Here is a 116,357-nt window from a genome sequence, read left to right on the forward strand (position 1 = left end):
TACGTCTTGCATCGGAATCTTCAGAATTAGGAGCCATTTACTGTCATTTTTTTTCTGATAGAGCAAACAGCTATTTCTTTTTTATTGTATTGGAATCAATAAGATCAATCAATTCCCCAATTCAAAAGGATATGGATTTGATCTCATTTACTAGCTGATTTCATTTTAGACGTTGTAGTTCTTGCCTCTGCTGATGGAGGATGGACTTGTAAAATTCACAGGTTAATTGCTAGAAATATTGCTTGTTGTTCTCCTATTATCACTGTGTTTCCAGAAAAGTTATCAAATTTACTATCTTGAAAACCTGCAATAACTTCATAAGAAGGAAAGAAATATTTGTACCTATTGGCTGTGTGTATATGTTTGCATTTATCTTTTTTTTTTTTTGAGATGGGGTCTCACTCTGTTGCCCAGGCTGGAGTGCAGTGACGTGATCTTGGCTCACAGCAACCTCTGCCTCCCAGGTTTATGTGAACCTCCTGCCTCAGCCTGCCGAGTAGTAGAGATTACAGGTGCCCACCACCACACCCGGCCAATTTTTGTATTTTTACTAGAGATGGGTTTTTGCCATGTTGGCCAGGCTGCTCTCCAATTCCTGGCCTCAAGTGATCTGGCACTCTTGGCCTCCCAAAGTGCTGGAATTACAGGCATGAGCCACTGCACTCGGCCTATATTCCTCGTAATTATTTTTCTTATTATAGTCAATCATTTATATTAATTATTACCTTTAAGCCAAGTAACAACCTTATTTTCTCTCGAGATATGAGAGAAAACTGGAGTACAATTTAGCTTTTTTTACTATAAATATTTATTTCAAATTATTTTTTAAAGTTTGAGGTAGGAAAATAAACAAATTTTACGTGTATAGATGCATTATTGAATATGCAATATAATTTACATATTAAAATATTATTTTGCATATTATATTATAAGAAATAAGAATATATTAAAACTGTGTTTAGTGGCCAGCGTTTTGTATGAGCTTCTTACTTAGAAATCATCCATGTATGTAAAAATTATTTCATAATTAAGTAAATCTTTTGTCTAAGTTCTTAAAGTTCCTTAAAAATGTGGAAATGATAGTTTTAGCAAACATGTTATACTTCTATTATTTGTAGCATTGTAAGAATTAAGCCCTGTTCTTGTGCAAATCAAAATATTATGATGACATTATTTTTATATGGTAAGCTACATTTTAAAGAACCTAATTTATGTCATAAATTAAAAAGAACATCATGCTCCTTTTTAAAAAAAAAAATCTTGTTACCAAGGCTTTTCCTCTTTACCTTGTAACTATAGAAACAAAGGCTATTATGTAAATACTATTTTCACTACCCACAAAAGAAACACAAACCTTTGAATATATTTTATTTCTTTTATTTTGACATTATGAATGATTATCTTGATATCTTGATAATCTTCATTATCTTGATAATCTTGATACCTAGAGTGCTCACGTAATGACAGAAGTCATTTTTTTTCTAGTTAATTCATCTTCAAGGTTTACTAATAGAAGGAGAATACAAAATAGAGATGCGAAAAAAGAAACATAAGTGAGATATGGTAAGCTTCAAACAAATACGAATATTACTGTAAGAGACAAATTATATTTCCTCTGCAAGTTGAAGGTAGAAACTTTAGATTAAAAAATAATCTGGATATATACATTAATGGATGAGAGGCATTACAGTTGTTTTAAATAGTAATTCAATTTTTTGACAATTTCATCAAACCATCACTTAATTCCTGAAGTATGGAATCAAAGAGCAGGAGTGTCTCTTATGTTAAACCAATGAACTCTTTCATTTGAACAGAAAAGACATTCTTCTCTGGAGGATGTCTTATCTTTTAGTCAGAGGACATCTCTCAAAGTTGTTTTTTATATCAAAATGTTCTCAAAATGCCACTACATATCTAAACTCTCAGTGTTTAATATGGCTTGGCTCTGTCCCCAAATTTCATCTCAAGTTGTAATCCCCACGTATTGAGGGAGGGACATGATTAGATTATGGGGCAATTTCCTCCATGCTGTTCTCATGACAGTAGTGAATACTCACAAGATCTGATGTGTGTGTGTATGTGTGTGCTTTTTTTTTTTTTTTTTTTTTGAGAGGGAGTCTTGCTCTGTTGCCCAGGCTGGAGTGCAGTTGCACTATCTCGGTTCACTGCAACCTGTGCCTCCTGGGTTCAAGTGATTCTCTCACCTCAGCCTCCCCAGTAGCTGGGACTATGGGGGTGCACCACCACGCCTGGTTAATTTTTGTATTTTTAGTAGAGACAGGGTTTTGCTACGTTGTCCAGGCTGGTCTCAAACTCCTAACCTCAGTTGATCCACCCGCCTCAGCCTCCCAAAGTGCTGGGATTGCAGGTGTGAGCTGCTGTGCCTGGCCCAGACCTGATGGTTTTATAAGAGGTTCTTCCCACTTTGCTCCTCATACTCTGTCCTTTGCTGCCAGGTAAGAAGGTCCAAGCCTTCTTCCCCTTCTCCTTTTGATAGTAAGTCTTCTGAGGCCTCCCAGCCATGCAGAACTGTGAGTCAATCAAACCTCTTTCCTTTATAAACTACCCAGTCTTGGACAGTTCTTTATCGCAGTGTAAGAATGGACTAATGGAGTAAATTGATATTGGGAGTAGGGCACTGCTATGAAGATACCAGAAAATGTGGAAGTGACTTTGGAACTGGGTAATGGGCAGAGTTTGGAACAGTTTGGAGCACTCAGAAGACAGAAAGATGTGGGAAAGTTTGGAACTTTCTAGAGACTTGGTGAATGGTTTTGACCAAAATGCTGATAGTGATATGGGCAATGAAATCCAGGCTGAGGTGGTCTCAGATGGACATGACAAACTTATTGGAAACTAGAGCAAAGGTCACTCTTGCTATGCTTTACCAAAGAGACTGGTGGCATTTTGCCCCTGCTCTAGAGATCTGTGGAACTTCAAACTTGAGAGACATTATCTGAAATTGGAACTTATGTTTAAAAGGGAAGCAGAGCATAAAAGTTTGGAAAATTTACAGCCTGATGATGGGATAGAAAAGAAAAACACATTTTCTGGGGAGATAGTGAAGCCTGTTGCAGAAATTTGCATAAGTAATGAGGAGCCAAATGCTCGTCATCAAGACAATGGAGAAAATGTCTCCAGGACATTTCAGAGGTCTTCACAGCAGCCCCTCCCATCACAGGCCCAAGAGGAAAACAAGGTTTCAGGTGCTGAGCCCAGGGCCTTGCTGCTTTGTGCAGTCTTGAGACTTGGTGCCCTGAATCCTAGCTATGATTAAAAGGGGCCAACATACCACTCAGGCCATTGCTTGAGAGGGTGCAAGCCCCAAGCTTTGTTGGCTTCCAGGTGGTGTTGGGCTTGCAGGGGCACAGAAGTCAAGAATTGAGGTTTGGGAACCTTTGCCTAGATTTCAGAGGATGTATGGAAATGCCTGGATGCCCAGGCAGAAGTTTGTCACAGGGGTGGAGCACTCATGGAGAACCTCTGCTAGGACAGTGGATTTGGGAAATGTGGGGTTGGAGATCCAACACAGAGTCCCCACTGGGGCACTTCCCAATGGAGCTGTGAAAAGAAGGCCACCATCCTCCAGACCACAGAATGCTAGATCCACCAATAGCTTTCACCATGCTCCTGGAAAAGCCACAGACACTCAATGCTAGCGTGTGAAAACAGCTGGGTGGGGGCTGTATCCTGTAAAGTCACAGGGTGGAGCTGCACAGGACTGTGAGAACCCACCTCTTACATCAGTGTGATCTGGATGTCAGACATGGAGTCAAAGGAAATTATTTAGGAGCTTTAATATTTAATGACTGCCCCACTGGATTTTGGTCTTGCATGGGGTCTATTAACCCCTTTGTTTTGTCCAAATTCTCCCACTTGGAATGGGAGCATTTATCCAATACCCATATCCCCATTGTATCTTGGAAGGAACTAACTTTCTTTTGATTTTGCAGGAGCACAGGCAGAAAGGACTTGCTTCTTCAGGTGAGCCTTTCCAGTTGGACTTTTGAGTTAATGCTGGAATTAATTAAAACTTTGGGGGACTATTGGAAAGGTATAATTGTGTTTTTAACTGTGAGGACATGAGATTTGGGAGGGGCTGGGGCAGAATGATATGGTTTGGCTGTGTCACCACCCAAATCTCATCTTGAATTGTAATTCCTACAATCTCCACATGTCTAAGGAGAGACCTGGTGGGAAGTGATTGGATCATGTTGTCAGTTTCCCCCATGCTGTTTTCATGATAGTGAATGAGTTCTCACAAGGTCTGATGGTTTTATAAGGGGCTCTTCCTCCTTCGTTCTTCATATTCTCTCCCCTGCTACCAGGTGAGAAGATCCAAGCTTGCTTCTCTTTTGCCTTTTGCCATGATAGTAAGTTTCCTGATGCCCCCACCAGCCATGCAGAACTGTGAGTCAGTTAAAGCTCTTTCCTTTATAAATTACCCAGTCTCAGGCAGTTCTTTTTAGCAGTGTGAGAATGGACTAATACAGTGTGGAAATTTTGACAGTTAGAGAAATATGTACGTAAGTTAATTTGTTAGTGAGGAATTCTAAAGTGAACAAGTGTTTACCTTGCAAAAGGTATAGTTTTGTCCTGAGAGGATCTATAAGAACCACGGCAGTCTGTAAAAATATACAACTTCTTATCTCCAGAACTTTGCCAAAGGTCGATTGTCGCATAGGAAATCTAACAAAATCAACCTAAAACTAAAAGGCCCCAATTGAATATTAGAACAGAATTCATCATGAAAGTACCGCCCAACCATGGGCAGGTTGGCACCTTGATCAGGTAGAGACTCAAGAGAGATCAGATGTGTTCACTCTTATTGGCTTGAGAGTCCTAGTCTAAGGCCACAAGGATCTTAATGGAATCACAGTGAACCTCCACTCTGTCAAAGATCTCCAGCCAAAAGTAACCTGAAATATACCTGTAGTCAAACAAATGTGGATTGATTGGTTTATTATAGCCGGTAGGATATGCATGTGGAACTACCCAAAAATACTACCAAGAATTTGTGAAGCCAAAAGTGCCACCAAGAATGTACAAAATTCCCCAAAGTAGAAGCAGTTCTTTATTTGAGATTGTTGCCTTGCATTTTATGTGAAAATAAAAGTGTGGAATAAAAATCCTGCAAATTGCCCATTTCTATTATACAGATATCAAAGACCTATTTGTAGAACAGATAATGAATAGCAGGCAAGTATGAACTTAAGAAAGTAACAAAAACCCAAAGCTATGAAAACAAGTAGCATTTCCGTGTCAGGTAGTAGTCTCAATCTTTTTAAAATGTCGACACTCCAGGGCATTTGAAGTTTTCGCAGACAGCATACTAGATATTTTGTTTTGTTGTTTTTCACTAAACAACACTGCTAGCATTTTGTTCATACATGTGTGTCTAAATAGTTTATATACTATAGAGAATGGGGGTAACTCATTAAAATAATATTAGAAATAAATGAGGGACTGAATATATAAATGGATGATGGCCAGTCCATATTACAAATTGGAACTCTCACTCACAATCTGTAGCAACTAGGTCAGGAAATAAAAACATTCTCTAAAATAAGCACCCCTGGAAGCCAGACTACTAGTTATAGATATATCGATATAGATATATAGATACAGATATATAGATATAGATATATAGATACAGATATATAGATATAGATTAGATATATTGATAGATATATATAATGTCAGACTAATAGGAAGTCAGAACACAAACCGGAGCAAAAACCCAGGGAACTAAGCAATAACCCCTGTAACAATCAGCCCCCAAATATCCAGGATTTGTTAATAAGTAAGCTCCCCACATTTGTCTCCACTCCCAACTTAGGACCACCTAGAGAATGCTAAATATGCATCCCTTACCAATCACATGCCTTCCTTTTAGTTATCTTCCGACGGACTCCCTGTAGCAACAGCCTTCAATCAGGGCTCACGTGGAGCCTTGCCTTTTTTCCACAATAAATCTTTCCCACTCTTCTGTCTGCCTTTGAATCTTTATCAAAAGGCAAGGGATAGTGACTGACTCCCTTGCTGTAGTATGCTCTGAATAAATAGCTAATGCTTGTTCTTTTCTTTTCTTTTCTTTTTCGGTTGGCCTTTGTCTATCTTCACAGGAAGCATAAGCAAAAAGTATTATCAAAATTGAGCTTAGGGTAGGTGATTGGGAGAAAGTTCTCAAACTCCTAGCATCAAGTAATCCTCCTGCGTCAGCCTCCCAGAGAGTTAAAATTATAGGAGTGAGCCACTGTGCCACACTGGGAGAGGGTTAAAGGAGGTGGGATGCATAGCTTGTATAAAGTATAATAGGAGTAATTCTGTAAGTAGGTGTATTAATTAAATCTGGAAAGAAAGAATGAAACGAAACTTAATCTGTAATTAGTAAAGAAGCAACAATCATATTAACCAGAGAAAGAGGTATTTGGCCACTTTTGTTGTTTGCAATATATCTGGTCTTTAGTATGAATATGGAGTTGTCCTATTGCCGTCTTGATCCATCACAGTCACAGAGTGGCCTTGTCTGCTGTTGGTGTTCAGTGAATAACTGATATTCAGTCATAGAATATTATGGCCTAAGGGTGGTAGGCAGGCTGGGTCCCTGAAACACCAAGGTCTGGCTAATGATGACAGGCAAGGTTCTGGTTACTAGAGCTACTTTTTACTTTCTCTAGACTAAATGATTTAGAGACGAAGTCCGCCCCTAGGAGTACTTGCTATGCGATATAAAGATGGCTACCCAGTTTTCTGTGGCACAGTATTTATCTCTAATATAAGAAATACATAGTGTAAGGCAGACCACATATCTTTCTACCCGCCCTCTCTCCATCATCATCTTCTTCTTTTCTTTAAATTAATTAATTATTTTTTTTTGAGATGGAATTTTCCTCTTGTTGCCCAGGCTGGAGTGCAATGGTGTGATCTTGGCTCACTGCAACCTCCACCTCCTGGGTTCAAGCGTATCTCTTGCCTGAGCTTCCCGAGTAGGTGGGATTACAGGCCACCAAGCCCAGCTAATTTCTTGTATTTTTAGTAGAGATGGGCTTTCACCATGTTCTCCAGGCTGGTCTTGAACTCCTGACCTGAGGTGATTAACCCATAATATTAATTATAATAATCAAATCATGAACCTACTTTTCTATTTCACAATATGTTTGCATTAATTTTTTTAGAAATTTGAAGTAAATTATTTCTAAAGTTAGAAAATTTAATCTAGAATTTTTTGCTGTTTGTGAATTATTTTCTTTCTATTTTTTTTCTTCTGCTGTGTATCCCTCCTCCAGAGTAATTTAACTCTAATTTTAGGGAAGTTTCATCAAGGAGTGATATAAGGTGCTATTTTAAACCTAAAGATTATGCCCTCCTTTTCCCATATACTTCGTAAAATATTCTAAAGATATTCGTGGCTAAAAAGCTATTTCAAGGTAGAAAAATGAACTAGAGAATAATTTAAAAGCTGATTATAGGCTGGGCACAGTGGTTCATGCCTATAATCCCAGCACTTTGGAATGCCGAGGACGGTGGATCACCTGAAGTCAGGAGTTCAAGACCAGCCTGGCCAACATGGCGAAACAGAGCAAGATTCTGCCTCAAAAACAAACAAACAAACAAACAAAACAAAAAACGCAAAAACGCTGATTGTAGAAATGGAATCTAAAGAAAGAAAGAAAGAAAGGAAGAAGAACAAAGCAGGGACAGAGGTTTAAAATCTTTTGAGTTGCACTTATGCAAACATTTCCTTTACAACTTTATTTATATAGTTAAATGGATCCTTTGCCTCCTTGTTGAATCACCTGGGTCCTTAGGAAGACTTGAAACTAGCAGTAAGGATAGAATGTTTTCAAGAAACAAGTATTACATTTATTTATGATAAAGAGATGTCATAAAATGCAGAGATCTTTTAACAGACATATTGTTTTTTAATTACAAGTAACTAAATGCCAACCTACAGAACGTCTACTCTTTGCTGCACCAGTAGATGAAGGATCCTCTGAAATTCACTCAGATTCACTGGTAAATAATTTTCCTTTCCTGGAGAGATGCAATTGAACAGAAATATGCACAATAAAAAATAACCCTACCTGTCTTTAGCATTCATATTGAAAATATGCTTGCTATTTACAGTAACTTTTTAAAAATCTGACTAAGTAGTGCATTGTGTCTGATACCCTTCATTAAAACCAACTTCCAATAAGTGGAAAACTTTTAGCTGTAAAAATGTCATTATCTTTACCCACTACCCAACCAAAATGGTGTTTACAATCAGATTTCTGATGAATGTAAAACATCTGAACTTTTCTGTTTAGAATGCCATTATACAGATATTTTGGCTTTCAATGGAGACCAATTAGTTCTATCCCTCTACATTCCTGAGTAAATAGAATTTCTTTATCAGTGCTTTTCCTTCCCCTGCATTTTGCAGTTTGTTGATTCTAAAGTGTATTTTCTGTAGTTATTTGTGATATGACATCTTGGTTGCTACACAGCAGTTCTCAGTGGTTGTAAATCAATTCCTTAAAGAAATTAATTAAAAAATTTAAAGCAGTTAATGCAGCTGAAGGCCTCCAGACTCATGGATCACCAGCTGGGTTTACGGAAGCCATCTGGTATATACTTATTTTTCTTTTTTCCTTTTTTCTTAGTTTGCAGATATATTGTTCAGTCAAGGTCCTTCCTTGAATGATTCAGAATGTAGCATCTTCCTCCAAATCCATCTGAATATAGGTAAGTATAGATATGTATTAAAAATGGAGATAATAAATATCATTTGGTGAATCATTTTATTACAATTATTATTCATTAATTTTCCTTTAGCTTTTCCTATAACTGCCTACTCATTTTTCTAAGTCTCAGAAAAATCCAAATTTTAATTAAGAAATTCTCAAACCCAAAGAAGACTTAGCAACATTTTTTACTAACAATCATTTTATAACATTGTTTCCTGTCTTAAAATGAAATTCACATATTCCATAGCTTACCTACATAAGTAACATAAACCAAAATAATGGCATAAATATAAGGGCATATATGCCCAAAAATATATAATCGTGATCAGTGTAAACATGAGACATAATTACATTAAAGGTTATATTGAAGTGGTGAGATGCCTACAATTTGAAATAGAATTACTGTAAGTGGTGCAAATACTGAAAGATACTATAATAAAATGAAGATTCCATATCCGATGTGAGAAATTTGACAGCTTTCAAATTGCTACCCCTCTCCTTTCCCCATATTTGGGTAATCTAATAAGATCCCTCACCCCCATTCACACCCCTCACCCCTGGAACAAACCCTCTGCCCCATGTCATAAGTCAAAATTCAAATAACAGCAGAGAACCTCCATCTGGGCTCCATTCTCTAACTGGAATAAAAACTCCAAGCCATTTGTCTCCTTTTGCTATTGTTTCTCTTCAGACTGAGTCTATCTCGTTGGACTCATTTCCTTTTTACTATGTGTGCAATAAACATTAGATCCTGGCACTCATATGTCATTACACTCAACATTCATAAATCTCTGGGGTGGCAGAGGAGGCATTCTCTTCATTCAGCGGAGATTGCCAAATAACAAAAAGGTACCTTTGTTTACTGTTGGTGATTTAAACACTAAAAGCGACTGTTGTATCATTGTAGGTATGTCTATTTTATATAGTATATATAAAGATTAATAAAGTTTGGAAAAAAGTACAATTTTCCCCTGATTTACATGTTATTTCCCTGTTACAAAATGTTAAAACATAGCCAAGGCTTACAGAACGCTTATTGTCTGAAAAGCACTATTTTAGGTTCCTTACATTTTCTCTTCACATCAACCTGATGGTGTCATTTATCATCACAGTCTTACAAATAGGAAAACCAATGCAGAGAGAAGATAGGAATCTTGTTCATGGTTACACAGCTAGTGACAAATTCAGATTTTAAATCCTAATAATCTAGTTCTGAAATCTTTGCTCTTAACACTCTAAAATTCTTAGATATTTTTGATTTACATGCAAAACAAAGTTAGATGCCAGTCTTAGATAATCAATCATAAAGCAGTTTTTCCTCCATATCTTTCTGCCAGGACACTCAACACTCACACAACATACAATAGGATGATGACTACTTCACATGTTGGAGGAAAGGGCCAGTCGACTGCCCATTGAGCCTCACTCACCTAAGATACACCATCCTGTATCTACTGTCCTGTGAAATAAAAATACCATCAAGAATTTACAAAATGCCCAAAGGTGGGGGTAGTCTCTCTGACACTGTTGCTTTATGTTTGATGTGAAAATGAAAATGTGTGCTTTCATTTTGCAAATTTCCCACTTACATGATGTTGGAATTAAGAATCTACTTGTAGCACAGACCAGGAAAAGAAGGAGATAAGTGGGACCTTGAATAAGTCACACAAACCCACAGGCCAGCATTCCATGTTGATATGGTAGCCTTTTTACATTTTGAATTGTCTACATTTGGGGCATCTAAAGCTTAGAAAACAGGTGGTATTTTGAGAACTAGATATTGTTTTTGTTATTTGGTTTTCCACTTAGCAGCATCTCTAGCCCATCATTAAGAAATGTGGGTCTAGTTTATAGAATTATTCTTAATCTCTTTGTTCTCACATTTCTACTCTTTCAAGTAAGAAAGTTTTAGACACAAGCCTTAGGGAATGATAAGGCAACTTAATATGCTTTATTTTCCATTTATTTAGGCTGATGATCAAAGGATCTATATTTAAAATTTCCAAGGCAATTAATCTCAAATAGCTTCAGAGATTTTTTTACTTCAGAATTTTTCCAAGATTGCTTTTGTCTAAAGTCATAGAAATGAGACCAAGAGAGAGTCAAGTCTATCAAAACATGTATGTAAAGTGTGTATTTCTCTATGCAATTTTGCCATACAGGACAAAGTGTGTTAACAGCCTGCAAAATAGTTAAGTTATGACAGAAGGGAACATTAGATTTTTTAATAGGTTTATTGAGTTTTTTAATGTTAATGTTAATATTTTCTCATTTTTTAATTTGTTTTTTCCCATAGGATTTTGCATTCTGTAAAAAAGTTAAACTATTATTTATATTTTTGATATTAAATTTAACATGGCAAAGTCTGATTTGTTCTTATGCCTTACAAGACATTTTTGAAAGTCTTATACTAACTTCCTTCCATCAGCATATTTGACCTTTGAAGGAATAGCATTTTACTTTGGTTTTTGAATAAATTTGGAGGTGAGTCTCTGCATTCTAATGCAATCACTGAATCACCAAAGAGATACTAAAGAAACCAGGGAATGCATCAAGAATTATTTATAAGCAATTCTAAAGCTCATAGATACACAGTTGCAAAGTTCGGAGAAATAAATGTGGCATTTATCAGTAACAATTTTCATGCCAATGGGATAGAAATTATTGAGTAAAATCCCATTGCAAACATCAGTCCTTAGCTGTCATTAGGAAAATGCTGAGAATCACATTTCCCAGCTATAGTCAATTTTAACGATATTCCCAGGATCAACTTCCTGTCAGAAGATGCTATTGAAAAAGCAAGACAACAAAGACAAACTCTTCTCAATGGGAAATTATCTTCAGACAAAGAGACATTCTGTGAACTCAACGATTAATAACCTTTAACTTTGCAATGTTTGACTTTGAAGTAGTGATGAACAGAATACAGAAATGAAAAAGCAGAAACAATGATTTCTCTACCCAAGTGTCTTTTTCATTTTAAATAATTTGTATTTAAAATCAACTTTCTTTCCTTGACTCAGCAACTTAAAATGTAAAGAGTTGCACCGTTTAGCAGGAATATGTTGAACTAGAACTCAAGAGCACTGGGCTTCAATTTCAGGATTATTAGGAAGTCTGACAACTATTTTACCTATTAAGAGGTACATGTGGATGGCTATATGACAAATGAAGTTGCTTTAAATAAGGTTGTTTGGTTTTTTGTTTGTTTTTTGAGATGGAGTCTCACTCTATCACCAAGGCTGGAGTGCAGTGGCACAATCTTGGCTCACTGCAACCTCCCCCTCCCAGGTTCAAGTGATTCTCCTACATCAGCCACCTGAGTAGCTGGGATTACAGGTGTCCAACACCACACCTAGCTAATATTTTTTTTTTGTATTTTTAATAGAGATGGGGTTTCACCAGGTTGGCCAGGCTGGTTTCAAACTCCTGATCTCAAGTCAGGATCCTCTCACCTCGGCCTCCCAAAGTGCTAAGATTACAGGTGTAAGCCACTGCACCTGACCTTAAAAAAGGTTTTTGATCTGTTCTTGGTGGAATTCCTGGATGAGACATGGTGGGGGTGGGAAGTAAGAGTGTAGGGGGTTGGGTAGCATGATTATTAGCTTTTAACCTTGGATTCAAACAGAATAGATTTGCATTTACCTATTTTATATGTTGAGCTGCTGCATAAGCTTTCATGTAAAACAAGTTTTGATAATTTACTTCTCTTTTACCCCAGAAGTTTGTAGATAATTTTTCTATAACAATTCCTGAAAATGAGAATAATAATTCTGAATCCCTTTTACAGAAGCAAAGGGGTTTTATTAATAAAAAACAAGGGCACAATTTTAAAAATTGGCTGATATTACTTTGTAAAGACTTTTCATGGCTCTGTGGTTGATCCACTTCAATGTTTTGTTAGTAGATATGAAAGTTTTGAGTGTTATTTGCTCTTTGGGTGATGGTAGATGCTGCTATAAACAGCCAGCCAATTCAGCTCTGACTACAACTGCTGTTCTCACTAGACTCCAGGCACACATTTTAGGAGAAGTAAATTATTGAAAGCTTGTGTGACTAGGTGACTGCCAATACATTATCCCAAACCAACACCCCCAATTCTGCATTGCACTTAGTCTTTTTTTAGTATGATGTTTCTACTTTGAGATTCAAAATAATAATAACTGTTCTTATTACAGCATTTTCCTCTTTTCACCAAAAGGAATTTGATTTTTATCAAAATCAAGGGCAGCATTAGAGGTCGAGCTACTTGGCCATAGATAACAGCACGTAGGGATATGAAAGGATACTAAAAGAAAGATAATATGAGTCACTAGAAGCCTTTCCTATTTGCTCAGAGTATCTCAGGTACAAAGAGAACTAGTGATTCCAGTGGAAAAGGAAAAATAAGATATTGGCCATGAACACACTTCACATACTGCCCAGAGCCTGATGACCAGCCTATTCAGTGCCCCCCATCACTGGTAACCCCATCACCTCAAATGAAGGACTGCTGTACACCATGCTTGCCCCTCACAGACTGGAAACCAGCCTGCCTGCTGCTAGCCATTACCATAGAAGTTGCTTGATAGAGTTTGGGTAATTGTTCCCTCCAAATCTCATGTTGAAATTTTATCCCCAATGTTGGAAGTGGGGCCTAGTAGGAGGTGTTTGTATTATAGAGGAAAATATTTCAAAACCAGCTTGGGGCCACTGTCATAGTATAAGTGAGTTTTCACTTTATTAGTTCCCATGAGATCTGTTTGTTAGAAAGTGCCTGGCACCTCCCTTCCTTTCCTCTTTCTCCCTCATCATGTGATGCCTGCTTCCCTTTGCCTTCCATAATGAGTAGAAGCACTTTGAAGCCCTCACCAGAAACAGATACAAGCACCATGCTTTTAGTATAGCCTGCAGAAATGTGAGCCATATAAGCCTCTTTTCTTTATAAATTATCCATCCTCAGGTCTTCCTCTGTGGTAATGCCAAGCAGACCAAGACACTGTTTCTGTGACCAGCAGAGCCAACATGTCTGGCACAAGCCTCTCCAGAGCCTGAGAACCAGCCCATCTGGCATCCTATGCCCCCAGCAAAGCTATGCCACTGCCTTCAAAAAAAAAAAAAAGGAACAAGAACAGAAAAGAAAAGAAAATGGCAGTCTATGCAGCTGGGGCATTTGCAGATATTGCTGGCATAGACTATAGCCAAAGTATCACAGGAGACTGCATAACTGCATGCATCTAGAACCATACCCAAACCACCCTACCCAACACTATGGAATATATCTAGAGGAAAAAGTCTCCCTTAGGAATGCTAGCTCATAAAATTGAACGAGGCAACTGTTTTTACCAGATGTGCAGATAACAATGTTAGGGTGACAAGAAACATGAAAAAGCTAGGATACATGACATTTTCAAGGAAAGACAACAGTTCTTTAGTAACAGTCCCCAAGGTAAAGGAAATCTATAAAATGCCTAAAAGTGTTTTAAAATAATTTTGAAATACTTTTGAATTTTTAATTTTTAAAGAAACTCAGTGAGATAAAAGGAAATACATATAGATGAATCAATAAAATCAGGAAAAGAATAATGATCTGAATAAGATATTCAACAGATAAATATCATAAAAAGAACCAAACAAATATATCAGAGCTGAAGAATTCAATAAATGATGAAAAAATTCAGTTGAGAGCTTCAGCAACAGACCAGATCAAGCAGATCAAAGACATTCTGAACTTCAATACATATCTTTTGAAATCACTCAGTCAGACAAAAGAAGAAGTGAAAGAGTAAGAGGAGAAGAAGGAGGATGACAAAAAGGAAGAAGAGGAAAAAAAGAAGAGGAGGAAGAAATGTTTTTAAATGAAGAAAGCTTACAAAATTTCTGGGACACCATTAAGTAAACAAGTATTCACATTAAGAGAATTCCAGTAGGAGAGAAAGATGGAAAAATAAAATAGAAAATTTATTTAATAAAATAATACCTGAAAATTTCCCAAATTTGGGGGGAGATATAGACATGCAGATTTGTGAAGCTCAAAGAATCCAAAATTGAATCAACCCAAAAAAGTCCTCTCCAAAGAAAATTATAGTCAAACTGTCAAAAGTCAAAAACAAGAAAAGAATTCTAAAACAAACAAAAATTTAGCAAGCCCCATAAAAGAGAAACTCCATTAGAAGGAGAGCAGATTTTCCAGAGGAAACCATATAGGCCAGAAGAGAATGGGGTGATATATTCAAAGAGCTAAAAGGAAAAACATGGTAACCAAGAATACTATACTCTTCGAAGTTCTTCTTCAGATATGTAGGGGAAATAAAATCTTTCATAGAAAAGCTAAATTGGAGGAAATTCATTACCACTAGGCAAGCCTCACAAGAAATTTCTTAAGGAAACCATACATCTAGAAATAAAGTACAATAATTACCATCATGAAAACACAGTAAAGTATAAAATTCATTGGTAGAGCAGGTGCACAAATGAGAAAGAAATCAAACCCTATAACTACAAAAAAAAAACCTGCCCACCAACCTGCAAAGATAAGGGATAAGAAAGAAAGAATAAAAAAAAAAGGTATACAAAAAAGCTCAGAAAACAATTAACAAAATGACAAAAGCAAACGCTCACATATAAATAATAATATTGAATGCAAATAGATAGTTCTTCTAATTTAAAAATATAGACTAGCTGAATGGATTAAAAAAACAAATCCCAACTATATGTGGCCTGCCATAAACTCACCTCATCTGTAAAGACACACATAGACTAAAAGTGAAGAGATGGAAAATGTTAGTCTATGCAAACAAAAACTAAAAGTAAAAAAAAAGGAGTTATAATTATATCAAATAGTATTTAAATCAAAATGGTAAAATAAACAATTAAGTTCATTTTATAACAATAAAGAAATCAACTCAGCAAGAGGATGTAGAGATTATAAATATATATGCACCTAACACTGGAGCACTCAGATATATAGAGCAAATATTACTAGAGCTAAGAAGAGAGACTCCAACACAATCATAGTTGGAGAGTTCAACACCCTACTGTCAACACTAGATAGACCATTTAGCAAAAAAATAAAGAAATATAGGACTTAACTGCATTTTAGAGGATAGGGACCCAACATACATTTACAGGACATTTCATCCATCAGCTACAGTATACTCATTCTTGTCATCAGCATATGGAATATTTTCCAGGAATCAAGAAACCATATGTGAAGTCACAAAATAATTCTCAACAAATTTTCAAAAACCAAAATCTTATCAAGTTTATTCCTAGACTACAATTGAATAAAATTAGAAATCAATAATTAAAGGAATGTTGAAACTATACAACTACATGAAAATTCAACAACATGCTCCTGAATGACGACCAATGGGTCAAAAAAGAAATTAAGAAGGATATTAAAAAATTTTTTGAATCAAATGAAAATAGAAACAAAGCATACTAAAACCTCTGGGTTACAAGTTTTGTATCATAATACTGCTTTTGTAGGATTAAGCAGCATTACCATGCAAGTTTATAATAAATGCCTACAACAAAAAGGTAGAAAGATTTTCAATAAACAACCTAACAGTATACTTCATGAAACTAAAAAAGAAAGAACAAACCAAACCCTAAATTAGTAGGAGGAAATAAGAAATAAACATGAGAGCAGAAATAAATGGAGACTAAAAAAATACAAAAGATCATCAAAACAAAGTTATTTTTTGAAAAGATAAAATAGACACATTATTAAACTAATAAAAAGACTCAAGTAATTAAAATCAGAAGTGAAAAAAAGAGACATTACAACTGACACCACGGAAATACAAGACCATTAGAGACCAATAAAAACAACCATAAACCAACAAACTGAAAAACCTAGAGGAAATGGATAAATTCCTGGACACATAAAATAAACCAAAATTAAAATAGGAAGAAATAAGAAGCCTAAACAAACCAATAAATAGTAATGAGATTGAACGAGTAATTAAAAAGACTTCCAACAAAGAAAAGCTCAGGAACACAAGAATTTATTTTTGAATTCTACCAAATTTTAAAAAAAGAACTAAAACCAATTCTATCCCAAAAAACTTGAAGAGAAGGAACTCACTCCTAACTCATTCTACAAGTCCAGCATTACCCTAATGCCAAATCATACAAGACGACAATAAAAAAAGAAAACCAAAAGCCAATATGCCTGATGAACATATATGGAAAATTTCTCAACAAAATATTATAGAACTGAATCCAGTAGCATCTCAAAAAGATAATATGTCATAATCAAGTGGGATTTGTTTTAGGGATATAAGGAGGAATCAACACATGTCAATGAATAAATGTAATACATCACATTAACTGAATTAAAGACAAAAATGAAATGATCATCTTAATAGATGCAGAAAATTTGATAAAATTCAACATTCTTTCATGATAAAAATGTTTAAGAAGTTAGGTATAGGAAAAAAATACCTCAACACAATAAAGATCATATATGACAAACTCACACCTAAAATATACTAAATAATTATAAGTGTATTAGTCCATTCTCATGTTGCTACAAATAAATATCCAATACTGGGTAATTTACAAAAAAAAGAGGTTTAATTGGCTTACAGTTCTGCAGGCTGCATAGGAAGCATAGCAGCTTCTGCTACTGGGGATGCTTTAGGAAACTTACTACCATTGTGGAAGATGAAAGGGCAGCAGGCATGTCTTACATGGCTGGAGTGTGAGGTAGAGAGGAGGGGAGGTACTACAATATCTCACAAGATATAAGGAGGATCATGTTAAATCATTAGAAACTGTCCCCATGATTCAATCACTTCCCGTCAAGCCCCTCCTCCAGCATTAGAGATTACATTTCAACATGAGATTTTGGTGGTGACATAGATCTAAACCATAATGAGTATGAACTGGAACAAGACAATGGTGTCCACTTTACCCTCTATTATTCAAACTAGAATTTGGGAAGACCTAGCCTTAGTCAAGAGAAAAAAAAAAAAGAATATCCAAATTAGAAAAGAGATTGTTTCTGCTGGCAAATGAAATTACCTTATATATAGACAAATCTTATGACTCTACCAAACACAAACAAACAAAAAACTTCTGAAAGCTAATGAACAAATTCAAACTTGCAGGACACAAAATTATCATACACAAATTAGCACCATTTTTATACACCAATGAGAAACTAGTTGAAAATGAAATCACTAAAATAACCTTATTTCGCGTAGCTACAAGAAAGAAATAAAGTACCTAGGAATAAATTTAATTAAGGAAATAAAATATCTCTACAATGAAAACTACAAAACTGATGAAAAGAATTGAAGGACACAAGCAAATGAAAAGGCATCCTATGGCCATGGATTAAAAAAATGACTACTATAAAGATAATCATACTGTCCAAAGTGATCTACACACTCAATGCTATCCCTATCAAAGTACTAATGCCATGTTTCACAAAAATAGAAAAACAATTCTAAAATTCACGTGGAACCAAAAAGGGGCCCAAATAGCCAAAGCAATCCTGATTTAAAAGAACAAACCGGGAGGCAACTTAATACCTGAATTCAAATTATACTGTAAACCTACAGTAAGCAAAACATTATGGCATTGTTAAAAAAGATACATTAACCAATGGATCCAAATACATAATCCAGGAATAAACTCATATATTTACGGCCAACTGATTTTTAACAAAGACGTAAAGAACATACAAAAAGGGAAAAACACTCTCCTAAATAAGTCGAGAAAACTGGATATCACAAGCAGAAGAATGAAACTAGACCTCTACCTCTCACCATACACAAACAGCAACTCAAAATATATTCAATATTTAAATATAAGCCTAAAAATTATGAAATTATCAAAAGAAAACATAGGGGAGATGCTTGAGAACATTGGTAAGCAAAAATTTTATAAGTAAGACTTCAAAAGCACAGATAACAAAAATGAAACTAGACAAATGAGACTGTGCCAAACTAAAAAACTTTTGCACAACAAAGGAAACCATGAATGGAGTGAAGATATGACCAATTGTATGGGAGAAAATATATGCAAACTATTCATCTAACAAATGATAAATATCTAGAATATACAAGGAACTCAAACAATTCAACTACAGAAAAAAATCCAATTAAAAATTGGCTAAGAATCTGAGTAAACGTTTCTCAAAAGAAGAGATACAAATGATCAACAAATATGAGAAGAAATGCTTGACCTCATTAATCATCAGGGAAATGCAGATCAAAACCATGAAAAATATCATCTCACCCCAGTTAGAATGGCTATTATCAAAAAGACAGATAACTAATATTGGCAAAGATGCAGAGTAAGAAGAATCTTTTATACACTGTAGGTGAAAATGTAAATTAATACAGCCATTATGTAAAACATAATGGAGGTTTCTCCAAAAACTCAAAATACCAGCACTTTGGGAGGCCACGGAGGGTGCATCACGAGGTCAGGAGATCAAGACCATCCTGGCCAACATGGTGAAACCCCATATCTACTATAAATACAAAAATTAGCTGGGCATGGTGGCACTTGCCTGTAATCCCAGCTACTCGGGAGGCTGAGGCAGGAGAATCACTTGAACCAGGGAGTCGGAGGTTGCAGTGACCCGAGATTGCACCACTGCACTCCAGCCTGGGCAACAGAGCAAAATTCCGTCTCAAAAAATAAAACAAAACAAAACAAAAAACAAAACTGAAAATACAACTATCAAATGATTCAGCAATCTCACTGCTGCATAGTTAGCCAAAGAAAAGAAATTAGTATATCAAGGAGATACATGCCTTCCCATGTTTATTGCACTACTATTCACTATAGCCTAAATATGGAATCAATCCAAATGTTTATCAGTGGATGAATGGATACAGAAAATATGGTACATATACAGAATGATATACTCATCAACAGGAATAAAATTGTGTCCTTTGTGGTAAAATATATAAGCTCAGAGGACATCATGTTAAGTGAAATAATCCAGACATAGAAATACAAATACTGCATGTATTCATTAATGTGTGGGTTCTAAACAAAAGTTGATGTCATAAAAGTAGAGAACAGTGTTGTTTTCTTTAGAAGATGAGAGGGCTGGAGGAGAGGAGATTATGGAGAGACCAGTTACTGGATACAAAATTATAGTTAGACAGGAAGAATAAGCTCTAGTATTTGAAAGCACTATAAGGTTAATAAATTTAACAATAATTTAATATATTTTTTAAAAAAGCTAGAAGAGAGGATTTTAAATGTTCTCAACCTATAAAAAATAAATATTTGAGGTAATAGAGATGCGAAGTAGCCTGATTTGATTACCACTCAAGTATACATGTGTTGAAGTATCACTCTATATCCCATAAATCTGTGTCAATTATTGTCAACTAAAAATGAAAAGTAGGTGAAAAAGAAGACAGAAAAGACAATGGGAGACATATGAAACATAAGAGGAAATACTGTGATCAGGTTTTCAATAAGTACCTCAAAAGTCAGATTTATTGTATAAGGATCTCCTGTCCAAAAAAACCACACATACCTTAAGTGCCTCCTGTATATAATCCAAAGGTAAATGGCATGCTATCTTCGTTCTCTTGATGAAGTTACCACTCTAGTATAGAAAGTGACTACTTTTATTAACCACAATCTGAACTTTTTCTCTAAGAAGCAAACACATTAATTTTATGGATAGGCTTTTATTAGTTGAAGAGGGAAATGTAGGATTTGACATAGGATATGTAAGATTTTTCTAGGAAGCCTTTATGTTTACTGCCTGATTTGAATAAAAAGGTATTTTACCTCTTGCCCTCCTTTACAATTGTCAGCAAAATGAATGAATTTCAACACATCTAGATAATTTGGTTTTAGGGAGTAAGACAATTAACTCATTTTTTCACATTTTGTTGCTGTTTATAAAGGATGGCCCTTTTTAAAACTTTTTAGCTACTTCATAGAATATCAACTTGAATAAGTCTTTACTTTTTAAAGTTAGTCGTATATAGAGCAATTGCAAAAATAATACAGTTAACTCCCACACACTCCTCACCCAGCTTTCCCCACTGCTAACATCTCATATAGCCATAATACAATTATCAAAGTTAAGAAATTAACCTTAGTACAACACCGCTAGTTAAATTACAGACCTTCCTCAGATTTCATCAGTTTCACCACTAATATCTGTTTTCTGCTCCAAAACTCAGTCTTGGAACTCACATTGTATTTAGTGGCCCTGTTTCCTTAAATTTCCTCCAATCTGTTCCTCGGTGTTACCGGTTGAATTGCCTGCCTCCACTGGCCCTGAGGCAACCCATTCATATATTGAAGTCCTAAATTCCAGAACTTCAGAATGTGACCTTATTGGGAGATAGGGTTTTTATAAATGTAATCAAGTTAAAATGAGGTCATTAGAGTAGACCTTGAGTCAATAAGACCGGTGTCCTCATAAGAAGGACAAATTTGGACAGAGACATGTAGAGGGAAAATGATGTGAAGACACAAGGAGATGAGGGACATCTACAAACCGGGAAGAGAGAGGCCTGGTACAGATCCTTCCCTCACAGCTCTCAGAAAGAAGCAGCCCTGATAGCCTCTTGATTTTGGACTCCTACACTCCAGAAATTTGAGACAGTATATTTCTGTTGTTTAAGTCAAGAAAAGAAAAGTTAACTTTATATCTATATTCTATTATTATATTAGGCCTACAGTTCAAAACATGCAAATGTCTTTTCTGATTAATTGCAAAGTTTGGTTTCCTAGATCAATGCTCTACATGAGGAGCAGATTACTTTTAAACATTGTTAATTCACTATTGATCACTGTTAAACTCTGTGGCACCTAGTGGAGAAACTCCGGTAGAATAATTTATCAGTGTTTCTGTCTATTATAAAGTTTTTAAAAGTCTCTATTTTGCAACTGCTGTGTTTGAGTTGCTTATGTTCAATATATCCTCCACTTCACCCTGTTACTGATACCTTGATACAACTTGGATTTTACTGAACCTGTTAACAGTAATTTTAAGTGGCATTATTATGAGTTTTTTATGTGAGGCTTTTTCTTTTTTAATGTGTATTTTAGAGGTCTATTCTATTCATGGATGAGTTTTTCATCTGCCCCCAACTCTGTACCCTCTGCAGTAGAAAATAGCAATGAAGGATTATTTTCTACATGAAGAAGACTTAATTGGTATTACCCCAAACATAGAATATCATTGTTATGTAGCTAACTTGGCCTTTCCTTCAACCATAGGCAATAATTATCTGAGTATACTTCATTTGAGTCTCTGACATAAAAAGATGGCCTAAGAAAATAAATCTTCCCCCCAAAATGAAAATTCAACAATGCAATAACACTTACAAAATTATTCCCACTAAAACATCCTCCTACATTTTACTCATGATTATTCTTTAAAAGATATAGTGGACATATAAAAATTCAAAGCAAATTAATATTAAATTAGAAATCCTAAAAACATATTGGATTTTATTAGGTAAATAATTATGTAAATTAATGTAAAATTAAAGGATTTTAAGGGACTCTGAAAATGTGATGAACCACTGAAACATTTTACAAAATGCTCTGATTTCTTTCACTGTAATATTTTTATCACAAAACTAACACATACATTATGACCTACTTTAACACTTGTTATCATTAATGTAATAATCAATTACTGACTCCCCCAAATAAAAAACCTGACAAGCCTTCTTTTGAAAATGTACTTTATTCTCCATATTTGGTCACTTTTCACGTTTATTACCTCTGATTTTTTACCTCTAATTTTTTCACTTTTTACTTTCACCACTGATAGTATTCCTGGTCAGAAACTAATAGACTATAGCCTCATCTGTGAAAGTATTTGCTAGCCTTCTTCAACATTCTCAAAGAATCCTTCTATATACCTCAAATGTAGATTTTTATTATGTTGTTTGAAAAGAGTTTACAATTCTCCCTCACTAAATTATGCTTTCTTGAATTGTACAAACCACATTTTGTTTATAAAACTATTCTAGTGTCTATGAACATTTGTCTTTCACAGAAATGGTTGTCAAAATATGTTAAAATAACAATTTAGGTTAGAATAGATACAAAAGAAAAATAACTTCCATATTAATAAAGTGGGAAACTGTGTTAATTTCCAACATAAAGTTCATTTAAAAAATATTTTGGTTTTTGAGTCTGACTTTATTTATTTTAGCTGTAGAAAGACTTACTAGATCCAAGTGGATTTAGAAGTAAATTATTTCACTGGGGATGTGTAAGCTGTGAGTGACTGCTGTTAGCAGTTTGGATTGAACACAAAAGACATAAATATAGTAATAACTTGATTAGGAGGTAAGCAGAAGAGAAAATAGAAGTTTGTTTTGTATTTTTGTGTGTTTTTACTATGATGTATAAAATTCTTACCATTCAAAAAAAAATCACAAAACTTCGTTCAACTGTAGATTCCTGCTGAAATTCTAGAGTAAGCAATGGGCCTTTCATTATGATTTCTTCCCTCAAATCAGTTTCCTGTGTATTTTGTAACTGTGATAAGTTTCATGTCTCTCTCAACTACTACTGCTTTCACCAGTGTTATAAAAAAAAATTGTGTGGTATATAAATTCTTATGGAAATGTAGTACTAAAAAACCAATGAACTTTTTTACTATGGGAAATTCATCCTACATAGGATTTTCAGAATCTTATTAGCTAGATATATCAACCCTGGTAAATGATTAATCCAGTATATGGGGAGCCATATAACTAAACTCTCAAAATGCAAGATACATAGAATTTAGGAAATGTATGTCTTTATGCTTAAGGCAACTTCATTTACTAACTTTTCAAATTTGTCCTAGTTTTTACTTGAACAATGTTCAAACATTAAATGTGTCCCCAACTCAAATACATACACTAGCAGGAGGATTTAGCCTTAGAGTGCCAGATGTCTTAGCTGATTCTGGACCTATTTATAAGTCATAAAACTATAGAACTTCTAGAAGAAAATCTAGGAGAAAATTTTTTAACTATTGGATTAGGCAAATGTTTTCGAGGGACACAAAATCACCAACTATAGAAGAAAATCAGTGATAAATAAATTAATTCAAAATTAGTAATTATTATTCCTTGAAAGATAAACAAATGAAAAGGAAGCCACAGGCTGAGAGAAAGTATTTTCAAAACACATATCAGTTAAACAACTTACATCCAGAATATATTATGTACTCTTCCAACTCAATAAGAAGACAAATGATTCAATATTAAATGAATAAAAGATCTGAAAAAAATACTTCACTAAAGTAGATAAATGGATGGCTAATAAGCCCTTGGAAACATGCTCACCATCACTAGCCATGAAATACAAATTAAATTAAAATACAAATCACATGCAAATTAAAACCACAATTAAATATCACTATGTACCTATTAAAGTATCCTAAATTTAAAAGTATAGCTATAGTAAGCAATGCAAATTCTTATATATCATTGAGATTTAGAAAAAAGATACAGCCTACTTAGATAACAGTTGAACAGTGTATTACACAGTTAAACATACAATCACCATGTGATTCATTGATTCCTATTTTTGATATACATACCCAAGATTAATTAAAACATGTCCACACAAATACTTATAATCAAATTTTTATATAATTCCATTCACAATCACTGCAAAATAAAAAGTTTAATGTCCATCGTCAATTCATGAATGGATAAAAAATGTGATATATCCATCAATGGAATACAATTCATCAAAAAATAAAAAAAAAACTGATACACAAGTGACATAGGTGAAACTCAAAATCACTTTGCTTTTTGAAGAAAAAAGATGACAAAGAGTATATACTTTATAATTGCTATAGTTTCTTTACATGGAATTCAAGAAAAATCATTACTACAGTAAAAAAAAAAAGTGGATTAGTAGTTTCTAGGTAGACGGGGTGCATACATTTAGTGATCTTGGCTACACAGTAACAGTTACCTGAAAATATATTTGTCAATAGCATTTGAATTATAAGCTTAGAAAAGCGTATTTCCTTTTATGTAATTAAAGCTCAGATCTAAAAATACTTTAACAATATATAAAACAGAGTTGGTAAGCAGGAATACAAACATAGAAGAATCAAATTATTCATTTGGGTACAATTTAGTTGTGTATTTTATTTATCATGTCTAACTTGTGAAATAAAAAGAACTAAATTACATGACAAAATAGCTCACAGGGTAATAAAATGGTATAATTTTATTTTTCATTTATCATTTAGGAGATGGATTAATATGTTGCTTATTGGCTTTGATAAGTTAAATACTCATGATAAAATTTCTAAGACAAATACTAAATAATAAAAAATAATTACATAATTACTACCACCTAAAATGGGCACATGAGTAGAAAAATATAGAAAAACCAAACACAGAAAATGATATTTTAAGAGAATCTACATAGTTTCATTATCAGAGTGAATTTAAATAGACTAATTGTGTCACATGAACAAAATAATTATCAGATTGCATATTAAAATCTAATTATATGCTATTTATAAGATATACACTAAAATCATGAGACTATAGAAAGTTTGAAAATAAAGGCATGAAAAAATATGAGAACACAAAACAAAGCAAAACAAAAAATTGGGGGCTGTTACTCTAAGATAAAGCATTCAATTAACAAATTAAGAAAATGATAAAATAGTCTAAACAATATGAATCGACAATAAATACAACAGTAGAGAAAAATAACAAATTTGTCATTATGTAGCAGGATGAGCTGCAGACAAAACCCCTTAGACACCGAGTTGAGGAAGGAAAGGGCTTTATTTGGCTAGGAGCATAGGCAGACTTACGTCTCAAAAAAACCGAGCTCCCAGCTGAGTGAGCAATTCCTGTCCCTTTTAAGGGCTTACAACTCTAAGAGGGTCGTGATCTATTGAGCAAGCAGGGGGTACGTGACTGGGAGCTGCATGCACCAGTAATCAGAACTGAACAGAACAGGACAGGGATTTTCACGATGCTTTTCCATACAATGTGTGGAATCCATAGATAACATAAGCAGTTAGGTCAGGGGTTGATTTTTTTTTTTTTTTTTTTTTTTGAGACGGAGTCTCGCTCTGTCGCCCAGGCGGGACTGCGGACTGCAGTGGCGCAATCTCGGCTCACTGCAAGCTCCGCTTCCCGGGTTCACGCCATTCTCCTGCCTCAGCCTCCCGAGTAGCTGGGACTACAGGCGCCCGCCACCGCGCCCGGCTAATTTTTTTTTTTTTTTTTGTATTTTTAGTAGAGACGGGGTTTCACCTTGTTAGCCAGGATGGTCTCGATCTCCTGACCTCATGATCCACCCGCCTCGGCCTCCCAAAGTGCTGGGATTACAGGTGTGAGCCACCGCGCCCGGCCAGGGGTTGATTTTTAACTACTAGGCCCAGGGCGTGGCGCTGGGCTGTCTGCCTGTGGATTTCATTTCTGCCTTCTAGCTTTTACTTCTTCTTTCTTTGGAGGCAGAAATTGAGCATAAGACAATATGAGAGGTGGTCTCCTCCCTTAATTATGGTATGCTATTGCATCACAGTTCTTCCAATTTTGATGTTGCTATGGTTTGAATTTTTCCCTCAAAGTTCATGTGTTAAAACCTAATCCCCAACACAACTTTAAGAGGCGCTTAACTCATGAGGGCTTCAGCCGGATGAACTGATTAATGTTGTTTTTGTGGGAGTGGGATAAAATAATGAGTTTGGCCCCCTTCCCACAAGTTCTCTAATTCTTACCTTCTTTTGCCCTTCCTCCTTTCACAATGAAATGAAGCAGCAAGAAGATCCTCGCCAGATACGTGGGCCTCTTGAACTTGGACTTCCCAGCCTGCAGAATGGTAAGAAATAAATGTCTTTCTTCTGGATCAAACCAATCCCCTGAGCCCTATGCAAATCAGACACCACCTCCTCCAGCCTCCTCATATAACTGGCTAATTTCCGCTGCACTCAGGGTTTTCTCTTCATTCGAATCCCTCTTCCCTCTGCCTCTGTATGGGGGAGCTGTTTTCTTCTTCCTTCCTTCTTTCTTGCCTATTAAACTTTTTGCTCCTTAAAACCAAAACCAAACAAACAAAAAGAAATAAATGTCTTTTCTTTGTAGATTACCTAGTCTATAGCATTATGTTATTACAACACAAAATGGACTAAGAAAGATGTTTTACAGACAAAAATTCAATAAAAACGTAAAGTTTTGAATGACACAATAACGACTTTCATTTATTGAGATCATGTAGAACTATAAACACAATAATGTGTGAATTGCTTGAGCACATATAGAACATTTGCAAACAACTGGCCACATTCTAAAATAAAAATCTATTTTCAGTAACTATTACATGCTGACAATGATATAAAACTCATCCTGTAATGATAATACAAGTAAATTTAAGTCAATCAAAATAGAAAACAAAAATTATATAAATTGAATGTTTCAAAGCACACTGATAAAAATCTCATAGTTCAAAGAAATATTAGTTCTATGAGAAAAATCTCATAGTTCAAAGAGATGTAATTTATAAAGCGATTAGAATTTTTATATATGCATATCGATAAATGTAATAGTGACAAGGGTACTCAAAAGATGATTATTTTAATAAATGCTTACCATAAAATAATGTGAATGTTAATAATTATTTAAACTTAATATATAAGCAAAATAACAAGAAAAATGATTATATTGCAAAAGAAATAATACAGAAAACAAAAACATAATAGAAGATGTTGGCAAAGCCAAAGCTGATTATTTGAGATGACTAATTAAGTTATAATATCTTTTCTTGAAGATAATTGAGAAAAATGAGAAGGTAAAAATGAAGGTAATGATTTAAAAGACAAAACATTGGTATAGGTCTAACAAAGGTTTAAAAATATAATACTAAGAAAATTGGTATGGTAATAAATTTATAACTTAGAAGAAATGGACAACTTTCTAGGAAAAATTCTTTAAATGTTTTATTTTAATCATTAAATTAATTAAATCATTTTAAAACATATTTCTTGAAACACCAACTGATATGATATTTCACATGAATTTTGTCAAAATGTCAAGAAACAGGTAATTCTTCCTTCAAATAAATAAGTTTGTCACAGAATATCAAGAAAAGAAAATATTACTAGCTTTCTTTCCAGAAACTGAAAGCTATCTTAATATATAGCAGTTTCTATAGCTGACCACGTAGGCAACTCTGTAACTTTCTACATATATATCGAATGTTATTTTATTCCAAAGCAGTATTTATCAGTATACATTCACAATAACTAATTATACAAGATCTTATTTCATATTCTCTCCCAAACTGGGTATTAACACATATCTTAATTGTAGCCAAACTAGTGGGCATAAAATTCTATCTTATGGTGATCTCCTTTATCATTTCATTGATTACAAATGAAGTTAAGAACATATTTTCATGTGTTTATTCATCCTTTTACTCTTATTTTAAATTATAAGTCCTTTCTTTTGCTTGTTTGTACTTTGTTATTTTTCTTTTATTTGATCCACAGGAATTCTTTCTATATATTGGATCCTAAGTATTTGTTGGTTTTAGATATAACAAGTATCTTCTTTTAGTTTATATCTTACAACTGTGACAGGTCAGAGATTTTACTCAAGTTGCAAGGTCACATGTTAGCTTGCCACAGTGTCCTAGATGTTGAAGAAGACAAAAGATTCCTAAGAGTAATGAGACGTTATCACTCACAGCACAGCAAATGGCATGAATATCAGTATATTTGCATCGGCTCCCCTTGCCCTCAAATTCTAAGAGAGTGAAGAGATGGGTCAAGGTACATACCATTTGCAGAGTGGGTATGATTCACAGCTGAAGTACCCAGGTTAAGGATCCATTACCTATTCACCAAAGAGTGAACATTGCAGACGAGTTTACTGCTGTCTACAATGTTCACTCTTTGGTCAATAGGTACTGGGCCCTTAGCCCTGTTAATACCCAGTTTGGGGGAGAATATGAAATAAGATCTTGTATAATTTGTTGTTGTGAATGTATGTTGATAAATACTGCTTTGGAATACAATAACATTCAATACACTCTAATCCTGCAATATTGTTTTACAGTCTTGGAAGCATGCAGTAGGGGACATAAGATAGATTATTAATGCAATGCCTTTCATAAGGGAGTACACTGAATATAACTCAATATTCATTGACAGAAGGGAGTATGGATACTGCACTAAATAAATATTTTACAGCTATGATATTGAACAAACTACAGCAACATTCAATAACATGAGTGAATCTTTAGAAAAATAAATTTTATAGAATAGTATGCTTCTATAAAGTCCAAAGCTAGCAAATTTTAAAAATAAAAATATGTGATAAATTATTAAATTCATGCCGTAGTTCCAAAATTCAATATAGTTGTTTGGCAACAGTGCAGAGAGATAACATTTGCAGCTGTATACATATATAGCCAAATTTATTGGTAAGATTCCATTTAGGTATGGTAATGTGGTCATGGTTATTTATTTGTGTTATGTTTTGTAATATATAAATATACATTATTCTTAATCAAATATTGCATATTGAAACTTTAAACTGCATATGATAAATCAAAATGTAAGTATTTGTAGTACAAATTGAGGGAAAAAAACAAGTTCATAATTTAGGTATTAAAAGCAGTTTCTGAAAAGTCTAAGTTGGATAACTATACAAATAATTTCACTCAGCTCTTGAATTTTCTAACAATATATTTAGTTTTCAAATTCCAGGATACTTTTTTGCTCAGTCCTGTCAAGTCCACAGCTTTTGTTTAATCATATAAAATATAGAATATCTTCTCCTGTTCCAAAAATTATTTAGGTCCTACTTTGAGCAGTGAACTCTAATTGTTTAAGTATTTTAAATATATTGCGGATATGCTGTGAAGTCCAGGCTGAAGCTGTGTTTTACTCTGAAAGGAAGTACTAGATTCACTCTCTCTACAAGCTTTTTTTATTAATAAAATATTTACCAATTTTAGATTCATGTTTTCTTAGACAAAATACAGAAACAGTAGTGTACATATCTCTAATAAAAATTGTAAATGTAAGTTATAAAATCCTATTACTTTTTAATATTATCTTCCTGAAAAGAGTATGATTTATTTCCCCATAAACCATCCATATTTATTGTCTTTGTATTGTGTCCAGTCTTGCAGACCAGAATAGAGTGAGGGAAATGCATTCATTAAACTCATCCTGAGTTCATAGAAATAAGAGTTGTCAGTAATTTCACCCATTGACTTAGACGTGAGTTAAGTTTCTTTCACAGAATGAATATATATGAAGTCATATGTCATTTAATGATAGGGTAGGGATATGATCTGAAAAATGCTTTCTTAGGTGATTTTATTGTATGAACATCATAGAGTATACCTACATAAACCTAGATGGCATAGCCTGCCATACACCGAGGCTCTATGTTATAGCCTATTGCTCCTAGACTACAGACCTGTACAGCATGTTACTGCACTGAATACTGTAGACAATTGTAACACTATGGTATTTGTGTATCTAAATATATAAACATTAAAATGGTACAAGCCAGATGTGGTGACTCTAGTTTGTATTCCCAGTGTTTGGAAAGCCAAAGTGGGAGGATCTCTTGAGGCAAGGAGTGTGAGACAAGTCTTGGCAACATTGTGAGACTCCTTCATCTCTACAAAAAAAAAAAAAAAAAAAAGAGAGAGAAGAAAGAAAAAACTAATTGGTAGAGTGTGGTGGTGTGTGCCTGTAGTCTCAGCTTTTGGGTAGGCTGAGGCAGGAAAATCTCTTTAGCCAAGAAGTTTCAAGCTGCAGTTAGCTGTGATCACGCCACTGCATTCTAGCCTGGGTGACAGAGTGAGACCACATTTCTTAAAATAAATAAATAAATAAAAAGGTATAGTAAAAAATAATACATTTTTAATATACCAGTGGTCCTGGTGGCATGGAACCAGTATTACATATGAGGTCCATCATAGACTGAAATTTTATTATGTAGCACATGACTATATATATTCTTCCCTAATTCTACCTTCTATGCCTTATGATTCACAAGGAAAAAAAAGAGCAATAAGTTAGCATTGTTCTCAAAATACTGGTTTCTCTTTCAATATGTTTCAACAAATTAGCTATAATCCGCTGTAAGTCAAGCACGGCAAGTCGTTAATTCTTGTTAATTTTCCCTCAGATTAAGGTAAAATACAAATTTCCCAACTTCAGGAATTTGGCCCAACCACAAGATAATAACAAAAACATTAAAAATGCATATTTTATGTTGCTAAGAAAAAATACCTATGTCACAAACTTTGTATACAAGAAATCTTCCCAGAGGAGAGTTTTGTGAGGATTTTCTTACCTATAATTTTCTTTCTATTTCAAATAATCTGTGTTTGTTATTTTGTGTCATGCATAGTGAGCATATGAACCAGAAAACTCATATTTTTTGTTTGTTTTTTGAAAGTAAGTCTTTATTAGCCTGCTGTGGGAAACACACTACATTCTACATTCTTTTTTTTTTTTTTTTTTTTTTTTTTGGAACAAGGTCTCATACTGTTGCCCAGGCTGGAGTGCAGTGGTATGATCTAGGCTCACTGCAACCTCAGCTTCCTAGGCTTAAGCAAGCATCCAGCCTCAGCCTCCCAAGTAGCTGGGACTACAGGCGTGCAGCACCACACATGGCTAATATTTTATTTTTTTTGTAGAGAGGGGGTTTTGTCATGTTGCCCAGACTGGTCTTGAACTCCTGAGCTCAAAGCAATCCACCCGCCTCGGCCTCCAAAAATGCTGGGGTTACAGGTGTGAGCCACCATGCCTGGCCTTCTATGTTTCTTTATCTCTCTACTTACCTTCAATATTTCTTTGCTTGTTGAGTGTAATGGGCATGTAGTTCTTTTAGAGATTAACCGCTGGAGTGGATAAGTGTTCTTTGCAAACCAATGAATTCTGGGCAAGTTTCTTTTTACTCAGCTGTTTACATGAGTTTGATGGCTAATTTTTGGTGTCAAGCTGACTGAATTAAGGACTACCTAGATAGCTGATAAAGCACGATTCTTGAGTGTCTCTCTGAGGGTGAGGGTGTTTCCAGAGGAGACTGGTGTGTGAGTTAAAGGACTGAATGGGGGAGATCAGCCCTTAATGTGAGCGGGCTCCATCCACTTGCCTGGGGACCAGATGGAACAGAAAGGCAGAGGAAGGACAAATTTCTGTTCTGTGTCCAGAAGCCAGGACACTCTCCTTCCTCTGCCCTTGGACACCAGTACTGAAGGTCTCTGACCATTGAACTCTGGATTTGCACCAGTGGTCCTCTGGGTTCTCAAGCCTTTAGGCTGTGACCGAGAGTTACACCACAGCTTTCAGACCTGGACTGAGCCACATTACTCACTTTCTTAGGACTCCAGTTTGCAGATGGCCTATTGTGAGACTTCTCAGTCTCTATAATTGTGTAAGCTAACTCACCTAATAAGGCCCCTCTTATCTATTATCTATCTATCTATCTATCTATCTATCTATCTATCATCTATCTATCTATCTATCTATCTATTATATCCTATTGGTTCTGTCTTTCTGGAGAACTCAGGGTAAAACAATTAGTCAAATACTTCTCTTCAAGACAAAGTGGTACATTTACTATGAATCTATAATGTAGGTCTAGGATGGTAATTTTTAAATGACTGTGTGCAAATCCCTCAAGGGGTATTATGAAAGAAATATTCTCTTTATTTTCCATTTATTCTCCTTCCCTCTGAGGATCCACATTGACTTAAACGTATTTGCAATAGCGGGAATAAAGAAGTGTGCCTGTGGTAATTCTGGGTGGGGAACACTTCCTGTCAGGCTTCCCTGTGATAACTTTTGCATTTCTGGTGAACCTCATGCTAGGTTACTGCTCATCTGTGTAAATGTTTCCCAGTTTGCCTGAAAAGTTACGTAAGTTGCCTTTTCAACCATGAAGTAAGATTACTTCAAGATGGTTAAAATAGTTACAGAAGTTTAGATTTACCTTATAACAGTAATTCTTTTTTTACTATATAGAATTAAATATATATATATGTATATACATATATTTGCAAAAGCTGATTTACTTTAGTGTGCCATTTATAATAGAACATAGTAATTTTCAGTGGTTTTAGCTTTTCAGTTTTGATTATATAAGAGAGGAAAACTAGACTATGACCTTCATCTTTAGTGTTAACTACAGATTCCCTAACCACTCTTACAAAGGGAGTTCAGTCAAATTGCCTAGTTTACAAATAAATCCATGAAGGCGTTTTTAAACTGCGTTAAACACTTTGAATAAAAGTATGATTATGGAGGGTTATTTACAGAAAAACTCCGTGAAACTGTGTTTTCACAGTTTCCTCACACCACAACAAGGAGGAAGTTTCCTCCTTCCTCACACCACAACAATCGTCAACACAGAAGATTTTTATGAGCAAATGTATTGGGGTTTCCCCCCACCACCAAGCAGTGGACACCAACTGGGTGTCTTCCAGTTCAACTCTGACACTATCTACCTGGAAATACTGTCAGATCCCACAGGATGAGGGCTCAGTCCCCAAGACTACCTCCCCACAGACATCATCACAAGTCTGGGCCTCTGAAACTTCTGACTGACTGGCTTCAAGTTGGGGTTCCTACAATACCCTCTTTGGGTTTGATTAATTTGATGGAGCAGCTCACATTACTAAGGGAAACACTTATGTTTACTGGTTTATTATAAAGGATATTACAGAAGATACAGATGAAGAGACATAGGAAGTGGTATGGGGAAAGGGGTGCACAGCTTGCATTGGCCCCCCTGGGGCACCACCCTCCAGGAGCTTAAACATTTAGTCGAAGCTCCCCAAACCCTGTCCTCTAGGGCTTTTATGAGAGCTTCACTACGTAGGCATGACTAATAACCATATACAAATGTGATTAGACAAAAAAAACGCAGGATCTAGACCTAGCGAGGCCTGTCTGTTCTGACTTTTCTTGGCCTCTCTGTGTAGCATTCCTTCTCTAGGGTATGGGGCAGGAATCTCCCTAGAATGGGGGGTTTTTGACCCACAATCAGATTACAGTCCTGAGGTGAAAGAGAACAGGAGGTCAGAAACAGAGATTCTATTTCCTGTGGCCTAAAGTGCCTCAACATTATAACAAAAACTGTGGGAGTTAGAAGCCAGGAAGGATGAAAATCTATAAATAAATAAATATTTTTATATCTATATCTATATCTAATAGCACCACGAGGGGAGAGAGAGAGAAAGAGAGAGAGAAATTTTAACAAACTAGCTAAACTGTCTTAGAATTCCATAGGACAAAATATCAAATTTTCCTTTGTAATAAAAATGACAATACTATATTAGAGTATGAGCATAACATCTAAATTATACAGACAAGCACCATAAAATACCTATACAAAGGAAAAACAAAAGAACCACACAGAGTCATAGATTTGTTTCAAAACTATGTTTAGTGTCAAGGATACAGATTGCTTTTTAGCATTTTGGAGGTAACTTCTTGAGATCTGTGAGTTTTTAAAAAAAACATGATGTTATGTTGTAGCCTATGACTATGGTTCCAAGCAAGGATCCTGGTCTAATTAGCAAAAAAAAAAAAAAAAAAAAAAAAAAAAGGACTGGCCGAAGCAATCAGGCCCACTCCTGAGGAATGCTGAGGAATGTTCCCTCGACACTCCTTCAGCAATCTTTTGCGATATGATATAGCAGTAAAAGCCAACATGGAGTAGAGAGGACAGAATTACTCTTGCGTTTGAAACCGCAAACAGTCCCAAACAAAACACATAAAACAACAAATTTCAAAACACTAGACATCAATCAATGAAGAATAGTAATTCCTGAGAGATGACACACACACACACAAATGGTGAGCCCGACAATTGCTGCAGTGTGTTGCATTGAGAGAATGTTCGCCCACGGTGCAGAGAAGGAAAACTTAAGGGGAAACTAGAAATCTCTCATCTTATGTTGAGAAGATGGAGTTGAGAGTTCAGGGCAATCAAGGCACTTAATCTCATAAGACAGTGTACCAGAGAAAAGAGAACTGCACATAGAGAGAATCCCAGAGATCTGCAGATAGTCCTCCTTGAGTATTTAACAGAGTACTGATCAGCTTACATGTGTGAGCAAACTACCTTAGGATAAGAGAGATCATCCAAAATGATTACAGAAAACAGTGTTGGGGACTCACGCAGGGCCAACGACAGTACCTGTTCTATCTTGGCCACATTGGATTGAAAAAAATCATCAATTTATAGGATTTTGCATAGAGTATTTAGGAAAAGTCCTTCTTCAGTACTGAGGAATAATTAACCCCACACTGAGCATTGCTTCAGAACGCTTTAATAAGGAATACAAACAATCCCCGAAAAGATTAAACTGTTTACAAATAGCATCTCAAAACAAAGCTCAAGAAAATGTATGGGCATACAAAATATCTAGCACTACCAAGTTAAATTCACAAGGTCTGGCATTTAATCAGAGATTACCAGGCATCTTATTAGAAAAGTAAAAGCAACACATAATAACGAGAATAATAAATCAATCAAAACTGATGCAGAACTAACACAGATACTAGAATTAGCAGAGAAGGATATTAAAGCATTTATTTTAGCTATACTCCATAGGTTGAAAAAGTTAGAGACAAAGAAGATATAAAAGAGAATTAAATTGAAATTGTAGAGACTACAATGTCAAGATAAAATATAACTGGATGAGACTGACCACAGATTAGATTTTGTAAAAGAAAATATAAATGAAATTTAAGGCCTAGCAACAGAAACTACCAAAAATGAAACACAGAGGGGGAAAAGAAGAATCTACAACAAGGAAAAGACTACAGGCTCTGGAACAACTTCAAGCAGCCTGATTTATGAGTAATTGTATCCCCAACAAAGAGGGGGAAAAGATGAACTAAAAAGATATTTGAAGAAATAATGGCTGAACATTTCCAAGCTTGATAAAAACTATAAGCAAATAGATCTAACATACTCAGTGTCTTAGTCCAGTTTTCTATTGTTTATTACAGAACACCTAAAACTGGGTAATTTATAAAGAAAAAGGCATTTATTTCTTACAATTCTGGAGGCATCTGGTGAGGGCCTTCTTGTTGGTGGGGTCTCTACAGAGTTTAGAGGTGATGCAGAGCATGCCATGACAAGAGGGCTGAGCGTGCTAACGTGCTTACTTTGTTCTCTCTTCCTCTTCTTAAAAAGCCACAGGTTCCACTCCCATGATGACCAATCTATCCATTAATCTATGAATGGGTTAATCCATTCATAATGTCAGAGCCCTTATGATCCAATCATTAGGTGATCCAATCACCTCTTAAAGGCCCCAGCTTTTTTTTTTTTTTTTTTGAAACAGGATCTTGCTCTGTCACCCGGGCTGGAGTGCACTGAATCCTCAAACTCCTGCGCTCAAGTGATTCTCCTACCTTAGCCTCATCAGTAGCTGGGACTATAGGTGCATACCACCACACCTGGCTATTAAAGACCACAGCTTTAATACTGACACATTGGGGATTAAGTTTCCAACACATAGAATTTCAGAAACACAGTCAAATCATAATATTTAGTAAAACTCAAGGAAATATGAAGAAAACTAAGCGATGATATATCATGATAACATTTCTTAATATAATTAATAAAAATAAATTATTAAAAGCAGCCATAGGAAAAAATATTACATTTAGAGGAACAAAAATGGAAATGACACCAGATTTCTTGCTGTAAACAGTACAAGCAAGGAGTTGGTAGAGCAATACCTTTAAAGAAAATTTTTTTTAAACTATGAACCTAGAATTTTATAACAGGAAGACACATCTTTCAAAAATGAAGGTGTAATAAAGACATTTTCAGATATATAAAAATTGAAAAAATTTATCACCAACAGTCTCACACTAGAAGAAATGTTAAAGGAAGTCTTTATGATAGAATGAAAATGTTAACAGATAAATATCTGATCTATCCAAAGAAATGAAGAGCACTAGAAATGTTACAATATGGGTACATGTAAAGGTTGTTTTTCCTTATTATGTAAGTCTCTATGAAAGAAAAAGAGACTGTTTATCTGGCTGTTTCCACAAAATAATAGCATATTCTTATTCAATAATAATGTACATAGCATATATAATTACATGTATAATAATACATATATAATTAAAGATATGATAACGCATATATTACGTGTGTAATTATAATAACAAGGTATTTCATGGCGTACAACATACATAAATTTAAAATGCATGCGGGAGCTATGGTCATTAAAGCATCATGTTATTGTCACAAAGATGGACAAATAAGAACAGAATAAAAAATCTAGAAATAAACCCACACGTATATAGAAAACTAATTTTTACAAAGGCACAAAGGTAATGGAGACATTATAGGCTTTCCAATAAATTGTGCTGGGACAATCAGATATTCATACGCAAAAAATATATTTTAAAATAATTAATTTTAAAATTAATTTTTTAAACATTAATTAAAATAGATAATACACCTAAATTTAAAATGTTAAGTTATAAAACTTCCAGAAGAAAGCTTAGGAGAAAATTTCACATGCTTAGCTTAGGCAAAGATATCTTGGAAACAACACCACAACACCAAAAGCACAATCTATAAAATAACAAATTGCTCCCTAAGCTTTCAGGTATTTTAACAGGCCTTTGGCTCAGTAGAACTCTGTCTCATAAATATCTCCATGCCTACCTCCTTCATCTCTAAAATTCTTCTCAACCACATGTTTTCCAGTGAGGCCTGCCCTGAATACGTTGTTTTAAATTACATACCATCCTCTATCCCACAGCACTTCTAATAACTGTACCTGCTCTGTTGCTCTGTTTTTCCCATGGTACTTTACCCTCTAACCTATTATCTAATTTGCCTATTAACTGTGCGCGTCATTATTATTTACTACTCAGTTAAACTGTGTGGTGCACAGTAGATACTTAAGAAATATCTGTTAGCAAAATGAAGAGAACCAATTGTCCAAAAAACACCCCAAATGTTAATTGGTTGCCCCTGGGGAGCAGGAACTGGAGACAGAAGTGGGAAGGTAGAATACTGTATAAGTATTTGCAAATGACTTGATGATTAAATTAGATACATTATTATGATTATTTAAAACTTATTTTTAATGAAATAATGATGACTTATTATTGCTTTTAATCAAAGCAACATGCATCCCAAATTTGTTGTTTTCTGCTTTCTTGTCTAAGCGTTGCTGCAGTAGAACAATACTTTCTTAGAAAACATTTCACTGTGGTCATCCTGTTATTTATCACCCAAACTGGGAGCTTTGGAGATTTCCAGATGACAAACTGGATGGTACTCTCAGATCCAGGCACCAAGTGGGATTCTGCTCTGTAAAACTGCATGCCAATGATCCACAGGAAATGTTGAGATTCTGTGTACTTGTAGTTGAGCATAGATTTCAAACAGATGAATTTTTGAATGAGAAGAAACAGAAACACTTTATATAGGTTCAAATCTTTTACCAGCAATTCTGAAGTCAGAAAAGAAGTTCTGAAAACTGAGAAGGCTTTAAGTCTGTATTATGGCAAAACCAAAAAAAGACCTGAGCACATTTGTTGCCAAAACCCTTGAAGTCTTTAGTCAGTCCACTTAGTATGAATGTTCATAAATTTTACTGCAGAAACATTAATGCGCATGAATATTGTTTTCTGCCCAGGCAAAATATTATGTAATATACATTCTAACCAATTAATTATCTTTTTAAAATTAGAAAAATTCAAAATTCTGAAACAAATCTGATCCCATATATTTCAGTTAAGAAATTGTGAACTTACATATATTTTTCCTAATTATCCTTTTACTTTAGGATTTTGTGGGTTAAAATGGAAGGCAACATTTTTAGGAGGAAATGGGGCATCATTTAGGTCAAGTAAGCCTTTCATTGATGGTTGAGACATGGAGAAGAGAAGATGCTATTATTTAGCACTTGATCTGGAAGCGAGTGGAAGCCACCAGATCCCCATTGCAGGGAGAGTATGGCAACACTGGAACTTCAGAGCCAACAGTGCTTTATTTAGGAAGCTTTATATTTTACAAACTTTTATTTTTTAATGTTCTCAGCCTTTTTTTCTCATATAGATGTTCAAAAACAATTCCTGTAGCATCAACCTGAAAAATATATCTAGTATAATAAATAAAAAGATTCTAGAAAAAAATGAGTAACTTACTCATGTATAGGAATAATAATGTCTTTCTTAACTGGGCAGCGTGATTCAGTGAAGATGAAACTTCCTTTTTATGTTGTTGTTCTCTGAATTTCTGATATTTTCATGTCACTTCAATTCTCTCTAGGGCCCGTTACTGTCAGATTCCGGCAGTTGACCCTGGTGATTTCACAGCAGCAAGCACTGCAGGCGTTCCCAACACACAAGGCAAACTCTGTATATGGGCTCACCACCCACAGATCCAGCTGTCTGTCATGTCGTTCCCATATTGAAGGAACATAACCTGTTATTAAGCCAATTCAGCCCTGGAAGAAGGAACAAGTTTCCAAAATGCAATCTTTGAGTTTGGAAAATGGCATTTGAGAGGTATAAATAAAGCTAAATTCTTATAGAACTTAAACAGCATTGTGGTTATTATGTATTTTTTAAAGAAACATTTTTTCTTTGAATTTTTTTTTAATGTTTATAGCAAAGTTGCAAAGATAGTATATAGTGTTTCCTAATACCCCTACTAAGTTTTAGTTTCCCCTTCTGATGTTGACTTATGTTACCACAGGACAAGTGTCAAGGTAAATAAACCAATATTATTAGTACATTACTATTAACTAAACTTCAGACTTTCTTCATTCTCACCAGTTTTTCTATCAATGTCCCTTTTCTGTTCTTGGATCCTGTTCAGGGTAGCACATTGCATTTAGTTATCCTGTCTCCTAACTCTCACCTGGTCTGTGAGCATTTCTTAGTCTCTCTGTGTTTTACATGACCTAGCCAGTTTTAAGAGGTACTGGTCAGGTATTTTGCAGAATGTCTCTCAAATTGGGGTGTCTTATTTTTTTCTCATAGTTAGACTGGAGTTAATGGGGTTTTCAGAAAGAATAACACTGAGGCAATGTGTCTTCTTCATTACATCATATCAGGGGAAAATGCGGTATCTCCTGGTGATGTTAACCTTGTTTACTTGGTTAAAGTACTGTGTGCCATGTTTCTCCACTGCAAAATTTCTCTTTTCCCTTGCTATATTCAATTCTTTTAAAATGAGTCATAAATACAGTCCATTCTCTAAAGAAGGTGGGAACTAAGGTCCATCTCCTGAAAAAGGAATTACTACATATACAGTTTAGAATATTTTGCACAGATTTGTCTATTGCCCCATTTATATTTACCTAATATCAAAATGGACACATTTGTATTTATTTCATATTTTGGGTTACAATTCAATATTCTGTTTTTTTTGTTGTTGATGCTCACATTTTCTTTGCTTTGACCGTTGGAAGTTCCTCTAATTCAGCTTCTCTGTCTCTTTGACATGCCCTCATCCTGTTGTTTTCTTGAACATTTCCTTTTGTTATGGTACTAAAAGCTGCTCCAGGTTCATTTTGTATCAGCTCTAGAACAGACTATTTCTCAAAGGAGTCCTTAGTCCTTCTCCTGGCTCATCATATTTTAAAATCAAAATCTGGGCACTGGGTGTGCTTCTTGTTACTGGGGTGTCATTGCTTCGAGGCTCTTTCAGCTGCCAGAACTTTAGGTAAAGTATGTTCTAATTTATGTATATTAACATATCTATAATTGTTTCTGTCACTATCTTGTTAAAGATATTATGTCATGTATCTCTCTATATATGTTAAATATACATAAGTTCAGCTGGGAACGGTGGCTCATGCCTGTAATCTCAGCACTTTGGGAGGCCAAGGCGGGTGGATCACAAGGTCAGAAGTTCAAGACCAACCTGGCCGTGATGGTGAAACCCGGTCTCCACTAAAAATACAAAAAATTAATTAGCCGGGCATTGTGGCAGGCACCTATAATTCCAGCTACTCGGGAGGCTGAGGCAGGGAATTGCTTGAACCCGGGAGGCGGAGGTTACAGTGAGCTGAGATCGCACCACTGCACTCGAGCCTGGGAGACAGAGTGAGACTCCATCTCAAATAAATAAATAAATAAACAAACACAAGTTCACACTGATGTCTCCAACTCTAGTCTAGTACCATAGGGTTCATTCTTGCCATTTTGATTATCTGTGGCTTTCTTCTCTGACTGTGAGAATCTTGGCTGCCATCATCCAGGGAGAAACCATTTACCACCTAGAATACAGTGTCTATACACGGTTACTTTTGTTATTACCCTTAAAATTTTCAGTCAAAATACTGTTATCTACAGCTACTAAAGCCAGATCCATTTTACCCATTTTTGGTGCACTTATGCCATACATTTGTAACACAGTCAGATTCATTTTTTACAGTCTACAATCCATTGCTGGATCCCTAAAATACTGGTTGATTTTTTAGATGTTTGTCTGTGTCCATTAAAAGCACTTATAGTAATGTAAAGTTCTATTGATTTTATTAATTAAAAAATGGTTATTTAGTCTGGGCAACATGGCAAAACCCCATCTCTAAAAAAAATACTAAAAGTAGCTGGGCTTGGTGGTGCATGCCTGCGGTCCCAGCTACTTGGGAGGCTGAGGTGGGAGGATCGCTTGAGCCCAGGAGGCAGAGGTTGCAGTGAGCTGAGATTGTGCTGCTGCACTCCAGGCTGGGGGACAGAACCATATCTTGTCTCAAAAAGAAAAAAAAATGGTTATTGACTACTCACTACTTCCTGATTACCTTTACTGTAAGAAGAATTTTTCAAAATTCCAACTCATTTACATGTTTATGAGTTTTAAAGATGATAATGAAACCAAATATTTTGTATATGTGTGTCTGTTTACTATTATGTATCATATGTAGTACTTACCCAATACTATTTCTTCACTATAATTTTTAGTTATAATTATATAAGTAAGATGTTTGTATGTATGTTTTTAACAAAAGAAACATGTTTTAACATATACATACGTCTTTTAATGCATCCTTTCAAAACTGTGATTTATCAAGTAAAATATTTTTTAAAATTCTAAATTTTACTCATTCAGTATGTCCATATAATGAATTAAAAATAAAATTAAAAATGAAAACCAGTTTTCTGAATTAGGCATTCTCCTTATAGTGGCACTATATATAGTGATAAACTTTGAAAATACTCCATTATTTATTAGCTATGTAACTTTGGGCAAGTCATAGTATTAATCTCTCTGGCCTTAGTTTTCTTAATCAAAACTCAGAGTCATACTATTAACAGTACAAAAATCAAAGGAAGAGTAAAAGAACCAATTAAGATAACATTTTTAAAGCATCAGAGGCTACTTCATGTGACACAATACTATATAGATATAGATACCAATATAGATAGATATTGTGTGTTGTTCATAGATTTTTAGTACATTTTTAAGTGCAAATATAATTTATTGTGTTGCATTCATCTACATTATATATATGTGTGAAATTTGTGAATTGCTGTCTGTAAATATCTATAAACAACACATTCAGCCATTTGCCTAGAGGTTTACTGCTATGAAAAAGAAATAATTAGAATTTTTCAAGTACAAGTGGGATGGACTGTAAATTGAACATAATTATTGGAAATCGCTTTATGTCAATTCAGAAGCTTATACTTAATAATTCAGGGTTATTTTATAATTGAATGTTTATGTCAAGATCAACATTAGTGAGGGATGTTGGAAAAGATTAGAAATAATGTACAAGAAACTTTGCATATTACTGCTAGTTCTGCTACTTGGCACAGTATTTTGTAATTATGTCATAACTAAAAATCATAGATTATACCACAAGAGTTTTCATTGTCCTTATTATTTATCATTTTTGAGTGTCCACCAGATTTGCGTTACTTTTTAAATCATTTAAATGCTTTAAACTCTCTTGCCAAGAAAATCAAACAAACATGTATCCCAATCTGCAAATAGGAAGCCAGGAAGCTAAATCAAATTAGCACACAATGTACATGTGTATGCATATATATATACTCATATATATTCATATATATGTATATACACACTTACATGAACACACATACTTACATGTATGTCTGTGTGTATATATGCATACACACATGAATACATATATCTATTTGGGTAAGTGATTAGACTGACAGTACAGTTGAACATGTATAAAACTGGAAATGATACTTCTGCAACTATCTACTAACATACATTATTTGAAGAGAATTAAAATCCCAAATGAAGTTATAGCCTATTGCAACCTGTAAAACATTTCTTGTAAATTACCTAATTTATTTTTTCATTTATGTACAGTTTCTTATGTAAATTTGAAAAATATTTGCCATGGTGCATTCTGTAACCATTCCCATATTCTTTTCCTTAATGCTTATTTGCATGAGAGGAACTTGGGTTTTTCTTGTTTGTATTGGATAGCTGTTAAGCTAACTTCAGTATCTCTGCCTTTTTTTGCATAGTTTAACTCTTTCTAATTTTTTTCATATTCCAAATAGATGTTAGAGTCATACTTTTTATTTTCTACTTTCTAAATAAATTCTCTAAGTTGTTTTTAAAATAAGAAATTAGCAAATCAGCAAAATATATTCCTATGATTAAAGCATGGCTCTGTTGAGAGTCAAAAATGGAAAGTATCTAGATATTGATGACACAAAAGCTCATCAATCAACATAGCTTGCTCTTAGTGGAAGGGATGAAGTCCATAAGCAAGAAGGTAGTTAGTCAACATCTTCAACATAGATAAAACAACATTTGTCTTGCTATATAATTGTGGGATGGACTTTAAGGTATAGTGTCATAAAGGACTGTGGTGCAAAGATGTCTGGGGCCAAATCGTGGCTCTGCCATTCACTGGTTGTGTTGCCTCAGACAAGGTTTCTAGTCTCTATGTACCTCACTTTTCTCATGAGAACAATAATAGTAGATGTGGTTATTGTGATGTTTAAATTAGTTAATATATAAAAGGATGAAATAGTGCCCGATAAGCACACTACCAATGATGACTATTATTACTTTTTATTATGATCATTATTATTTTGTTGACATAGCAAATATATTCTGTCTAAGTACATTGTTCATCTTATTTAATCTTAAATAAAAGGTCACTCTTAATGTCATTTATCAAAAGAACATCACCACACATCAGATAGTGTAAGGAACTGTATGAAAAATTATATCTTTAACTTTAATGAATATTTCTGTTGCTTGAAAACATCCATAAGCATTGCTTTTACTGTCTTTCATTTTAGCTACTTTTGCCTGCGGATTGAAGTAGTAGATGTTTGAGTTTGGCAGAAGATATTTCTGTAATACCAGTAATTTCCCTGTATAGCCAGCTTTCTTAGTGTAGGATTTCTAGCTGTCTTAGTGTAGGATTAATTTTCAAGAACAATTATTCACTGCAGGTCACTGGCATTATGACACAAAGTTGCAAGGGCAGAGTTGTTTTCTTTTCTTTCTTTTTTTCTTTTTTTTTTTTTTCGAAGGTGGAGCCTTGTTCTGTCACCCAGGCTGGAGTACAGTGGCGCCATCTCAGCTCACTGCAACCTCCGCCTCCTGGGTTCCAGCGATTCTCCTGCTTCACCCTCTCAAGTAGCTGGGACTACAGGCACGTGCCACCACACCTGGCTAATTTTTTGTATTTTTAGTAGAGACGGGGTTTCACCGTGTTAGCCAGGATGGTCTCCACCTCCTGACCTCATGATCCGCCCTCCTCGGCCTCCCAAAGTGCTGGGATTACAGGCATGAGCCACCACGCCCAGCCCCAGAGTTGTTTTCTTATGTGAATTTGGTTCCTGGCATTTGAAGAATATAAGTAATGGAGGAGGTGCAAAGTTAAAAATATGTGGATCCAGAAACCAGTCTGTGGAAAATATTATTCCATTTATCAGAGTTGTAAAATTGCAAGCAGAGAAATATATTTCCATGGACAAATAGTCAAAATGGAAACATCCACCTCTTAAGAATCTACTTGACAAGACAACATAAACATCTTCAAAGTATATACAAGCTGAATTATTCCTATAGTAAATCAACAAAAATTATTCAACATTTAGACGTAGATGTGACATATAATTTCCCATTATATCAATTTCAAATCAATTTAATGAGGATTAATAGCTTCTTAGGTTGTTCGAAAATATGATTGACAAAAGATAATGTCATATTAGGTGAAGATTAACATTTCTTGTTGATGTGTCATGAAGTACTGATAAGGATGATGATATAGTTTGGCTGCGTCCCTACTCAAATCTTACCTTGAGTTGTAATAATCCCCATGAGTGAAGGGTGGAGGCAGGTGAAGATCATTGAATCATAGGGGTGGTTTCCCCTATACTGTTCTCATGGTAGTGAATAAGTCTCATGAGATCTGATGGTTTTATAAATGGGAGTTCCCCTACACAAGCTCTCTTGCCTGTTGCCCTGTAAGACATGCCTTTGCTTCTGTTTGCCTTCCGTCATGATTGTTAGGCCTCCACAGCCATGTGGAACTGTGGCTCCATTAAACCTCTTTCCTTTATAAATTACCCAGTCTTGGGTATATCTTTATTAGCAGAGTGAGAACAGGCTAATACAGAGGAGAAACACATAAAACTCATTATATGCCACTCCACATAGATATGGAGAATAAATTGGTGAACAAATGTTATCAACTCAAAGAATTTCTAAACTTAGTCAAAACTCAAGAAAAGTTGTCATGAACTTTCTTTTATATTTTTACATATAAAATAAAATTAATAGGCTATTTTCCAAATTAATGAACAGTACTAGAAATGCATGTAAGCAGAACAATTTTTTTCCAAAATGAAATTAATAGCAAAAATTGTATTAACCATGTGAGGAAGAATGATGAATTAGAGATTCATTTCCTCTAGAAAAAAAATTGTACAAAATTACTATTATAGATAATAAGATAGCATGTTGCCAAAAATTAATTAGAGAAATTGTTACAGGTTTGTAGTAGCTAGATAATTAATAAAAAGTATTGTGTTATTTTCTGATTTTTGATATTTGTGTATTTTTAAATATTTGTCATCGTGATTTTTTTTTCTCATTCTAAATACATATTTTGGCTGAGTATGGTGGCTGATGCCTGTGATCTCAGCAGTTTGGGAAGCAGAGGACGGAGAATTGCTTGAGGCCAGAAGTTGGAGACCAGCACTGGCAACATAGCCAGATCTCATCTCTACAAAAAAAAAATTTTTTTAAATAGCCAGGCAGGGTACGAAATGCTTACAGTCCCGGCTACTCAGTAGGCTGAAGTGAGAGGATTGCTTGAGCCCAGGAGATTGAGGCTGCAGTCAACCATGATTGTGCCACTGTACTCCAGCCTGGGCGACAGAGCGAGACCATCTCTAAAAAATAATAATAACAATTATAAAATTATATATAAGTAAATACTCATATTTGCTTTCATACCAGCTTTGTAATTACAATTTTGCATTATTTTTCTTGAGGAATAAAAACATGATCCAGCCCCCCAAATTGCAAAATGTCAGGCCTTACAAAATCTTAGTGTTTTGGGGTTCAAATGGCTGTATTTTTATAAAGCTGTAGAAGTGATTTTGAAACACAACAGGGGTTAGAAAGCATTGGTATAAGAATCATAAAGACTTATGTCAGGACTTTGGGTTTCTTGTTGTCAAAGAGGGTAAATAATGGTTTCATTAATCAAGGTATAAAATACAGAAAGAAGCACAAGCTTTAGAAAAGGGTTTAGTTTTGAATATGCTTATTTCTAAACAAAGTTTGCTATCGCACTAACTTTGAAGACCATATCAAATTGCTTTTATGTTTAGCTTACTGTAGACTAAATCCTTGAACTCTTTCTTTTAATGTTCTGCTTCTTAGTCAATTTTCTTCCCACATGTATTTGTACATTGGAAGCTTTGGAGTTCAATCCATACAGGAGTTTACTTTTATCTTTGTTAAATTTCATCCTGCTAGGTTTTATTGCATTTCTCTAACCTGCACATTGCTTTGTTCTGAACTCTTTCCCCGGCTTTCTCTATATGCTGGCTATTTTGTACATTGATTTTATGGCATATGCACATTCTTATTTATTTTTTCTCAATTGTTCTTACAGCCGGGGTGCATTTATAATAACTGCAAAGCATTTTCCCTAACATACCTGCCCATAGAATGAATTGTACAATCTTCTACCCAATTCATATGTTGAAGCCTTAACTAACTTCCAATGTGATGGTGTTTGGAGATGAGGTTTTTGGAAGGTAACTAGGCTTAAATGAGGTCATGAAGTTGGATAATGAGATTAGTATTTAAGAAGGGACCTGTGAGCTTGCACTTTCTCTCCTTCCAGAAGCACAAAAATAACTTGAGGTCCTGTGAGCATAGAGGGAGTTGGCAGCCAGCTGCCTACAAGCCAAGAGAAGCAGCTTCAGAATGAAAGCTGCCTTGTCAGCACCTTGGTCTTGAAACTGTAAGAAATCAATTTCTGTCGTTTAAGCCCCCCAGTCTTTGGAATTTTGTTATGGCAGCCCAAACTGACTAAGACAGTATCTACTAGAAGGTTCAAGTCTGAAGAGGAAAAAAGTTTGCTTTCTGCTCCGAAGGCTTGTATGGAATTAGATTCGTGTGTTAGAGACACACACGTAAAGACAAATGCACAGGCAGGTGAGTGCTGCTTACACAACTTATGACTATTTTATTATGAATGCTTTTTGCTTCCCCTTTAAAGTTATCTAGAGAGGAATGTGCTACAGCTCAGAGATTTGAAAGATGACAATAATTTTATGACTTAACAGGAACCTCGTGTTACATGGAAAGCACAATCATTTTAATTTGAAATATTTGAACATATATTTTTATAAGCTAAATAACATTGCCAGTCACCAGGACCTGAATTAGCTAAAGATGCATAGTTTCTTGGGGATAATTGCTACTCAGCAATATTTTAAATAGTGCTTAAAACTTCCTATGTTACTAATAAAAGTCAGTCAGGCTGAGTTAAAAGCCTGGCTAAGCCACTTATTACCCAAGTGACTAAGGTATTTTCAGTAAATATTTTTTCTAGTCATTTAATCTTTTACTGCTTTAGTCTCCTCACCTATAAATGAGGATGATGGTAATACCTATTTTTTTTATAGTTGATGTGAGGATTAAATGGGTGGGACGTGTAAAACACAAAGAATGGAGTAGGCACTCAATATTAGTTACATTTCTGTTTTTCACTCATTAAGCAAGGTATTGTAACATTCAATGTAGGCATCAGAGACTTTGCCAAATCTCCTCACCATTTTAAATGTTTAATAACTCTCCCCTCTTTCTAATACTGAGATTGCTTTTAGAATAACATTTTTCCTTCCCTTCCTACTCAGAATGCACATTACTGAAATACCTTAGCTCCAGGAAGTTGAGAATTAGAATATCTTAATCTAAAATCAGGCTCTTCTAATTTCCAGCTAAATTTCAGAGAATGGAATGGTATTCATGGCATCACTTAAAGGAGTTATTATTTTTCAAGTTTTGATTCTGGTCTATACGAGACAAACTTTTATGTTCTGTATAAGTAATTGCACAGAAAAATGTTGCATCACTATTTTTTATTGACTACTACAGAGTAAAACTTTGTGTCACCCCCAAATTTATATGTGAAATCCTAACCCTCAAGGTAATTATATGGTATTAGGAAACAAGACCGTTGGGAGACAATTAGGTCATGAGGGTGGAACCTCTTACAAAAGAGATCCCAGAGAGCTCTCTCACCTTCTGCCATGGCCCACATTCTGAGGATGCAGTTAGGAGTCAACAGTCTGCAACACAGAAGAGGGCTCTCACTAGAACTCAACCATGCTGGCACCCTGATCCTGGACTTCCAGGCTTGGGAACTGTGAAGAATACAGTTTTGTTGTTTAATCCACCTAGTCTAGAACATTCTGCTGTAGCAGCCAAAATGGACTAAGACAGAAATTGGTACCATAAATGGAATGCTCTTGTAACACTTAAATATGTGAAAATGGCTTTGGAACTGTGTAAAGGGTAGAGACTAAAAGAGTTCTAAGGTGTGGAGTGGTTGATTTTAGATATCAGCTTGATTGGGTTAAGGGATACCCAGATAGCTAGCATTATTTCTGGGGATGTCTTCAAGGGGGTTTCCAGAAAAGTTTGACATTTGAATCAGTGAATTGATTAAAGAAGATCCAACTCCATCCAATGTGGCCAGATGTCATCCAATTGATTGTGGATCTGGATAGAACCAAAAAGCATAGGAAAGCCAAATTTCTTCCCTATTTTGAAGCTGGGACATGCATCTTCTCTTTCTTTGACATCAGAACTCCAGGTTCTCCAGCTTTTGAACTGCAGAATTTTCACTGGCATTCCCCTAACTCCCCCAACCCCGCCTTAGGTGTTTGGCTTCAGACTGAAAGTTACACCATTGGCTTCTCTAGCTCTCAGGCCTTAGGACTTGAACTAAGCTATGCCACCAGCTTCTGTGTTTCTCCAGGTTGCAGGTGGCATATTATGGGACTTTTCAATCTCCATAATCATGTGAGCCAATTCCCATAATAAATAACTTCTTATCTACTTCTTATCATCATCATCTATAACCTATTAATTCTGTTCCTCTGGAGAACCATGACTAATAAAAGGTGCATGCTTAAACAATCCTATATTGCTACGAATGGACCATTATAGCTGATTTTGGTAAGAACCCAGAAAGAAAGGAGAAGACTTTTAAAGAAACCCTCAATCTCTTTATAGAATTCCTAAGTAGCGATTATTAGAATGTTGGTAGAAATATGGGCAGTAAATCTATGAACTACCCAACCTCAGGTAGTTTGGGAGGCTGAGGTGGGCAGCACTTTGGGAGGCTGAGGTGGGCAGTTGGATCACCTGAGGTCAGGTAGTCGAGACCAGCCTTGCCAAAATGGCAAAACACTGTCTCTACTAAAAATAGAAAAAAAAAAAAATTAGCCTGGTGTGGTGGCAGAGCCCAGCTGAGATTGCAGTGAGCCGAGATTGTGCCACTGCACTCCAGCCTGGGCGACAGAAGAAGACTGTGTCTCAAAAAAAAAAAAAAAAAAAAAAAAAGAATTGAAAGATTTGGAAAATTCTTAGCCTATTCATATTTTAAAAATGAAAATACTTAGGGTGTGTCCTGGTGTCCATTTGATACAGAGATTAGTATAGGCTCAGCCACAGATTTAATCAGCAACCCCAGCAGGAAAAGTGTCAGTTTGAACGCAGAGGAAGGAGTTGAGAAGGAATGAATGAAGTCTGTTAGATTTCATGGATTTTATAGAATAAGATATGGAGCTATTTGACTGTGAATATGTGCTATTTTTCATTACAGGGGAAGAATAACCCCAAAGTTGATTCAGAGATTATCAGGGATACTTCCTCAGTTTCAGAAGGGGGACCATTGCATTGCATTCAACAAGCCAGATGGTCTTGACCCAAAGCTATGGGATGGGACCTTCCCCAGTGGACCTGAAAGGCAGAGCCTCAAACCAAAAAGTGTTACTCATGGAGAATGCTTTTCAATTTGAACTTATTTGAAATATTTTATCCCTTTCTTCTTTCCTGTTTCTCCCTTTTGCAATAGAAGTATCTATCTTATTCCTAACCCATTATTGTATTTTGGAAGGATATAACTTGTTTGGTTCCACAGGATCTCAGTTGGAGAGCAATTTTCCTCAGGTTGAAATGTATTTAGTCTCAAATATCACCTGATTTAGAGGATATTCAGAGATTTTGATATTTAGACTCTAGAGTTGCTGCTGGAAACAGTTTATACTTTTGAGGCTGCTTGGATGTAAAGAATGCATTTTGTATGTGAGAAGAACATAAATTTTGAGGGGTCAGGATGGAATGCTATAGACTCAATATTTGTGTCCCCCACAATTTGTATGTTTAAATCCCAACACCCAATTTGATGGTATTAGGAGATAGGACATTTGGAAGGTGAATATGTGTCATATGAATACAAATCCTATGACACATATTCACCTCTCATATATGGAATTAGTGCTCTTACAAAAACAAAAAACACCTCACAGTTATTTAAAGCTCCCTCCCCCTTTCCCCCTTGCCAGGACTCAGCATAGAGTTAAGAGTCTGGAACTTGGAGGAGAGCCATGCTGGCAGCTTGATTTTGGACTTCCAGGCTTGAGAATTGTGAAAAATAAATGTTTGTTGCTTAAGCCACACAATGGATGAGATCCTTTTGTAGCAGTCTGAATGGACTAAAGTTTGAAATCTAACTGCCATATTCTCTGGGCCCCATGAGAGAAGGGAGCACACTTTCTCAGTTTAGGATGGATATTATCTTGAAATCTCCCCACTTTTCTTTTTCTCAGAAGACACTCCCAACTTCTTCTGCATCTGGATTTCCTGAGTCAGAAGGTATCTTCCAGGGATCTGAAGTGTAGAAAGATGGAAATCACAAGACTATGGAGACTTGCAAACATTCACCAGCAGTACCTTCAGAGCAATCAACACAGCAGAAGGTAAGTACGGTGTCATGCTGTACGAAGGCATTTGCCAGCATTGCTGGTGACCACGAGCCATGACCATTGCTTTAAATAATAAAAATGAGAGATAGATAGTGAGAACAGTAACAGCACCATGACAAGTAATTGAAAGACTAGAGTCTTTACAATAAAACCTATATCTAGATAAAATGATAATAACGAGGACTCACTAAAGCTTAATAGATTTTCAGGGAATTTTATGCAAAAAATACTACAAGTTAAAATCTGGCCTGCAAACATTGCAACTTTTCTAATCCTAAAGCAACTCCAGGTACCCTCAAACTGCACCAACAAAAAGTAGGCATAGAAAGCTGTGTATGCCTCAAGAAATATTTTTTCTCAGATGAGGACTTGAAGGGTATGGCTAAGGCATAGATAGGTCACAGAAGATATCAAAAACTGAATTATTTCCAGAGAGCAGAACCAGACATGGCCATAATTACTAACTGAAGAATTTATTTCCATAAAGGAAAAATTCCTATACTCTACAAAAGAAGTGGAAAAATAATAATTCTGTAGGCAAAAGACTTCTCTGTGTTTTTCACTTTTTCCAATTCTGAATGGGCCACAGGTTCATATTCCAGCACTGTGTGTTGAGTATGTTGTGTGCTGGTAACTTTTATATGTTTCTGGAGCTTGAAAAGCTGTGTATCACCCAGTTTTCCTGGGCTATTCCTTAAAAGCAGCAACCAGATGTGACTGTCAGTCATCTCTCTTGGGGAGAGGTGAGACTCTTCTATAGGTGTAAAAACAACAATAAAAACAAATTTGGATTTGGGTGAATAAAAGGAATGGATTGCCATTTTCCTTTTTATTGCCTTTGCTTACTTCTGGTCTACTCTCAACACAATAGCCAGAGTTTTTCTGTTAACAAGTGAGTCATATAATGCCACTCCTTTTCCTAAGTCCTCCAGTAGCTTCCAATCTCACTCAGAGTAAAAGCCTAGTCTCCCATGAGGCCATTCATTGTCTTGCCTCCTAGATTATTTTCTTCTTGCTATTACTGAACTTGCTAGACCTTCTCCAGCCTCAGACCATTTGCACTTGCAATTATGTTTTCTCTTATCCTCCAAGAAAATCTGAATAGTTTCTTCTTCATTTCCTTCAGATTTTACACATATGACACTTTCAAAATGAGACCTAACCTGACGACCCTATTACTGTCTATTGGAACTCTCTGTGAACTTATGGAGCAGTGACAATCATGACAACTAGGAACACATTTTACTGATATATGTTGCATATTGTTGGTCTTACTCCATTAGAAATGTAAGCGTTAGGATTGTGGGGATTTTTGTTTGATTTTGTTTTTCCTTTTTCTGTATTTTACTGCTAACTATTGACTCCTAAAATTTGTGCCTGTCATATTGGATCACTTCATAAATATGAAGTGGATGTTGACTAAAATGATAGTGCCCCCAAGTTGAGAAAGGGTATGAACTGTTGATATAGGAACAAGAGCTTCCTAGCATCCTCAAAAGTTGTGTGTTGAAAGGCTGCATTGCACTCTCTAAAAGCATTTCCTGAAAGATAGCTTGAAAGGCTGCATTGCACCCTCTAAAAGCATTTCCTGAAAGATAGCTGGCAAAGATCCTTTACCTTTTTTCTTCCTTCCTTTTGCGTCATACTCAGTAGAATGTTATGCAATGTCTGGAGACCTACCCACAGCTTTGGCTTTCAGAATAAGATGCTTATTCTACAGGTGACAGAAAGATATGGTGCAAGGAGTTTGCTTGCAAGATCTCACAGAACACAGTCACTGTGTTAGTTGTGATAGTTAATTTTATCTGTCAACTTCATTGGGCCATAGGCCTTTCAGACTGTTTGATCAAACATTATGCAGGGTGTTTTTGTGAGGGTGTTTTGGGGCGAGTTTAGCATTTGAATCAGTAGAATGAATAAATCAGATTGTCCTCCCTAATGTGGGTAGGCCTCATTCAATCAATTGAAGGCTTGAATAGAGCCAAAAGGCTTATCCTTCCCCAAGAAAAAGAGAATTTTTCATATTAGACTTTGTTGAAACCAATATTTTGGGTATTTAACTGCCTTGAGGCACAAACTGAAACTTTCTGTCTCAAGCCTGCCAGCTTTTGGATAGGAACCATATCACTGGCTCTTTGGAGCCTCCAGCTTCCTGAATCAGCTGTAGATTCTGTAATGTGCCTGGCCACAGAAGCATGCGAGCCAATTCCTTGCAATTCATCTTTACGTATATACACATATATCCACATATGTGATAGTTAATTTTAGGTGTCACCTTGACTGGATTACGGAATACACAGGTAGCTGCTAAAGCATTATTCCTAGGTGTGTCTTTGTGAGTGTTTCCAGAGAAGACTGGCATGTGAGTTAATAGAATGAGTGGGGAAGATCTGCCCTCAACATGGGCAGGTAACATCCATTTAGCTGGCGCCCCCAATAGAACAAAAAGGCAGAGAAAAGACAAATTCATTCTCTCTCCTGGAGCTAGAGCACTCTTCTCCCACCCTTAGACATCAGAACTTCAGTTTCTACAGCCCTTGGAATTCAGGACTTGGCCTCAGTAACCTACAGGTCCCCATGCCTTTAGCCTGGACTGAGAGTTTGACCATCGGCTTCTCTGATTCCCTGATGCTTTCAGACTTGAACTGATCCATATTCCTTACATCCTTGATAGGCTTACAGATGGCCTATTATGGGACTCCTCAACCTCCATAATTTTTCTAGTAAATGCCTTCTCATCTATCTATTCATCCATCATCCATCTATCTATTGATCTAGCCATCCATCCATCCATTACCTATCTATCCATCCATCTATCCATCCATCCATCATCTATCTATCCCTCTAACCATCCATCCATTACCTATTAATCTATCCATCCATCATCTATCTATCCATCCGTCCTTCCACCATCCATCTATCCATCTATCCATTTCCTATCTATCAATCTATCCCTCATCTATCTGTCCATCTATCCCTCATCTGTCTATCCATTATCTATCTATCTATCATCTATCTATCTATCTATCTATTTATCTATCTATCTATCTATCTATCATCTTTTACTGGTTCTGTCTCTCTGGAGAACTCTGGTTAATACACCAGTCCTAACTGGCTGTGAAGGATATTTGTGCATTTTTTTTCCATTATGGCTGAAACTAATCCTATTGAATACAAAGAAATCAATTTTCTTTCACTACAAACTTAGGAATAAAAATTTCTTTATTCATACTTGTAATATAAATAAGAAAGTCAAAAACACTGAACAGCTCAGCATACCAAATATCCATTAAATATGGTATTTGTCCTCCTAAATTGATTCTTCAGTTTTCTTAATAGGGATCATGTATTAATATAGTATCTGAGGATCATTATTTTAATTTGGGTTTGACCTAAGAGGCTGGCCTGCTTATGAGTTTTTTTCAACCAGTGGATATTTCTGAGATGTAGCTGCTTTCTATAGAAAGATTCATATGTTTTTGGAGCACTGGATTCCCAAAAAGACCATTGGCTATTTTTCCTAAACTTTTGTATTTCTTGTATTTTAGTTATTTTGTATTGGCCAAGCATCCTTTTAATTGTTTTGCAATCATTTTGTGTGTTTTACAATTATATTCAGTAAAAGTGATACTGAGAGAAATCCTTAATGAACCAAATGTTGAAAAATAAAGGTTGGTTTCACTAATACTTTTTGTTGTAAATTAATATTTAAAACAAAATTCATCTTGAATTTCTACCTCCGCTTTAAGTATAAGAACTTTTTATTATTTTTATAGCAGGGGTCATCTAACTCTTTTTTAAGAGGCAAATAGTAAATAATTTAGAATTTGTGGTCCACACAGCCTCTGTCACAACTCTACACTCGACTTTGTTGTTGTAGACAATATGTGAGTGGGTATGAGTGTGTTCTAATAAGACTTTACAAAAACAAGTGGGAGGAATTTGGCACTTGAAATGTAATTTGTCAACCCCTGTTTTAAAGGACAAAAGGGAGTCTTATTTTCTTTATTTCTTTATTCTTTTTTTTTTAATTTATTGAGACAGAGTCTCACTCTGTCGCCCAGGCTGGAGTGCAGTGGTACGATCTTAGCTCACTGCAACCTCAGCCTCCTGGGTTCAAGTGATTCTCCTGCCTCAGCCTCCTGTGTAGCTGGGATTACAGGCACCCGCCACCACGCCGAGCTAATTTTTGTATCTTTACTAGAGACAGGGTCTCGCCATGTTGGCCAGGCTGGTCTTGAACCCCTGACCTCAGGTGATCCGTCCGCCTTGGCCTCCCAAAGTGCTGGGATTACTGGCGCAAGCCACTGCACCAGGCCTGGAAGTCTTATTTTCTTACTGGATAACAGGAATATCACTGAAGAGAACTAATGTACCTGGACCTTCCTAAGATGAGCCACTCAAGACATCCACCCCTGATAGCAACTTAGAAACAGTCTACCTAGACATCCCTGGGGCAAATCACCCTAAATAACAGGAACACACTTAACCACCTTCAGGCCTTTTTCAGCTTACACCAACACATCTAACTGAGAAATAAAAATAAAATACTAAGTTCCCCAGCTGACTGAATGAACCCTCTCATGGCCAAGGAGACTCCAGAGAAACCTTGAAAACTGAGTTCCCCGCCATGATCAATGGGAGTTGAGACATTCCACATTATACCTCCTCCCTCATTAACCACCATTAGACTTTTTTTTTCTCAGAGTTGTACAGAAATCAGCCCTTTCAAAACACTTGCTCCACTGCTGATTTCAGCCAGCTGAAGAAGCTGTAACCAAAACCCCGTCTCTTTTTGTGGTTTCAACACAAGAACTGACCAGCGTTCCTTTCTGATAAGAGACGACCACCACAAACTGGCTTTGGCTGGTCCATGAGGGCTGGACACATAGTGCCTCTGTGTCTTCTGTTTCATCTTTTGATGTATAGGCCTAATTTTAGTGTATTTAAATGTTGTCTCCAACACAAAGTGAATATGGGAAGTTTGTAACATGCATGTTTGCTTATTACGCACGCAAGTGCCTTCTGCATTCATATTCATAGCTCTTCCTATAACCTATTGAGTATGTATGCTCAGTCAACTCATTCAGAATAAATTCCTGTCTCACCTTCCTTCTTCAAAGTGCCTGCTTTGGGTTTCTGTCAGATGCTGTGCTTCACAGTTGCAGGTTGTGACCCTTTATAAGAAATAATGCTTTCCTCTCCAAATTTATGAACTCCGTGATTCTTCATTGAGCATAACTATTTAAGAGAAATCTTAGAAGTATGGTATCTTTGGGAACCCATGCAATCAGAGTATTTCTTTCAAATGTAGTCAGTTCACTATTCCTCACTGATATATAACACTCAGAATGTGGAGAATCTGAAGGACAGGGGACGTACTTTATCTGATTCATTAAAGTAACATTTCTGAGAATGACACAAACGTGAAACTTATGTTGCATGCTGAGAGTTGCATCAATAGCAGCTTCCAACATAACATGTGCAAGAAATTTTTCTCCTCAAAGGCTTGAGTGCCATAATAGAGAGATGGAAAGATAGATGTATAAATAGATGTAGATATGTGTATATACATACACATACATACATATATATGCACATATATTTTGCATATATTATCACAATATGGTAAAGACTGTTTTATGCTGTGATGCACTGTGAGCTTCATGCAACTTGACATGCTTGTTATCAATGTTTATTCCTTCTGAGTCCATTATTTTCATACATTTTTAGGGCTACATTGTGTATGCAACATAAAAACACATTTTTCTATTTCATATCCCCCCCAAAGGTTCAAAGAGAAACTGGGAACAAATTATAAATCTGTGAATATTGATATAAATACTGTATAAATATGTATATATAAATATAAATATTTTACTTCACAATTCCGTATTTAAACAGTTATCATCCTTCAGTTTTTTCTGAAGTTGAGAAAATTCTTTTTTTAATGTTTCTAAATTAATTTTGAATGGATGCAAAATATTGACATAAAATGTAGGACCTGCTAATTTTCTCTTGAATTCTAAACCTGAATTTTGATAGAAAACAAATTTTTTGTCAAAATTTTCTACTCTTTTTTTACTTTTTTGTTATTTTTTATATATCCAATCAATATTTATTGAACCTAAACTCTTAATTCTTATTTAATTTTAATTCTGGCTTTATCTGTGTTGAATTATTATTTTCCAAATACTTCTGACTAGCTATGCTGCTCACATTTACCTAACATACAGTAATACGGTTGAGTTTGTTTACATACCTTACCACAGGCTTTAACTGATTTTCTGTTAATATTTTTGTCCCTATCCTTAAGCTTTCACAAAATAACTGTATGAAACAAGGTAAAAACTCAAAATAGTTTAATCACCTGAAAGGTGGAGAATAGAAATCCTTAAGAAAAGTGTTGGGACCAGGAATCACACTCAACACCTACTTCTCTTTCATTGACAAGGGCCAATCTTTCAGAGTTATGTTTATTTTAGCTCTTGAAGATCTCTCGAAATTCCTATATGTCTCTTTCTCCATTGGTCTCACCCTAATATAATCCAGCATCCTTATTTGACTCCCAAATCCCTCTGTTTCCAACACAGGAGCCCCAGTGATGTCTGTAAATACACACCTAATCAGATACCCTGCTGCTTACAGTATTTCAATATCTGCTGCTTGCGGTATTTCAATATCTTCCTTTGGCTTTTGCAATAAAGACCAAAGTCCTTAACCTGGACTAAAAGGATCTGGATAGGCTAGCCCCTGTCTACCTTGATAGCCACTTCCTGTATTTTTATATCACTATATACTGCTACTTCATACATTGTTAAGTTTTTGTTGATTTGTGTGATTTAATTAATATCTATTTGTTCCATTAGAAAGCAACTTCCATCTATGTAAGTAAATATTAACTGCTTATCATTGAATCTCCAGGGTCTAATATGATGTTCAGATGATAGTAGCTTATTAATAAATATGTATTGAATAAAAGAGAATATGGAATAATTATATTCAACCCTCTATGAATTCTTTGGTTTGCATTCAACAAATACTTATTAAGTCCTGAAAATGTGTCAGGCATTCTTCTTGGCTTTTGAGATTCATCAGTGAATGAAAGAAACAAAGCTTCCCTACTCTAATGCTGTCTTAAGTTAGTGTGGGTAATAGATATTAAATAATAAATATAATAAATGAATGAATTGTTTTACAACTTGTGAAAAGTTAGAGCAGCATACATAAAATTGGGGGAAATTGGGGAGGGGAAAGCTGCAGTATTAAATAGACTTGCAGCCAGGCACAGTGGCTCACGCCTGTAATCCCAACACTTTGGGAAGCCGAGGCGGGCGGATCACGAGGTCAGGAGATCGAGACCATCCTGGCTAACACGATGAAACCCCGTCTCTACTAAAAATACAAAAAAATTAGCCAGGTGTGGTGGCGGGCACCTGTAGTCCCAGCTACTCAGGAGGCTGAGGCAGGAGAATGGCGGGAACCCAGGAGGCGGAGCTTGCAGTGAGCCGAGATGGCGCCACTGCACTCCAGCCTGGGCAACAGAGTGAGACTCCGTCTCAAAAAAATAAAATAAAATAAAATGAATAAATAAATAAATAGACTTGCTAGGGTAGACTTTACTGAGGTGAGAATTGAGCAAGGTAAGATAATGGTGAAGATGGGTTTTGAAGGTGAGGGATTTAGATATGTGGATATCTGGTGGAAAGCATTTAAGACAAAGAATAATTGGAGCAAATCGCTGCAGTGAGAGCACTCCTGATGTCTTTGGCACGTGATCAGCACGACAAGAGTCATAGGAAGTCCAAAAAGTAGCAGGGATGGGTGATGGGCTTGATGACAGACCATGAAGGACTTTGTTGTTTACTCTAAAGACTTCTGCTTTTATTGTGAGTGTGATAGGTAACCGCTGGAAAGTTTTCAGTGAGGAATAACATGTCTTATTTATGGTTTATGGGTCATGTTGGCTACTATTTTGAGAAAAAACAAAGGGTGAAAGGTAGTCATTAAAAAAAAAATCAGTGAGGATGCTATTTCAATAATCCACGACAATGGTAGTTTGAATGCAGGTATTAGAAAAAAAATGCTAATAGGCTGAGTTTCTCCACATATTGTGATTATAGAGCCAAGTGGATTTCCTGATGAATTGGATACAGAAAATAAGAGAAAGAACAGAATTAAAAACTACTACAAACATTGGACCTAACAAATAGGAGGGTTAGAGAGGCCATAACTATAATGAAAATAGCCACACATGATGCAGGTTTAAGCAGGAAGGGGAAAATCAACAGTTCACCTTTGAAAATTTTAAGCTTGAGATGTCTACTGGACATCCAAGTAGAGATGACTATAAGTGGAGCTGTAAAACTCAGAATTAGAAAGAGTAATCTGGTTTGGAAGAACCAGTTTGAGAATCATTGACTTAAAGCCACAATTGAAGGCCGCGAAAGTAAATGACATTAGCAAAAGGTGAGTGTATAGAACAAAAAGAGCTAGCTGGGCGCAGTGGCTCACGCCTGTAATCCCAGCACTTTGGGAGGCCGAGGTGGGCGGATCACAAGGTCAGGAGATCGAGACCATCCTGGGTAACACGGTGAAACCCCGTCTCTACTAAAAATACAAAAAATTAGCCGGGCGTGGTGGTGGGTGCCTGTAGTCCCAGCTACTCGGGAGGCTGAGGCGGGAGAATGGCGTGAACCTGGGAGGCAGAGCTTGCAGTGAGCCGAGATCTCACCACTGCACTCCATCCAGCCTGGGCGACAGAGCAAGACTCCGTCTCACAAAAAAAAAAAAAAAAAAAAAGAGCTGAGCACCAAGGACTGAGCCCTAGGATAGTACAAGCGAAGGAGCAAAAAGGAAGATAAAGAACATGCAAAGAAAACAGGAACAGAGTGACTAGTTACGTAGCAGGAAAATCAAAACTGTGAGTGTACTGACAGCCAAGTTGAGACAGTAAAAAGCATAATATAATAAAGTCATGATCAATTTGGACACATACTGAGGTTGGGCTAAGATGGAGATTAAAATATGTATTTCAGTGTTGCTTTTGGGAGTCTGTATCTTTTAAAGTAAATATAAGAATCCATAGAATTAACTTCATTAAAGTTGTTCTGATTTGCTTTACATATGTAGGTTTGATGATGGGAAGTAGGGATTGTAGTTCTTTATATAATCTAATGTATTAAAATCATAGTTTTGATGTTTTCAAAATTTAACTTATTTGGCTTTATTTTATATGCATATAAATTTTTCATAGCAATGAATATGACTAAAGATAAATTAAAATTTGTACTTCAGTTCTGTGAAATACTTGATCGAATGTTTAGAAATACTTAGATGATATAATTCAACTTTTAGTAGTAGCAAGAAGTAATGCATTCTGAAAAGTGAACTTTGAATAACTGTCACTGTCATAATTTTATTTAAGAGGACAAGCTCTATAAAAGGTTATTGAAGCTAATTTGAATGATAAATAGAATTCTACTAAAATAGCAGTTTACTATTAGCTATTCCAGAGGAGTTTGGGGAATTTTAGGCTCTATGGGACAGATTTTCTGTCCAGAGTTTCTTCCTAGCATCTCTAATACGAGTTGCACCTTATTAACCCAGGGTTTGCGTTGTGCTCTGTTAATTCTATTTCTTTTCTTTTTTTTTTTTTTTTTGAGACCGAGTCTTGCTCTGTTGCCCAGGCTGGAGTGCAGTGGCACGATCTCAGCTCACTGCAAGCTCTGCCTCCAGGGTTCACGCCATTCTCCTGGCTCAGCCTCCCCAGTAGCTGGGACCACAGGTGCCCACCACCATGACCGGCTAATTTTTGTGTGTTTTTTAGGAGAGAGGGGGTTTCACCGTGTTAGCCAGGCTGGTCTCGATCTCATGAACTTGTGATCCGCCCACCTCGGCCTCCCAAAGTGCTGGGATTATAGGCATGAGCCAATGTACCCTATAATTTAGTGTAACATCTTAGTCAATTTTTTTCAAAGTTAACCTTTTATCCTCCATGTTTACAGAGTATTACATAGAGCCATTTAAGTTTACATTGCTTCCAATCATTTCTGTAGCTAAACAGAATGCACATGTTTTCAAAGTGAAATTATGACCCCAAAAAAACAGTTTAATGATTGTGTGCAGACATTTTGAAATCTAGGCATATGATTGACTTTTAGTGTATTAAAATCAGAAGCCCAGAAAATGAATGCTGAGATGCATTATATAGAGGGTAGGAAATAAGATAATCAGCAAATATGTAGCCTGCATTCCTCAAAGGAATATAAAGCATTAGAATGTAGGTAAGATTTCAGTTTTTGCTTTAAAATTTTTTATTTTCTATGTGATTTTTGATACTGTTAGCCAAAGATGCTGTGGCTAATAGTGCTATTTTCTGAAAGGATATGTATGTATCTGAAAGTACTATTACATCAATCTGTGGTGTTTTGTCTCAGTCGTTCCTGGGGTGGATTCCATTATCTGCAGCTCTATTGCGTTATGGATAACACTTTGCTTCTCTTTGGACAGAGTATGCTTCTAATTGTTTGCACACTGTGGTGCTTTGTAGCTTTCTTCTGCCTGTTACTACATTTCATTGCCCTCAAAGGGGGGCTTCTGAGCTCTTGAAAGATTTCTTAAACCCACATTCTGTTCTGCTCGCCCTTATGCAGCTTTTTGGAAGCATTTACCTCGACAACCCAGTGTTCTGTTCTGTTGACTGTGAACATGTGGCTTTTTGTCGCAAAGCTAATTTGCAGTGATCATTTTTGAAGCTTTAGGTTGAATGCATTGCTTTAAAATAAGAATTATGTCACAAACAAAAGTTGAGTTGAAAGTGTTTCCACTGATGAGTTTTGTGTAATATAAAATATATATGAAGGAAAATAATAACAGTTGATTCTTATTTACATCCCACAAATTAAAATATGGGGCTGAAAAGTTATTTTTTTTTGAGACGGAGTCTCGCTCTGTCGCCCAGGCTGGAGTGCAGTGGCGGGATCTCGGCTCACTGCAAGCTCCGCCTCCCGGGTTCACGCCATTCTCCTGCCTCAGCCTCCCAAGTAGCTGGGACTACAGGCGCCCGCCACTACGCCCGGCTAATTTTTTTTGTATTTTTAGTAGAGACGGGGTTTCACCGTTTTAGCCGGGATGGTCTCGATCTCCTGACCTCGTGATCCGCCCGCCTCGGCCTCCCAAAGTGCTGGGATTACAGGCGTGAGCCACCGCGCCCGGCCAAAAGTTATTTTTAAAGTTACTTTCTTAGAGGGTCATGTATACTATGCAATTAAAATTAGACTTGCTACCGTATATATTTTTACTGACAGAAAACAATAGTACACAAATCCAGTCAATAATTTTTGAGGCTCAAGATGGCTGATTAGATGTAGCTACAGTGCTCCTCTTCCATGGAGAGGAACCAAAATATCCAGTAAATCTTCACACTCTAAACATATATTTTGTGAGAAAACACTGAAATTCATTAGAGAGGCAATGGGAAATACTGTGGTTGAAGAGGGAGTAAGCTGGGCTGCCTGCTCAGTTACGGGTAGCCTACAAGCCCAAATCTCACCATTATGCAATATATGTTACATAGACATGTAACAAACCTGCACAGGTACCCCCTGTAGCTATACAAAGAAAGAAAAGAAAAAAACAATTCAAAGAAAGGCATATCAAATGTTTAACTGTGTAAGGAGAAGAAAAAGACAGCTTGTGAATAAAATAATTAAAATGGAAAATAATACTGTTAAAATACTGAAAAAAAATACTGTTTCAAGTATTTAGTGCGAAGAACTGAAATAAAAAAGCCACAGGTCATTCATAAAGTACCACAAATGATCATAATAGTATGAAGAATTTCACTTATTAAGATTTGAGTAGAAGACTATTTTAAAATCCTTAACAATTCTAAACTTGTATTTACATAGGTTTCACAAAGTAGCTAAAAAATAAAACTCACTGGGGAGGCCAGACAAAATAAAAAATAACAAAAGACACAGTATGAAGAAAGGCATCATGGGAGACCAGTAACTTAATTGCCATCCTCTCCTTTGCCAGAGGGGAAACCTTTTATTTACCACATGAATATTAATGTCTCAGTTATCTCAATCAGTGTTTGGGGCCCCTGAGGAAGATGATAATTTCATAATGACTTTTTTTTTTTTTTAAGAGACAAGGTCTCACTCTGTTGCCCAGGCTTGACAGCAGTGGCGTGATTATACCCCACCACAGTCTCCAATTACGGGGCCCAAGGATCCTCCTGCCTCAGCCTGCCACATAGCTGGGACTACAGATACGCGACACCGTGCCTGGCCAATTTTGTACTTTTTGTGAAGACAAGGTCTCTCTATGTTGCACAAGCTGATTTTGAAGCAATCCTGCCTCAGCCTCCCAAAGCACTGGGATTACAGGCCTGAGCCACTGCAATTGGCCCCTCAAAGAATTATAACTTTGAGAAATTCGATCTCAGAATTTACTGCCCTTCCCTTTCTTCCTTTTTGTGTGTGTGTATATGTGTGTGTGTGTGTGTGAGAGAGACAGAATCTCACTCTGTTGCTCAGGCTGGAGTACAGTGGCTCTATCTTGGCTCACTGCAACCTCTGCCTCCTGGATTCAGGCAATTCTCGTGCCTCGGCCTCCCAAGTAGCTGGGATTACAGGTGCCTGCCACCACAACCGGCTAATTTTTGTATTTTTAGTAGACACAGAGTTTCACCATGTTGGTCAGGCTGGTCTCAAACTCAGGTGATCCATCCACCTCGGCCTCCCAAAGTGCTGGGGTTCCAAGCGTGAGCGGCCGTACCCGGCCACTTTTCTTCATTTTAAAATATTTCCCTAGGAACTCTATCATCCTTTACCAATAAACACTTTCTTGTTTAATGAAGCAGATAATTATTTTGTGTTTTCTCTATATTTAGATACCTCATAATATTACTTTATGCTTTAAAAATAAGCTAATTAATATTATCTTTTACATTCATCACTGTCAATACATTCATCTCATCTAATATCTATAAGAAATTTATGACGTTTTTTTATTATACTTTAAGTTTTAGGGTACAAAACTAAAAATAAAAATAAAAATAAAAGATTAAAAAAAGAAATTTATGATGATTGTCTTTCAGTTTAATCTGAGAATGGCTCTACATTTGGAGTCGATATTAATGACTGCATAGGTTAAGCAATGACCACATTGCATACTCTACTTGAGTTACTAAACATACAGTTAATTTACATTTCTTCTACCTGTTTTCTAAAAGCAATTGTCACTCACCATATATTAATTATAATACAGTAATTACCTGTGTCTTTATATCAAACTCAACTTTATTTTCCTACAAATGAGTAATTTTACTTTAATTATGTTGCCATACTTTTTCTCATTCGTTTGTTTAATCATGCAGATTTAAGACACCATCTAACAACAAATATTAATTATATTTGTTCAATAACTGTTGTAATTTATTCAGGTAAGGTAAGAGGTTTGTAAGATTACCACACAAGTCAAATTTTTTTCCTGCCCCCTTTTATTTCACACTTGGACTTTTCCATTTGACAAGCAAGTATTAGGTTTGTACAATGTATAGGACTCGTATAGAGCATTATGAGAAACGCAACTTACCATGCTTTGAGTATTATCTAGACGGCCTTCCCTTGTTCAGACGATGAATTTATCTCTAATTTAAGTATTTATTTAATTTTTCAAGTTAAAACAGCTTTAGTAATACGTGTTAAATCAGATACTTGTGATATGTAGCACTCAGTTGTTGTTTTTTAACTAAAATACCATGTGATCAGAATCCCTGGATCCAAATACATGTCAATTGATAAAAACTATGTTTTATCTTAGTCTGAGCTCATTTATATTGGTTATATGCTCTGTCTTTCATATTTTGTTTATACTTAAAATGTAAGCCCTACAAATCCTGTTGAAAAAGGGCTATCTATATATTCAGAATGAATAAAGAATATGCTATTATTACTTTTCATTTCTTTTGGGCTATTGGGAAAGACTGCACAGTATTTGTTAATATCACAGGTTTTGGAGTTAGAAAATCTTAGATTTAAATCCAATTTCAATCATGCTATGACCTGTCTACCTTAAATAGCATTATTAACTTTTCTGAGCCCTAATTTGCCTCTATATGTAACACACAGGACTGAATGGTCAAGGCAAACTCACAGAAATCATGTGTTTTACCCAAGGCACTAAGGTTCAAAAGATACAGGCAAGACACAGGCACAGAGGAACATGCCTTCCTGGGGAAGACTGAATCTCTGAAGCTCAAATTTCTAATTGACTCCTTTGTCCTGCATACCAGTTTTTTCCTGTCTGATATAGAGGAAGGCACCACAGGTCTGCTTTCCTATCTTCTTTTATGAACCTGTATCTCTGCCACTTTTATAGTTAGGCTTTCTAGAACAACGTATGCATGTGCTGCCACAAAGTTGCACTTTAATTTCACTGTTCAGTTCCCTACCATATAATTTTTTACCCATCTATCACCCTCAGATTGTTTTTGCTGTGTTCACCATTGAGCTCCAGCTTCACAAACACAGTATCATTTAGAACTCGCTTCCCCCACACCCCCCAAGAACTTTCTGAATCATTAAAGATGCTGACTCCTGCCTCTGCCATACATTCATATTTTCTTCATTTCAATGACATTGCACTTTCCTTATATTCTTTCCATACTTTTGCTTTTTTCCTTTTCTGTCTCATTTCACTCCTTCCTGGTAAATTGATGTCTAATTTTTAATGTATATTAAGTTTCAACCAGGTTTTTTCTTAACTTCCCATTCTACATTCTCTGTGTAAATATTCTTTCCTACAGCTTTAAATACCATGCCCCAAATTCTCAAATTCTATTTGACTACAACCTCTCCTATGAATTTCAAGCTTATAGGTCAAAATATGCTCAAAACTGAAATTCAGGATAATTGCATGGATCAGAGCAGTGAGGCTCATTCTTGATATTTAATTCTTTAGTTAAGCCTATACACAATCAATCAGCCATGTGTCCATTCTACCTCCAAATCTGCTTATTTCCATCTGACCCAACTACCCCTAACCCAGCAAATTATTCTTTCACCTTCAAGGATTACTGTCAAAGTCTTCTCCTGCAGTAGGAAGATTAAATTTAATAAATTGCAAATCATATCTCCAACACTCCTCTTTACTTAAATTTATATAAAATCCAAACTCCTTACTTTGTCAAACCACGTATTAATTATTTCGTTCTCACTCAACTCTTCATCTTTTTCCACACAGTAATGACACTCTACTTGCTCTGCTCTTGCTGCTTTTGCTTCGTCCAAATCAACAAGCTCTTTTTCTGCTATCTGCCTCACAGTTATCTCTTATCCATCTGTCAAGCCTCAATAAAAATTTCACTTCCCCAGAGAAAATGTCCCTAAATCTTCAATCTTAATTAATTATTTTCTGTAATTTCATTCCTTGACATTATAACTTTCCTTCACAGTGTTTATCCCATTTTGAGTTTATGCATCCATTTCATTTATGTAGTGCTAATCACCTACTAGATAGTAGGCTTCCTAGGCCTTAGAGGGTCAGTAATCATGTTTTTTTTTTTTCTGTCTTCAAATTCTGCTGCATGTATAATCCTCAGTCTCTGATCTTAGAAATGGATAAAATAAGACTTGATTTGCTGCATAGTTAAAAGTAAGTACAATGATTTATTTGATTCTTTAGTGAGGCTGAAACATCACAAGCCTTTATTAAATTGTGTTTATTAATTGTGTTTATTAATGAGAAATAGACTTACTTTTTTTAAGAATAGAGGCAATTATTTTATGGTTTCAAGCCAGTGTGCCAGCTCTCAAAGCCCAGCTTTGCTAATTTTAGCTGTGCATTTGTAGGAAAATTACTTTGTATCTTTTTGCCTCAGTTGTCTCACTTTTACAATGGGGATAACAACATCTGATGGGTTATAATATAAACAAAATGGGTCTCATGCCTGTAATCCCAGCACTTTGGGAGGCCGAGGAAGGTGGACCACCTGGGGTCAGGAGTTCGAGACCAGCCTGACCAACATGGTGAAACCCTGTCTCTACTAAAAAATACAAAAAATTAGCTGGGTGTGGTGGCAGGCGCTTGTAATCCCAGCTACTAGGGAGGTTGAGGCACGAGAATCGCTTGAACCTCGGGAGGTTGAGGCACGAGAATCGCTTGAGGCACGAGAATCACTGCCTGGGAGGCAGAGGTTGCAGTGAGCAAGACTACACCATTGCATTCCAGCCTGGGTGACAGAGTGAGACGCCATCTCAAAAAAAAAAAAAAAAAAAAGGACAAAATGAGTTAATGTATTCTAAGCACATAGTACAGTATGCAATACATACACACTGAGCATTCAATGAACATTGACTTTTGCTATCATTAGGAATTATTTTTACCTATTTTAACAAATATCTAGAGGTTTTTCTTCTAAAGATATCATCTGTTCTATATTGTCTTCTGAAAACTTTCCATTTACTGTTCACATTTTTACTATAGTTTCTCTTCTTTAATTCTATATTAAAAAGTTTTTCCAGTCATGAAAATGATTTAGATTTCCTTTTTCCTCTACAGCCTTCTCAACTTTTTTGCTAACACTTTTTGCAGTGAGATTCCAAAAATGAATTATGATTTCATTTTATTCTCTTTCAGAATGTCATTGTTTGGCTCAGTAAAATGTCTCTGGTCCTTCTTACAGCACTTTGAAATCTCTATACTTAAATCTTTTACTGTTCCGAGACCTTATTCATGTCAGCTCATTTTAAAATCTCCCTTCTAGTCTGAAAATATCTCACAAAATTATAACCCAAGGTTCTAAACTTGCATTAATCTGCTGGCTTTGAACTGTCTACATTTCTAGCTCAAGTTCATCCCACGCACAGTCCCGAATGCCACAAGACGTCCATCCTGACAGGTACCTTTTTTTCCCCTCTGCCACTCCTTATACTTCCAGGCTTCACCCTATGCTGAAAATGGCATCTTAATCAGCATCTACTAAGTACATTCTTTCAAATCTTCTTCTTACGCCCACCTTTTCTGTTAAGTCTAGAATACTGAAATTAACTTCCTTCCTCAAATTATTGGCCCACTGCTGTTTTTGTAGCTATAGTTAACCTTCAAATCCACATAATAGGAATGTATTCAAATGGAAATTAGATTTTTAATTGACACAAACATCTTTAATAATTATTTAAAAACCAAATTTTGAGAATGTGTCTGACATTTTCTAAGAAACAAAAGATTATTTCAAGAATAAATAATTCAATGGGTATGAAGGAGATATCTGTATTGCATATAGTATCTGTAGACTATATAAATCCACTTATTTCTAAAGAGCATTAAGGGCAGGGCCTTGCTTTTTAAGTGGTTGTAAAGATCTTATATTATCTGTTTTTTGTGCCATGGTGACAAAAAAAAACTGAATAACTCTACAAATTAAGATACTATTACTATGACTTACTATTATAGCATCGATCCTTTGAGTGTTTACTTAAATATTGAGCATTGTGTGCCTGGCAATTTACTAATTTACAAATGTGCTTCCATTACCAGAAAGGAGTCATCATTTAGACCCCAAGAGAGGTTTCTTGTATCTCACTTAAGTATTTGAGGTGAATCCATAGAGTAAAGTGAGAGCACGTTTATTAAGAAAGTAAAGCAATAAAGAATGGCTACTCCACAGGCAGAGCAGAGACATGGGCTGCTCGACTAACAATATTTATAGTTATTTTTTGACTATATGCTAAACAAGGGGTGGATTATTCATGAGTTTTCAGGGAAAGGGGTGGGCAATTTCCTGGAACTGAGAGTTTGTCTCCATTTTAGACCATATAGGGTAATTTTTGAGGTTGTCATGGCATTTGTAAACTGTCATAGCATGGGGGAGAGTGTCTTTCAGCATGCTAATGCATTATAATTATCATATAATAAGCAACAAAGACCACCAGAGGTCACTTTCACTGCCATCTTGGTTTTGATGCGTTTTCTCTGGCTTCTTTGCCGCAACTTGTTTTCTCAGCAAAGTCTTCGTGACCTGTATTTTGTGCCAACCTCCTATCTCATCTTGTGACTTAGAATGACCAACCTCCTGGGAATGAAGCCCAGTAGGTCTCCCCTTATTTTACCCAGCCCCTACCCAAGATGGGGTCACTCTGGTTTAAATGCTTCTGACACTTCCACTTAATTTCACAATACCAAAACTATTATAAATTTATTATTGCTATATTATAAATTTAAAAACTACATATTAGAGTTGTTAATTAGTGCAATTTATAAATAAATACGTGAAACCGTTTATGAAAGGATTTTTTTTTTGCCGTTAAACTTCCGGTAGGCAGAATAATGGTCTCCAGAAGAAGTCCATATTTCAGTCTCCAAAACCTGTAAATATATTGCACTATCTAGCAAAGAGGAAACATGGTAACAGACGGAATTGGGTTTTTAAATAATCTCATCTTAAAATAAAGACATTATCCCAGATTATTCAGGAATCTTCAAATGTGGAAAAGGGAAACAAAAGGAACTATCAGTGTAATTTGATGTGAGAAAAGCTCTACTGGCAACCGATGGTTTTTGAAGGTAAATTGGGCCACCAGCCAAGAATTCCAGCAGCCTCTGTAAACTAGAAAAGACAAGGGAATGGCTTCTTCCCTAGGGCCTCCAGGAGAAACCATTCTAGAGGTCAAAAATTCTTAAATCAAGTTATCAGTCCCTGAGTAGCAGGGGGCTGATAACTTCATTTAAGAATTTCTGACCTCTAGAACTGTGAGATAATAAATTTGTAGTGTTTAAAGCCACCAATTTTGTGGTAATTGTGTTACAAAGCAATAGAAAAGTAACAAAGGTCTTAAATTATTTGTATTTTGGTTATCAAAACATTTTAAAACTGCAAGCACTTGAGAAATGATCAGATCCAGTGGGCTCATTAATCAGATGAGAAAAATAAAGAATAAAGATACTAAATTAATTGCCATCAACTTTTTCTGAATGCTCCTATTGGCTTTCAATTGACATATAAACAAAACATCAGAAGACTGCTTTTGTTCTTTCTATACCTGCCTTCGCAGACTGCTAGAACTATTAGAATAGTCTGTTTCTTCTGATCTAGGATTTGTTGCACTTTGATCTACAGTATCTCTTTGCATTCCCAAAATACTTCAGAGGGACTTATTAATATATTATGAAGGCAATAAATATTGTGAGAAAATATTTCTTCATTTAAATGTCCTAAATAGATTAATAAATTTTATGTAATACACAAATAAAAACAATATTATTTTAGGGTTTCATTTGCTTGTTCTTCTACAGTCACTTTCTTAATAGTCTAGTGAAAAAGATTCTGTTTTGCTTTGTGAGGACGTTATTGGCAAAATTAAATGTTGGTAAACATCTTTTAAAATAATAAACATAGCAATAGCTATCATTTATTAAGCATTTCCTGTGTGTTGGGTACTGCTTCATGTGTTTTATGTGTATTATCTAATCTTATTTGAAAACATTTGCATGAGGTTGCATTATTACAATGCTTAATTTAAAGATGAAGAAATAAAGGCACCTAATATAATGGTTAGATAACTTGTCAAATGTCACACGCATGGAAACAGCGTTACCAGAATTTAAACATAGGCTATCCCTAACCAAAGCGTGTGTGCGCACGTGTGTGGTGTGTGTGTGTGTGTGTGTGTGTGCACTTGCTGGTTGGTTTGGTGCATTTGATTTGTTTTTAAGTAAGAATATGGAAATACTAATTTCAATTATCACACAAAACACAAAACTGAATCTAAATGTGTAAATGGGAGGCATGATAGTAACATTGACTTTATTTTATTGAACGTCAATAATTTGCATATAAAACTTTTCCAAGTACACTGTATTTTAATGAATTCAGAGCTCAGAGCATACACAAATAGTATTTGTTGGAAAATTTTAAATGACTAATTTAAATGTTCTTATGAATAGGCCATTGGAAAGGCTTTTAAATATAAGTAATATTGCAATGTATCCAGCATATGGCTTGTTTCTCACATCATGCTATGTTAAATGGTAACAGTTTTCTTTATATTTCTTTGTTTTAAAATAATGTATGAATTTTTATAAAACATTACAAATTGTCATATGAATAGAAAGGATTGGCAGGAAAACAACAATTTAACAGCAACAACTGTTGTATATTAGTCTTCAACAAAAGGGATTCCTTTTTCAGAGAAAATTAGATTTTTTTTTTTTTTTTTTTTGTGAGAGAGTCTCAGAGTGCAGTGGCGCAATCTCAGCTCACTGCAAGCTCCGCCTCCCGGGTTCATGCCGTTCTCCTGCCTCAGCCTCCCGAGTAGCTGGGACTACAGGCGCCCGCCACCACGCCAGGCTAATTGTTTGTATTTTTAATAGAGACAGGGTTTCACCCTGTTAGCCAGGATGGTCTCCACCTTCTGACTTCATGATCTGCCTGCCTCGGCCTCCCAAAGTGCTAGGATTACAGGCGTGAGCCACCACGCCCTGCCGAAAACTAGACTTTTAATCACAAGATATCAAAGCTGCTAGTGTACCTTCTCAATTAACAGTCCTCGAAGAGTGTGATGACTGGCATCAGCAAGTGGGGCAGATAGTTTGCTTTCCTAGGGGGAGTTCATGTCAGTGGAAAAGGAAGGAGCAGTTCACTTCTTCAGTGAATGGCAGGTAGAATAGAGCCTCTTATGTTCCTGAGTCTCATGACCTGATGACTCTTTTCTTGGAATTAATGGGTTCTGATCTGAGCTCTTCCATGTGGTAGGTATTTATCGGCACTCAGCTCAAATTCATAGAATGAAAATAGTAACTTCTAAGCCATGTAATAGAATACTGGTTTTATTAACCAAAAGTGGGGTTTGGTGGTGATGGGGATCTTGTTTTAGGGCACCAAAGTAAAGTGATGAACCACTTAGGAGGCACTCTTTCAATTGAGTAGCAATTTCTGGGCATTTTTTCTCCCCTGAAAAAAAGCTGTGTAGCAGCTTGGGGTGGACAAAGGCTGTCTCTCAAGAAGAGAGTAGGAACATAGCAGATTGTGGCAAGGCTATGCCAGATAAAACATGGTAATATGGTGCTATTCCTTCCTTCACAGTTTATCCGAGATCCAAACATTTTGGTGGGGTTGAGAATCAAAACATTTTGTTTTAATTCTTAGATACTGGCCAAAAATCTTATTGTAATTTGGAATTTCTTTTGATAAATACATAAAATTCCCAAAGTTTATATATTATGTTAAATCTCATAAAAGCATATAATCTACTTTTTGTACATTTTATATTACTTTCTCTCTTTACTTTCATGATGATTTCAAGGTACCCACATATACATAACTTTTTGCCTTTGAAACTTGCTTTTAAACATCAAATCATCAGCTCTAATGGTGGAAGCCCTTACATATATATATGAGAGCTTATTATTACATATATATTACACATATAGTTCTTATACATATTAACTCTTATGTAGAAATCCCTAAAGCTAAATGATTTCTAGCAAAAATTAGATGATTTAAACCCAAAATGCATTATTTCCATAAATATTGGGAAGGTTCTCTTTCCCAATGAGTCTTGTTTCTGTTTAAATAAGAATATTGCAAGAAACCACAACTCGAGCAGGACTTTTATATTGCCTGATGCCAGCACTAGACCAGAGGGATACCAGTGGTAGCTGTAGAGATTATTTCATTATGATGAAGGAAGTCCCTCAAAAACAACAGTGCATTTTGATGTGTTTACTGTAACCCTCATTTCAATTTTTCCCTTTTTAAGTTCTTTTTTCTTTTTTTAAACTCTATTATTAAAATCTTAGCATAATGAGCAGATAGAGAATTAAGTACAGAGAAGAAACTGCCTCATGAAACATAGTCACAGACATTTTCTACACTTAAGTTTATTTTATGTGCTCTATTTGTGATTTTGCCACATTTGATGTATATTTTTCAAGCTAATCTTGATTAAGTATTCATGGCACTAGTTTCAAGCAGGTGTCAGAAATCCTGGTTTGAACATTTCTGGTGCACAGAGGACTGTGCTGACATTTTCTGTTCACCCTCCATGGACAGTAATTTTTTTTACCATAAATTATTTATGCTTCCTAAAGCACAGTTTAGTCACAGAGAGTCAAAATGACAGTCCTTACTGTGGTTAGAGCATTGTGGAGAAGAAAGACATAAATCTGATCATAAATAAAAAGATATAAGAGAAAGTGCAATATACACATATGACCTGAAATAGGTTTTAATATAGAAAAAGTGAGAAAGAAGCTGAAGGTACCACTGTTCATCCCTCTATACTGTAGATCTCCTATGCAGCATGCCACATGTTATCTGTGACTGACAAAAATGCTGAACGCTTTCTCTCCTCATCACAAGAATTGTCCTGCACAAATTCTGGGGTTAACTATTCTACTGTGGACATAACTAATCTACTATATGATGGAATTATTTTATAAGAATGTAATAAATAGTCAAAGAAATATGTATTAAGTAGATTACTAAAAAACACATATATATTTACCTTGATTATCTATTTAAATAACACATAATAAGGGAGAGAAAAATAAATTAGAAAAAATAGTAATTTGCAAAGAAATTTGTGTGATTATCTAAAGTTATTTTTAGATTTAAAAGGAAAATATTAAATACAATTATTGAAAAAAATACATAGACCTAGACATAGTTTTGTAATATTTTGCCGTCTCTGTAAAGAGCTACCACACAGGCCTATGATAATGAGAACAGTTCACTTCATGAAGGCAAAAAATTAAATAGGCATCATTTTATTTAATCTGATCACAGGATCAGGTTCACGTAAGATTGAGAGTAAAGTGTGGAGGCTTTGAGAGAAAAGAGTTATTATCATCCAATAACCTAACATAAGCACAATTAACATACATATGGGAAAGCAAAGAAAAGACCTGTGGAACATGCAAGAAATTCGGCAATATGTCATCCACGAATATCTTGTGGAAGTATTTAAGGAAAGCATTTAGCCAAAAGTAAAATAAAATAAAGGCAGAATGCAGATACTCAAAGTAAAATGAAAAAATAACCTTGAAATCAAATTTTGTAAATTTTCAACAAATTCATATGTTGGAGTAGTAGTATAAGGAAGACAGGTAGAGATTGGTAAATCAGGGAACATATGAGAATGTAAAATATGAAGGAAACTACTAGTAAATAGGGATTTGTAGCAGTGTATCCAATAAAAGATGTGAAACCATAACAGGTAAACATAAAAAAAGTAATTAGGCTCATGGACTATCAGAAAAAATAAAAAGTGTAAAAATAAGTAAAAAATGCAGTATAAAAAAGAAATCATAAACCAAACACATTAGTTAGCATATTTAATAGAAACTGGTTAAATTATTTTACTAAAGAAGTGCTCTCACATTGAGTTCTAGCTATATTCCGTTGAGAAAGAACATATCTAAAGGAAGAGCACAATGAAGAAAATAACAGAATATAGCATGTCAATCAAAGAAAACACTTCTGAAAATTATTAACATCAGATACATCTTAAGATCAAAAAAGCAAAAGGGATTGTCTTATATTTTCAAAGACAAAAGAATAATATCCTCAAATAAGATATAATAGGAATGACTATTCACTTGGCAATTCTTAAAAATATAGTGATAGGGCAGGCTGAAGAATGTCCACATCTTTAACCCACAGAACCTGGAAATATGTTGCCTTACATGGCTAAAGGGATTTGGTAAATGTGATCAAGGATATTGAAGTGAGGAGATTATCATGGATTATCTAGGTGTAACCAATGTAATCATAAGGGACTTTATAAGAGGCAGGAGAAGGAGATGTGATGATGGAAGCAGAGTTGAGAGAAAGAAACAGAGACAGAGTAAGAGAGAGATTTTAAGATAATACACCGTTGTCTTTGAAGGTAGAGAGCACAAGTTAAGGAATAAAGAAAGCCTTTAGAAGCTGGAAAAGGTAGAAAAACAGATCCTCCCTGTCTTAGTTCATTTTCTTTTGCTTATAACATAATACCTGAAACTGAGTAATTTACTTAAGAATATTTATTTCTTACAGTTGTGGAAGCTGAGGAGTCCAAGTTTGAGGGGCCTCATCTGGTGGGAGCCTGTGCTCATAGGGACTCTGCAGAATCCCATGGCAGTACAGGACATCCCATGGCAAAGGAGCTGAGCATGCTAGCTTAGCTTTCTCTTCCTCTTCTTACAAAGCCATTAGCCTCATTCCCATGATAACCCATTAACTCATTAACACATTAATCTATTAATCCATGAATGGATTAATCCATTCAAGAGGGCAGAGCCCTTATAGACCAATCACCTCATGGAAGTTCCACTTCGTAATACTGCCACATTGTAGATGAAGTTTCAATATGAGTTTTGGGGGAAACAAACATGCAAACCATTTCACTCCCCTATAGCTGACAGAAAAGGATCAGCCTTGCTGACACCTTGATTTTAGCCTACTGAAATTGATTTTGTATGTCTGACATTCAGAATGTAAGAGAAGAAACAAAAGTATTGTTTAAGCCTTTAAATTTGTGATAACCTGTAATAGCAGCATCAGAAAACCAATGCAAGTGACAAAACATATAATTTTTTTTGAAAAACCCATATTTGTAAAAGAAGACAGTACTAAAGCCATCTCAGAAATCAATGGGTTAAATACCCAAAAGATAGAAAGGCTTTAGGGGAACTGAATCTTTAAAGTCAAGCTTGTCTTAATTATATATAAAAATGCAATATCAGGCAGTGTTTAAACATACACTTCATACACTACATGAATGTTTATGGAAATAATATATGAATAAGGCCATAAATATAATCTCAATTAATTAAAAATTAGAAAAAAATATATATATATGTAGTTTTTAAAAATTCTTATACAAAAACAATAATATAAAAATATTATTTGCTGATTATAGAACTCTGCCCCAATTCACTCAATCGATAATCTACTTTTCTCATTATATTGCTTTTAGACTGGAAAAAATTAAGGTTTCCAAGAAAAAAATAGAAGAATATTCCAACAATTCTAGGCAGATAAATTCTTTCATAAAGAGAGCATGGATTTAATACAGAATAAAGATTAAAAGGTTTGGTTCTACCGTATTTCCATATAATAAGAGAACCTTACACAATGGAAAAATGGCAAAGTATTTGCAATTTAAATAGGTAACAAGAGATTAACATCTCCAAGCTAAGACATGTTTCTAATAGCATGATAATTTTAATCTTCCCCCACTCCCTGGGAGAGTTTAAAATAATTTCATATGAAAATTTCTCATGAAAGAGAGCTGCTTATCAGTGGATAATTTTTTTATCTCAGAAGTTAGTTAACACAGGAGAAAATTATATGGGAGTGTTGAAGAGCTGCTTCTAATTGTTGGACAGTTATTTTCTAAAGGGGTGATCCAAAAATCCTGGGCCCATTTGTCTTGGATAGATCCTTTCTACACTTAGTTTCCACATTTATAATTCAAGTGTATATCGTTTCTGTTAGCATTCTATTAAGTAGAACTCAGTTATATGGCCACGAGAAACTGAAAGGTCAGCCAGAAAATGAAGTTGACATAGCCAGGAAGAAGAAATAAGCTTGCTTGCACCTAGCCATCTCTGTCACAGGGGCTTCTGACAACATTTTTGAACTGTGGAATTCTGAACTCTTTTTTCTGTGGTAGCCTCCTTTATATTCCTGAATTTTAAGCAATTGTGTTAAGGATAACACTTCCTTTAATCAGAATATTTTGGCACCAAGTTAAGCTTTTCTAAACTGTTACATTACTGGTTACAAATCTTGAAAATAAAAACAAGTGTTTTTGTTTTTTGTTTTCTGTTTTTGTGGTTTTTTTGTTTGTTTGGTTGGAGTTTTTTTTGTTTTTCTCGCTACAGGGTCTCACTCTGTTGCCCAGGCTGCAGGTCAGTGGTGCAAACACAGCTCAATGTAGCCTTTATCTCCTGGGCTCAAGGAATCCTCCCACCTCAGCCTCCTGACTACCTGGGACTACAGGCAAGTGCCACCATTCCCAGCTATTTTTTTTTTTTTCAATTTTGTAGAGATGGGGTCTTACCATGCTGTTCAGGCTGGTCTTGAATTCCTAGGCTCAAGGAATCCTCCTGCCTTGGTCTTCCAAAGTGCTGGGATTACAGGCATGAGCCACCACACCTGAATGATTTTTTTTTTTTTTTAACAGAGAAAAACCTTAAGGTGGAAAATAAAAACAAAATTATCTTTCCTATATAACACAATAATGAATTAGAATTCAGTGTTACTCAAATTATTATACGGTTAGATTTCTTGACATTTTGTGGTGTGCAATGTTCAAAAGCAAATCTTTTTTTTTTTTAATTGCCTCTGTCTGCAGTCTACACACCCACCCACCCCCCGCCCCCACCTCAGGCTAAAGCAAATAAAGAATCTGATAACTGCATTTTTTAAAAATTGCTAAATTAAAAAAATGAATCCCACCCCTCCAGGGGTATAAGGGTAATGAATGAGGAAGTACTAGCCACTGAACATAAAGCTATCAAAGATATAATTTAAATAGTAGGCCAGGCACAGTGGCTCACGCCTGTAATCTCATCAGCACTTTGGGAGGTCAAGGCGGGTGGATCACATGAGGTCAGGAGGTTGAGACCAGCCTGGCCAACATGGTGAAACCCCGCCTCTACTAAAAATACAAAAATTACCTGGGTGTGGTGGCATGCACCTGTAGTCCCAGCTACTCAGGAGGCTGTGGCAGGAGAATTGCTTGAACTTGGGAGGCAGAGGTTGCCGTGAGCCGAGATCGCACAACTGCACTCCAGCCTGGGAGACAGAGTGACACTCCATCTCAAAAAAAAAAAAAAAATGAGTAAATAAATAATAAAAAATATTGTATGAAATATTGTATGTTAAAACTAAAACACACACACAGAGGTTAGGAAAGTTTCATCATAATATTAAAATGATACATACCAATAATTTTTAAATTATCTTGGAAAATATCAACTTTTCAACCATTAAATGCCTTGCTGTAAGAAAGAAAACAAATCACATTATATTGTAATTTATGTAGTCAAATTATCAAGTCACTGCTTGCTCCCCAAAAATTCAGATAGAAAATTATAATAAAAGAAACATTAAACAGAGAAAAGGAGGGAGAGAAACTTCTCAAAAAGGCAAACTAAGCCTCATTCAAAGAAAATAACTTTTTCTTTTCAATATCTTGGACACTAATTTTTAACTGCATTAGATTTTAATCAATCCAAACATATTAAATATTTTCTCAGGTTCAAAATGCTGTTTTCAAATCTGAAATCCTCTACCTAGAAGAAAAAAGATTACTTATATACATGTTAAAGCAAAAATACAGACTTAAAGGATGACTTAACTATGCATAAGAAGGTCTTTCTGTGTATTTTCAGTTGAACTACTAAACCTGTTTCAATGTAGATGTACTTTTTTTTAAAGCTATTATCTGCTAAGAGGAATTCTGAGAGAAAATTATGGACTGGAGATTTTGAAATTATCCAGAAAATATTTATGTGTGTATATCTCTAAAATTATCTCAGCATTAAGGTAATTTGTGCTAGTGTTATATTTCTTTATCTGGGTGCTGGTAACACAGGTAATCTACATTTAAAGCTACACATTATATTCATTTTTCTCTATGTATATTAGAATTTAATAATTTTTAATAACTAGAGACATAGAAAGGTAGCAAAGACAACAGCAGCATATTTTTTCCATCTCCCCAGAAAAACAGACAGAGCAATGGATAGCAAAACACATCCACAAACCCCATTTATAGCCAAACTAGGTGAAAAGTGTTAAAAGAAAAACCTTCAACAAATTAAATTTAACAGAGCAAAGAACAGGCAGCCTCAAACCAGAATAAATTCAGAAAGACTCTTGCACATGGTCAAAGTAGATTTATGGACAGAAAAAGAAAAGTGAGGTACAGAAACAGCTGGAGTGGTTACAACTTGGTGTTTGCCTTGTTTGAACATGGCTTGAACATTTGGCCATCTCGATGATTGTTGAGATGGGTAGGTTACAGTCTGTGTACACACCCAGTTAGGTTACAGTTCACTATGTACGGAGAGACCTTTAGGCTGAACTTAAACTATGTAAGGAGGTAGCTGTAGGCTAAACTTAATTTAAAAAAAGGTATCCCCTTCAACCCCAAACCTCAAGCAATTGGTGTCAAACCTGTCTGTGGGAAAGAAGGAGAAAGCCACAAGGGAAGCTTCTGACAGAACATCCACAGACCCCAATATAGCCGACATGAATTTGTTGAAAACCACAGATAGCCTGTCTGAGAAAAGCACCTGAAACTTGAGGGCTTGGATGAGCAGCCAGTAGCGGGTACCAGTAGTAAGAAGGCCAGAGGAGACAGAGCATATCAGTGCCAGGTGACTCTCAGAACTGAACAGAGAAGGCTTCCTTCTAGTATAAGCCCCTGCTCTGGGGAGCAACGGCTGCAAGGGAAATAAAGATTCAACAAGATAGGGGAAACAGATGAACAAGAGGGAAGGTCCAGACTACACTAGGGAAGGGAAGATAGCCAGGATTTCACAGAAAGCAATCTACCACACTGTTGAATTCTGGATGTAAAATATCCAAAGCAGGAGCTCTGAGAAGATGGAAAAGTTTAGTTGAACTCTGTTCCATTGAAAAGCTCAGGAAATCTTATTTCACCTAAAATTGAAAAAGAGAACAGCATAAATATCAAATCGCATGCATGCCAAGTTATTATAATAATAAAGAGAATAAAGAAGAATACTATCTGTACAGACAAGGAGAGCTTGCCAGAAAGACTGGTGCACAAAAGAGATCAAAACTATAACCTACTATTTCAAAATGAACTAAAAGACATTAATAAAATAATACAAGACATGAAAGAGCAACATAAATCAGAAATAGAAAACTCAGAATTGAGATCTCAGAACTCAAGAAATAATTGAAGATACTAGAAAAATATTTAGGAAATTAGTACTAACGATTTAAGAAATTAGTACTGACGACGAAAGAATACAATAAAATAATGCATTAACACAAATAGTTAAAAAAGAGCATTAAAACAAAAGAACGCAACAATAAAATAATGCATTAAGACAAATAGAAAGTAAAAAGAAATTTAAAACAAACAGATAAATTTCTAAAAGGAGACAAAAGGATTTAGAAAAAAAATAGTCAAGATATTGAAAATAGATAAGGAAATTTAAACCTGTAGATCATAAGAGCCCCTGAAAAAGAAAACCAAAGCAAGGACATAAAATATACATTCTAAAACATAACTTTAAACTTTTTTTTAAGGAAAAAGAAACAAAAAGCTACATATTGAGAAATAACACTGTGTGCCTTGAAATGTTGACTTTCATCAATACCAGAGCATATTCTAAAAAAAATTATGAAAGTTAGAAAAAAGAAAGAATCAATATATTTTGGGGACACATAGAAGAAAAGAGCATCTGACTCATAAAGGAAAGAAAAGATTATAGTCAGACTTTTTGACAACAACACTGAGGTTCATTAGACCTATCAGTGGAAGTTATGCATGTCCATAAATTAAATGAAAAATATTATTTATAATTTTGGTTCAAAGTTATTATCACACAGTTGTAAAATTTGATATCATTATGAAAAGTTGATAATTCTATTAGAAGATTATGTGTGTGACTGTTATTTGATGAAATGAGAAATAAATTTACTCCTTTCTATTTTTATCAGACTTCTCAGAAGCTAAAGAATTTCAATTAGGCATTATTATTATTCCTGAAATGTGTCTTCTTGGTATATAAATTTGTTAAAGGAAAAATAAATGAATGATCATAGCATTACAAATTGGAGCAAACTTTATTAATCACTGCTGCTGTATTCCTTTGCCTTCTAATCCAGCACTCCCTAAAACCACTTCAATCTCCCTAAGATAGTGCATACTTTGATGTTTTATAAAATACATAAAAAAACCAGAAAGCTCAAATGTATTAAATAATACAGTGTATATTGTATTCAACAGAACTACAAATAATAAATCTTTCTCTTAGATACCTCAAAGCACTTCTTAAATAATTAATTTTTAAGTGTTCTTGGATTAACATATGCTGTCAGTCTGGTTTTGATGAAAGAAAAAGAGAAGTTTACAGAACTATCATAAGCCTCTCACAAACACCAAGTTACAGGCTGAAGATATGACACAAAACTCACATCTCTCCATACTAAACACAAATAGATACGATTTTTCTTATTAGTCAACTACAAATTCATGTCAAACTCATATGCAAACAAGTTAATTAAGTTTAAAGGAAATCATTAAAATAGAAAAATTAGAAAATTAATTTCTGAATATTATAAAATTTAGAATGGTATTATCAGTTGCTTTGTTTAATGCAATTTAATGTTTGAGTATATGAACTGGAGATAATCCTAACGGTACATGTCATATTGGAGGAGTAGAGGAAATAGTCATCGGTGAGAAATAGTTGGATCCCTAGCAAATGTTCTCTCTGGCACTTAACAAAGTGTTTAGTTTACATGAGAGAATAATAATGCCCCTAATGCTATTGTGTGATATATTCCCCACCATCACTAGAGTGGCAAAAATATACTATTAATAGACCTAGATATGATCAGGAACATAGATGACAGCAGAATATTTTGTGATTATCTAAAAATTCTTCCATATCTGAACAATACTGGAAAAAGACCGAGTTTATATATCAAACTTCATCTGGTAATCTAGTGGTTTTATAAGAAAATATAAATAGAAACAATGCAATTACACTTACCATAGCATTGTCGAACCAGAGAATACACTCATCAATAATAGAACATATGATTATCTTATATCTGTAACATTTTCACAATTACAAATAATTTCAAATATATTATTTAATCAACCCAGAAGGCTAAGATTGTATAATTCTGAAGAACAAAAGGGTTTAGATTCAATAACTGGAAATTAGTTCTTATAATGAAATACAATAATTCACCTGGATGCAATACTCCAAACATGTAATTTATTATATGTATATAACAACTAGCTTACAGTTCACTCAAAAAACTTTTCATTAAAGAGGAAGAATAGAATAGAGGAAAAATAAACTTAAAGATAGATTGGACAACATAACATAGTTGTGTGATAATGCACAGTCTAGAAATGGATATGATATTTGGCAACTTCTCCAGGAAAATGTCAAGTCCATTTTAACTATCAAAAACAGCCCCTCAGATGCATATCCACATGTGATACCTGTAAGGATACATTTACAAAACTAATTTGTCATTCATTGCCACACATTTTTATCTCAACACGTAAATAATCATATATGATACTTAGATCAACACTAAAAACAAACCCACTTAAACAATTCACATATAGATGAACTCTCTTACATACAACTAGTTTTCTAATACAGTTCACTTTTTCTCCATTGACAGAATAATTAAATAACAATTTTCTTGTCTACATTTTATTCATAACACATACATATGAATGAATATACAAGTTCTAGCCTAAATAGAATCTACACATGAATCAAATAAGTTCCAATATGCTGGAAAATACTGATTTTTGATTGCATGCCTTAAATATGAACCTGTCATTGTTCCCCAAGAAGAGTTCCCATGTACAGAATCTATCTACACTGAAATAGGAACTCTAAATACCTTTATGGGGAAAGGCAGTTAAGTGTGCAGTCTCCCTGCCCTAGTTAGGCAGCACAGAAATGGGCCTGGGGCTTGGAGTAATTCCTTGCCAAGAGATAAAGAGATCCCTCCCCGCCTGTGCTAGGCTTAGCACCTTGGGCTGGCGTATCTTTCTCTGTTCTGAACTCAGTGTTTGCCCTTTTGGCATGCTAAATGCATGTGTCATATTGCACCTGGCCAACCCCACTATTATATCCATTAGCAGCAGGGAGGATATGGGGTCTTTGACCTGCAGTGCAAGAGGGGTATATGCAGACCATCTTCTGTGGCTATGAAAGGAGACTCACCGGCCAGAGAGGACCTAATGATGTCTGAGTTCATGTCTTCTTGGCAATCTAGGGTTGCCACCTGAAAACCAGAGTTGACATCTTGAGGCTACTGCTACTTGTAATATATATTGTTGTGCTATTTCCCATCCTCCATGTGGTGAGGATCCTCCACTGAATATGGCAAGAGATGCCACTGGCTCTACAATTTGATGTAGCAAGCAAGGTCACCAACAAAGTTGTCATGGCATGGTAGAGGTGCAAGGATTCGCCAGTGCAACCATTCCAGAGAGGCACTAGTTCCCTGGGAGGTGGGCAGGGAGGACAGGCTGACTGAGGTGCTGGCTTCCCTCTGGCCACATGGAAATGTCATTCCTGTCAACATTGATGAGTTGGTGCAATGGAAAAGGACAGAGATTCTAGAAGTGGGTCCTGGAAGGGTACAAAGACTATACCTTGACTTCTGGCTGCTTTTGTACTTCTAGGCTATCTTCAAACTCCCACAATGTCCCAAGTGTATTAGTCCATTTTCACACTGCTGATAAAGACATATCCACGACTGGGCAATTTACAAAAAATAAATTTGATATGGACTTACAGTTCCACATGGGGAAGCCTCACAATCATGGTGGAAAGCAAGGAGGAGCAAATCACTTCTTACATGGATGGCAGTAGGCAAAGAAAAAACTGTGCAGGGAAACTCCCCCTAATAATACCATCAGGTCTCATGAGACCCACCCACCACCAGGAGAACACCATGGGAAAGACCTGGCCCTGTGATCCAGATACCTCCCACCAGGTCCCTCCCACAACACGTGGGAATTCAAGATGAGATTTGTTTGAGGACACAGCCAAACCACATCAGCAAGGATCAGAGACAATATCTTAGGGAATTGAGAGGACCCTTCAGGGAGCTCCAACCAATCCAGGTCACTTGCAGACCTCAAGTAAAGCCAGTTTTCACTCAAGGCAAAATCATTGATGGTATTGCTGCAAATGAAACTGTTAAAATGAGGTTCTTCTCTGAGAGTGGAATACAAAATCTGAGAGCTAGATATGGCAGAAGCCATGGAAGTCCTATGTGACTTGATTGGTGCACCTATTTAATGAGGGAGCTTGTATATCCAAATGCCTGGGGCCTAATAGCACAGTCTGGGAAAACTAACTACTGACCACCTGCTGCAGTGCATTTTGCCCACATTGAACATGACAAGGACAGAGATAAGCCCATGTCACTTTTGATCTGGATGGCAGTGAATAGAAGAGTGGTGGCTCCAACTGCACAGGACTTCCTTAAGAGTAATACCCCTTAAAAATATTCATGAGGTCATAGCTGTTTTAAAGGGTGAAAGCCATAAACACCTGGCTATATGAACCTGCCCCTGGAGACATAGATGACACAGTCTATTCCTGATCGCACTGGAGGACTTTATGTGACAGAGTCCTCCCCAGTGAAAGATTCCCATCTCTCTACTCTTGTCCCCTGAAATGACTACAGGGACACCTGAGGAGAAGCTCTACAGAAATGTCCCACTTTGTGAAAAAAGCAAGAAAATGGTAGTTTCTAGGGATTTGTCCTAGATCAATGAGAACACAACCATGAGAAGCTTTGCCCAAATGGTCAAAACGGGAGTCCAGAAGGTAAAAAGGAAAAGAAAAAGGGGGAAAATATGGCCAACTCTCAGAATATCATAGCTTTTGTTGTTAAAATAGGGAATAGACAAAATGAAAATAGACGGGATCATAACAAGAGACCCCCACCAACACTATCAAGTGGAAGGGGATCTCTCTTCATTGGAGGTTAGGATTGTAGCCTGAGTCAAAGAAAGGCTAGGAAAAGAGGTTTCCAAAGGTTGGAAAGACTTATAATCCCACATAGAAACCCTCCAAGTCTCTGGACACAGTCCAGGGATGAGGAATGTACAAGTTGCTAAGGCTTCCCTACTCCCTGACCAGGACAATAAGGAAAGACTATTCAGACTGGGAGCACAAAAAGTAAGACGAGGAGGAAAATCCCCCCTCCCATGCACTCAGATCTTACCTCTTTCCAGGAAAAGGACAAGAGATGGGGCCAACATGTCAGAGAAAACCAGCAGCCTTATGCCTTATCAAGGTGGAAAAAATGGGGAATGAATTCAAACTTTAATGGGTCTCTTGGATATTGGTGCCCAGGTGATAGTAATCCCAGACCTCCAAAGGAATAGGGGTAAACTGGTAACATTGTAGGTTTGGGGGATGAACATGATGATCCATGGCAGATAAGTTTATTTGTACTTATGGGCAGAGCCCTTTGGGCCATTTCAGGTAGCTGTGATCATGGTTCCTAACACTGAAAATGTACTATAGGTGTTGATATTTTGGCCACTAGCAGCGTGGAACATCAGTGACACCTCAGGGGGAATTCCTTCTCACAATAAAGGATTTGAATCATTACAGTGAGGCATATCCACTTCTTTCCTGCCAGCTAAGTTAACCAAGTCCCAACAGGCTATTTGACAAAAGCAATACCTCCTAGCAAGTTGAGAAAAAATTGTTAGTGTGTTAATTCAGGACTTGCTGCAGGCAGGAGTGCCATATACCACTCTGTTGTAGTTTAACAATCCAATATGATCCTATTAAAAAAAAAAAAGTCTTACAAGCCTGGAGGCTGACAGTGGACAACTGCAGGCTGAATGTCTTGCGATACTTAACATTTATCACTGTAACCTGGGTGGTAGCACCACATGGGAGACTGATACGCTATTATAAATCTGGCTAATGCCTTCTTCTTGACCTCTCTATGGGAAGAAGATAGGACCAGCTTGCATTCAAGCTGGTCTTATCTTGAATACTGCAGGAAAGTATCTGGCTGTATACTTTCATCTTACTTTGACAGAGATACCACAATTCCCCTGCAGTTTGCCATCAGTGGTAGGGCTACATCTGAAAAAGTCTGATTATCCCCGGGAGTACTTGTCATTCATTATATTGATGAAATTCTCATTGCTGGCCTAAGGAACACATTGATCAGGCCCTACACAAAGTCATAAGATACTATGATACATAAGGATTGGGTCATCACCTCTGATAAAGTCCGGGAACCTGCTCGTCAAGTGAAGTTCCTGGGAACCTCCTGGGCCAATAATCAGAAAAATGTTTCTGACAAGGTTAAATGAAAAATGCTGCCCTTAACAGATCCCACCAATGAAAAGAGATTCAACTCAATGGCTGGCAGGCCTGTTTGACTGCTGGCAATAATATGCACCACATGAGCATATTCTTTTGATCCCTCTGTTGAAGGTTACCAATAAGGTGGCCACCTTTAAATGGAGCCCCAACAGCAGCAGACTCTTGAGGCCATGAACCTTGCCATGGCATGGGCCCAGCCTCTGGGATCAATGAAGCTAGCCAGCCTTATGGAACTGCTAGTCTCAGTGACTCCTACTCATATAGATTGGAGCCTATAGCAATGAGATACTGCTACCAAAATGACTTGACCTATCAAACATGTAAATTATTTGAGGCAGCTCCTAGGTACAACTTCTTCAAATGGCAACCACTAGCCTGCTGTTGGGCCCTAATGAAAACAGAGCAACATATGTCACCTAAAGACCTGAGCAACTTATCCTCATGTGGGTATTCACAAATTTCACTAATAGTGTAAAATAGGCTCAGCAAAGCTCCATCATTAAATGAAAATAACACATCCAAAATAATGTTAGACCAAGGCCTCAGTGAGTCAGCCAACTCCATGAATATGTAGCCGCCTCACTGGAGGAGGTCAAAATACCCATAGGAGATACCCCTGTCCCTCTGTTAGCTAAATGAATCCCACAGTTTAAAAATGTTCCAGCTGATAATATGGCTTGGTTCATGGATGGATATATGAAATTCAAAGCTGATGGAGACCACTGGGCCACTGCAGCCCCTGCCCCAAGGATGGTCATATTTTGACTGAGACCAGATGAGATGTTCTGCTGAATGGGCCAAGTCCATGTAGTACTGATGGCTGTACTGGCTACTCCAACAGCAAATTCCTGCTACATATTTATAGACTCATGGGTCATTGAAAATGGGCTAGCCATATGGTCCAATGACTGATGAATTAATAAGTGGACCATTAAAGGCGCTCCTGTTTAGGAACGGGGACTATGATAGCAACTTTTGAACTGCAAGAGATATTTATTTACCACTCATGTGATACCCATGTCATGCCACCCATGACAAAGGACCATTCAAAAGAAAACACAAATGGAATTTACAAGCTGATCTAGCATGCCTTCAACAAATTTTAATAATTGCCCATTGGATTCACCACAAAGTGGGACATGGAAGCCCAACTCAGATGCAAGAATGAGCCAAATGGGAGGACTGACCCTCAAAAAAACAACCCCCCAAAATGCAGCACACTCATATGACTCCCACCAACAAGCCCAGGCTATACAATGCAGCTAATTGAGCCATATTCACTGGACAGGGGACCCATGTAAGTGTGACAAATTGACCACATCAGACCATTAGTTTCCAGCCATGATTTCTGGTGGTGCCTTATGGCCATGAACACATACTTCAGATGTGGGACTGCCATTTCAAGGCACCATGTAAATGCAAAAACTATTATTGTGACAAAAAAAAAAAACCCCACCTCAGCCATGTTTGGATATCTAACAAAACTTCAGTATGACTGAGACACTGCATTTGCTGCAGAAGCTGTGCAGCAGTGTGCACGCTCCCATGGCATTGGATGGAACCCCAGGAGAATGGAGTGTTAGCATGATGGAATGAGAGGCTCAACTACACAAAGATCTTCAGGAAAAATAATTTAGCAGAAGACATCCCCATCTAAAAAAGGCATTTGGAAATTAAACACTGCACTCCAGCATGGGAAACATGGCATTGCAACACATGTTAAGAAATACTGAGCTTAGAGGGCACAAAGGGCCAGGTAGTGGGATAATTAGGCTATGCCTGTGAAATCCCAATTTTAGTACACCACCATTCTTTCATTGTTTCTTCTGAAACATACTCCTCAAGGGTGGCTTGTGATCTAGGCTGTAGTGATGCACCAATAGGGCTTTCTGATTCAAACCTGGAGGCAACACTACCTTCGGGCATCTCCCTCCTGTGGTGCCCCACAGGAATGAGGAAGGGGTAAAAATATATGGACATGCTGTGTTTTCTTGGTTGTACTTGGTACTCTTGATCCCTCAATTTAGGCATGTGACATTACAGGATATGTCAAATTTGATCAGGGCGTAACCTTCCTTCTTGGATTAGACAACTAAGGCCAAACTATATGGGTCAAGGGACAGAAACAATGGGTCTTCACAGAAGCTGTAACCTCACGACTATGGCAGGTAGCTTGGGTAGCTACATTTGGGCAATCCTCACTCTAGGTTATTAGATAAGAGCATCTTCCACTTTAGGAGGTTTGTAAAGCAAAAGGTGAGTGGGAACATTAATTTTTTTTTTCATTTCTCCAGAAGACACTGTGGTGCCTGGCACAAAAACACCCTGAAAAGAACCAGGACAGCTGTGGTGAAAAGATGCAATGTGCAATCTTAAATAATGCTAGATTCGTCACCCCAGACTGGAGTCGCCTTATCCCACACTCCCATTGTAATGGGCTGGCTGGTACACAACAACTCAGACCCTTTTCAAATCAGTCAAGACAAACAGGACCCACTAAACTCACCAGTCAAGGTGGTGAACAACCTAATGGTTCTAAATTGCCCGTTGTCTGTTGATGGAATGAAACAATGTTTGTGTTACTGCCAATACCTCTTACTGTGTGTATGTTAACATTTTGGGGAAGGTAAAAACTGGGCTGGAAAAGACCTAAGCCCAAGCAGGATGCTTATCAGCTGTACACCTGCAGTCCCCACTAGACTCAATTATTTACCTCTTTATAGTCATCCTAAGCCTAACACTTGGATTTCCTGGTTGAAGACCATTTTCCAGGGAGACCTGGTTATCTTCCTGGGTCTGGTTCTCCTAGTGACCCTGGTAAAATGCTGTCTCAAAATGACAGGGAAGCTCTGAGAACAAATGTACACATATGAGTTGTATGGGGTCCACATTTATTTAGCTCTGCCTCCAAATTTGGGTTGGGCAATGGTTCTACCAGAGTTGATGTCTTTTATCTGTTATTTTGGTGGCTGAGTAATAGTCAATGGGGGTGGACTATTATAAAAGTCACTCATATGCATGTAGTCTTCATACAGTGCCTTGGTCACTTAAGAATGGGTCTCAGAGCTGGAACCTTTCTATTCAAGAGACAAAGAGCCCTCACAGCCTTCACTAGACTTATCGTTTTGTGTAGAAATACTTTTCTCTTTTCTGGATTCAATGTGTTCTCTTTTGTCCTCTTAAAGTGAGAGCATCATATGGCACCTGGCCAACCTCAGTTCTATACTCACTCCCAGCAAAGAGGTGTTGAAGTAAACAGAGGCGAAATAAAATTTAAAAGAGTTTGAGCAAATAATGAATCATTCATTGGCCAGCTTCAAACCAGAAGTTGTTTAGAAACCCCACCAAGGGAATGAAAGGAGCAGCTTTTACAGAAGAAACACAGAAGTAAAGCAGAGAAAGAACTTTATTGCTTATAGTCATACAACTGACTTATTCGGTCTATGCCTTTGGAAATACCTTAATTATATAATTTTAAGTTTGCTACTTCTGATAAGTTGAGTTGAAGTTCTGTTTTTCTTCAATATAGATATTTACAAGAAATAGCTGAAATTAAGTTTTGCTTATGTTTGGAAATCAAGCAAGTTTGAGGTCACTTATGAGACCTAACTATTTTTGTCTGCATAGAGATTCTTCAGGCCTGGTCTCCATTTTAATTTACTTTAACAATGCTCCATTTTGGTTATCTTCTCAACAAGCAAATAGTATAGTGTTATGCACAGTTATCGCTATTGATAGACTCTCTGGAATGAAGAGTCATATAGATATTTTCATCATCAACAATTGCATTGTGATGTAAGGTCATATAGTGACCAATATCTATGTCATAGGCTTGAGTGGTTGAGTTGTTGAGCTCTTCAATTTGTCTAAACTAATGACAATCATTTGATGTGTAAGTGGTTGCTGGAAAGCATTTAAAAATATGTTTCAAAGCCCTTGAGGAAATACAACGCAACAGGGAGGTGAATACAATGACTTTAAGGAGAATAATAGCCAAATATTGAAAAATTCTCTGAAATAGGGATTGACAGGAGCCAAAGTTTAACCAATTAAATAAATCAATGGAAGAGGCGGCACCTATCTGATGAAAGATATATTTGCTCCTTAAAAGGCTTTACATTTAGGGAAACAATTTCTAATTTATTAACATAGAAACAACATTTTTATCAATAAGAGCACAAGCTTCTCTTTCTTAAGCTCTTAGGCATTAAAGGCTTCTATTTTGGAGTACTACTGAGGCTAAATTGTACATTACAGGTATTGCCTGGAGGAAATTCAAAGTATCATCCTATGAAAACAAACAATAAACAAATTTTTATATTTGGAGAAAGGTTTGATCTTAATTTTTGATTTCAGAGGACAGCTAGTCAAGATTTCTAGATCTGAGTTTGAAGCATCTTTAGATTGTGAAATGACAATTACAGTGGCAATCTGATGTATTTTCCTGGTTTGCAGTTTTGAATGTCTCTGGATATGTCATTTGGTGTTTTAATGAACTCTCAGAGTAAACAATATACCAGTAGGCATGAAGGATGTCCACACATAATATGTTGTACTGATTTTTATGAGGTTTAAAGTCTTCCAGTTTCAGCTTGCCAGGCTTGGGAAAAGAGCAGTTTTAGTTTTTTGTTAAACTAGAAAAATGTAGGATTCAATTCAGTTTACAGTTGGATAAGAAAACCTCAAAGAAAATGAACAGGACCAGAATCTGATCATGGGTGCATTATAGTTTTCTATTAAAACATAATCTCCTTTTTTCAGTGGTTTCTATTTTTGTCAAAAGTAATTACAAAATAAATCTACTTTTATCTAACTTGAGTATTTATATATGTAACAAGAATAATAATGTCATGTATATTTTAAAATAAGATATTTTAGCTGGAGCTTTGTTAGTATCCAAGGGTTTTTATTGACTTAGTATCAGTCAGCCTTAATTTTTTAAAACTAGCTGGTAATGAGGAATCTTTGGTTGGACTTTTAAAAAGCTCCATGGGCTAAGAAGCTAAGGCAAGAACTAACCCAATTATGTCCTATTACAAGGAAAATAGATTCTAATTGAACTTATGGATATTCTCATATTGCCATAAAAATGAGAATATTCCTACATACTTTTCTTTTTTTTTTTTTTTTGAGACGGAGTCTCGGTCTGTCGCCCAGGCTGGAGTGCAGTGGCGCAATCTCGGCTCACTGCAAGCTCCGCCCCCTGGGTTCGCGCCATTCTCCTGCCTCAGCCTCCCGAGTAGCTGGCACTACAGGTGCCCGCCACCACGCCTGGCTAAATTTTTGTATTTTTAGTAGAGACAGGGTTTCACCGTGTTAGCCAGGATGGTCTCGATCTCCTGACCACGGGATCCGCCCACCTCGGCCTCCTAAAGTGCTGGGATTACAGGCTTGAGCCACCGCGCCCGGCCCATACTTTTCTTATTGATGCAGGATTTTTCTCCTTCACTTTGCCAGCCAGGGACCTCCATTTGGTGATGCTCCCTGCCTGGGCCTCTCTTAGGCATGCTACCTCCTGTGGGAGGAAGCCAGCCAACACAGCCCACATGGGACATGCCTGGATTGTGCACCGGTGCAGCCTGTGGCTAGGCCGGGCATGCCCCCGCCTGCCTGTGTCATAGCTTGTACCCACATTCGGCAGTTCCCGAGTTATTTTCCCACATCCAAGAAGAATGAAGATACACTGACAATTGAAGAGTGAGGAGGGCAGAGAATAATTTTATTGAGTGACGGAGCAGCTCTCAGTAGACAGGGGTCATGGGGTGGTCCTCCACCCAAAATGAGGTGGTTTCCCTTTCAGTGTAGCTGAATCTGAGGCTTTTATAGGCACAGAATGGGAAGGGGCAGGTCACTGGTAGCACTGGAAAAGGTAATATTTGATTGGTTAAAAAGCACTATTCAGGAAGAACTAATCCGGAAAGAGTGGGCAAACAGGAATAGAATTTCTCACTCCAGGTCACAGGTTTCAGGCTGTTTTTGGCTTAAAGGTGGGGTTTCACTGGGGACCTTCTCCTGTCTGCCTAGAATTTGTCTGCCTCTTGCCTCTATCTATCTCCCATCTGAAGAGGTACATCTAACTGCCATTAGGATAAGGACAATGGCCAATCTTAACTGTTTCCTGTTGACAAGGGGCACTATTTGGGGAAAACAGCAGTCAGAGGCCTATCTAAGGGTTCCTGGTAAAAGTCAGCCATCATCTGAGGCTCCAGTTGCATGACCTTTTGGAGTTTGATGGCCTGAAGGCAAGAAGAGACAAACCAGATTATTAGAAGCATGGATCAAAGTGAAACAAAAAAGTAAGGACAGCTCAAAACCCCTGAGGCTGCCAAAAAGCCCAGATAACTGGTGGCTATTGTTATGTCTACTAAGATCTGGGTGCATGGTGTTTGGCTTTGGTTAGCTTCCTTGCTTTTATTTTCCCCAAAAAGAAACCTCTTCGTTATGTGCAACCTATTTATTCTTATCAACTCGCAGGATTTGCAGGATGATTGCCTGGAAGTAGAATATTGATACAGATTTTTACATTACCCATCTCTCTTGTTCCTTCTGAGCTGCAACCAGAGATCACTGGTTGGTTGACAGGAATAAGCAGGGTTAGTCCAAAATGTAGACAAAAACTTGAAGACAACTAATGAAACTAGAATTTAATGACAAGTGTATAAGTTTTGAAACATAACTTTTCTCTCTCCAGTCCTCATTTGTCTGAAAAACAAATCATGATAAGGCTGAGTTGTTTGCAAAATAAACTTTAATTTTATACTGGGCCTGATTATTTGCATAAAGTGCAGCAAGAATAATTATTTTCACATAGGATTTTAAAAACTGGCTTAGATGGAACCCTGTTCTATAAGGAATCTCAGATAAGACTTTTTTAAGCCGAACCCAGCCATGGGTTTGTACCCACAAATACCTATGAGTTGGGAAAATTCCTGTCTTATTGAGGTCTCAAGAAAACTTGGGGTTCCTGGGCCTATTAGAAAGTGACATTCTTTACTCATCACAGGTTGGGAACTCTGTACAGGGACTGTGTAGACAAGGTATGAGGCCATTTTTCCCATGAGGCTTTTATTGGCTCTGCAAGTCAAGCTTGATTTCTTAAAGGGAAAGATGACCTTCTAGTCAAAACCTTGGTGAAACAACCAGTTTTTCCAATTGCATCCTGTTGTAAAAGAAATGGATTCTTACTGCAATTTGCAAATAATTATATTGCCATAAGTTAAGAATATTCAGAAGCAGCTTCCAAATTTTGAAGAGACCAGGCAGAGAGAAACAAATATGCTCCAAGTTTTGTTCACAGGAATATATCTTATTCAAATATTAAAAGCTATAAATAGCTCAAAATAAAAGTTTTTCTGACTTTGAAAAACAAAGGATCAGCAACATTTTAAGCAAAAAGTTAAAAAGAATTACTTCAGTTTTCTGTTAGTTCATATTATTCCATTAACTCTTGTTCTACTTGATATTCATGAACATTTCAGCTCTTCATGAGTCCTGTACATTTTCCTCTATTCCAATGTCACAATCTTAAAAATTATCAGAAATCTGAACTTAAGAGCACCTGTCAAAGTCCCATAGCTAATTAGAAACCATCTTTTGAAAAGGATCAAAACAAGATAGCAATTGTCTGTGAATGATAAAAATTTCCAGGGTAGTTATAGATAAAAACAAAATTGACAAAGAAAGTTGGTTATTTCTGCAGTTTATAATAATTTAACATAATAACTCTAATTATGATTGATAGCATATATTCAGACATCAGAATTTTCAAAATCTCATATGATTTTTGAACATATATTATTATTCACTAAAATATAACCTGAAGAAGGTTAAACATTAGTTTTATTTTGGCTCTCCCATGTAACTAAACAGGTTAAATAATCCTGTTTATCTCTATTTTGAATGTTTCAGGGCCCTCTGAGGCATCCAAACATTAGTGGTCAGAAAAGACAATTTAAAAGCTGAAACTTGATTTTGGGAAGCCTATTAAATATTTTAAAGGTTTAAAAACACTTTGATATTATAAAAAATAATTCAAAGTTACCTTAAGTAACTTATTTCGTCAAGATGATGACTCCAAGTTTTATTTAAAAGGCATCAACCTTTACTCATTAAGAGGGAAGACAGCTTTCCAAACAACGTCTCTTTTATTTCCCTTCTTTTTTCAGTAGTTTATTTGCAAGGCAAACAAAAATATTCCATTATCCTTTAATATTACATGAAAATCTCATTCAAGAGAGGGAAAACCAAATTTCACCCTCACATTAGTCTACTATAAATGTCAACTACAGTTTTTTTAATGAAATATAATAGATAATTCTATCCAATCTTAATCTGTTTGTCCATGAGGTGAGATTCTTATAAACCTTTTATAACCCTTTATAAATTTTTTTAAGACCAGATTAATGCCTTAAGAAAACCTTGTTTGTTTTTATTACAATGCTTAGTGTATGAAAAAAACAAATAATAATACCTTTTTGAACTTAGTCAATATGTTAATACACGAGTTTATTTTACAAGATTAATTTTTACAAACCTTCCACAACTTGTTTAAACCTTTAGTTTTATCTCATTTAATTTAAAACAGTCCTTTAACCATCTAAACTAGGCAAAAATTTTACATTTCCATGCCTTCTTATAATCTTTTACTAATAACACATCTTACTTTCCTTAAATACCTTGCATGCAATCTCTTTTCAGTAATCTCCATTATATGTTATAATGATAACTCTTAGCAATTTTTAATTTTAATGTAAAACCTGGTAAGTTGTTTTAATTCTGTACTAGGCACAGATAAAGTCTGACTGTTTCCAGCATAGTCAGGGATGTGGTTAACTCCATGTGTCCCCAGGCCTTACCAAACAGTAAAGCAGGCAAGTCGAACAATTTTCAAAAGCTGAAGAAAGAAGCAGTTTATGAGCTTAAAGCATTTAGTAAACTTAGTATTTGACCTGCATAATTTAGACCATGTATTTACATGTTGAAGACATTTGTATTTTACCAATAATCTTTAAAACTGCTTTTTATTTCTCAAAAGATTAAAGTCATGTGAACTAAAAGACATTGCAGCTTTTATTTTTCCTTTAAAAATATTTGATCTAAGTGCTTATTTTCTTTAAGTCAATCAATTAGAGCTCTTGTTTATAAAAACATCACATATATAACACATATGTAACTACACAGACAGACAGAAAAAGATGCAGTAGTTGTAAGACTTCTTACTTGCCAATCTCCTAATTGGACTACTGGCCTCTGTGTGGAGCCCTTGAAGAAACATGGCTAAAAAACCCATGCAGTTTCTAGGGCCTAATAAGCAGATATAGCTGGAGGACAAAAACAGATTTTGAGAGGGATTTATCCACTTTTAGTTCTTGGGGCTCCATGAAGAAAACAGAGTTTTTTTTTTCCTAAAATGGGGTCCATGATGGGTTCTGTTTTTCCCATGTGGTCCTACGCTATCAGAAGCTATCTTAGGACCTCTCTTGCATGCATTAAGATTGGAAAGACAAAATGGAGAAAAATAATTCAGTTGACTGAGAAGAAAAAGAGTTTTTCCAACAAAACAAGATCCAAGAAGAGAAAAAAAGACATAAAGGCTTTTTAAATATACCTATAGCTTGGCTATTCACTCTTAATTAAGATTACTTTTAACCATAGAGCTCTTTAAAAAAAATCCTTTTAAATCCTTTATAACCTGACTTTAGCCACACCAAGTAGGCAATATTTCTGGCTTTTGAACTTTATCAAAAGTAACCTCACCAGTGAAACCAAGGAGCCTCAAAATAAGGAGATGACTTAACTGCAAGTGTATGAGGTATTTTCAAAGAAGTGATAAGCAGTTTTTACAAAATCTAGAATCTTGAAAAGTAGCTCAGAGAAAGGAAGATTTAAGAAAGAAAGCTAGATATTGTTCATGGAGGGGAAAAGAATGAGCAAATGGTAAAAGTCCCATAGATATTAACCAGAAAGTACTCACTACTTAAACCAGGTTTGAACCCAGGCTGCCATTGTAAAATGGCAGAGATCAAAAGAAAGTAGAGCCACGTAGTTTTAAGGTCAAGCTCCCAAGGACATACAAGACAAGAGGGAAACTTCGTTCAGCTTTTTGTTTGTAGCAAAGTTTGTTACTGACCAATTTGCTGGGCTGACTTGAACAGTGGGCTTATAGGGTCCTAGGCCCATGTTCTATACTAAGGTATTCCTCCTTATGACAGAACCATACAGAAAGACACACAAAGCACACCAGATTGGCTACAGTTTAAGACTAGCCTCACAAATCCTTTTTTTCCATTAATCAAAAACTTTACAGAGGATATAAACAGTGATTTTTGCCATTCATTCAAATCTCTCAGTTTGCACAAACAGCGAGAGAGAGAAGCCGGAAGTCTGACTAGTAAAAAACTTTTACCCCTTTGCTGGCATGTCAGGATTCTGGGATCTCTCCCCCGAAGCTATGGAGCCCTTTTGACTCTGGAGTCCTGTAAAGGGGGAGCAAAAAAGACATTATCTGCATATTGTAAAAGTTGTCCCTCCTGAAGAGAATGTTCAGTTAAATTGGTAATTCTTTCCCAGTTCATTTTTAAGCCAGTTTAAGGTTTGGGGAAATTAAGCTTTTCCTGATTTAGGGGATGCTTCCTAGGGGAGTGTCCTGTGGTACAGAGATGCGATTTCTCTGTGAAGAGAGGACAGAGGAGGAAATACGAAAAAGAAGGCTTAAAAAAAAAAAGTCCCAGTGATTCATGATGCATTCAAGAGAAATACAGACTGAAGATGGTTGGTTACCCAACTGGAAAGAGGAAGAAAGGCATCCCTTACTTTCTTTCTGTTCCCAGCGAACACCCAGGGTAGGTGAGGGAGAGGAAATAAAAAGCTTCCCCTTTTTTTCTTCTGTCCTTCTATCCCTGAGTTCTGGCAATGCTTGGCAGGTGCCACCCATGGGTGCCAATGCAGCCTTCACCCATGTAACAGGGATGCCTAAAGGGTAGAAATATTTGCACTCACCTCTGTTCTGGTCTATCCTCCCTGCCATCAGTAACCTTTGAGTTCTCTAGACCTCATCTATGCTATGAATATGGGCAGGACCTTCGTCCATGAAATGGAGGGAGTGTAACTGGAAGGAATTAGTCATGCTTATCTGCCCTGTGCCCTTAGACTTCTGCTGTTTTCCTTTCTAGGGCTTCAACCTGAAGCTTGGAATTGAGTTTGGGACAAAAAGTTACCTAAGGAAGGTGCATGGACTCACTAAGTTAAGTCTCAAGTGGTCCTTGCCAAACTGCAGCCAGTATTCAGCGGTGCTACTCCTTCACTGCTTTCTTATCATAAACAGTGTGCTAAGGTGAAGTTGTGGAAACAGGTCTTCCTCAAAGGAGGGAGAGAAAGAAAGTCCTATGAATTGGAGACCTCGTCTAGTCAGGTGCCTCCCAAAATCAGCAAAAAAACCCTCACACATAGAAAAGCTCCCTGTATTTTATTTGCAGGGCTATGTGAACTCTTGACATCATGGAGAAAAAAAAATATGAAACAGCTTAAGTGCAGGGAAGGGATAGGTGCCTTGGGGCAAAAAGCCTATTGCTGTATGCAAATGGTTTCCTTCAACAGGGGGAAAAAAACCTCTTAATTGCTACATCCTCTCCACTTCTAAGAATAAACAGAAACTGCATTGTTCTGAATCACATTTTAGATGACTGGGCCAACTGCCTATCCTACCCAGTAATGTATCTGTAGCCTGCAATGACACCCTCAACATTATAAAAAAAGAGATAGGTGCCATCACAGCCCCCAAAGAAAGAAGGAAACTGCCATAGAAAAGACTAAATTGGAACAAAGCCAATATTCCCAACCCTTGAGAGCAACAGGGGCAGTGGCAGGGTCCTCTCCAGCACCCTGTCTTCTGTAGCTGTGTGTTCACTCTTAACTGGCTAATCAGAGGTTCAGTGCTTCATCAGCCTTCAGAAAAAGTCTGAGGACAAGAAGGCTTGGAAAAAAAGTGAAGAGTCTAGGTCCACATTTACTCACCCTTCAGGGATCCCAGATGAGTGCCCAGAAATGACACAGGATTTTTCTCAGTCACTTTGCTAGCCAGACACCCCCAACTGAGGCCTTGCTTGGGCACACTACCTGCTGCAGGAGGCAGCCCACACACTCAGCCTTCCCAGGCCATGCCTGGTTTGCACACTGGCTCAGCCTGCACCTGGGCCAGGCATACCCCTACCCACCTGTGTTATAGCTTGTACACACATTTGGTAGTTCCCAAGTTGTTGTTCCATATCCAAGAAGAATGAGGACACACTGATAATTGAAGAGTGAGAAGGGCAGAGAATAATTTTATTGGGTGACAGAGCAGCTCTCAGTGGTGAGGGGACACAAGGGTGGTCCTCCACCGAAGTCAGGTGGTTTCTCTCAATGTGTCTGAGTCCAGGGCTTTTATAGGCACAGAATGGGGATGAGTGGGCCATAGGTGGCATTGGAAAAGATACCATTTGATGGGTTAAAAAGCGTTTCTCAGGAAGAACCAGTTGGGAAAGAGTGGGCAAATGGAAACAGAAGTCCTCACTCCAGGTTGTGGGTTTCAGACTGTTTTTTGGCTTGAAGATGGAGTTTCACCAGGGACCCACTTCTGTCTGCCTAGGATTTGTCTGCCTCCTGCCTCTATCATTATTAAATGAACATCCTACTTTTTAATGCATATTTATATACAGTTTTATTTCTTGCATCCTTATTACTGATCATTTTAATTGTATATATTAATTAAAATTTTTAATCCTTAGTAACTCCAATATCTAGTGAAAATAAGGAAGTATATGATTTCACTGTTTCAATAGCATGTGGCTCCTCATAGTTTAGGACATGCTTACCAGCAGACTCAAATATCTCTAGTTCTTCTTTAAAATAAGCCAAAAATATGTAAAGTTAATATTATCTTCAGAAATTAACATTTAGTTTTGTTTTAAGACAGTATTGCTGTGTTGCTCAGGCTGGTCTCGATCTCCTGGCCTCAAGTAGTCTTCCATGTTCATTGGCTTTTCAAATAGCTGGGATTATAGGTCCAAGCCAACATGCCCAGCCAAAAATTAATGCTTTTATACTTAATCTTATTTGGAGATAATATAGATACTTAATAAATATCTATTATTTAATTTAACAAAGTATAGTTTTAAGATTTTAAGTTATCAAACAGATTTTTAAAACTGTTTTTATATAGACATAACATTAAACAAAACTGTCATCTCAAGTTACTTTTCTTGTTGATACATTTTGTGACAAAGGTAACAAGCTTATTTGATTAGTAAAGCTGTGTATCTTTGTGACAAAGAAAACAAGCCTATTTGACTAGTAAAATATTTTACTAAATTAACCAACATTCTTATTTATTAAAGATTACTTAAGTCATGAACTTGAAAAGCATTTGGATAAGTACCTTTTTTTCTGAGAAAATAATTTATATAAATGCTCATTTTTTCCTTAGTCCAATTAAATATAGCTCTTTCAAGATTATTTGTAATAATACCATCTGAGGGTGGAATACTATTACAAATAAGTAAATAATATACATATATTAAGACATACATAAGCATACAAACAAACACAAACAGACAGTCATGGCTTCTATGCTGAAATTTTAGCTATGTGCCAGGTACAATAATGTACTTACTCACTAGCTAGATCCAAATTGTGTCTCTGGTAGTTATATTGGCCTGTTTAGATGGCTAACGCCTTCTATTGATATTTGTGGAAGAAACTTTTTAGATTTTTCATTTGCTAGTTAAGTTCTTAAAAGTTTCCCTTTTTCTACTCAGTTTCTGACAAGTCATTTCCCTGAGGCCTTTTAATGATTTAGACATCTCAAAGGCAGAGAGAAAGGATGTTAAGTATTCTCCAGGAAGGAGTTCTGGGCATATTCGCTTATCATCAGGAGTCAATTTATTGAGACTGTGGGCTAAATTTTAGATGAATGACTGAGGAGACATCCAGTCTCTTTCCAATTAGTTTTTTTTTTCCTCTTTACCTTAAGCAGTTGCTTTTATAATAGGTTGGATTTATATGCAAGATTAAGAGTTAAAAGTTGTGTTTGCAGATTCTTCTGTCTTATTTGAAGATCTAATTTTTAAAGAAAGTTGATGTTAAAGATTAAGGTTAATTTTTCATTACACACTGTAAAGATTCTTTTAGAGAAACTAATTTTTCGAGTCATTCTGGGTTTTGGAAGCTTCTACATACCAATCAAAAAATGTATCTCATTGTTTCTGAGGTTTTGGGGGTCCTTTTTTTCTAATGCACCCATACAAAAATAATTTCATAAGGAGTAAAACCTCTTCCTTGTTGCTACTGTAATTCCTTGTCTTCCTGAGGTACACCAATTTCTTTAGAAAGACCTAGGTCTGGGTCCAAGACTTCTGAACATAAAATTAGCTGGAGTTCCAGATTAAAGTGTCCTAGACTCCTTGGATTCTGATGAACCGATAATACTTTGCCTTAAATTTTGCTTATCACAGGTCTCCAACTGAACCGAGTCCAGTTCCTGCTGAACACAATTTGACTTCTGGATGGCAGTCTGGATTCTGAACCTCGCCCTTCTAACATGGAAGCACATGCACTAGACTGGACCTTGTCCAGTTTTGTCAGGCCCAGTCTAACCTCTAAAATAAAAATTGCTCAAATAAAGTTAGAGAGCTAAGGACACAATTTTCAGATCTTGACATCCAAGAAGGACGTACCCAGTGACCACCAAATGTGATGAGAAAGCAGTGAGCACTATGGGCTCAGCAGATACTTATACCTGGTTACTCATCCCTCCTGGGGGTCATCAGGGATCCCTTTTACATTTCTGAAATTAAACTTTTAAAAGATAAATTGAGGCACTATAAAATTTTAAAGAGTTTATTTGAGGAAGCATTCATTCATGCATCAGGCAGCTTCACATCAGAAGTGGTTTAGCAGCTCCACCAGTGGCACACGGCAGGGAAGCTTTTAAAGGAGAAACACAGAGGTAAAGCAGAGAAAATGTTTGGTTGGTTTAGTGACACAGTTGCCTTATTTGGACTAGTCCAGTGGAAAATCCGTAGTTATATAATTATAAGTATGTTGGCCACTTCTGCTTGGTGGAGATTAAATTTGATTTTTCCTTAATATAGACATTTACATGACATAACTCCAGTTAAGTTTTGCATATGTTTGGAAATCAGGTAAGGTTGAGATCACTTATGAGACTTAACTGTTTTTGTCTGCTCAAGGATTCTGCAGGCCAGGTCTCCACTGTAATTTACTTTAACAAAGGAAATGGAATATGTTGCCTGCAGCAAAGGAGAGGAATAAGTGGAAGTCATTTGCCTGCATCAGCTGAGAAGTGAGATCCGCTGGCCATGAGGAATCAATGCTATTGAAGCTTCTCTTTCTCTGTCTCTTTTATTTGTGAGTAAAACATTGTTCGTCCAGTGCCTGAGATGTCTTTCTTGGTGACTCTGATACCTGAAAATCATGGAAGAGAGTGACATCCTGGAACTACTGCTTCTGGTGGTAGGCACTGATACTCTCTATCCTCCACGCAGTGAGACCCCTCCCTTGGAGGTGGTAATAGGTGTCACTTGCTGGACAGCCTTCAATTAAACAACAGTCATCTTTAGGTGTTTTATAATCCCCTTATCGCTGAACTTCATATGATATCCTAATTTACAGTTTGGTCAACCCTGCTGGTTTCTGCAAATGTATTGGCAGTGCTTATTCCACGGAGTAGACAAACAGATGATAGAAAATAGAGTGATAGCAGAACCATCCAATTTAAAACGCCAATTGAAAGAGAAAGTCTCTCCCAGTTGAAGCAATGTTAATTGAACAGGGGCTCCCTCTGATGAAAGCTCTTGACAGAGGACAATCTTGCTATTAATTTTCCATGGTCTTTTCTGTAATGTTTTTCAGCTTCTCCCAGTAGAATGGATCTAACAACTGTAATCTGAAACCTTTCTCTCCCAATGAACACAGTGAAAAACAAAAACAGTCATGAGGCAAATATGCGTATAAGAGAAAATTGCTTTTGAAGTGGTAACATGTTGTATAATTCCTCTCCAACCTGTGGCAGCCAGTACAATTTTGACTGTAGAGCAGAGTATAAATCATTTCTTTTTATATTTAAAGAAATAAAAATGTACTATATATGGCTCTAAAATGGTAAAGATTGAAAGAAAATGTGAAAAGTACTGAACCCCTCAAGGGATACTCTGTGTTTGAAATTCTAACACAGAGATTCTAACCCATTCATCTCTTATGAAAGAAAATAATCCCAAATCACACAGGAAAACTGTCAGTGCTGTCGAATATCAATGAGCAACTCATCATCAATCATCAACATTTTATCTCTCAGGAAGGTTCTGAAAACTATCCAAAATATCGTTGAATAACCCCAAGGCTACCGCAAATACTTAATGAGATCTTTGAGGAATCTTTTGAAATTTTGTTTTTAACGTTTAACATCTTCGTTGTTTCACTTGCTCTCGCCACAGTTCTTTACAGACTCTTGTGACTTTAATAATCTTCTTTATTATTTCAGAGCACAGTGGAAATGAAGACAGGCTTTGTACATGATTTATAAAGTGTGTATCACTATAGCAACCATACTGTAATTCTGAAAACAGGCATCTTTATAAGAAACTCGATGACTATAATGAGAAATGACCACAAATGGCAGTATAGTTTATTTTTTAGCTTATTCTGTTTTGCATGATTGCCTGATTTTATTTATATTGTCAAGTAGTCTACTAATTTCTATACTTTCACTAATAGTAGATTCAGTATGAGTCTGCCAATTTTATGTGAATTCATGTAGAAAAATTGGTTCAATTTTTCTGAGAAACTCCTATCTAGCAAACTTAAGTACTCTAAACAAAACTCAGTGCAAAGAGATAAAATCTTCAGTTTTAATTTTTTCCCAAGACAATTCCCAAATGTTACAAATTAAAGGATTCTTAGCATTATGAAAGTAAATCAGCCAGAGTGTTGGTTACGTTGTTCAACAGCAAAGGAATGTTATTACCTCAGTGACTGAAGTTGGCAAGAATACTCTTGCAAATATGTTAAGCAGGCAATAAGGTATCAAACAACAGCTGAGCCTCACCTAGGTAGCAGGACAGAAGCAAGTTATCTGGTATACAGATTTCTAGGTAGACATAGAATTCAGGACTTCAGTTCTTCATTGTTAAATAAACATTCATTAAATAGACAATTATTGCACATATACCAGGCAGATACAAGAGAATACAGATAATACAACAATGCGGAGATGAATGAGGTCCCTGTATTACAGGGAGCTTATGGTTTGGTGGAATACAAAGCATTAAACAATCATTTAAAAATATTATCTCATTAACTTTGTTGTAAGTGACATGAAGAAAAAGTGCAAAATGGAATGATGGTATATTGGGTCTTGAACAAATCTAACATTTTACATGTGTCAATACTAAAATAAACAGTAGGAATCTATTATTGTTTTCCTATTGTTTTTTTTTTCAATGAATAAGAAGGAAAATCAATGATTTTGACTTCTGGTAGCTTTCTAGGTGTATGATTTATAAATAGCTACCTGAAGTTTATCATAGTAAGCTAATTCAATTGTTTTTAAAATAGAAAAAAATTTAGCAAACCACATGATATGATGGCTGTGTTTTGTTCTTTAGTTTGTGGAGTGGATCAGTTGTAATAATTGATTCTAGTGGAATATTTACATTTATCTCTGTGTGCTCTATTGTTTGCACATATTTTCACCAGCTTTTCTATCTATGCACAATGTTCTTCTTTCTAAAATTTGTATCCAAAACTTATATCTTCTAGATTAATCAAAATACTATCTCATCAATGGGGCCTCTCTTTTCAATGACCTATCATATGATATTTAAAGCAACACTCGTTAAAATTTTCTGAATAATTAAAATATATGCTCACTGTAGAAAATATGAAAATCACAAAAGTACCAAGTACATTACCTTATCTAAAGAAGCCATCAATCAATAATTATGTGAGTTTGTGTTTGCATGTGTGCATAGTGAGAGACTGCCTCAATTACACCATACTGCATGATAGTTTCAAATTTAGTTTAATTATTTTTCATTGAAAAATAATTGTATATATTAATAGGGTACAATGTGAAGGTTCAATGCATGTACACATTGTGGAATAATTTAAATCAAGCTAATTAACATATCCATCACATCAAATACTTATTATTTATTTGTGATGAGAAGATTTAAAATCTAAAAAAAGAATATTAAAATTACTTATTTAAAATAGCAATTTTGAAATAAGTAATATATCACTGTTAACTACAGTCACCATGCTGTGCAACAAATCACTAAAAATTATTTCCTCTGTCCAACTGAAACTTTGTACCCTTTGACCAACGTTTCCTCTTTTCCTGTCCAATTCCCCCACAACACCAGCCTCTGGTAACTACCATTCTACTCATGGCTTCTGTGAGTTTGGCTTTTTCGGTTTTACATATAAATGAGATCATGCAATGCTTGTCTTTCTGTGCCTGGCTTATTTCCCTTGGCATAGTGTTCTTCAGATTCATCCATGTTGTGCCAATTGACATAATTTTCTTTTTTTTAAATGCTGAATAGTATTTAGTGGAATTGTATTCAACTGTATCCCAATATGTCACATTATCTTTATCCATTCATCCATTGGTGGACTCAGGTTGCTTCCAGATCTCAGGTATTCTGAATAATGCTGCAGTGAACATGGGAGTGCAGGTATTGCTTCTCACTGAATTCAATTCCTTTGGATATATAACCGGAAGTGTGATTGCTGTATCATATGGTAGTTCTATTTTTATTTTTAGGTATGTTTCACCAATACCTAGTTTATTGAGAGTTTTTAACATAAAGGAAGGTTGAAATTTATCAAAGCCCTTTTCTGCATCTATTGAGACAATCATGTGGTTTTTGGTTTTAGGTCTGTTTATGTGATGAATTATGTTTACTGATTTGCATATGCTGAACCAGTTTTGCATCCTGGGGTGAAGCTGATTTGTTCATGGTGGATAAGCTTTTTGATGTGCTGCTGGAGTTGTTTTGCTAGCATTTTATTGAGGGTATTTGAATTGATGTCTATCAGGGATATTGGTCTGTAGTTTTCTTTTTTTTCCTTCTTTCTTTCTTTTTTTTTTTTTTTTTTTGCATCTCTGCAAGGTTTTGGCATCAGGATAATGCTGGTCTCATAAAATGAGTTTGGGAATATTCTCTCCTTTTTAATTGTTTGGAATAGTTTCAGAATGGTACCAACTCCCTTTGTACCTCTGATAGAATTCAGATGTAAATTCATCTGGACCTGGGCTTTTTTTTGGTTGGTAGGCTATTTCTTACTGCCTCAATTTCAGAACTTGTTATTGGTCTATTCAGGGGTTCAGCTTCTTCCTGGTTCAGTCTTGGGAGAGTGTATGTGTCCAGGAATTTATTCATTACTTCTAGATGCTCTAGTTTATTTGCACAGAGGTGTTTATAGTATTGTCTGATGGTAGTTTGTATTTCTGTGGGGACAGGGGTGATATCCCCCTTATGATTTTTTATTGTGTCTATTTGATTCTTCCTTCTTTTCTTCTTTATTAGTCTAGCTAGCAGTCTAATTAATTTTTTTCAAAAAACAGCTCCTGGATTCATTTATTTTTTGAAGTGTTTTTTGTGTCTCTCTCCCCTTCAGTTCCACTCTGATCTTGGTTATTTCTTGCCTTCTGCTAACTTTGAAGTTTCTTTACTCTTGGTTCTCTAGTTCTTTTAGTTGTGGAGTTAAGGTGTCAATTGGAGATCTTTCTAGCTTTTTAATGTGGGCATTTAGTGCTATAAATTTCCCTCTTAACACTGCTTTAGCTATGTGGTACATTGTCTCTTTTTTCTCATTGGTTTCAAAGAACTTCTTGATTTCTATCTTAATTTTGTTATTTACCCAGGAGTCATTCAGGAGCAGGTTGTTCAACTTCCATGTAGTTGTGTGGTTTTGAGTGAGTTTGTTAATCTTGAATTCTAATTTGATTGTGCTGTGGTCTGAGAGACTGTTTGTTATGATTTTAGTTCTTTTGCATTTGCTGAGGAGTGTTTTACTTCCAATTATGTGATAGATTTTAGACTAAGTGCCTTGTGTTGCTGAGAAGAATATATATTCTGTTGTTTTTATGTGGAGAATTCTGTAGATATCTACCAGGTCCACTTGATCCAGTGCTGAGTTGAAGTCCTGAATATCCTTAGTAATTTTCTGTCTCAATGGTCTAGTATTGACAGTGGGATGTTAAAGTCTCCCATTATTATTGTGTGGGAGTTTAAGTCTCTTTGTAGGTCTCTAAGAACTTGTTTGATGAATCTGAGTCCTCCTGTATGGGGTTGCATATATTTACAATAGTTAACTTTTCATGTTGAATTTATTCCTTTACCATTATGTAATGCTCTTTTTTGACTTTTTTGATCTCTGTTGTTTTAAAGTCTGTTTTGTCAGAAACTAGGATTGCAACCCTTGCTTTTTCCTGCTTCTCATTGCTTGGTAAATTTTCCTTCATCCCTTTATTTTGACCCTATGTGTGTCTTTGCATGTGAGATGGGTCTTTTGAATACAGCACACCAATAGATCTTGACTCTTTATCCAGCTTGCCATTCTGTTTCTTTTAATTGGGGCATTTAGCACATTTACATATAAGGTTAATATTGTTATGTGTGAGTTTGATCCTGTCCTCATGATGCTAGCTGGTTATTTTGCAGACTTGTTTATGTAGTTGTTTCATAGTTTCATTGGTCTTTGTACTTTACTGTGTTTTTGTAGTGGCTAGTAATAGTTTTTCCTTCTATATTTCATGCTTCTTTCAGGAATTCTTGCAAGGCAGGCCTGGTGGAAATGAATTCCCTCAGCATTTGCTTGTCTGAAGAGGATTTTATTTCTCTTTTGCTGATGAAGCTTAGTTTGTCTGGATATAAGATTTGGGTTAAAAATTATTTCCTTTGAGAATGTTGACTATTGGTTCCCAATCTCTTCTGGCTTATAGGGTGTCTGCTGAGAGGTCCACTGTTAGTCTGATGGGCTTCCCTTTGTAGGTGTCCTGGCCTTTCTCTCCGGCTGCCCTTAACATTATTTCCTTCCTTTTGACCTTGGAGAATCTGATGAGTATGTGTCTTGGGGTTGATCTTCTCATGGAATATCTTAATGGATTCTCTGAATTTCCTGAATTTGAATGTTGGCCTGTCTTGTTAAGTTGGGGAAGTTCTCCTGGATGATATCTTGATGTATGTTTTCCAACTTGGTTCCATTCTTTCTGTCTCTTTCAGGTAACCTAATCAGTCATAAGTTTAGTCTTTTTACATAATCCCATATTTCTCAGAGGTTTTGTTCCTTCTCTTCCTCTAATCTTGTCTGCATGTCTTATTTCAGGAATACAGTCTTCAAGCTCTTAAATTCTTTTCTCCACTTAGTCTATTCAGCTATTGATAATTGTGTTTTCATCATGAAGGTCTTCTGTTGTGTTTTTCAGCTCCATCAGGTTATTTATGTTCCTCTCTAAACTGGTTATCCTGGTAAATGGCTCCTATAATGTTTTAGCATGGTTCTTAGCATCTTTGCATTGGGTTAGAACATGCTCCTTTAGCTTAGCAAAGTTTGTTATTACCTACCTTCTGGAGACTACTTCTGACAATTCATCCATCTCAGCATCTGCCCAGTTCTGTGCCCTTGCTGGAGAGGTATTGCAATCATTTGGAGAAGAGGCACTCTGGCTTTTTGAGTTTTTAGTGTTTTTGCATTGATTTTTTTCTCATCTTTGTGAGTTTATCTAGCTTTAATCTTTGAGGCTGCTGGCCTTTGGATGGGGTTTTTGGGGAGACATTTTGTTGATACTGTTGCTGTTGTTGCTTTCTGTTAGTTCGTTTTTCTTTTAACAGTCAGGCTTTTCTGTAGGGCTGCTGCAGTTTGCTGGGGGTCTTCTACAGACCCTTTTTGCCTGGGTTCCTCCTGCACCTGGACGTGTCACCAGTGGAGGCTACAGAACAGTAAAGATGGCAGCCTGCCCCTTCCTCTGGGATCTCCATCCCAGAGGGGCACTTACCTGATACCAGTGGGAACGCTCCTCTATAAGGTGTCTGGTGACCCCTGTTGGGGGTGGTGGTTATCACCAAGTCAGAAAGCATGAGATCCAGGACACACTTAAGGAAGCACTCTGGCTGCCCCTTGGCGGAGGGAGCATCCTGCACTGGGAGGAATCCCACTTATCTGGACTGCCCCGATTCCTCAGAGTCAGCAGGGAGATAGAATAAATCTGCTCATTCACAAAGACCACAGCTGCCCTTCCCCACCAGGGACTCAGTCCCAGGGAGATCATAGTTCTGTTCCTAAACTCCTGGCTGAAGTTGCTTAAACTCCTTCAGGGAGGCCCTGCCTGGTGAGGAGGGATGGGTCAGGGTCCAGCCTAAAGAGGCAGTCTGGCCATGGTCTGCCACAGCTGCTATGCTGTTCTGTGGGGAATTCTTCCTGGGTCCAAACTATCCAGGCTCCCTGGCAGCAGCAGGGGAAAAAGGGAAGACTAGAGCTGCAGTGATGGTTGCCATCCCTCCCTTGGGAGGACAGTTGTCTTAGGCAGCAGGCAACCACAATGATGATAGCCACCCCTCATCCTGGGAACTCAGTAGCCTGAGGCAGTTTCCAGCCAAGTGGCTGATGAGAATCTGCACATCTCTGTGCTTGGGACCCAAGTCCCTGCTGGCATGGGCTCACGAGGAGGATCTCCTGATCCTTAGGTTGCACAGATACGTGGAAAAAGTGTGGTTTCCAGGGCAGAGTAGCACAATCACTCAGCCTTCCTTGGCTGGGGTTGGGAGCTCCCTTTCCCCCATGTGGCTCCTAGGTGGGCCATCACACCACCCTACTGTTCTTCACTCTTCATGGGTCATGGCAAACACCTAGTCAGTCCCAATGAGAGAACCTGGATACCTTGCTGGTGCAGGATTTACTTGCCATTTACATTCTTCTCAGTGAGAGCCTCCAGCCGTAGCTGTTCCTAGTCCCTAACTCCTTTTGATTTTTGTAGACATTCTTCACTCAGAATATGCCTGACCAATAAAGAAGAATCTGAGTATTCATGAGCCAATTCAGTGAGGACTTCAGCCTGAAGTCTTCTCAGGCTTCATTAAAAGTAATAGCCACACTGCCGTATAGACATCACTAGCTAGTCGCATAGCCTATTCAGATATGCATGGCTTATATACCATCCAGAGGAATAGCTGCGACTCATCAGTATTGAGTATTTATTTCTCAAAATAAATAACCCCAACAAGGGGGTATATGTGTTTGTTTCAGTAGAAAGTCCTCAGCTAGATTCACATTTATATTGGATCTTGTAGAGGTGAGCTTCTAAGAATTCTTTGAGTTATCATTTAGGGTGAATTGACGAGGGAGTACATCTCCCCAGTATCCCTGAAGCTCAAGGAGAAGTCACAAATCCATTCGTAAAGCCTTCCCTTCTACTATCCAAACCTTCAGCTGACCTTGAATACATTCTTTCTCATTGTAATGACAGTCCAAGTATGTCAACTATGCATACGAAGGAAATATAGGTCAACTAGCTATCTTTCTAAAATTTCTAAAAAGTTTTCATACTTAATATATTTCACTTCCTAAGTATGATCTCTTAACAAAAAGACAAATTAAAGAAAATCATTTTTTAATTTAGGCTGCCCTCATGAAGATACTACCTTTGTCTAGTGATATTAGCTAATTTCAACTTTAGTCATTGTCTTAATAAGGTCACAATTAGCTATAAAACTATGTTCAAAAAATAATGGCTAAGGTCATGTCATTTTAATATTAAAACATAGGCAATATATTTAGCTTAGAGATCAAAATTCAAAATACTCAATTAAATATTCAAATTAAAATTTATTTGAGTAAAAATACCCAACTAAATACTACATATAGTTTTGGCCATTATTCTGGTGCCCAAATGAGAAGTGAGACACATTTCAGACACCATTTATTTTAATTAATAAGAATCTATTTATAAATGTAAAAATACTGCTAAGGACTTCTGATAAATTTAAGGTTTTGTTGTCAGTTTTTTATAAAACCTATTATTCAGAGGTTTACGACTGCTGTAAAAATTGACTCGAACAATTTAGCACTAAGAGAAATTATTTCTAAATACCATTCTAAAATATAATATCTGACTATTCTGAAAAAAAAAAACTTCAAGGAGAGAAAGGGGGATGGAAAGAGGACAAACAATATTACTTTTTATATTTAACATTTTAAACAAACATGGTTTACACCAAGTGCAGCATGTTTAAAGACATTTAGAAGCTATTCTATTTATCTATTATTGTGTAACAAAACTATGCTAAAATGTTTGCTTCAAGAAACAAGGATTTATTCTATCTCATTATATTGTGGGTCAGGAATACTGATGTGACTCAGCTGGATACAGATGCAGTCCCATGGTGGATATTCAGAATACCATGTTGCTGACTGAGGTCTTTTCCTGGTATCAGGTGGCTGAGCTGATCTGGAAAGTCCAAGCTGCTCCATTCACATTTCTCAGGGCTTGGCAGTTCCGGCTGGAAGGAAAATTCAGCACAGACACCTCCTACCTGTCTCTGTATTCTTAGGCATTTCCATGTGATCTATCCAGTATGGTAGTCACATATCTTATGGTAATTCAGGGCACCTTAAGCAAGTGTCCCAAGACATCCAGGCAGAGGATTCAAGACTTCTTTTGACCCAGCCTTGGAAGTTCCTAAACTCACTCCCCAACATGCACTTGGTCAAGCAAGTCAGCAAGACCAGCTCAGATTCAGAAAAAAACAAAATTAGACTTCTCTAAGTCAAAGGAGTAGCAAATAATTGTGGCCATTTTTAATCTTCAACCAAAAGCTCCTATGTTACTGGTGTAATCTTAGAAAACATCAGACTGTAAGTCAGGTGACTTGTTTATTCGAAACTCTTTGATGAACTAGCTTTATGACACTTATGTTATATGACCTCTCTAGTTTTAAATTTACTTATCTGTATTATAAAATGCCTGGATTAGAGTTGCAAAATATCTTCCTAATTTTAATACTGGATCACTAAATTATATTCTTTTCATTTAAAAAATAATTCACTAACTTTTTAATTTCTACTTTTGTATAATCTCTTTCATCTTTTTAATTATATTTTGATCTTAAAATTGCCTGGGAGACTAGTAGAATGGTAGAAGTGGCAAGGACTGCAAGAGTCAGAGATTTTACCTACTTACATGCTAACAAGTTAGCCTGCCTCAGTTTCATCATTGCTGGTAGATGTATCACCAGCTGTATCCTGGTGATACAGCTCTGATGAGTGGAGAACACCAGGTTCTTCTTCTCAAGTCGAATTAGAAAAAAACGACATGGACACACTTGGAGTAGTTTTAAGGAGCAGGGAGTTTAATAGGCAAGAAAGAAAGGGGAAGAAAGAAAGAAGAGGTTCCCCTGTGCAAAGACAGAGGGAGGGGAGCTCCAAAGCTGAGAGAGGGAACCCCACACTTTGGTAATATCAGCCAACTCTATTCAATGGCTGGAGGAGGAGGTGTCTGATTTGCATAGGAGTCAGGGGATTAGTTTGACCAGGCATTTCATACATGTAGCCCACAAAAAAAATGGCCCTCCCGCCCTAGCCTTTTAATATGCAAGTGCAGGGCACCATGATGTTCCGCACACGTGGTGATATGTGGGCACAGCCATGCTGCCAGACACATGTAGGGGCAAGGGCAAGAGGGCAACAATGGGAATCCCCATGTTGGGTGGACCCAATTTCTAATGGCTTGCATTTGCATATCAAAGGTTGCCCCCAGGGTCTAAGGCCCAGGACTTTCGTGCTAGACAAGAGCTGTGAAAAATCTTCCAAGGACTCCTTTTTCCCTAACTGCCTAAAATACTTTCTTAATAACTCCTACATCATTGGGTCATAGACAAAGATATGATTTCTGATGGTATAAGCTTCATGTTTCCATTAGTTCCTCTTGCCCCCCAAGTCCCATGGGTGATGCAGGTTGACCCAAGTACATGCTGTGCAAACAGTGGGTCTTTGTCACAGCTAAGAAACCTTGTACAAAGAAAACCCTTCATCTTATGAGGGGGTAGCAAACCTGCCCAAATTTTGTCCAGACAGATTATATGTATTATCTTTATTATCCTGAAACAAATCTACTCTCTGCCCTATAGGGAGAAGCTACCTCTGTCTTTCGAGATACATTATACAAACATTCTTGAAAAGATAGTCTAACCAAAAATGCTATCAAGATTTTTGCTCAGAAGATACGCAAAGACACAAGAACCCATGAAGAATTATTTCCTCATATTAGGGGGACAGAAAATTATCATGGTTATTGGGAAGAAAAAAGGACTTCAAAAGGTGTAGTCGTTCCTACTTTTACAAAGTATAACCCAATCTAACATGCCACCATTTGTAGAAATCAACACATACTTTTCAAGTTAAAAACACAGAGGAAAAAAAAACATGAAAATTTAGCATTTTGATACATTTAAGAACGCTGAGTGCTATAAAATGAATAAGAAAGAATACCTGAAATAAATAGGAAATCACAGATGCATAGAAAAACACTTGCTTATTAACAAAATATTTTATAGCATTTTTTCATTTTCTAGTCAAATATTTATTCAATCAACATTAATATAGATTAATATTTCATGCTGCTTAGAAGAGTGGCATATGGTGATTCTTAAGTAATTCCAATTATGCTACCTTTAAGAATAGGTGGAGTGGAAGGATGGACATGTGAGAGAAGTTACAATAAAAATAAAAACTGTGACAGGATGTACAATGGTGTTGGTGGGATATTTGTTATATCCCACAGATTTTGTGATATTTAATAACTCCATATTGTTTTGAGTAAATTTTTCACTAAAGTATGATAAAGGGAAAGCTAGTATTAAGGGGCAGATTATTTAATTTTTATTCAAGACCTTTCCATGCATGTTTCAAGGAAAACCTTTTCATGTGATTGATTTCATGAGTAGTTTCTCATTTAAAATGCTAAAATGTAAAACCTTTTCATGTGGTTGATTTCATGAGTAGTTTCTCATTTAAAATGCTAAAATGTAAAACCTTTTCATGTGATTGATTTCATGAGTAGTTTCTCATTTAAAATGCTAAAATGTAAAACCTTTTCGTGTGGTTGATTTCATGAGTAGTTTCTCATTTAAAATGCTAAAATGTAAAACCTTTTCATGTGATTGATTTCATGAGTAGTTTCTCATTTAAAATGCTAAAATGTAAAAAACATTGAGAATGGAAAAGAGTGATTCACTTTATTCTGCTTTGAAGGGATTACAACAAAATTGTTTCAGTACCCAAGAGATGCAAATGAAAAAGAAAAAAACACTCAAATCTGAACTAATTGCTATAACTGATATAGTTTGGCTCTGTGCTCTATGTCCCCACCCAGATCTCATCTTGAATTATACTCCCATAATCCCCATGTGTTCTGATAATTGAATCACGGGGGTGGTTTCCCCCACACCGTTCTCATAGTAGTGAATAAGTCTCAGGAGATCTGATGGTTTTATAAGGGGTTTCTGCTTTCACTTCTTTCTCATTTACTCTTGCCACTGCCGTGGAAGAAGTGCCTTTCACCTTTGCCATGATTGTCTGCAGCCATGTGGAAATGTGGGTCCATTCAACCTATTTTTATTCCTTATCTTGGGTATGTCTTTATCAGCAGCATGAAAATGGACTAATTGTGCATTTTTCAGCAACTTAGTATTTTTGCATAGTTATAAGGCTCTAAATACCTGATTCTGGTAATAAGTGGCTAAACTTTTCTCAAATGGCATATATGTTCTATATGGAGAATCATACCTCCTGTGCAGTTGTTTGCCATGGTTATCCTTTAACAGTATTGTAAATCTATTACATACTTCTTATTAGTCACTGAAGTTCTAAGCATGGAAGTACTATTTTTTCATGAATGCAATTAATATTTTACAGAAACAGAAAAAAAAGAGTAATCATAACAAATTCTCTTAATGTTTCCAAAACGTCCAATAGAACTTCTCATTCAAACTAGAAGGCAGTTGAGGCAGATGGCCAATAAATGTGTTCTATCTGATAGTTCTCTAAAAGTTTAGCTCTGAATTGAAAGTTTGCTATCAGAGTAGATAGCTTTTTTCCTTGCACACTATTGGTGGGAATGTAAATTAGTACAGCCATTATGGAAAACTGTATAGAGTTTCCTCAAAAAAACCCTAAAACTAGAATTACCTTATGATCCAGCAATTCACTTCTGCATTCATATAATTTTACTTAAAATCACTATGTCAGAGACGTCTGCTCTTGCTTGTTCATCACAGCACTATTCACAGTAGCCAAGTTACGGAATTGACCTACGTGCCCATCAACAGATGAATGGATAAAGAAGATGTGGCATGTATTCATATTACTCAGTAGCTTAGAAACAACTTTTTTTTTCCTAAGGGAGAGGTTCCTACAAACTTAATGAGTGTTAATCTGCCAGTAACAATATTTCATTATTGAATTTAATTTTATACCTTCTTCAATGCATGTTTTGATTTTTTAATTGTCTGCTTACTTAAATGTGCAACGTCAAGACACTCATAGGAGCATGGTATTATATGCATTAAAAGCCTAAATGCTCTTCTATACTTTTGTTGAGGGCTACTAAATCTTTAGGTTAACTGATCTCCAGTTTAGGGGATTCTATAGCTGTTTTCTCAATAGTTTTAAGTGGTGCTTCCAAGGATTAAGTGACATTTCTTTGGAGTCAGTAATTTGCATTCGAGATAACTTGACTGCATTTCAGTTATACTGCACTGCTCATTCACATGATTCATATCAATGAGGCAGTAGTGCGGTGAAGGTGAAGATCAGCAGCCAGGTGGAATCTTCACTTGAAATAGAACTTAGCCTGCTTAGGATGTGCATTAAGGCTTGGTCACAGCCTGATGAACAAAGAGCAGGACAAGGTCATGATTAAACAAATTGAAGCCTTTGTCTTTCTTAACATGATTCATTAGTGGTTTGCTTAGTGTTGCGTTCATTTTTTAGGACTTATACTCAGGATATTGTATTAATTACCTAAGTGGAATCTAACCACAATGTTAGGTCTGTTTTTGAGCTTTGATATTTAATACAGATTAAATGCTAATTATTATGATTGCTATCTTCCTCAAAATGTTTAAATTGTGGGGTCTGGACCATTAATACCTGCTAAATGAATGAAAATATTTTTTTCCCAAATAGTACAAAAATTTGATTTTGTTGAATAGTGAAAAATAACATATAGTAAAATATAAAATATAAAAATTATATCTTAAAATATGAATCTTCCATGCTACTAAAATGAAAATTTTAGGCTTATAAAATTTCAGAGCGTGGTATAAGGTTTTAAATTTGATAAATACACACAAACTATTACATGGCTCTAATTATCTTAAGGGAGCACCCACAGGGCCAAAGAATCTGGACAAAGGACCAGGACAGTCTCTCAGGCTCCCAACCTGGAAGGACCACATGCTTGGGGATTAATGCTCTGCAATCAAGTAAGTGAAGTCTGATGGTACAATAAGCACTAATCCAGGGCTTGAGAGAATTGGGCAAGACTGCCATGGCCTGTCTGTCCTCTGGACTGGACAATTTGGGCCTGGAGGCTGGAGGGAGGAGGACCTGGCAGCTGCCCAAGGGAAACAATGCTAAGTAGCAAATCTTTAAAAACGTCGTTACAGAGAGAGATCATGGAAGAAAGGAAAAAGTCGTATTTCTTATTACATTTAGCAGGACATCGTCCCTGCTTTCTGAATAAGAGGACCACATTTTCCGTTTGCATTAGACCTGGAAAATTAAGTAGCCAATCCTAAGTAACCAACAGCATTTGACCACAGTTTTAAAAAATCTAAGAAGAAATTGTTTTTCAAAGTGCCAGCTATTGATTTACTGGGCGTCATTCTCATAATCCTAAAAACATTAATCTGTACCATGCACATTTGCTTAACATATTCACATATTTGTGATGGGGATAGGAGAGTCATCTAAGAGGGGAA

The 116,357-nt window shown here is 36.2% G+C and overlaps 1 long non-coding RNA gene across 1 annotated transcript, besides 2 other annotated features; it reads left to right on the top strand.

The window, feature by feature from the left end:
* Positions 1–7,986: 7,986 nt before the first annotated feature.
* LOC105377535 (uncharacterized) lies at positions 7,987–100,925 on the top strand. Its single transcript, XR_939444.2, has 5 exons — positions 7,987–8,730; positions 26,465–26,528; positions 38,999–39,237; positions 51,046–51,195; positions 100,806–100,925. It is a non-coding gene; the product is annotated as an uncharacterized LOC105377535 (long non-coding RNA).
* Positions 32,002–32,061: a silencer, noted in NCBI's record as "silent region_15800". NCBI's record gives its function as "represses an Ori minimal core promoter by ATAC-STARR-seq in GM12878 lymphoblastoid cells {active_cell/tissue: GM12878}" and the evidence as "EXISTENCE:reporter gene assay evidence [ECO:0000049][PMID:35858748]".
* Positions 97,951–98,070: a silencer, noted in NCBI's record as "silent region_15801". NCBI's record gives its function as "represses an Ori minimal core promoter by ATAC-STARR-seq in GM12878 lymphoblastoid cells {active_cell/tissue: GM12878}" and the evidence as "EXISTENCE:reporter gene assay evidence [ECO:0000049][PMID:35858748]".
* Positions 100,926–116,357: the final 15,432 nt, after the last annotated feature.

The sequence above is a fragment of the Homo sapiens genome, chromosome 4 (assembly GCF_000001405.40).
Source record: "Homo sapiens chromosome 4, GRCh38.p14 Primary Assembly".
NCBI lineage: Eukaryota > Metazoa > Chordata > Mammalia > Primates > Hominidae > Homo > Homo sapiens.